The 144,179-nt window shown below is 39.8% G+C and overlaps 1 protein-coding gene and 2 long non-coding RNA genes across 4 annotated transcripts; 1 reads left to right on the forward strand and 2 right to left on the reverse strand.

Annotated features, from left to right (window-relative positions):
• Positions 1–2,596: 2,596 nt before the first annotated feature.
• On the forward strand, positions 2,597–77,614 carry LOC135301936 (uncharacterized). The gene is made up of 8 exons (XR_010363662.1): positions 2,597–3,537; positions 3,663–3,758; positions 6,425–6,822; positions 8,897–9,004; positions 21,721–21,844; positions 41,589–43,766; positions 47,224–47,346; positions 77,468–77,614. It is a non-coding gene; the product is annotated as an uncharacterized LOC135301936 (long non-coding RNA).
• Positions 77,615–83,499: 5,885 nt separating this feature from the next.
• SLC38A4 (solute carrier family 38 member 4) lies at positions 83,500–107,633 on the reverse strand. Its single transcript, XM_064422515.1, has 17 exons — positions 107,467–107,633; positions 104,693–104,755; positions 100,707–100,937; positions 99,818–99,908; positions 98,420–98,535; positions 95,413–95,486; positions 95,194–95,286; positions 93,544–93,625; positions 93,368–93,450; positions 93,200–93,258; positions 92,555–92,833; positions 92,357–92,436; positions 91,166–91,266; positions 90,065–90,189; positions 87,313–87,457; positions 86,234–86,331; positions 83,500–84,812 (listed from the first exon to the last, which is right to left on the reverse strand). Exons 3-17 carry the CDS (start codon positions 100,823–100,825, stop codon positions 84,711–84,713), a joined length of 1,647 nt encoding a protein of 548 aa, XP_064278585.1. The 5' UTR covers positions 100,826–100,937; positions 104,693–104,755; positions 107,467–107,633; the 3' UTR covers positions 83,500–84,710.
• Positions 107,634–129,427: 21,794 nt separating this feature from the next.
• On the reverse strand, positions 129,428–135,915 carry LOC135301305 (uncharacterized). Of its 2 annotated transcripts, none has more exons than XR_010363049.1 (3): positions 135,792–135,915; positions 134,534–134,594; positions 129,428–129,669 (listed from the first exon to the last, which is right to left on the reverse strand). It is a non-coding gene; the product is annotated as an uncharacterized LOC135301305 (long non-coding RNA). The 2 variants fall into 2 exon arrangements; XR_010363050.1 differs by having other exon boundaries at positions 134,534–134,597; positions 135,792–135,914.
• Positions 135,916–144,179: the final 8,264 nt, after the last annotated feature.

Here is a 144,179-nt window from a genome sequence, read left to right on the forward strand (position 1 = left end):
CACCAGCTATTCAAAGAAGCTGAGGAAAGTGTCATGATCATCTCTGTGCTTTTAAACGAGGAGAAATTCAAATGCTGCGAGAAGTTGAATTCCATGGCTTTCACTCAGGAAAGCTCTCAAGCACGTTCTTATTTTTAAACTCAAATATTCCAACGAAAATCACTGGTGGTGCCTCAGCAACTTGCAGTATCGAGTTGTTAAAATGTTTCGTGTTTTGGTTATTTTCATTATCTTGCATGTGTGTTGTAGGTTCCCCTACTGCAGAGCAGCAAGCAGCTACATGTCTCTTGTAACTGCGGGTACAGAGGAATTTACAATGTAAGCGTTTTGTTTCATATTTTGTGAACTATGTGCCTTCACCTCAAGTCTTTGCTGTAGATTCATTGTAGCACAGAAATACTGCAGAACTAACAGAAATTCAGTGGAGAGGATGGGGGATAATGATTCTTTATTGTCGAAAGACATTTATTTGTGGGAGACTTTATAGAGCAAGAGCAATTTATCACAAGTTTTATTGCTTTGCATGTGAGGTTGGGTAACGATTTAATGAAACTCTATTGTTTGCTAACTGGAGTCATGGCATTTTGTAAAGGAGAGGGACCTTTTATGTAGCAATACAGAAATAGTCTGGCTGTCATATTTGTAAAGGAAATAATCTACATTCATTTCTTAATAATAAGGGGGCTTGAAGTTATGCAAGTACACCAATGTAAGATGGTCTTTAGCTATTTAAGAGACAAACTATTGCATTATTTTTTCCCCTAGTTCTTCCTGTTTTGTTCATAGTAGTTTTAGCATTTATTTGCACTTACAGCCTCCTGCTTCTAGAGGAAAAGAAATTATTTTTGAGATGTAGACAGTTTACTGCCTGCAATATATAAAAGTGTGGTTTGCTTATATTTTACTGCAGCCTCTACCCATATTCTGTGTTCAGTTAGTACTTCATGAAGGAGAATAATATCCTCTTCTCCTTCATTGTTTCTTTGATTCTGTGTCTTGGGATTTTAACAGGAAGAGAGGCTCCAGTTTAAAGCCAGAGTTAGGAACTAAGGGTTTCAAAAATACAGGCTAAGCAATTACCACAGAAGTGGCCAGAGCAGCTAGTTTGACTGTGGGTAAAAGATTTTCCAAAATTTTCCTTTAAGCAGTGGTTCTGGTTACAGCTGACTGTAATAATCACAGTTAATAGTGATTTTCTTCATGGCATGCTGTTTGCAGCATCTGGACCGGCAGAATCCTGATTTCTGCCAAGGACTTCCAGGCAACCACAGTAACAGGCAAATGCTAACACTGCTGTCAGTAACAGAGAGATTATCACTACAATTTAAAAGACTGAAAGCTGAGAATAGGTTTACCTATACTGCTGGACTTTTCCTTAAAAATGCAACAGAAAGTAAATTCTGATCCAAAATCTACTTATATGGTTTCTGCATGTTGTTTTGATGCAACAAAAATGCTTCTAGATGTACACAAGACTAAAATAAAGTGTGCTAAAAATCAGTACAAACCTTACTAATTTTCATTTTTTTTCCTCTGAATGTTTAAACCAGTGCAGAGTGGCCAGCATTAACATGCTTCTGATCATCTGCTGGTCTGCATTGGGATGCTCTGCATTGGGGCACAGGAAAAGATTTTATTTTACAATCTAGAGGAGCAGTTGCAGTCTTTCAAAATATGGAAATTTTAATCACTGCAGCCTGTGAACTACTCTACATTTTGTGACACAAGAAAGAATGAATAAACTGCATCCTCTGTGCATACCAGGCTTGGGTGCACAGTGTTTGCTGATATGAGAATGCACCTTCTGTTTACTCTTTCTGTAAAAAGTGTCTTTGGTGATATTTATGCCTCCAATAGATCATTTACTATTCTTTGGAAGTTACCTTGCTCTATAAGTATTCAAGTTTTCTTTTCTTCAACTTGGAAGATGCTGATGGACTTTAAATTACTTGTCTCTAAGGAAGGAAGCCAGTTAAAAAATGGAGACTCTTGATCCATCTTTCACACAGACATTATGATGTTATTCCAATGTCCTGGAATGAAAAATATCAAATAAACATCTTAGATTTCGAGACGCTTTTGTATGAGGAGGGGTAAGATTTGAGGCATGTGCCATTACTGATGATGTGCCACATAACACAAGCTGGGTTTAAAGTTCCTCCTGCTGCTGGTGATTGGTGGCCCTGGAGGTTGGGCTGTTACTTCAGAGCAGCTGAATGAGCCAGTGTTTCAGCTGTGTTTCTGATTAGGAGAATGCTCACTATTTGTGCTGAATGTTTTACAATACGCACCTATGTTGATTTTTAATTTTTTTCTTAAAGAAATCCCCATAAACTGTTTACAGCTATCTCAAATTTCTAAGAAAATGTTCTGATATATAGGCTCTTCACAACTATTGAATTGCTTATGTATTTAGTTAAAATTAGCTTCTTAGCCTGATCACTTCTGTCATCATTGCACATATTTGTATATTAATGGTAAATGAATGCAAATGGGAGCATGATGACACTCAAACAAATTTAAATTTTAATTTGTGTGAATCCTGTTTGAAGGTTTGGCCTGGCATTATTCAAAATGCTGTGCTTCTGAATCAGAAGTCATAAACTTACGAGAGAGGGTGCTGGAAATAATCCATGGACATCTTGTTCTTATTAGACATGGGCTAAGTCATTCTGACAGATTTCAAACCTGCTGAAATATTGTTCATTAAAATCTTGATGTTGATTTCAGCATTATTGGGAGCACATTTTGCTTATATCTTTAAGCATGACTATCAAAAAGAGACAATACAAGTATATATGATGAAAAACAATGTGAGAAAAGAGTCAGAGAGCTGACAGTGAGAAAAAGAGACACACTGGGAAATCAGCAGAGAAAAAAAATCCCAAGTTTTGTAGTTATGTCTGTTTAGGACTGAGCCTGTGCCAAACCTTGGACTTGGAGGCTGTTCTGTCCTTAATACATTGCACATGATTGTCTGTAGCTAGAAAAACATTTTTCGTGGTTTAAAAAAAATTGAATTATCCTTAAATGAAATAACATAAACTATGAGTTTAAATGACAGAGTAAAAAGAAATTAAATTCATTTTGTAAGTGCTCAGGGAATTTAAAAATCCCTTAGGTTCACAAAACCTCAAAATCCATAAGGTTCATGTATTCCCAGAGTAGGACACCCAATGAAGTTAATGAAATTTAATTAAGTTTTCATGACTTTTTCTATTTAGCTAACAGATTCTCCTTTCAAGACATGTTTGTGTTAAGGACAAGATCAAAAATATCCATTGACAGTTCCTGTGCAATCTAGATAGATGTTAGCTAAGAAGAGAGGTTATAAAACCTGGGTAACTTTCAAAGGTACAAGATCATGTGCAGTTGAGTATTACTACGAATGTTTATTTCAGCAGCTATATTGTTCCATGCTCATTTGCTTTTAGGATCTGAATTTTTGTCCATTGGAAGGATTTATTGTGTCTAAGCTCCAGAGAGGGTGATCTTTATGGTATTCCTTGTAATAAAATTATCTCCTGCTGGCTGCCTGTAAGTAATAATCCCCTCTCAACAGAGCTTTTTAGCTTGCTCCTTAGCAATGCCAGTTTCCACCTGATGTCATGTCCAGACTCTCAGCTTAGTACCTGAACAGATGAACTGTGTCCATTTTTCAGACCTTGGACTGCTTCTGAGCACAGTGGAGCTGTCTCTAAGTGCTACCCTCAAAAGGCTGGTGGCACTCAAACCTGCAGCTGCCATGTGTCCTCTGGGTAAGTAATGCCTGACAAGTGGGTGCCAAAGCAGGGCGTGTGTGGAGTCAGACAGCGAAACAAGCTGATGTGAATAGTCAATGTCAGTAGACTCTGATAATCTACAGAGATACCATAGGGCTGGCTGGGTGAACACAAGAATGGCTGTGCTAGGTCAGAGCAAGGATTCACACAACCCGGTATGGTGTCTTGTGATACTTATCTGGCAGGGAGGTGTTCTGATCCTGAAGGTGGTTTTTGAGAGGGAGCCTTGTTACTAGCACTTCAAGTAGTCTGACACCTGCAACTTCCCCAGATCCAGGGAATTTGACTTTAAAATTTGTGATGTGGGAGATTGTTCTTTATCCTGAATTAAAAATATTTCTACCACCAAAGATTGTTTTTGTTCTTTATCCTGAATTAGATATTTCTACCTCCAAACTACCAGTAAACTCAAGTGAATGCCTTAATTTAGGAAAAATTTATGAAGAGGTGGTTTGGTTTCCACTTAAGTCCATATCAACTTTTAGCATCTTTGATTTCTTTTGCAAGGAATTCCACCCCCTTAATGAGAACTACACCTTTTAGTTCAGTTTGAATTCTTATTTGGACCTTCATTTGATAGTGCTCACTTTTGAATTGGTAGATGCAGTACAAATTTGCCAGACTACCCCCTCCATGACTCTTGTGATTTTGCACATTTCTGGCACATTCCTCAGTCATCTCTTTCTCTGACTAGAGTCCTGAGTCATTTGATAATTTCTTTATTTGGAGCCATTTCAGACTTCTGACCACCTGTCCTTGTTCTTTACCACTTTATTATTATTTTTTTGTTTCTTTTTTATTTTGTTTAAAGCCCCATTTCTTTATTCAGCTTTGGAGATATCTCTAGATTGTAGGTGCAGCCTTCCTCCAGGTAGAAGTCTTCCTTAGTGTTATTAGCCTGATTAGACAAAAATGATATGTAGTGTCTAATTTTTCTTAGGACATTTATGTACACGCATCAGTGTGAGTATGTGTGAGTATTTGAGATTTACTTTTCTACCTGAGTATGATGGATAACAAAAAAGTGTTTACACATTACTGCACTTGGAGCAGGTTTGGAAGCTCAGGTGTCCTGCTTTCCTGGCCAGTATATGACCCAGTATGTGACTGGAGACTCACACAGGCTCGCTCTCACACTCAAATTACAGGATCATCACTTCAGCCATATGCAGTGTAACTGCTTCAGGGGCACCCTTAGTGCAGCATGGCTTTGCCTCCTGCTTCAGGCCATCTCTGAGAGATAGCAGACGTGGGTTTGTGTTTGCTTGGGATCTGGGAGCAGGTTTTCCTTATCATCTGCAATTGCTAAACTATTGCGTAACAGGACTCCTCCTCCAAGTGAAACATCTGCTGCAGTACTTCCTCCATTACTTACTCCTGTAGTGGGGAGTGTGTGCATGTGGCACACAGCACTAGGAAGTGTGCCCAGTGGCACTGCAGGGATCAGAGGCCATGGGTCACAGAGCAGTTCATGGTGGCTTTGGATCACGTGCAGGCGATAGCGTACTGAAGAACTCTGCTGACAAAGGCTTAGGTGCATATAGAATTAGAGGGCAGGAAAGACAGAATCCTAGGATTTATCTGGGACTGAATAAGTGCACAAGGTTAACTTGATCTCCATAAGATGTTGATGATATTGCACAGAGAGTTGTTGAGCACAATTGCATTGTCATCATCATTATCAACATCCTGCAGCACTGGCAACCTGTGTAAGAGGTCAGCAATATCCTAGGTGCTTGATGTGGACTTACTAGGAAATAGCTGTTTCACTAAAAACTATCTCTTTGGGTTCACAGAGGTGCATTACTGTTATACCTGTGTAATTAACGGACTTGGGGAGCAGAGGGATTTACAATTGTCTAAGCCAAGATTACTCAGAAAGTCTCTGACAGAGCCCAGAAGTGACACCTGACACCTGCTGCCTGGAGTCCCAGTATCATAACTGGCCACCAAACTAACCTCCCTCTCTTCCTTTCTCCCTCTCCCTCTCTTATGCTTTCTACTGTTCTTCTGGGAAGAAAACTTGTAGGGAGCACAGAGGAACAAGTTGATGGTTCAGGGAGCTGCTTAGAATGTTTCTTTCAGTGATTTCATTTTCCCTCTAACCATGTCCAAATCCCGTTGCTTTCACAGAACAGTTTTACAAAATAATGGATCAGTCATATTATTTGTCTGTGAAGAGCAAGGGCTGTCTAGTTTTCATTTAAGAGGGAGTAAATGAACAGTCACAACCTTTCTTGGGGACAGCTGATTTAAAACCTAGGTGATTAAAACTGGAAATCAACTAGAATAGAGGTACTCAGTTTAGAAATATATTAATAGAACACTAAGGTTGGGATTTATACCCATAGCTAACACAAGTTTCATGTGTGTGTTGTGACATTCCTACTCACTGTTATCAAATGCAAGCAAGGTGACTTTCTGGTCAAGTATCTGTAACGTAACTATGAAGTAATTAGGGTAAAATAGTGATTTTAGTAGAGGGATATGTCAGATTTTCTTGGTTTGGGGGTTTGTTCACCTATTGTTTTAGGTAAAAGCAAGGCAGAGATGGAGAGAAGGAAATTCACCTTCATCTTTTCCAGAAGAGGAGAGGTAATGGTTTAATGTGATTAATGATTTAATGGTTTCATGTTCCACAGCTGTACTAGACAGAGCAAATCACTCTAACTGCACCTCAGGGATGCCATAGAAGCTGGAGCTGTGTGGGTGCTGGTCCCTGTGCCACTGACGTCCTGTGTGGTGCTTGTCAGAGGGAACTTTTCAGATGGAACTCGTCTTTAGATCTGTGTAATGAAGTGCATTAATGTAGCCTGGAAATGGAGCTCGTTTCTCCTGGGAGGCTCTGGTACATTTGGAAGGATACTGTGCTCCTTTACTGGTGTGTTGCTTCTCTGCCCAGCTGAGACCAGAGTGAGAGTGGCAATGATGATGGCAGGGAGACAATTTGAGGTGTATAACCTCACATTGGAGCTCCTCCTTCTGTGTGTGCAAAGGAACAGGGGCTAAAATTCATTTCTCATTGGAGTAAACTAAGAAGGTAAGGATGTGAGAGTTTGTATCTGAATTTGTTTATTTCAGTTTGCAAGTATAATGAGTTGTGAATAAGAGTGTTCAGATAAGGGTTTTTTTTTAATGAATGCACTATTACCTATACAACACCACCACCCTGTTTTGTACAGTTGTTTGAAATTAGTAGAACTGTTGTTGAATATGAAATAAAAACATCACTAAATTAGCTGCAGATCAATATTCCTTTCTGTGAGCAAAATAACAGGTGCTACTCTGGTTCATGGAAATCAGTTATCAGTGCCTACTAATGTATTCTAGTGCCAGGGAGACAGGTGAAAATTCACCAACGAAAGTTTTATTTTGTTTTGTTTTGTTTAAAATCTCATAGTGAAATTCCCAGTAGGGGAGCTTAAGGTAGAAATCCAGAGGTACCTAGAAGGAACTTTAAACAATGAGCAAAACATAATAATAATAAAAATTAAACTATTTGTGTTTCATGTATAGGAAAATCAATTTATCTGTTTGTTTTTTCCAAAATACATAATCTCCAGTAATATCCATTTCAGTAAGGTAATTTAACACTTTAGATGTGTGAAAGCACATGTTTATTATTGTCTATTGTGAGTCTTTCTTGACCATCCATACAGAATAAGGAATTTTGCTCTCAAAGCCTTACAAGGTCTGGTGCTATTGAATACATGAGAATAATGGTGCTAACAAAATTCTCATCCTTTCTTCAGCCATGGCCTCTTTATCCTTTTTTTGAGTGACTAGTGTTAACATCATTGTCCACATGTATTCATGCACAGGAGCTTTTAATCTCAGCTTTTGTGCACTGAGTCGCTGTGCATATGTGGACACACAATCATAGTCATGTTAAAAGATGACAAAATGACTTTTGCTCCAAGTATTCTCCTACCATTTACTCTTTTCTGCAGTGTATTCACATAAGTGGTCTTTCAAACTTCCTTTATTTGATAATGTGTAAGCATTTCCATCATGCTATTGAAATTATTTTTGGGCTTATATTGAAAGATTATGTATAATATGCATTATGCCTAGGTACTAGTTATTGTTTTTCAAACAAGTTGAAATGTTGAAATACATATATATTTCAAGTTACTTAGTTGTTAATGTCTGCCTTGAGTATTGTAATCTGCTAGTGTCGAAATAGAAAGCTGCATGTTTATTCTTGCAAAATAGTAATAAAGGAGTATAACTACAAAAATACACTGTAACATAGAGAAAGATGTAGAATCAAAACATATTCTCAGCTATGTTAAAAACATTAGTGGATTGAACTTACGGGTATGTTCATGTATGAAATGAGAGATACAGTAGTTCTGAAGAAATTTAGTAATTTATGTTTTATGAATAATTTTCAGAGCATAAATTTTTTGGTAATAAATAAATTGTATGGTTCAATGCTCAGATTGATTTCCTTGAATTATGATTAAAACTATCTTTTGGATGTTCGTGACTAAGAGTTTTCTCAAAATATTTTACATGTTTGTGTCTGCAAAATGAGAGTTGTTTTTAATTTATGCAAGATGCATAATCAAAATAATATATAATATACCTCTGAATGAGATAAGGATTTATTATTTTTGGAAGCAATTGTATATTTATTAAACAACAATAATTTCCTTATTTTTTGTCTAAACATTTATTATTTTCATCTCATTTTCCAGAGACACCTCATTATTATGCTGTTTGTTTTATTGCTACTGCAGTATTAAAAAAAATCTCCTGTTACTTATAAATAGAAACTTAATATGGGTTATAGTTCTGACCAAAACTGAACATAAACTCTAATTAGATTATGGTACCTCATATACAAAATTATTAAGGTCACTTATGATCTTATGAACGAATGACCTGTGCATCCAAGAGAAATGGGAAAGGGCAAAGGCAACACAGCTTGTTTTTCTACTGCACCCCATTTGTAGGCAACAGTACGCAGACGAATATACAGTAAAAAGAAACAAAGTCTGAAAGTTAATACCCCAGGCGCCAAACACATGTCTGTGAAAGAGGAATGCAAGCAGACATTTCTGTGTGCAGTACATTAATTCCTAATGGGCTCTCTCTCTTTTACAAAGGTCACATCATTGGATGGAACAGAATCCCATGTCAGCAATGTATTACCTGCCTTGGTGTGTGTGGAGTAAAGGCAATGGATTTCCTTGCTATGGGGTTAACACCCTACAGTAAGTGATTAATACTTCTCCTGGTAAGACATGGACAGCTCAACAGGTCAATCCTATTAGTGCTGGCTGTGTATAAATCAGGCTTTTTATGCTGCCAAAGTATTCTCAGCCTCAAAGTTCTGGGTGTCCCTGTAACACTAGAAGGATGAGATGCTGAGAAAGATGTCTGCACAGGATCATACCCCATCTGGAGCTTTGTTCATATGGCCCTAAATTTAATATCCATCTTTCCTTTTTAATGATGGTGATGTGATGGAAAACATAAGGTTGATAATTTTATCTCTGAAGCTAGGGTGTAATGCAGTCATGAAGTGTGAAATCAGTGCAAGCCTTGCCATAGCCTCCAGTGAAGTTTGCCATGGGAGAAATTGAGCCTGGGCAGAGCCAGTGAAGGGGACACTAACATGCACTCAGGAGAGAATGGAGTGACTTTGCAGATGGCGTCTCTGCTCCTGAACAAATGCACAAGTCACGGCCAGCTGCAGGAGTGTTTCCTGGCTGTAGCCATCTGTCCAGCAGAAATCATCAAACCCACACCTGCTTCAGCCACCAAACAACTGAGAAAATGTGTTGGCACTCACAGCTGAAATCATATAACAATCTGAAGGGTTGAAAATAATAAGCCAGTCCTTCAGCCTTTACCTCTTTTGGGAGACCTTTCTTTCTAAATCAAGGCTCCTAATTTAGATTTTGGACTATTTTGTACTTCTGGTTTGATATAGAAACAACCAACTATACTACATATGTGGTATGTAGTACTATATGTAGTATGTTTGTACTATACTACATATAACTGTAGGACTGCAGTTTGCAAATCGGATATGTCAGCATTCCTCTTGGTTTCAAAAGTATTTTTTTTCTCAACTAAGAACCACAAAATTTCATAAAGCAAGTTTATGCAGGATTTAAACTGTGATTAACAGGTAGTGTAACAGTATTAGGTTAACTTTTTTCAAGGGAAGCCAAGTGGAAGAAGAGTAATTGAGACTGGAATTTCTCACTGTCTTTGTTATCCAAATATTTGACAAAAATAAAGCCGATCTTTATATAAGTAAGTAATTTTTTCCAAGAAGGAGGTTGGTAGCATACACTGCTACTGAATTTGTGTTTCAATGACCCCTTATATCTAGATTTCTATACAAATATATAAACAGTTTATACAGCTTGTTAGCATGGTCTGAGTGTTATAGATATTGCATAGCCATGTTTATTCTTTATCTTCAATTTTTTCCTTTAACCTTTTGAAAACTAACTGAGAATCTTAAATGGTAAATGTAACATTTTTGTAGGTGATTCTTACTGAAATCTCACTCTTTTGTGCAGTGATAATAAGAAGTTATGAAGAGTGTAATAAATATACAAGCATCCTAGATATTTTGAGTCAGGCTGTGTCTTTTTGACTCTAGCTATAACATTGACTGTGAAAATTTTAAGGGAGGGTGAGAAAAGCAGATTCTGGAATTTAGGTCAGATATCTTTTTCTCACCCATCATCCCTTTGTGAAAGAGTGAAGTTTGTGCATTAGAAAGGTGCAGGATGTGAAACCTCCAGGTGCTCAGAAAAATGAATTTCAGTGTTACGGAATAAAATCCGATGGGTGGAAATGGCCTTCAAAGGCTCTTTCCTTCCCTTGAACAACAAATGCCGTTTTTGATTAGCTTGTGAATTATGATCCTGTCAAGATAATAGTACTCTGGTTACAAATGCACCTTCAAGTCTAGCAACAGTCATATAATCATGAGCAAAACTTCACACCTGCAGTGGTGTGGGATTATTCTCATGGTCAACAATGAATTGTTGGGTTGAGACTCGCTTGTGTAGGACATGCTTGAGTCTTCAGCATCCATGACATGGGCTGTAATTGTTGATGAGAGAAAACACAGCACCTCCTAGAATATACAGTTTGAAAAACTGTGGAGAAGTGAGAAAAGTGAAAATGTGAATGCTTAATCAGCAGAGAAAGAATTCTACTCTTTTTTTCTTGGCTACTTTATATACTCTATGTAGAGAAAGAGCAAAATATTTTGTGGAAGCAATTCAGCATGTTATAATGATGTTATTCTCGAGAAAAAAATTATGCTAGGATGTAAAAAAAGTGGAGAACAAACACAGCAACAATGGATTTGAAACAAATCAGGTCCCTAATTTCTACTTCCAGATAAGCCTACTGAGTACACAATTCTTTCTTTAGCATTCGATGTATTTTTAATTTAGTGGTACAATAAGTAGGATAGATTAAAATTCATACTTCCACTTTTCTTACTTCTTAGCATAGCAGTCTAAACAGTACAATTCATTGCTGCTCACATTTTTCAAATATTTTGTAAGTTACCTGTTTTCTATTCTTTTACCCTCAAGCTTTCTTCTTCCAACTTAAGTCAGACTCTGTATCTCTTTTATCTCCACTGTTGCACTTTGCTGAATTCCTTCCAATTTGTAGCTCTCATTCTGGTATTGAGGTATCTAGATCTCAGATACCTCCAGATATCTGAGAAATATCAGCATATCCTAGTTCTGTACCAACAGTGCAGAATTTTCAGGCTTATAAACATTCTGACATTCAGTGTCAACTCAGTCTTTTCCAGTAAGGCTGTTCTTTCTCAAAGGACGTAGTAGTTAGCACTAGTAGTTAGGACTTAGTAGTAGACTTAGTAACTGTTTTCCTATAGATCTTTTTTTCCAAAACTGTATCCCACTTGCTTGTTTTCCATCAGAATTTTTTATCTCATGATTTCATTTGTGAACACTAATCCAGTTTTGATGTTCATCTTGCATCTCACTCATCACTAGAAGAGCAAACCTTTGATGAATGTGATTACAAGGTCTAGATTTCCCACAATTTCCAGAAGAGAATCTTGTGCTACTTTCTACTTTTTTCCGTGATTTAACCTAGAAAACTAAATACAGATGAGCTTTCCACTGATTCATGTGACATTCACAAACCACCTCCAACTTTTTAGCACTTCCTAGTCTTTCAGGAGGCTTGTTGTCTACAGCCGAACCAAAGCAAGACCCATACACAAATTATAAAATAAAGAAAAGGATCAACTACTCTCAACTTTGCATGAATTCCTCTTCAAGGACTTGGAGGTGACAGATTCTGCTAGCAGTTAGAACCACCTGTTGAGGACTGACCCTGTTCTTCCAAGCCGATGGAAAATAACCCCAAAATCCTACCTGGATATCTTGTAGAAGATGTGGCAGCACTGCCTTTGATGAAATGCTCCTCCACTATCAGTCACCTTGCAATAATAAAGCTGTCAGCCAACATGGGGGTGCCACAAGCAAAGGGGCCAGGTGTAGCTGTATGGTGAAATGTGTTCCCAAAGATGTATGGATGGCCATGAACCTCCTTACTCTCAGGGCTAAATACAAAACTCTTTCCTTGTTTCCTTGATTTTGTACTTGCCTAAGACCCTCATATGCAACAAACAAATTGTTCTAGTAGCTGAAAGGAGGGAAAGAGGATTTGTGTTTAAGTATTTTGATTGTATTTTCTACAGTTATGTGGGTTTTGTACTTACCTAAACAACCAGAAACATTCAAAAATACCCTGGTTGACCGAATAATTTAGTTAAGCCTTCTAGGAAGGTTTAATACAACTCCTGCTTTTTGAGGAAACACCTTTTTCTACAAATTAAACAATACAGCTGAGGTCCTCAACTGATAGGAAAGAGTGCACAGGGCCTAAATCTCAGGACTACCTGAATCCATGTCATCCACAAAGCTGCATGGTGTGTAAGGCTGCTGGGATAATTATCCATCACCTCCCCGCCGTTAGTGCCCACTGGGCGCTTTGCCCTGGGCACAGGTTAGGGCACCAACCATAACCCCCCTACCCAGGGAACTGAGCATGGACGTCTCCAGCCTTATGTAGGGAGAGCAAGCCTTCAGTGCTCTTGGGAGAGCTCATGGATGTTAAGGGCTGTGCTGAGACTCTCACAGGTGAGGCTGTTTTCCATTGTGCTGATCTTGCCTTTGTTGTCAGGAGTAAGAATGATGCAACCGCTCAGAAATGTTGAAGCAAAAAACCCCTGTCTTTAAAAGTAATTGCTTCCTTGCTTTGTAAACTGCCTACTCTTTAAGCACTACGAATCACTGTAATTAATCCTTAATTCAAGCTGCTGTATCTACGTTACATTGTTGTGTTTACTTAGACGTAAAATGCATTATTCTTTACAAGATAATGGCATCAGTCCACACAGTGTCGGTGACAGGCACAGGCAGCTCTCAGCCGAAACATTAGGTGGAGGGTTATAAAGCTAGTTATGTGCCAATATGTTAATTAATTAATCACAGGCATGTTTTCAAAGCATTCTTCATACCTCAGGTGGGGCTGCTAGGCTATTATGAAATGCCAAACTTCCCTTGGGGCTTTGAGGATTGCACTTCTAAATTCCTCAGAAGTTCAGGGAAGTAAAAGGGTATGTTTTTGGTGTGAGTCACTGAAGTGGGGCTGGAGATAAAGATTTTTTTGTTTTGTTTTATAGTGGGGGAGGAGGGCAGTAACCAGCCAGCAAGCAAGCACTTCAGGAAGGAACTAGGTGGAGGGCAAAGCTGTATTTTTCTAACCCTATGAGCCTATTTTTTCTAAATACATCAAATTTTTAATTTAATTTTATTTTAATTTAATTTTCCTGGACTTTCTTCATTTTGAATTCAACTCTCCAGTATATATCAGCCTTCTCTCATCTTCTGGTTAGAGACCCAGCAGCTTGTGCAGTACAGGGCAAGTGAATATATGCCTCTTTCACAGTTCAGCATCAAGGACTTGAAAACAATGTATTTTATCCTGTGTTTTCACAAACAAAACATTTCTGTTTTCTTTCTGCTTGTCTGTGAATCTGTGAGGTACCTGCTGTATCTGTAAATTCCCCCCCCCCCACCGCCAAGCTTCTTTTTTTGTAGTGAAAGAGGAGATGCCTATCAAATAACTGCATTCCATTTCAGTGGAGGTCTAGGGTGGGCAGGAAATATGAGATATGGAAAAAAAAAGAAAAAGAGAAAGAAAAAAGAAAGTATACTTCATAGGGATTTGCTCATTTTTGAAGCCCCACAGCTCTAGATGTGTGTGTTAGAGCAGTGTAATCCAGCAAGGGAATCTCAACTCTGTACCTGTCTGGCCAGCCCTGTGCCATGAGAGCAAGGAACAAAGAGACACCTGAAGTGCATCCTCGGTGAGTCTCAGTGAGACTGGCATCTAAAAAGGACCATGCCAGCTAGAAACTGGAGTGTGTCAGAGACCTGAAAAGGGCTCTCAGCAGGACTGGGCTGAGCAAATGTGGCTGGTGATGTTTGCATGTGGGTAGTGATCCCCACTGTCTCATCCCATCCTCTCATTCCAGAGGAAAAAGCTTAGTGAGTTGTAGGCCACCTGCTCTGCCTAAAACTTTCACTTGAATTGGCAGGAAGAGTAAGTGTAATGGAATTTTTTAAAGGGTTGGGCAATTCTGTTTATATCTGACTCACATTGCATGTAGATTCATGAAATGTAAAGTGATTCCTGGATTAGATACAGAAGAGAGGTGCCTCACATGTCAGGACAAAACTAGTACTATGTGGCATGTTGGTGCTGAGGGAAGGTCACTCAGTTTCGAATTTTTTCTAATTACCATTCCCACTCGGTATCTCATGCTTTACCTGCGGCAAAGTTGTGTAACACCCTGGGAACGCATTTATGCTTTCCCAGCGAAGGTGCAGAGGAGAGACTGCGTTCAGAGAACTCCTCCTAAGTCCTGCACAGCTCAGCCTGGAATATGTTCAGGCAGGATTTTGGGAGTACATCCAGTGCTGCATAGATATCATTGATGGAGAGAAAAGATAGACAAATCATTGGTCTTTTTACTCTGATTCAAAGAATTCTCAGTCCACTGGAGAAATGAGAAAAGCAGAAAAAGTTTTTTCTCATTTGGAAACTTCACAGAAGCTCATTAGAACAAGGTCTTTGATATACAGTGTGCAGTTAAAGTGCTTTGTGAAAAGTGCCTTTTTTCTGAAGAAATAAAACATACAGCACAACTTCAAATATTTTGCTTGAATTCATCTAGGATTTCAGTTCCTGATTTAAAAACATATCTTCAGGAAAAGGAGAAAAATTCAGATGAATGCTGGTGTGAGAGAGGATCAACCTTTCACCTAGATTTGTTCTGCACTAATCATGGGAATATGGGCATAAGCTCAAACAAATATGGAAAGGGAGTGGCTTACTGAAAGCCTTATAAATAAAGTACAAAGGTATCGCAATGGAATCTTTAGAATTGGTAGAGCATTTTGTAACCAGGAAAGATTTGGCAAGGATCTCTTATTTACATTCTACTGGATTCAGCTGTTTTTAGCCGTTCATTTGTTGCTTTCAGCTGAAATGGCTAAATGCAGCCCCACAAGAAAACTCTTATTGATTTTAAAGGTAAGGGGTATTCCTCTTGAGTGTGGTAGTAGAGTATCCTGGATTATAATGTTAATAGCCTAATAAAGAAATCTACTTTTTTTTTTCTTCTTTCCCTGTTATGGTGTTTGCAAAGAAATGTACAACAAATACAAGTACATTAAAAAAATCAAGAGTTAAATAGTGTAGAAGGAAGGGATGAAAAAAAGCTGCTTTATGTATACAAAGTTTTGACTTTTAATACTGTATTTTGTTTAACACTTCTAGGACTCTGCTGCCAAGTGGCCCTTAATTTACAGAGCTGTCATGCACTTGAATTCAGTGGAACATCTTGTTTGGAAAAAACTACAGAACAAAGCTTGGTTTTATGTTACTGGAAAGATGTGTACTTTTTTTTGGTATCAGCAGGCAATCAGAGTTTCTATGGACCTGCTGCTAACAGAGTTATAGCAGCATGAAACCCAAATGATACGGTGATGAATGAGCCTGCAGGTTGGGGGAAACAGAATTATGTTTTGGAACAGGATGCTTGGGAACAGGATGGTGGTTGGTAGCCAAGGAGGATCCTGCCACTATATATGGTCAGTATTTTGTTCATGTCCTGAAATTCAGGAAGAGCCACACCTTAGGCATTTAATGGCTTGACACTGCAGGATGATAACTGACTGTCACTTTGCATGTGGGATAAGCACTCTGATATAATACCCTGGGCTGCACTTGCCTGTTTTTGCATGTTGCAGCTTGTGTTATGTTTCAAACTTGTGATTGCAAATAGGAACCATACTTCTGCATCTCTGCCCATTGGTATTGATGGAGTGGATTTTCTCAGAAACTCTCTCTGAATAATTCTGGATGGATTTGTATCTCCAGAGCAACAGCTTATTTGCATTAGTAAATAGTCTACCTTTATGACTAATTAGTATCTTCATCTGTTACTCAAGTATTTATGCTTTCTTTCCTTTGATAAAGACAGAGAGACCACAAGTTCTCTGAAAGCCAGTGGGAAATGCCCATTGATATAGTGGAGTCAAGGACTGACCTCCTTTGCTAAGCTCAGGCAGAAAAGCAGACAGAGAAATTAATTAAATGGGAAAGGGGAACAGAGGCTACATGTCTTGCAGGAAATGAATTATTATGTAGCAATTTACACTTAAAGCTTAATTATTTTAATTAGATATTACATAGATATCTACCTTGCTCTTTGAAAGTGGCCTGGAGGACTTAAGTTGTTGCCATTTTCATTTGAGCCTGGCAGACACGTAGGGTCCTGCATGCCCCAGCAGGCACTCTGGCTGCTCCTGAGCTGGGGCTTTACTCTTCCACAGGCCATGAGTGTGGCATTGATGATGGCCTGAAAGACAGCCTCTATTCACCGGTCATACTTCCCACATTAATCACAGCATGAATGCAGGAGGAAGCAGAAGCTTAATCTTCCATTTTACATCTCCCTCCTTACCATCTGATAGTCCCAGTTACACTTGGTCTTACAGGAATCTAGCAGTGGTGCCAGAGTCGCAATGGACTCTGGCTCCATCTCCTCAGCCTGTGTTGAATGCCCGCAGTAGAGTAAGCCTTGGAAATAGTAGGCTTCTGTCTCTGAGATCAGAGCTCAGAAAGTATGTTTGTAGAAAGATGGGTGAAACATTTCACCAAAATTTGATTTTACTGTGATGCCAGCCCTGCAGAGAGCAACATAAGAATATGGGACTACTCCTCTGGGAAATATCACAAGTGACTTTTTGCATTACCTTAAATGACAACAGAGAATCGGCTCAGTGATTTTATTCTAGGCTAAAAGGGTATTTCTGTATAAGAATATATGGAAATGCTGTCCATTGCTAAGACTCAATCCTAGAGGCTCATGTAGTTCCTGTGCTGAAGACATGTACATTTATTTGGGCTTTAAAGTTCCTTCACATCCAGAGAGTGTGGGGGTATAGGAATACTGAGAGCACAGGCTGCATACCTAATTGTGGGCCATGAGCTGATTTCATGGTCTGCATGAGTTCCTAATTTACACCCACATGGTGTTCAAAGACCTCTTCCCTGCTCAAAATTCTAGCAAAGCTCATTTTTTCTGGTCAGCCTGCCTTTGCAATGTCATGTTTCCCAGAACATGTGCAGCCAGCTTGGATCAGAAATGATTTTTGCAGAAAGCATTCCCATCATCACCAATAGTGGTCCTCCAACTGAGCTGCAAATCTTGAACTACACAGCTTGACTGAATTTCTTTCACATGAAGCTAATCCTGTCAATGTTCCTCTGGAGCACACCTAATGGTACACAGGGCCAGGATGGAGCTCTTCTGAAGGAAATCTTCAGTTGCACATGGTGTGCCTTGAGCCTTGAGCAGTGACTCTCTTGTGCTACAAATCTTCTCTTGGGATTCAGGGCTTGCAGACAGAAGTCTCTTTGCTATTATGTTTCTTTCCAGTTCCTATTACCTTCCAGTCAGTTCTGTTTTCTGCTTGCACTCTTCAAATCCTTCTTCAAAAATCTCACTTTACAGTTTTCTTCCACTATCACCTTCCAGTCATTGAGCAAGCTCTGAACCTAGGGGAAACATGAAGTAGAACACAGGTGGCCCAAAAGCCACAGCCCTGGTGTCTCAATTGTCTGGGAAGAATTACCAAGCAAGACAAAATGAAGACTGGACTCTTTAGAATTTTTCTCTCTAGATCCTGTTCCTGTTCCCCACCAGCTATGAGATCTCCTCTCTCAGCTGGATGAATGTTTTCATAATTTTTTCAAATATGTGTATTTTATTAAATTTAAAAGGAGCTAGTTATAAATAGGATACAGCACTCTGGGCTGAGAAGTCCTTTAGCCAATGCACACATACAAGGGTGTGTATGCAATTTTCACTGTCCTGCATGACCAAAGTGTACATAGTTTTGCTGATTGAAAAGCAGCTAATCCAGTGAGGTTGAAGGTTGCAACTCAATTTTTGCTCCTGAAAATGCTGGGGTGCATTTAATCTTGTGCATGTGAGAGGTATGGATATATGTGGCCTACTTCTACTCTCAGGGACTTTCAGGGGAACAAGGTGGTTAGCTACTTAAGAACAAGCATGTGCACACAGAGCAAGAATAATTAAATTTGGCTGTGCAAAGGCCTCCTCCCTTCCCTGCTCCATCTCCCCCCACGTCTTCTCTCCAAAAGTGCATTAAACCACTTCCAAACTGCTCATGCAGTTGGGGATTATCATGCTCTGGGGGTTGTAATTATTTGAGATCTGTATACTTCCCAAGTTCTAGAGGCAATTATCATTTGGCCTTATCCTTCAAAGAGTGCTTGCAGAATGTGGAGCTCTTACAACTGTGCCTCTGAGATATTCCTTACATAACTCCCAAGTTATGAAAATACAGTGTTTAATTTTTACAGGCAATGAGACTGCTTGGTCTATTGTTTCCTGTTAAATTCACCACACCAAATTCCATCCCATGAGAACTGAAGCCAGTCAGTAACTGAGATGAGGATTTAGTCCATTCTTTTCTGTCAAAATTGGGATATTTCAAATGTCTGATAGTGCGTCTGTTAAAGGAACAAATTCCTTACAGTGTGTTGGCCACGTCTGTATTAAAATCTTACCTTAGATGTATTCACATTCCCATTCAAACTTGTCAAGATATTTAACTTATTAAAAAAACCCAAACAAACAAACCCATGCTTTTTTCTGTACTGATTGATCTTGTCTTTTGATGCCATGCCCATTATGCTACAATGCATCCGGAAAATAGCCCATAATTTTTCTTAAGGCAGGAAAAAGTATTTATGGCTGTACAATAATATTTTACAGTATATATGATCAAAAGATTACAACTTCATTTTTAAATCAAGTCCAAACAATAACAGAAACTACCAAGGTACTGTGCTTTGTTTCCCATTTCTCAGAATATCCCTGGAATTCTGCCTTCATTGGGTATACTTCCCACACTGCATGGTTTGGGGTCTGAACAGATGTACTACAGCTTGAGAAAGCACAAAACAAAGTGCAAAATGAAACAAATACAGAAGTGAACTATATCTGTGGGGAATAGCTTTAATTAATGGAACTCTGCCTATATGTTGCCCTAAGAGGAGCATTATGTTGATCGAGGGTGAACGGAAATACTTGTAGTTCCTTTCACCATAAGTTATCATAAGTTACATGGGTTCCAGTAGCTGAGTTCAGGATGGTTATTCAAGCAGTAATTTTTTTTTTTCCTTATTAGAGAGTGCAGTTTTTTGCTATACTGCATTTTAGAAAATAGTGGAGAGCAAGATTCAGCAATTCATGTGAAATTTCAGGTAGGCAACTGACATGCATCAGTATATTGAGAGACAGTAGCAATGAGTGCAGACAAAACCTTGGGCTGTTAAGAAATCTATAGTTCTCCATACTTATGACAACCACTGGATAGTAGGACCCTTATATCACTGTTGTATATCTTTTTTTTCCCCGTGTAATATTTTTTGGTGGCAGTACTCGAGGTTAACAAACAAGTTGATGTAGAGATCTAGTTTTGTATTGACAATCTGGTGTTTAATTTTTCTTTCCCTTCTATCAATAAAAATGTGTCATTTTGATTTTACTGACAGGAGGGTTTTGTGCAGGCTTCACAAGAATTGCAATTTATTGGTAAGCTGAGGAAATTGAGGGAAGCCTTCTCTTCAGGGTACAGGAAAACCAGCATTAACTCTCATCTCAGACTTTCCTACTGACAGTAAAATTCTGTGACTAAATTGAATGCAATATGAGTTTGACATATAGTCAGCTTGTTCTAAAAGGAATTGGTATCTCTTATTTTCTGGATAATACAACATTTACAATCCTGGAGGAGTTTTAAAGTAAGAAATCGGTGCTATTTGATATCAATAGTTGACTGATGATGCCACAGTGAAGCTATTCCAGTTGTGGGAAGCCAAGGGATTGAAGTACCTGGGTTCCCTTCCTCCATGGTGTTGCAGTGATAAAACCACGCTCTGCAAATGCTGCAGGCTTCTCTTTTTCACTTGTAGCAGGAGGGAAATGAAGCAGTGCCCAGAAACCAGGAGCTTTGCTGTCCTTGGCTTCAACTGGCCAAAGCCACCCATCTTATGCTGTGACTGTCACACGGCATGTGCAGGCACAGGTAGGAGCTTCTCTCTGTGATGTAGTCCAGAATCCTCTTGGAAATGAGTGTACCATTGGGGAGGAAGCTGTCAAAAGTCTCCTAGAAGGTGATAACTGTAAAAGTCACATTTGCCTTAGAACAAATGTAAAAACCCTGAAAAGATAGAGGCTGATGGCCACAGCACATTCCATTCAAGGCCGTCTGGGAGGTAAGATGGATCACTGCAAGGGTTTCAGAAGAGGACAAAAGAAAGGAATGGGGTATGTCTGGGTGTGAGCTGGATAAATGGTGTGTAGGCTGTGTAGCTGGGATACCACAGAAGGAGGTAGGGACCATTGGAGAAAGCCAAGAATGGTCAAATGAGCTTCAGTAATGGGGCCCTAGAAGGGGAAAAAAAAACAAGGATAAAGGTCATGCTTTTTGGGTGAAGTGCTGGCTGGTGAATAAAAGGCTTGAAATAAAGAGCAAAGAAATTCCTTCTTGCTGTTTGATGATTAAGAGAAATACAATTTAATGCCCATTTTCAGTAAATAAACAGGGTTGTTACCTGTTTGTACACAATTCAATCTTCAGCTTCCTCAAGAAAAACAGTCTGAACACCAGCTAAGGATTATGGCCCAAAGGGGTAATAGTAGCCTCTAATGGGAATAAATAGAGGGTAGGCGGCACTCTTTCAACACACTCTTTGAAGAGCAAACTGAATACAGCCCTTAAAAAAGGTACAGGTACACAAATATTTACCCATTAGGTCTCTATTCACGATGGGCTCAACCCTATTGTACTCTGAAAGTTGTTGCTTTCAGCCCTCCATAAGTCTGTCCCCTGACGTGTGACCTGCACTTGCAAGCAGTAATTAGAGAACCAGGTGGCTCTGCTCCATCACAGGGTGTTTGGAATTGGGGGGTGAGAGCAAGTTGAGTTCTGCAAAGGCAAAGTTCTCTGTATGGTCTCCAGAACTTGGGGCAGCTCACAATTTGGAAGGATTAGGGCTTCATTATAGTATTTGATGGATAGAAATTGTCATCTTTTGGAAACACTTGTTGATAGATCTGCCTTTATAATTTACCTGCCCTGTAATCAGGATACTGGAAAAGGTCTTAATAACTGTCACTTTCATGTTGGGTCTGTCATGTAATTTGATCATGGTAAACCATTTTACAGGATTAATTCAATGTAATCTTGGATTTGCAGTTTTGCAAGATTAATGGAAATTAATTTTTTTTTTTTTTTTACAGAAGTGGGCAGATTAGGATTAAAGGATTCTCCTCCAGCCAGATCATACTGAGGAAATGAAATACATTGTTCTGGAGGAATATATTTGTCCTTGGAAATCCAGGTCTGCAGTAAAAGCAGTTGAAGGTATACTGGCTGTGTGCAGTTTGTTTCTCCTGTTTCTGAGGGCCCTGTGTGGAGCAGAAATACACACCAGTCCTGTCCAGTGTGTGACTGGAGCAGCCACACAGTGTATCACTGGTGGCTCTCAGAAGAGGGCCTGGGGAGGCAGGCACCAGGACTGCCAGCAAGAGGTGCTCCCAGGTGCCACCACTGACCCCCACGTGGCAGCCAACAAAAGCCCTATTGAGAAGGGACAGGGAGGCAGGGCTGTGGTCAGGGTGGAGGAACTTGATAGCAGCCTCTTGAGGCCAGGGAATCTGTAAAATAAACCACTGGGCAGCATGAACGTGGAGGTGAGGAATGTGAAACCAGAGTCGAGTTATTTGGGAGCGGTGCCAGTCCAATGCTGCGCAAGGCATTGCTGGCCAACGGAAGAGGCATAGCTGGTTATAAAATACAGCCGTGACAGGACAAACCCTTTGTTGGTATAAATAATTAAATTCTGATCAGATCAACTGCCCACTTGCACCAGGGAGCATGGACAGCACCTGTGGCTCACTGTTGTCTGGCCGCTTTCCCCACCCTGGGCTTGGCCAGCCTGATGGAGCCTGTCAGCTGCATGGTTTCTGTGACCTCTTTGTGGAGGCACAGGGCAAAATGACTTCTGCATCTCAGCCAAGCCTATACCCTTTCCTACTCGTGGTTACATCCAGACACATTCTTGGCCTATTTTACCCGAGGATGAGGTTTAAGGCTAAATCAAGGCTGTGTCTGCTGGGAGACATGGTCTCCTGTGTTCCCTCCTTGCACTATGTTTGGACCCTTGTTTTCAGCTTCTCTACACTGTTCATAGTTGTGTGTCTTGGGTTTTCCTCCTGTCAGGTCAGGTCTGGTTCACCACAAGTACTGGTCTTGGCATAAAGGGAGCTTACAGGCCCATGCAGGCAGGGGGTAGAGGGCCAGAAGGGCATTGTCCCTTTCTAGGGAAACATTTTACCAAACCTTCTCATGCTGCTCTGCAATCTGCTCTTTTGGGGTAGTGGTTTTCCAAGCCTCTCCAACCCACCTTGTGGCTATAGTTTCCAGATGTCTTCAAGAAAGAGAGGATACAAACAATTTGTGCAGAAAAAACTGCTGGTAGGAAAAAGGTCAAAATACAGAAATGGCTTTGCAAGCACTTTCTGTGGGGCAGGCAGCAGGTCCAGTCTCCTCATGCTCCTCAGTTCTGCTCTTTCTCTGTTAGATCAGCTGCTGACAGAACAGCCCAAAAAACCTAAAAATAGGGGCTGGGTCATTTTATCTGAGGATAATTAGAGAAATAAATGAAAATGAAACTTGGATTGGGCAGTCAGTCTTCCATCAATCCCTGTGTTGTGCTACTTCACTCCTACAAATCAAGCAGTGCTAAGTTTTAAGGAATTTTGCTGTTCAGATAAAGAAAAAAAAGTACCACAAAGAATCAATTCCTTTTGATGCAAACAAGCAAAGTATGTGGTAGGCAATGCACGTTACAATAACCAAGCCTTCCTATCTGACAAGTTTTGTATTACATCAACTTCATTTATAGTTCGTAACACTATTAAATTGAGTGCTCTGAACTGCAACTGGAGTGTTTACAATCATGGCAAAGGAGCACATGAACAGAAAACTGTTTTAAAAGAAGCCTGATTAAGACAACTGAGCTATTGTCTACACAGTGGTTTTAAACTTGATTTAGCTGGTAACAAATTGTAACAGTGCCTACCACAACATGTCTGATGTCTAATGCTTTCCTTTGGGGTGCAATGGAGGAATAATTCATTCTTCTAATTTGATTCAGATATAAACATAATGGTGTCTTTTACTATTTATGTTATTAATAAAAAAACATTTTTATGACAAATCACTGTCCTGTGCTGTATCTTTGAAGAACCTCTGCACTGCTGTGGAACATGACCAGAAGTTTGTTAAACTGGAGGGATGAAGAATATAGCCATAAAATCTGTTATGCATGACTTATGATTATGTCCTTAATCTAATGTGTCTTATTTATATGCATTTCATCAGCCTAAATTCTAATTAAAACTGAACAATAAACTCTAACTTTTCAGTCATAATGTTCCTGCACCCTGTCTTTAACAGCAATATTTTAAGGAACATATTTGTAACTTCTCCAAGTTCTGGATCTGTTCTCCTTGTTTAGGAATTGGAATGGAACTGACTAAATATTTGTAACTAATAAAGAGTATTTGGCTTATTTGTGGAGTAATTTTATTCATTCTTTGTATATACTGAGATGACTTAATTTATACTGAGGTTCTTGAACAGATGTTTTTACAGAACTTGCCTAAAGTTTTGGTTCAAATAATTATTCCTAAAAAGGAAACAATGGCTTGCTATTGGCTGATATTAACTCTTTGCTGTTCTTGTTGTTCCTAAGTTTGGTTCTGACTGGGCTTTACAACCATGCTGTGGAGCTTTGATTACCTGGATGATGTTATTTGGGAAAAGGCAAAATGAACACTTGAAATGTAGATTGTGTTCTTTACCTGATTTCTGACATTTAAAGACAATCTAGCAATGTAGAAATCTGAATGAATATTTAAAAAAATCTAAGCAGAAGAAAGGAAAAGCAGCTTACAATATAGAGTGTCTCTTTACAGTGCAGACTTCTCTCACTTTAAGAATTTGTGATTTTAGCTGTCATTGAGACCTGTTGGTTTTAGCAGTGTATTGCCATAACCTCATATGTGTGTGTCTGCTGTTTTGCTGTCAATGAAACATGAAAGTGTTCATCCACATTCCTGAAAGGGGCTCTCTTAAGAAGTACTTATTAATTCTGACTTGCTCAAGGAGTATCTGTCTTCCCCAGCATGTCATATCTTTTGTTCTTGGTTGTAGCTCTCTGGCCTAGCAATGAGAGTTGAAGCTGATTCTCACCTAAGTTATGCCTATTTGTGGTAAAGCGTACATTAAAGAGCAAAACTTTCCTTTCCTCCTTTAAATGTAAAGCAGTGCCATGATGTGTGATGACAGTCTTGATGAAGTGTCTGAAAGACTGGCTTGTAAAACAATATGTGCACATAAACAGAATAATTTCTGTCTTCCTTTCTAATATAGAAAACCTATTTATTACACAACTTTCAAATAATTTTTTAAAGATAGACTTGCTTGTAAAAAAATGCATGAAGCATTAGAAGCTGAAATTCCCACTAAAGTGCTGTGGTTGTTCCTGTGGTGTTTTGCCTGTCAGCTTCTGGTGAGGCCACTAGGGATGATGAAGTGATGGGACGTTTCTAGACTTTTCTCTGAGAGGCAGGAAGTTTTGTAGCTGTATGTATTTTCTCCTGCTTTGCCTGTAACACTTCTCTTCCTCAGCTCTCTTCTGTCCCAATTTGTTTGTCTGTACAGAAAATGCTGTATTGAGATCAGCTCATTTGTCTATCAGCAGATATCTGCTGCTAATGATTTCTTTCTGTTCTGTACTTGCTTTGACTGTACATGAAACAGCAAAGTGGAGATGAAATGACCCATATTATGTTTGTGATCTCCTCTGCCATATGATCTTCATTTAGGAATTTAGATTTAATTGTTCTTGTGTAGGCTGGTAGATATTAATCTCAGAGATGAATATATGTAGGATAGGCAGTGCTTAAAATTTTTTGGATCGTGCATTTCAATTTTTGCACTCGTGTGCCCAGAGCATAGGATGTACATTGAGCACCAGATCTAACTTCCACTGAAGTCAAAGCAGCAAGAGAAGAATTTGACTCTTATGTAAGAATGCATTAATCTAAAGAAACAATTTCTCACCCTTGTTCTGTTTTGCCAACTTTTAATATTATCACATTAAAAAAAACCCCAGGAAAAACAGTGACAGAAAAAGAAATGCCTCATATATAAGTGCTTGTATTGAATATGTACTACAAACTGAAATAAAGTGTTTTCCTTTGGAGTATCATTCTTGCTGTGCCTCTGTTCCCAAACATTTATGATTTCAACCAGAATATCAACACAATGTTTAACAATATGAACATTCTTTTGAAGTACAAGCTGAAGATAGGAGGGCAAAGGGAAAAATTGTATTTTTTTTAAAACAAAGTACTGTATTGTGAGAAAACTACTGTATTCACTCTCTTAGTTCAGTTGGAAAAAAATCACAAGTCTTTCATGTCAAAACTGAACGGGTTTTTCAACTCATCTATTATTCCTCAGAGTTGCTGCCCAGGAAACTGAATGGGAGATTAACAAAGTATCTGGCTAAAGCGATGTTATTTAAAAAAATGTTCCACTGTGTTTATAGTAGTGCAAGACCAGCCAATAGATAGCCTGAAAATGTGGAAATAGGAAAACTGTGCTCTCCAGTTATGGAAAATCCCATTGCTCAGAATTCAGATGTTTTGTAAAGCAGGGAATTCTCTTCTGAAGATTTGGCTGAATTTTTTACATTCTTGTATTATCTCGTTCTGCTCAAGGAATGTAAACAGTGCTCATCTGTCAGTATAGCTGTTGCAGCTGGATGGCCTTTAGGACTGGGATTTTTTAAAAAATGAAGTTTTATCCTGAATGTGATGCTTACAAACTGTCAGCTCTAAACAATAAAATTTCCACTATGATGGGTGAGGTATGACAGACAATCTGCTTTGTCTTGCCCCATTGCTCTGTCTATTGTGACTTGCTGAGGAATTCGTCCCAGGCTGGATATGTAATCAGATTTGATGCCTGACTTCCTGCTCTCCTAAAGTGACCAATTAAGATGCCATTAATTAGAAGTGAACAAGTATGAAAGCCAAAAATAAAATCCCCTTTTTGTCTTTTTCTAGTATTATATTTATTAGAAGATTGAAAAGTTTTGTTTGTAATGATTAGAAAACATTTGCTTTTCCTTTTCAGCATTATCTATAAAGCAGAAATATTGTAATCCTGCACTACTTTGCATGTCTAGGTACCTTGCAGGATACAATTTTCTCAGCAGCTGGGGGCTTTGGACTTGGAATTGTACAGATATTAGTCACCCTTCTGTTTCCTTACTTCTACTTCCCCGGAGCCACCCTTAGCCGTACATTCCTATTAATTAATTTTCTAAATGTTATGATTCTGACAAAAACAGAAGTCAGTGGAGACACCTGAATTCAACTTAAAAAAATCTGTTTCTGGAAAACAGTCCAGAACAGTGTATCTAACTGTTCAGCTCAGATGCAGCTTTTAAAATTTGTCCTTTATACTTCTTGTATTAACCAGAACAGGACACATAAACATGAACTCAGGACTCAGTACTGGACAGCTGTCCACTTATTTGGCTTTATACTTAACTCTGAATATTGTATTCTTCCTTTCTATGTACCAGCTCGGCTCCAAAGTAACAATTCACCTCTGCCTTTCTCTTTCTGGTAGTACAATTTTTAAGGCAGGAGGTGATAGGTGAGCAGGCTGTTTCTGTACTTAGCAAGAATGGGAAAAGTGGTTGAATTCTCCATTGTGTGTTCACAACTACAATGTTTTGGACTAAACTTAGCCCAGTTCACAGGCAGAGTTTGAAAGTGCTCAAAAAATGCATGAGAGCCTGAATCTCATTTTTCTGATGAGAACTTGGACACCCCACAGTTTAAGCAGCAGGGTGGAGATCTTATGGATCACTTGCTTGAACTTGCATACACAAATTTCTCCTAAATTGCTCTAAGTAACTATTTATTTATTCATTCAGATTAGGCTCTTCCTTTTGCTCTGCTTCTGTCTTCATGCAGAAAAGAATAATAACAGCAATTGCTGCCTCTCCAGGGTGCTGTGTAATGAGTATTCAAAAGCTTGGAAGACACCCACCTATGATGACAGCAGGGGTTAGTATGTAATGAGCACACCCAATTTACCTGGTCACTGCATGTTCTGGTCCAGTAGAAGTAAACTGAGGGAGTAGTTATTTTTGCCACCTTCTCCAGTTGCTTCTTTGTATTGATGAGAATTTAAATGGATGAATACTTTTTCTTCATGCCTCTCACTCCTTGACTTCTGTCTTGTATGCACATTCTCTGCAAACTTGCCCAGTCCTGATGTAGTGGACAAATCTATTTATTGAGACTTGCTGCCATTTCCAAATAAAGCAAGATTTTCACCTCCTCTAAACAGAGTCTTACATAAATGTAGAAGCACACTTATCTGTCAAAAACTAAAATGTGTGCGTACATGTACCCCAGTACAAAAAGTGAGGGTCATTGTTGTGGATGGATTTAACACCAATGTGTGAGATCATCTCAGTCATACACTTGTAAGTTACGAGTTCTGTGCATAAAGTGTTTTAAAAAAGCGTATTCCAATTGTATGTTTCATTAACAAAATGACTAATCTCAGTAAATGCTACAACAGTGCTGATGGAACCCGAGCTCTAAGCTATGAATACAGCATTATAATTTTACAAGAGTAGCTGTTCTTTATAAACATCAAAGTGCATGTAATTATGTGACTTTAGCCCTTTTTTTTCCCACGGTACTATGGTTAATTTTGACAACAGCTAGCATTAAGTGCAGTGATTTAATTCCCCTGATGATAAAGTTTAAAAATAGCTTTGGTTCAGCTTGTTCCTCTCTGCCATTATCCTCCATCACTTGGCTCAGGGGGGTGACCTTCATTCTCTTGTTTGGAGGCGGGCCTTGGACATGCTGGACACTGCCTTTCAGAGACTTTTTCCTGAGTTTTGGGAAATGGAGCTGGGACAGGGAACTGCATGAAACATCCCCTTGCACAAGAAGACCAACCAACTAAGACTGTGTTAGTATTTGGAGATTATATTTCTCTGAAGTTCATTGATCTCAAAAGCAAAGCAAAGCAAAACAAAACCAGAGCAATTGGAAGATTTTGGAGTAGAAAATGCCTTCCCAAAAAGGCAGATGTAGAGTAGTGGAGGTGCTCTGTTGTGACTGGAATTGGGTAATGTTTTGTCCTGCTGCTGGGAGGCTTGCAGCATGGCTATAGAGCCTGTAGTTGCAAGGTGCCCTGCAGCTGGGCTTCTGCAAGGGTGTTACTCTTTTGCCTAAATAGTCTTGATGGAGGTTTCAATAATAACTTAGGAGAGTGGGGAAAATTTAACTTAAATCTTCCATGATTGAAAAGTGCATATACAAGAGTCTACTTTTAGGGGATTTGAGGGACTGTTGTCTTCCAGGCAAAGGAAACAGAACAAAAGTTCCCTAAACAGGATTAGGACTCATTATTTGCCTCAGAAGATCTCAGCCATATTTTACCTCCTTCTTTGCACTAATGGTGTCATCTGCTAAGACCAAAACTGAAAGAATTCTTTGAGAAATTCCCTTAAAATACAGACTAGTACATTGCGTACAAAGATTTCATTCAGTTTGCTGACATTTGCAGTCTTTCCTTCTGTGCTTTTTTCACACTACCCTTGATTTCTCAAGCTGCTTTGAACAGGCCATTTTCTGATAAAACCTATACAGCATGAGTCCTTGTAACATTGTAAGAAAATACAGAGATGAATCATGAAACTAGTGAAAGTAATACTTATCGTACTCTATGGACAAATAGAAATACATTGGTAACAACAATATTGTTGTTGCATTTACTGAAATCTTTAGTTTATTTTCAGTCTTAATGGGCAGATGCATTTGCTCTTTTTGCAGACAAAAGAGTATTCAAAACCCCTAGCTAGAAACAAATGATCACACACTGTACCTGTATTTCTTGAACTAAGAACAGAACAAAATCAAATGTTTTTGTCGGGCATGCTTTATAATTGTGCATTCCTGCACATAGAGGCCCAAACAGGATCCTTCTCAAATGACACAGATGATTATTATTTTCTTCCCAAGGGAAAGTGGTATTACAGCATCAGTATTATCCACTGGTAATGAGGTGCTCACAGATGGAAAGAGGAGGGGTAAGACAGATATAACATGAGTGACTACCCTGTGGCAAATGTTGCTTTAAAAATGTTTTCATAACACTTCAAAGAGTCTCAGTGAAGGGATCATGTGGTAATACTGTCTAACTCTTGCTTTAAACAATAGGGACTTCCAACCCCAGTCCTGGATAACCCTGTTAATATTGCTGGTAGTTTCTTTTCTTGGTGCCAAGTACATGATTAAGACACTGATTCAACAAATCAGAGGTGATCACTTCACCAGAAAGCATCATATGATAATGAAAGGCTTCTGAGAGGGAGCTCTCCTCACTTCTGCAGATCTGCTTTCTGTTCCTTTCTTGCCACAGTCTCAACCACCATTGTTAATATCTGCAAAGAGCTCTAAAGAAGAACTCTGTGATGGTGGTTAAGCATTTTAACAGATGATTGTTAGATGAAAAAACGGGTGAATGCTGTCAGTGACATGTATTTGCTTTTTGTTCTTGGATGTTATGTGGTGACATTACCTTTTTGTTATGGCCAGGACAACAGGTGTAACAGAGTCCCAGACCTGTCTCTTTGAGAAATCCTCCTTGGAGTTTTTGCCTGCCTGAAGACTGAAAGTGTTTACTGATTTGCATAATTGTAGGAGCAGTTCTTCTGGTTTCACTAGAGATCTAATATGGAAAATATTTCTGAACTGTTCCCTTTGCTTGTAACAAAAGCAGAAATATAATTCAATTACTTGCAGAGAGAGGTAGTAAAGCACCATTAACTACTTTTTAAATGTGAAATCTTCAATGTGCATAAAAGAATTGTCTCTCTGCACCCAGGTGATACACTAAGTGCTGATATGCTGCTCCTTCACAATTATGGGGTAAGTTTCTCAATTAGACTTGTATATGAAAGGCCTTTTTTCCTTTCATCTTTTCTTCACTTTTAAATTTTTTTTTGTGTGTATGTGAATGGCCACAATTCCAATGACATGATTTCTTCTTATTCTGTGCATGCCGCTTAATGATAATTTTCCTTTTTAACTGGTCAGCCAAAATGAATGCAGAAAAGGTAGAACTGCATGGACAAAACCTAGAGAAGGAAATGTGTTTATAACCACACTAATTCCAGCTTGTGAAAATTTCCTGATCAAAGCCTAAAATCTGTCCCCTACACTGATAGCAAGTGAGGAGTAAGTGGTTTTGTGAATGAGCTACTGCACTAGTAAAGCTTTCAAATCTCTCTGCTACTGTTGTAGTGCAGTATGGCCACAACCATTAATCCCTTCTGGGAGCAGTGATCAGCAGCAGGGAAAAGTGGCATTTTCCAGGGGGAAGTCTCTCTTTTTGGGTGAATTAAAACTTAAGATGCCTAGTAAGAATCTGTGCCCAGCTGCTGGGGAAAAGCAGCATTGTGATGGGAGCTGGGCTGAGGAGGGTGTGCATCAGAGGTGTGATGATCCTTCCTTTGAACCCCCTTCTGGAGCAGTGAGCACATTGTTAAATACTTTAAGAAATGCAGAGATCAGATGGAGATCACAGTTTCCTCTGCCATGGAAATGGCTAAAGATGTACTTAAAATAGGACGAAGGACAGAGAAAGAAAAGCTGTTCACTTTTCTCTGAGGAGTGAAGGAAAATGTGGTTATAATCTTCAAAGAAGTGAAAAGTTACTGCAGAACAAAAGGCAACGTGGTATTGTTAGATATCCAATGTTGCTAGGACAAGAACTAATGGGGTTATATTAGAAAAAGATATTTAGGCAGGAAGGTTCAGTGGAAAAATGTATTAGGAAATTTATTCTCAGGAAAAGTTAGTGAAATATGGGAAGTGATTGCCTGAAGATGGTAAAGCTTTTAAAAGCAAGTCTGAGAAATATCTGTCATAAATGCTGTGCAGTCAGTCCTTATAGCATAAAGAGTTCCAAGGCCCCCTCTGAACCTTTTTTTTTTTTTAAATTTAAATGCTGGGTATTTTTTAGCCTTTTCTATAAAGGCTTTATCCATCATATTTATTTTTTATCTTCACCTATCTTTGTTTAAAAATCAGCTTTGTTCTTAGTATTAAGATTTTTTTTCTTGATGACATTTGATTTCTTTATAAAATGAAAAGCCATTTTCATAAGGTGCTCTATCAAACAAAATTGTCTCTGCTGTTTGAGGATATAAAATTATTTTTGTGAAGAAAATGCAGATGCTGTGCTGTCCATCCACCCATGTTAAAGAGTTACTTAAGCTACAGTAACCTGGCCAGAGACATTAAGATTACAAGTGGACACCTCCTGGATTTATTTGGGGTGCTTGTGGAGCAGACTGGGGCAGAGTGGACTGAAATGTACACCTGTACATTTCAGGGTGCAGGTATCTGGAGGGTGGCACTTGCTCAAAGTGAGTGGAAACTTTCTTTTACCAGCACTGACTACTTAAGAGACTGATGATGTTACAGGTGTGTATAAATGAAGTCAGCTTTGCAGTTTATTTGTGGGATGATAATGAATTATGATATCTATCATGTTATCCAGATGACTTAGCGTAATCATGTCTCACATCACGGTTTATTTCTCATTGTCTTTCAGTGTGCCAATGCTTGATCCATTTTGCATCGATGACGATTTTGTAGTTGGATAATCAAATCAGGCATTACACTCAGTTTTAGTGGAATGATTTTGTTGTTCATCTCTTCTTTTTCCTACTTCAGCAAATAGCCACCATCCTGAATATGTGTCCTTAGACATGACGAATGCCTGTCTTCTAAGCTTGTCTCTATCACAGATTTGACTTGCAGCTCTCAGCAAATTGTGTCTTCCTTCTGCTCAAACAGATGTTACTCACCTATATTTCAGCTTTTCAAGATAACATTTGCATGTTATATTTTGCATACAGCCTAGTACAGCAACTGTAATTAAAACCTGGCAGAGGTCAATGTAAAGGCTAAACGATCCAGGGTGCTGCTAATAGTAAAGCCAAAATAGACTTCTCAGAAAAGTAACTGGAGTCCTTCAGTGCACTCTAAAACCAGGGTGACCTCCTTTCTGCAAATCAGTTTTTACTTCTTCACATTTGTGGGGCATTTCATCACTTGCTTCAGAGTCATCAGTTGAAACAATATCCTCAGTACTCTTTTATCTCTGTCTTTCAATTTTCTTAGATATTCTTGTTCCATGTTTCTTTGTACTGTCTGCAACACAAAAATCCAGCACTGTTTGAGGACAGAGACAGTACTCTTGATTAAATAATGTTATAATGTTATTCATCAATGAAGAATTTTCAAGCATGTGAAAGGGGATTCCCTGGTAAAGTGATAAGTGCTTTAGTTATTATTTGCTCTATCAGACGAGTTTGCTCCATTTATTTATTCAGAAGATCCTCTTTGATCCAGTGTAAAGATTTCACACAATTCGATGGTACTTGAAGGGGGAAATGTATTTCTATATGTTTAATATTTCAGAGAGTTCAGGTTCTTTAAAAATGTCATAAAATGTCTCCACAGTGCATCAGAGTGTGTGCTTGAAGAAATCTCTCTTTTGTAATACTATCTGTGAGATTCTCAGAAATGGAGAATCCTGGCCAAAATGTTTCCAGAGGGACTGAGACAAGCCAAAACTAACATGGTTTAAAAAAATATCTCTGTAAGCTTGCATTAAACTTTTCTAGGAGGGATTTCTTCAGTGAGCATGTGGATAGAATTTTTAAAACTGAAATAAAATGAGCGTCAGTCCCTCAAGCATTTGCCCATGGCATTTGCCACAGTCTGAAGTATATGCCAAGAGAGAGTGGGATAGTAGTGTACAATACGATGAAGAGCAGCTGGATCTTCCTTCTCACGAGCAGCTTGTGCCAGATTGCTGCATTCTTGGTCTGCATGTTTGGGATACAGAGTGAGTTAGATTAGAAGAAATTGCATGGAAGCAGCCTGTATAGTTTTGAACATATCTTCAAATCTGAAAAAATATTCTTACATAACCTCTGGTCATTTGCTGTGATGAAATCTAACCTCTTGGTGACTCCCTGAGCAGATTTCCCAGGTGCCTGGCAGGCATTTTGGATCTTGGCAAGAAGTGCTCATCTTATGTTGCCTCAAGTGACTGCCCTCCCTGTTACATTTTATTTCTTTAGGAGGCTTTTGAGAAGCACAAGTAAACCCTTACAGATACCAAAACTTTGCATGGGTGGTTTTTATCCCACAGCTGGTTTGCTCGCAGTTTAAGAACAGGCCTTTCCAGGCAGACAGCAAAGCAGTCTTGCTAAAGCACCTCCTTTCTGAAGGTCAAAATGCCCTTGGGACTCCCTGAAATCTGTCTGAGCTGGATAAGCTATGCGTTTTTCTTCATTGAGACTCTGATATGGGAGGTATTGAAAATCTCTACAATAAAAAGGAGATGCTGCTCTTTTCATAATTTCTTTTTTCCTCTGTTATCTCCTTGGCTTAAACTTAAGATTTTTTTTTCTGTCAGTTCATGTTTAAATTTTTGTTACCAGCCTCCACATATGCCTTATCAAACATCACCAACACCATTGTTCTTAGAGTTTTTTTAACCAGCCAGAAAATAAAGAGGTGTTTTTTTTTTTCTTTTTTCTATCCTCTCAGTAGCTAAAAGCAAAACAAAACCGTGTAGCTGCTTTAAAGATCTTTATTCTATCACCCACAATATTTTTACTACTGTGTGAAAACACAAAAATTCCTGAACTGAGTTTTCTAGTAGACTTCCCAATGATTTTATGATGGTGTTGGGAGTTGGGACTAAGGTGCCACTGCTCTGCTGTGGGTAAGCCATCACCCACTGGCAAAGAGAAAAGGGGTCCAGAGCTCAATAGAGTCCCCAAGAAGATTTCTGTCTACATCTCAGCTAGCAGGTGAAAATACTGACCTGCAAATAACACCTAGTACTGTTATTGTGGGACAGACTAGGCTAACAATGGCTAAAAAAAGGAGCAGTCTTTCAAATTTGTAAACAATAAAATGCAGTTGTCTGTCCTAGGAAAGGAAAGGCAGAAGATCAGTACCCCACAGCATCTCCTAAGGGAGAACAGGGAGCGGGGAGCTGCTTGGCCCAAATACAGTCTGGTATATTTGAGCAAGAGAGACAGGGAAGAGAAAGGAGGAAGGAACTTTGATGCAATAGGAAACTTCTGAATTTATCAAGGCAGGTCCTCTGCACAGTCCTGGTGCTGAGGCCTCATATATAGCCTGTGCTATTCTTAGAGCATGCAGCAGAACAATGGTTCCATTCGCAGAAGCTCTTTTATAGCTTGCCAATATAAAGAAGGCTGTGCAAAATGATATGATCATGTAATTGAACACTGTAAATAGATACGCTGACCCAAACGATAGTTTGAAATTAGATCACTTTCCTGCCACATCTAAACTTTGTAGGCTTAACAGAATGAGAAAGACTTGATTATTTTTTCTGGATTTATAAATGTTCATGTTACTTATATGTGATTTGTGAAATCAAGTGATTTGATGGGACAATGATGGGAACCTTTTTTCTGTTCATTGAAGCAGAAGCTAGATTAATTTAATCCCTTTGCTGGATTGACTTTAATGTCTAGTTATAAATTTAAGATCTGTGTATCCTGCAAAATCCAAACCTCAAACGTTATGAATACCTTTCACTTTTTATAATGCTGCCACAGCTTCCCCTATTAATTAGGATTAATTGGATTATTAAAATTGATTCTGTGAAATTCAATAGAACTGGTGGTACAGGCTTGAGTCAGAGAGATACAGCTTGCAAATATATTTTGAATGGCCACTGACAAAACAGGAAGCTAATATGAGAAGCATGGCTGGCTGGCATGAGCCACGAAGTGTCGTGGCTTGCATAGGCTCATGATAGATGCTTGATTCCCTGTATGCTGTGGGAAATGAGCAGTATTGCCCTATGGAGGTGTTTTTTTATAGTTGCCTTCCTAAGAGAGCCAGATGTGGCCCAGTGCAACAGCTTCTTGAAGGTATTCTGAACTGCCTCAGGGTAATCCCATTCCAGCTGCTTTTCACTTTCATTCTGAGCAGTGAAACAGGGGCTGAATCTGCCCTGATCACACCCTGGTCAGTGGCTGTGTAGTCACAGCAAGGCACTTGGCATGGTGGGAAGGCTTTGCTCTCGCAATGGATGACATGGGGTGTGGCCCATGCACAGAGGATGCTGATGGAGACAGAGGTGGCAGGGCCAGAGGTGGTGCCTTGAGCAGCAGGTTCTGCTGTCAGGAGTATTGTGAAGCCTCCTGGTAGGCAAAAATTGGGACAAGACTGGTAGTCAAGACAGGGCAAACCTGGTATTTTGATCTGCAGCCTGACAGCAGATCAGGGAGTGGTTGAGTTGGGCAACATCCCAGAGTTTAGCTGTGTGCCCAGAAAGTAAGATCCCAAAAGGTAAAACAATGTCAGAGTATGCCAGAAGTAGCAAATGGTCTGCAAAGCACGCAGGCATTTTCTTTGATTAACTGATGCTGGATTACTGTGTGAGCAAGTAGGAGTGGAGCAGGGTGCCAGATTTTGGGCAAAAGGTAATCTTACACCTAGGAATCCCAGACATCAGGTTGCCCTTTGAGATATACAAAGTTTTGAGACATTCAGATGTCCAGCCTGACTTGTGGCACATAGTTAACCTACCAGCAAACCTCTCTGGAGTGGTTTTGATCCAGCCTCATGAACTCATGCCAGAAGAATGTGTTGTGTCATGGGACCATGATAGTTACAGCGTTTAGATATTACATGTCTCAAAAAGAAACCAAGAATGTTGAATTAATGAGCTTCTAAAACACTACCATACTGAATTTTAATTGCAAAGCACCTGGGAAACTAGCAGGTCTGAACTGTACCCATTTCATATGAGCTGCTTTTTTCATGTAGTTCTGCCATACCCTTCCTAATATCTGGATCTTCTGCTGAATTTAGTTTTGCTTCCATGCCGTAGCCCTAAGCTGTGGATCAAGTGGCATGTTGATATTAAACCAAGCTGCATTGTGAAGGTGTTGCATTGGAAGAGGGGAGCCCCTGTATTTGCTAAGGACCAATAAATAACTCCTTCCCAAGGTGATCACACTGGGAGGCTTTTGCAGGGAGAAAATTTTTCCTATGATCAGTTTTGCTGTTGTGTTGGAATTTGTGATAAATGTCATGGTGGTTTCTCTACTTTCACTAGTGATTTAAACCACACATTTTTAATATCACAGCTAGAAAGAGAAAATGTGAGTGTTGAGGGCTGAGCTGGGAATAGGACCCCGAAGATGGAGCTGCCTGACTTCAGTGTTTCTGGAGCCTCAGCTGCAAAAAGCTGCTTTGCATTTGTTTGATTTGCATTGATATATTGTTACATCATGTATGTGATACAATAGATTAAAAAAAAGCCATGTGGCTCTTGTCAAGAAAAAGGGAACTATGCACTTCTAGTAATTATTACCATATGATTCTTGCACTCTTCCTACATATGTGGCGAAGCCACTTATATCCTACTGAAATGCTATGTTAGTTTTTTTTTTATCAGAGAGAACAGTTGAAACAACATGTATATTGCCACAATAATTTCAGCTCTTTACATCTGTTACTTCGCCACATCCTGTGTGTGCAGAGGATCTTTAGTCAAGAAAGTGAGCTTCAGATGTGATTGCTTATAATAAGTTAAACAAATTCCCAAGCAAATAGGTTGAGCAAATAATTTTCCTTTTAAATTATTCAAAAACTGATGGTGACAATGCAAAGCAGAGACAGGAACAGTATTCCACGTGCAATAATTTGACATAGCAAGTTGACCTAGTTGTCTCTTCACACTCAGATCTTATTTACCAAATCTTTTCTGAGTGAATTCACGTAGTGCTTGAGTGTGAATCGTCATATTAAATCTTGTCAGGGACATTTTAAATGCTGTACAATTTGAACTAACCTGCTTTAATGCTCTGCTTCTTTAACTAGTCCTGTTATTGTCTGCTGCAGTTGTTGACTCAGTAGATTTTCTGATGTGGTCTGGGAATGAGTTCTTTTGGACTTTCACATTATCATATTACAATATACACCACAGATTATTTATACTGGGGGTTAATTGCATCATCTAAATGGAATTCATTTTCCATTGTATCTACAAGTTTGCATTTTAAAATAGTATTTTCTCTTATGGAAACTCGGAATAAAATTACATTGATTCTTGAGGAAATGAGCTCTAAATAATGATTCTATGATTCCATGTTTGGCTTTAAACAAACACATTGGATTGGAATAAATAACTGGGAAGTATTATTAGAGGATGAAATATATCACTTCTGTACTGTAATGGAATATGGAGTCTGTCCAGCTAAATGTAGCAGATAAATAAATAAATTAAAAAGTATTGAACCTTCTCAAAGGGACAGAATTGCTAAGTACAACTTATCCGTGCTTAGTATAATCTTAACTCTTCTTCCAAGCATTTCCATTTAATTTTAAAATAAAATCTTGAAAAAGTTCCCAGGACCAGTAACTAGAAATATGCAATCTCATTCATGAGAAAAACAAGTGGGAGACAGAACTTCATTGTGTGTATGATTATTTTTCTGATTGGCTGTCAACACATAAATGTGAAAATAAATTGGAGGCATTAACTCACAACCCCATTTTTTGTCATGGCTTATTGGTGAGTTTAAAACCTTGAAGTTCGTTTTGGGTCAAGCAAACATTTTGCTTTTCCCATCAAACAAAGCACCTCATTGACTTGCACAAGACACCACAGAAAGGAAGGGCTGACCCACAGATGGAGGAGGCAGGGCCTCCCCGGCCACCGCGGTGCCTTTGCCCAATGTCCCTCGGGTTACGATGGGATGTGGATGCCCTGCACCAGCTGCCACATTGTGCTGGACTTCTTGGCTGAGGGTGACCAGCTCTGGGAGAGGGCTGTGCCTGAAGCACAGCGCTTTGGGCACCCAGCCTCCACACTTCCTTTCCTCCCTTTGAAAGCAATGTGCAGTGAACACTCTTTAGCTACCAAAAATAAGAGAACTCTCTTCTTCCTCTTCATCCCAAATGACAAACAACGAGAGAGCTTTATTTTTTCCTCCTATCTCATAAATCAAACAATCCCTTCCCTCAGAAGGCGGCTCAGGGGGAGCCTCCGCAGCCCTGTCTGCTCTGCACAAAAGCCTCTGAAGCGATGCCAGGCCGGGATGCAGCAGGAAGAGCCGGGCCAGTGACCCCTACGATGGTGTGGCTGTGTGGCTGCCTCTTGGTCTCATATTGGCCACTTGGTGCTGCTTCTGTGACAAGAAAAGGGGTGGAAACTCTGATGGGTTGGGGACCGAGGCTGTCCTTGACAGAGACACCTTTCCAGAATGCAGCCAGGCTATGCACAGACGCCTCCAAATGCCCACATTTGAGGCACATTTTCGCTTGACAATAGTGGCCTAGAGGTCTTGCGGAAGAAAGATGTTGTTTTCCATGGCTGTTTTGTATTTCCTCATGAAGATCTGGACTGAACTGGAAATGAGTTAAGTAGATTTGTTTGCTAGGCCTTGGGAAGCTTTGCTGATTGGCCCCCCGTTGTGCTGTTGAAAACTGGGGTGAGCAAGAGGAAGGATTTGTCAAGATGAAAAAGTCTAAGTCCCCAGGGTCTTAAGTGCGTGTCTGCACACAGAACAAAAGGAAAGAGGGAATTACAAAGCTGCTAATTTGTTAATAATGAAAGGACACTTGCCAAGGTCCAGTCTGTATTCATGTGCCATGGTTAGCTGCAAAGCAGAAAGGACCAAAAGCAGGGGCTTGGTGAGTCCTTTCCACCTCTGTGTTCTCTGGAGGCACCAGGGCTTGGTAGTTCTACCCCCATAGGCGCCGTATATCAAGCTATCATTAAAGAAAAGAAAATCACCCCTAGTCTACTAGCATGTAAAAGTGGATTTAATATAGGTAACCAGAGGTATAATTGTGCAAGGTGCAGGCAGTGACTGAAAACCAAAGTGTGATATCAGAAAATTGATGAGTGAGAGGACTCTAATTTAATACAAAAATATTGCCTTCAGATCAATAAACAATGTATTTTTTCCTTGGAATGCAGCATTTTGGGGAACCCAGCATGCCTTTCTTTTTCTTATGCATGAGACTTTTTTGACTCCTGATGTACTGGAGTAGCAGAAAACACCCTCCTGCACTGGGGCTAATGGGGGCTAGGAAACTAAGTGCTCAACATATTCTACTGCAGCCAAAACTATCTTTTGGGTCTGTTTTTTATTTTCAGTCTGGGAATGAGGGGGAAGTTCTTGGAGAGCTACCAAACCATTACAGGTGGTTGAAAATATTTAACTCTTCTCTTTTAGTAATAGAAAAACATTTGCACTTTTAAAAAATTGGTTCCAAATCTAGCTGACTCCCTATAACCATTTAATGAGTTACTGACAAGAGCAGTATGGGATGTGGGATGTACTACATGAAAACAACTTTTTCCCTTCTTCCCAGGAAGAAATTCCCTGGAGGTACCTGTCACCACTGTGGCCCTGTGTGCCCCAATCAGGCAAGACTGAGGGGAAGCTCTCTAGCTACCTTGCCCCTAAGAAGTCTTTTCTCTGACAACATATGAGAACCTAAATCCTGCTTTACGTTAGAGAGGGAGACATGCCTCTGGGAGGGTGGCAGTGCTTTGGTGAGAGGTTTGTCTCCTGGTGCCATGCCTGTCCACCCTGTGTTTCACAGCAATCCATCTCCCAGCCATGAGTTAGCTCTGGGAGCCCATGTGGGTGTGCAGGGAATGCACATTTGTGGTTTAGTCAGTGCAATGCTGATGGTTAGTGAGGTAAACGTCCTCCAGAGTTGCTAATAAAGGATGTGCTCCCCCTCCCTCTCTTTGACTGGGCTGTCAAGACCTGTCTGGGCTATTCAACTGCTCATCTATTGGTGAGGTGCTCCAGCTTCTTGGTTCAGAGTCCTGTAAATTCTTCCGGCCCAAAACTTGGGCCTAATATGTTTTCCTGGACATAAATCAAAGCAGAGTTAAAAATAATAATAAAAAAAAGCATAAAAAGCTGTTTGTGTTTTAGAGATACCATATCGTTCAGACTTCAAAATACAAATTCTGTTTAAAGTCTTTTTCCCTCCCCTGTGGTTTTAGATTCATTAGTTGCTAGACTTCCTTAGTCTGAGCAACAGTTTTAGTATAGATTAAGAAGGAAAACAGGATCTTGGTTTGCATTATAAATAAGTCTAGATTGTGCATTGACTGCCAGTATATTTTTCTTATTCCATATCTATGTCAGCTTGGGATGAACACTTCATCATTGTCAAGCCACCTGTGCGACTGCAAAGTGCCAGCTGAATCTGTCAGTGTTGCAAAGAGGAAATGAAGAGACTTTGATCCTCTGAATAGAGTCCCTTATCACCTAAAGATGTTGATTCAGATTAAAATTTGCTATGACTTTCAATATGAAAAATTCGTTAGCTTTTTATCTGCTGCAGTATTGCTCTACCAAGGCTGTCATGAGATTGTGTGGACATGATCTGCAGTTATTTTACATTGCCCTTGTGTGCTGCAAGGGTTTGTGCTCCCCTGGCCCTACCTTGAATTCAGCAGCTTGAGTTCCAGCTCATCCTGTGCTTTCTTGCCTTGGTTCACCCCTGCCATTTCAGTGGCCACTGACACGTGAAGTGTTGCACTCTTGGCAGTACTGGCTGCCCTTGGGTTCCTAAGGGAAGTATTGTAGAGAATAGTTCCCCAGTGTAGGCAGCAGTAAACGTGGTTGGTTTTTTTTTTTTTTTTTTTTTTTTTTTTTTTTTTTTTGTTGTTTTCCTCCCCTTCTGGAGATGCCTGGATATCCTTATCTTCTGAGCTACTGACTGAGGCCACCTTAGGGATCTCTATATGTCTCATGGCCTGGTGTAGTGATATTTTCCCCCAAAGACTGTGGTTGTGTTCCCTAATCCCACCTGTAATTTTCTTGGTTGGCAGACGTTTGTGTGGCCAGCTGTATTTGTAACTCTTCTTTGTGCTGAATTAGGTAACCAAGAGAAAACTGATCATGAGACTGTACTGAGAGGATGGTCTTTCTCTTGGCTATATGCTCCCACTGGACATCTTCAAGGAATTGAATGCTCAGAAAACTATCAGAACCACAACAACAAAAGCTAAGTGATTTCAATTTTCTTGGGGTATAGCTTTCCCATATTTGCAATCTGCATGAATAATTGAGCCAGTATAAGAGGCAGGGCAGGGACTTGCTCTTTTGGCAGCTGCTCAACTCCACTTGGCTCAGCCCTGATGAGAAGCAGAAGTCACATTTGCTAGTAGGATCTGGCTGCCATTTAATATCTGTTGGTATGTTAGGGATCTGACTCGTGTTTTCTTGACAAGCAGCTAAAATGGGTTAAAGTATGTTACTCCCTCAGGCACACATCAGCTCTTTTGCAGCTGGGGTCAGGACGCCACGGTTTCGCTGGCATGCTGCAGGCACAGTATGCTCTGCTCCTGGACAACAACCTGTGGCAGTGGGGAGGAGTGAAGGCCTAGAGGGGAAACACCTCCAGGTGTCACAGACAGATTTGCAAAAGCTTATCTCCCAAAACCCTCTGTGGGGTCAGGGACTTGGCATGTCACCAAGCGGGGCAGTGATGTGGGGCAAGGGGCCCAGGCTTTAAGCACCAGGGTTGCTGTCAGCAGCTGCCTCATGGCAGCTCCAAGAGCACTGCAAGGACCCTGCCCTGGCTTTGCGGGCTGCTTAACTTCTGTATCTCATTTTGCCCAGCAGTGTAATGTGAATGGATAAGTGCACTGGGTCCCTTTCAGGCTCACAATTCAAGAGGAGTCTTTTTTCTTTGGCTATCACTTCTATCTTCCTATCTCCTCCCCAGCAGCCACTTCTCCAAGAAGTAATAACTCAGATCTTTTAGTTCCTTATCCTAGCCAAATGCTTTGATCAATTTAGTAACTCTCTAAACATTTTCAAACATGTTTCTAGTCTTTCCACCTTGAATGAGCCTCTCAGAAAAATGTAAACCATTTTTTGCTTTCAGCAGATTATTTCTTGCTCTTCAGCTCTTCTGTGGTTTTCTTTTCTTTCTTTACTTTTTTTTTTCTTTTAAAAATACTTACACAATTTTACATAAAAACTAGACTGACATTTTATTTCTGGCACAGGACCCAATCAAATCCCCACTACAGTTTCTGTTGGGTTTAGAGCAACAATCTCTGTTTGAAAACTTATAATGCTCCTTACTTAGGATAACTGCTGATACACTCTCCCTCAGTGCTTCTCTTGTCATTTGTAGATGGCCACAAGTGTGAGACTATTTTGCCTACCTGAGCTCCTAGAGCAGCACTATGAGTCTGGAAAGAAAATTGATGTTGTTGTGACTGCTGGTCAATATCTGCTACTGCTTGTGTCCACTTGCAGTTTGGACTCCAGCAGCCATCATACTGGTTGTTATTAATGCTCCAGTCTGTTCTCAGACCTGGTTCCGTTGCAAAACACATACAAGAAGAAATATGCAAGGAACATTTAGCTCTGTTAAAATAGACCTGCTGTTTTACTGCTACATTTCTTTTTCTTCTCTACTGGTTTCCCTCTCCTTCATCCTCTTAGTGTAGCATATTTGTGGGTGCACACAGTAGTTCATTGCAAAATATGCTGGATTTAAAGCAAAACAGAGAAAAGCTCCCTGAACCGAAATTGCTATTTTAAAGCTGCAGCATTAACTTTGGCCATGATCCACCCTGGAGACTTTCCCTGGCAGAGAGTGTGATGCACACATCTCAGTTTGGAATTGCTCTTTCGGACACAGATCCCCGCAAGAATAGCAGGAACATGATAGGCCAAGTCAGGCTAGGCAGCAAAGCCCACTGCAGTCCAGTGAAGACAATCTGTCCATTCACCTCTTATGGACTTTTCCGGGGCTGTCTGCATGTAAGGGGGCGGGGAAGAGAAGGGGACAAGAGGACAGAAATGTAGTTGGGGTTTTAAATTGTTCTGTTTCTGAAGGATTCAAGTCATGGATGTGAAACAGTTCAAGCTTCCATTGTGGACAATTATTATCTTTCACATGTTCTTTATGCTGTGCTTCACTAAAAACTTGTTTCATTGTTGGACTGTGTTGAACTTTACTGGAAAAATTCCTGCTCTTCATTTTCTGGCCTGATCCAGCTGACTTCTAAGCTAAAAGAAATTTGCTAGATTTAGAAGGTAAGTTGTGAAGTTAGAACAAGCAATGCAAAACCGAGTACATGTTCTGAGTGATGCTGAATGATAGGAAAGAGATCTGAAGGCTGAGATCCCTTGTTGGAGCAATGGTATAACTGAGCATGTAGATGTAGCCCATTCATTTCTAATTTGGACAACAAAGAGTCTACCCACTTCTTACTGTCTGGCTTGGAATGACAAACAGGTGAGCCTGCCCTGCTTCATTTTCCACCAGGACAATGCTGGTTTGCAGGGCCACCTGAAAACCAATGTGTATTTGAGTGGCTCCTCACAGCAAGTGCTATGTAAGGGCATATACGCTCTGCTGCTATTTAAAGCATCAGTACCAAGTTAGTGCCTGAAATACTACCTCTGACCTGGTTGGCAAAACTGATTCAGTTCACTATAGACAGATTAACATCTCCTTGCTCTGCATTGACTTAGTATTAAGGGGCAGGAGTTAGGTCAGGGCAAGGTTTTATCCAAAACATTTTGATCCTACTCAATTTAAATGAATTTGTCATTATGTTTTGCTATTGAAAATGAAGGGGAGTCAAGTGTTAGCATTATCTGTTTGATTTTTAAAATTATTCTTCTTTTTTCCCTCTTCTGCTGCGAGTGAAGTATTTATTTCTGTTGCTTAGAAAGCCCAGCCAAAGCTCATCCATATTTCTGATGCTGGATGCAGTCCATGAGCAAATCATGATTCAGTTCTGCATAACATAAAGGGTTTTTCTTTATTTAAAGAATATAGTTTATAGAGTTGCATATGCTAGTTCTTTAAAAGTCCTTCCACTGAGCTCTTTTCTTCATAGTACTCAAATGAGAACACAGTGTTTTCTGTATTGTTTGGAATAGCCTGGGAAACAATGCCTCCCAGTGTGAACAGATCTCCTTCAGTGCACTGGCAAACTCATCTCAGAGGAATGTGGTTATCGACTAACCCATGATTTCTGATAGCAATAGCTAAAAAGAGTGGAAAAGTACTCAGCTCCTTGCAGTCCAATAGCACAGCAGTTTACCGATGCGCATGAGAAAGTCGCTTCTATTTAAAAAGGTCATAAATCCTATTGGCTCAGAGACAGCATCCTGGCTGTTCAGGGGTGGGGAAACAGCTGTGGACCAAGGTCTCTGGTGGTGTGAGCTGGTGTGACTCTGCTGGTTCCAACAAAACGGTTTCATCTACACAAGTTAAATATTTCATCTTAGTATACATTGCAACACTACTACTTGCAAAAAGAATACTTTGAATTAATGCTTGTGCTTGTGGGAAAACATTCAGATGGAAAATATAATCATCCATTGTTAACATGAGTGTCTGGATTCAATGACTGAAAGTTGGCATTGATTTGTGAAATATAAAATAAGGAACACACAGAACAAATACACTTGCATAGACACTAATTTTTTTTCCCCTTGGGAGAGATTGGAAAGAGAACAGGTTTTGAGCAATTTCTCCAATGAGTGCAAGGGAGCTAAGGGACTTTAGTTCTTGGAATGCTGCAAAGGTCAGTGACATTTGTCTTTGCCTCAAATTGGATGCTGCCCAGATTTTGGGAGGGAGCTCTTCTGCTTTCAACCCACGTTTTGGCAAAAGGCGTGCCAGCAAACGTCTCACCATGGATGAGGCACGGGTGGGCAGAGGGAAGCTCACTCTTGTCTCTAGGCCCCTGCTTCATTGTGGTGGGCCAAGGCTTCCTGCCTCCATCTGCTGCTGTGGGCTGAGCTCCCCAGGGTTTGCCAGGCTTCAGGGACTAGGTGCAAGTGGGAGTGCAGCAGAAACTGCTGCTGTAGTGCTGGCAGAGCTGGTCCTACTGTATTTCAGAGTGATGCCTTGTAAGGAATACCTGAAGGAGAGCAAAATCTTGCAAAGCTGAAGGAAAGCATTTCCAGATGTGGCCTTTTCTAGAAAGGTTGGCCAGGCTAGGGCTGGCAGCTTGCTGCATTACACAGTTTGAGCTACAGAAATGAGGGTATAACAATCACCAAAAAGGAACAGTGACATGTCCCTAAATCCAAGGAGAAAAAAGGAGAGGATGTGTTTGTATTCTCTGCACCAGTGGATCCCTCTTCAATCATGTGCTGAAGAGATGAGTTACTCTTGCTGATGCTGATACTCCTCTCCAAGAGCAACCAGAATTCCCCAAGAACTTCAGACCTGTCCTGTGGAGCTGTGTGTCTGTACAGGAAGAGTCATCTGCAGCACTGCCTTGGTCATTTCACTTAGTGCTCTTATTTTTCATACAAATTATTTTCTTAAGAAATGTTCACCTAGGAGGAAAAACAATAAAATAAAACTCAGCATCAACACAACAGCTGTGTTGTTCATCAGTGAGATTTCCCAGATCCGGCACCTCCCTGTGCCCCCTCCTTTCTTCTGCCACTGCCCTCTCTGCTAGCTTTGGTGCTAACACTTCAACCTCATGCCGAGTAAGGGTAGGCAGGGTAAAATTGAACTCCCTTGTACCACCAGGAACATGAATTTCCCGGCTCCCAGGCTGCAGCCTGCATTTTGGAAGTTTTTGTTCTGAAACAAGAGGGTTTGAATTCCTTTTTCAGTGCAAGGTATATAGGAAATGTAGTTACTGCAAGCAGCCACACCATGGCACTAACAGTGTAGAGCGGTTCTCAGCCAAAACCTGGAGCTCAACTCAAAACTTGCCACACCAGCACTCTTTACTACAGCACAGGAATGTTAATGTGATACAATTAAATATTATGTTGCAAAGAAGCTACATGTCCCGAACCATTGCAGTGTGTACCTATGACACGGGGGAGATATTTGTCTTAGCAGTGTGTTGATAATTATACCAAACTCCCCTTTTGCCACTGTCCTGCAAAAATCATTCACTGTCCCAAGCAGTGCGTGGCCATGGCTGCCTCTGACATCCAGCGAGTGGTGCAAGGAGGAGCAGGGCCAGCTGACTCTGCAGATTCAGGGGAGTCAGACCCGGTCACCAGCAGCTTGCTCTGTAATGGGACACCCAAGAAAGTGCTTTGCAGAGGGTGTCTGTGAGAAATCAAGAGCTGTGCTGGCTCTTGCCACTCAGGTTGTGTTCCAACCTGGGGCAAGGGCTTTTGGAGGCTGGGGATCCTGCCATGATGGGGCCTTTGTGGAAGGATATTATGAAAAGGTGCAAATCCAGTGGGGAATTTGCTCTCCCTCTAGGTCTGACTGGTGCAATATATCCTGTTGTGACAGGTGACTGGTTTCAGTCCTTCAAAATCCTCCCTCTTCTCCAGCTTGCACAAGTCTGGGTGTCCCTGCTCTAAGTTCTCTTAAGAATTGATTCAAATCTTAGTGCCTTGCTCTTAGAGCAAAAGATAATTTGCTCAAGCTCCATTTGTTGAAACCAAATTAGATAATTCAACTGAGAAGTGGCCATGGAAAAAGACCCACTTCAGCAGAAAGGATTGATACCTGTTCTGCCCTTTGACCTTGTCCTTTTCTCTTCCTCAGTACTGCCAGTACTTGGTATTCTGCCAGCCACGTGCATTTTGAGGAATCCTTGGAGACGCCAGGTAATAACTAGTACAGGTGGAGTGGTCCCAGGGGCTTCCCAAAGAGGAGCTGCTGGCACAGGTATGCTCACACACAAGGATAAATGTAGAGGTACATGATTACAGTTTTCACATAGAATCAGTGTATCAGATATTATTTCAGTGACTGATTTGCGTTGAGTGAGGGGAAGTCATGTAATGTGTGTCATTGCAGTGTAATAGCAATATTTATTTAAAAGTCCTTTGCCCCAAAATCTGGAGAAAACCATCACATGGGTAAAAGACAGATTTGCAAGCCAAAGCCTTATACTAATCATGAGCTGTCTCATTTTGCTAACTCTGTGTTAGGGGGAAAAAAAAACTGTGACATAAAAATGCTTATGTTATAACATAAAAGTGTTATTTCACTCTGGAGTCAGATAAGCCTTAATTTTCTTCCTTTTTGGCAAGTCCCATTCCTCTGCTCTGAAAAACTTCTGTTTTCCTCTTATTCTGTAAGATCTGCCTGCATGAAGAATCTGCCCCTTTGCCAGAAAAAAGCACCTGTAACATCACTGCAGTGCAGGGAACAGGTCGGGAATTAATTCACCCAACATATAAGAATTAAGTCATGCTCTGTCTCCTGCGCTTAAAAGGAATCTTCCAAGGGCTTCTGGATGCCCTGGAGGAAGCTGGGAGACATCATGAAGACTGCCACCAAACCTGCCAGGGGAAGTGGCAAGAGCAGTCTTGGGGCTATGCTTCCTCCAAGGCTGCATAACTGGCTGTGACCCTGTCTCCTGAAAACCTGATTCAGTCACATCAGCCTCATGCAGGCAGTGTTGCAAACCTCAGGATGTGTTGTCACAGCCTGTGTGATTTTCACAAGCTGTTCAAATCATGGTGTCCATTGTCGGTGGGAGAGGTGATGTAAAAGAGGGGGAGGAAGGTTCTGTTAAAGAAAACTTGGAAATTTATGTCTTTTTTCTGTCAGCTAGAAAATTTCTTCTGTGGTCAAAACGATGGAATATTTTCTTATCTTTGAATTTTTGAAGGATAAGCTGTTGCTGAAGGAAAAAAAACCCCCAAAACAACCATGAAAGCTGTAAGAGCAGTATCCTGGTTTCTGTGAAAATGGAAATAAAACCCCATCATTCTGCCAAATCGATGTTTTCAAAAGCCATTACCAGACTAATACTTCAGTATGAAGCAGTATGAGCTCTCTGTATCCTCCCACTGCCACCCCAGGGAGAGAGCCCAGGGAAGTACAGGCTCAAGGACCTCTGGATCTTGCTCACAGCCCTCTAAGGCACCATTTCCTGCTGTCTCTTTTCCTGCAGACGTCTACCTGGCGAGCTCCTCAGACACTGCCTCTCTGTTTAGATAGAATTGAATCTTTCTTTTTTTGCCTTTTTTTTTTTTTAATGGGTTGATTTGAATCAGGTCCTCACTGTTAACAGTCAGTGCATTCAGGATTTTTTTTGGGTGACTCTTTGAACTTCAGCTGTGCTCTTCCAGGAAGGGCCTTCCATAGCTGTGTCTCTGTGCATGGCTGGGAATGACTGTGAAACCTTCCAGGGACCAGAGAACTGCGCTCCAGCCCAGTGAAATACTTTTATATATATTGTAAGCTGAGTGGATAGGAGAGCCAATGGTATGCTCCTTGGCTTTCCCCTAAAATAAACTGGGGAGGCATACACACCTCTACAGAAAATTGGGGATTAAATCTTACCTCACAGTTTGCTAAGGTATCAAGACTTCTGCTTTTCAAAGTCTGTTGTCTACTCCACAGAGTACAGATACACATTTCCTTCTCCACATTGAGCAATTCGTAGGTTCCACTGTAGGATTAGTGTAAATTATCCCTTCTGATGAGTTTTCTAGACAAAAAGATTGCCTATGAGCTAATACCATGAGGACAATTCCTCTGTCTGTATTCCTAGAAAACCACTTTAAATTCTAGGCAATGAGAGAGAGACTTTTTAAAGTTAAGTGGGAAAAAAGAACAGTTACTCAAGTTGCAGAGATGAGAAAGCAGTAGTGTTTGTACTACTGGTTCTTTACTGGCCCTTGCACCCAAGTCTGTTCTGGATGTACCCCATTTCTGACAATAAGCATAATTACATGTAGCTATCTCTTGGGCTATTTTTTTAATCTCTTAAGGACTCTTGACTAATATTTATATTAGTTAAAGTTTTAATCTAATCTCATCTTCTGCAAGTCCATGCACATTCTACTGGGTCAAGTTCTTTTCTGTAAACAAGGTCTGTTGGGTGACAGATGCTTGGAGAGCTGGTTATAACTCAGTATACCACAATATTCTGTGTACTGTCCCTAGTTGCAACATTTGGACATTGGCAACACCAATTAAAACCTGCTGTGATGAAGGACCACATTTTCATCCACGCTTTTGTCTTCTGTCCAGCTCCCAGCACCCAAAGCTCAAAGTGAAGGGTGGCGCAAAAGGCACTATTGCACACCTCTGCAGGCTGGTCACCTGCCTTATTGAGGAACAATGAATTTCCCCAGTTGGTCTGGAAAGGGATGTCCACTTGAGTGGCACTACTGACTAGGTGAAAAGTGAAAAAGGCAGTATTTGGTCCAGGCATCTCAGTTCTGCACAATTTCTCTGCCATCACAATAAGGAAAACTCACGAAGGCAGATGAACATCCACCCATTGAGGGCCATCTCCTCACTGCAGACACACCTGCACGACTCCTAGGGAATGTGAACCCTTATTAAACAAGAGGGGCTGGACAGTCTAATATAAGTCTAACCAGAAATTTTGCAAGTTGATTTTTGTACTTCAGGTAGATCAACAGCAACAGATATGAGTTCTTGTATATTATGTATCTTATTTCGGCCTCTGATTAGGTTATGTTGTGTGCACAATCCCTTTCTTGACACTTGACACAGCAGCTGCCAAAGTTGGTTTCTGGACAGGCCTGTCTTGGGAACAGTGTGTGCTGTGATTTGGATAAAGGGTTCTCAGCCTGGATGTGTGTCTCTGCTTGCCCCTTCCATTGCAACTTTGTTGTGGTAACTGTTATGAAAGCCAAGCCAGCTGCTTCCTAGTTTTACACAAAACACATTAATTGGGACCTCTAGCTTTGCTGTAACAACCAACTCCTGCTTGCAGGAATTGTATACTTATGATCCTCATTTGCACAAATTGCAGAAGTTGCATCGCCTCAAAGTTTGATACAGATATTATTACGTATTGATAAGTGAAATCATACAAAAACTTTGTGGTGAGTCCTTCGTGACCCCATGTCTACTAAAAATAACTGCTGACAGATCTGATTTCCACATGTCAGAGTGAAAGAGACTGCCAGGTAATTCACCTGTGCCTGTCACTGACTATATATTGTCTGGTTGCACATTTAGTCAGCTCTTTGCATGAATTCTCCCCAAAAAGTGCTTAGTGAAGCTGCCTTCCTGAATTAGTTTCTCTGCAAGGTTATTTGCTTTTAAAATCAAAAGAGTCCCAAACTTAGCAGCAGGAGGAGGAGTTAAAAATCTTTGCAGCCTCTTGATACATTTGACTCAATCGAATATATTTCTCTAATGTATTTAATGTATATGATTCTTAGTAATCTTTTAACAGGTACTAAAAAATCTGGAAATTCTGTATCTCTTTTAAGATACATTAACTTTTCAGAATGATTTAAGACAAGCTGGAGGAGGTCATCTATATCTCTTGTTGTGATGTTTTTTGTTTCAGAAGACCAGTCCCCACGGCTGACAAGCCACTGATTTACACAGTGGCCCTAGCCACGTGAGCACTATTGATTTTGTCATGAGGGTCACAGTCCAAACCCTCCCAACCTGTCCTTGGCCCAGCGCAACCTCCCAAGCCTCTGAAGTCAAGGGCAGAGCTTGTCTGACTGCGAAACAGGAATGAAGTCCTAATCCCTGTAAGCACCTTTTCTAGATAAGCCCTTGGTTCACAGAGGGGTTTGTTGCTCTGGCAGTGTCAGCATAATGAGAGCAGTGTAGCTGGTTGCTGCAGCAGCTGGTCTGGCTTGCTCATATCACTACAGCTCTGTTTACGATGGAGCATTTACACAGGCACATGTATCCTTTTTGTACAGAGCCACCTGGCAAAGCTTTGCTGCCTTCACCCTCGGCTCTACAGCCTGGGAGCACGTGTTGGCTGTTTGGGTCTATCAGCATCAGGGCAATGAGCGTGAGTGGTGCTGAGGGACTGAGGCTGAGGTGAGACCTGCATTTGAACTGGCAGTGGAGGGATGGAACTGCTGGGTGTGCCACTCAGCAAACATTCCTGGCTAAAGCAAAAAACCTTGGTGCTTACAGACCACAGGTACCTGGGGTGTATAATACAGCAGGCTCAAGTGCTGCTGCTGCCCAGTGGTTGGATCACACTGGTTTCAACACTTCAGCAGTTTTGTGGTTCAGAAGCATAATTTTGTTTCCTAGCATGACAACCCTCCTGCTCTTCTCCAGGAAGGTTGCTCTCTTGGCTTGTACCCTTGCAACAGCAGCCAGAGTAATACAGGCAGCCTCCTGCCTCAGTTAACACAGCTTTACATGGCATTAAAGAGTATGCCAAGCCAATGAAAATGGGAACATGACCAGAGGTAGGTGGTAGCCATTCATCTGATCCTTAAAGTTTTATCTCGTTTTCACTGCTGTAGATTCTTCTGTACTAGTCTGGTTGTCTCTGTCAATGGCAGAATAGACAGGGCCATGCTGACACAGTTACAGGAGAAAGAATGACCAATCACAGTGACAGTTTTGTGTTTGGAGCCTGTGCTGTCATGCAGTGAAATGGCCCATGCTTGGGCAGGGAAGGGAGGAGCTGCTGTGAGCTGGTGGCTGCTTGGAGTAGCTGGGGTTGCAGTGAGGCTCAGCCTCCCTAGATTAAAGCACTGTTTCACCTCATGTGTGCCCAGTCAGTGTTGTTCATGGCATAACATTTCACAAACACTGGACTTAGACACATCTTTGGGAATTATCTGAAATAAAGAGGAGAAAACATCAGTTACTGTGCCTGCCCATATGCTCTGGTCTGTTCCCCTTCCAGAATTGTATTTCTGTGGGGTGTGAACATTATTGGAGACTGGTAAAACTCTTGAGCATTGCATAGAGCTGCTGAGTGACAGGAGAGAATGTATTGGGTAGCTTCTGTGCCACCAGTGCAGGGGCAACCAGCCAGGGAGCTGAGACAGGTGCTGCTCCCAGGGCTGGCTGGCTGTGAGCCAGCTTCATGTTGGGGCTGCTTTAGGTGGTACCATGCTGGGGCAGGTGCATTCTATTGCATGGAAAAGCTCATAAGCCCACACAGAGCATCATGGTAATGCAGCTCTCTTTATGCTCTTAGAGTCTAGACAATGACAATAATCCTAGACAATGACTACTGCCACAAAAACAACTCAATCCTACCTGAAGGCACATTTAATTGAAAACTGCCACAATATCCATTGGCCTAGAGGTGCTTTAGTTTTTACTAGCAATTTCCTAGTGGTGCTCTCAGTTTGGTGGCAGCACAGCACACGCCATCAATGCCATGCTGGCTAAATTATAGGCTGCAAGGTGCTTCTCCCAGCCAAGACCTTGTTCACATGGCTCAGCATCAAATCTGGAGACTTAACTCCCCAGTTGTGGGGCCAATATGTTGGCTTGTCATCCTGGGCTAACTTCCTATTCCAGGAAGAGAATTGAGTGTTTGTGGAAAGAGGTTTGTCTTATAATAAAAAGGCTGATTGCCATCAGTATACAGTAGCTCCATGCCTAGACACCTTCTTGTGGAATATAAGGCAGGGATTTTGATCTCTTCTCTGTCTGAGAGGATTCTCAAGCCAACTCCTTTCTGCTGGTCCCAAATCACTGAGCTATAAACAATATTGTGAGGGCAGGTTTGAGGGGGAGAAACATCATCCTTCCCTGTGCCCAAAAGCCTTGGTGGATGAGAAGGCCACTGCCTTTATAAAACATGGGCAAAACTGAAGAGCAACAATGGGAGGAGTGGTGTGCTTCTCCTCTGCCAGTGCATGTCTCTCAAAAAAAAAAGCTTATAGCTGAAAGATGGGGCCGCAGGCAGAAGTTTCCCACCATTTGAGAAGAGCAGTGCGGTACTGGGCTATTTTGCTCTGTTCTGCACCTGTGTTTTAATTGAGAGACAAGTGCTTGAGTAGCTGAGTGAAACCCCTGCTCTGTGGTTCTTTCATGTGTCAGGAGAGGCACCTGGAAGAGAACATCTGTGGTGAGCACAGCATAGCACAGCTGAGCCTCTGAGAGCTGGGACAAGCAGGGATGAATATACAAAACTGAATTTTGGATGCAGACGCAGGAGTGGTTGGCACATCCCCTGGCCATCAAGGCAGTTTGACTGGCAGCTCATGATGGGCAGCTGAACATGTCCCCAGAAGCACTGGCAGCATCTGCAGGGCCTAAGGTCTTTTGGCACTGCAAGCTTGAAGCTTGGGGACTGCCACAGGGGCTGAAGCACTGCTCTGCCTTCACTGCAGCAGAAGTGATCTGCCCAGTACCAACTGAATATCTTAATCTGCCAAGGATTGATAGGCATGGGGGCCTGCTTAGCTCTCTTTTGAGGAAGAAAGTTTTGGCTGCAGGAGAGGTTTCACAACAATGTTGCCTTGCAATAGGCATAGGCTTTTTAAAAAGGCTTCAGGTTTAGACATATCCCCTAGGGCAGCCTTTGGGCTCTGTGCCTCCTGTACCCTGAATGCCTGTGCTGCATCCATGGGCCACCTCTCATGGGGCTGGGTACCCTGTTGTGTGGTGGAGCCCCCTGAGGCAGTACTCAGCCCCATGTGGGTTTTCCTATAGCTCTTGCCCAGAGCCACGTGCGGACTCCACCTTGCGAGTCACTTACCCTTACAAAAGATTATCCTGGCTGTAACTAGGACTGAAAAAGGGGTTGACAGTAGCTGGATCTCCCCCATTTCTCATTGTTATGTGAATTATCTGTGGCTGGTCACACCTAGCCATGCTGCTGATGGGGCTGTGCCGAGGTGGGGTATGGTGCCAGTGCAGTGCGTACCCGCTTGGCTCGGGGACCAGCCTTCCCAGGCCCAACAGAGGGCAATGTCAGAGTGGTAGCACGTGGTGCCATTTTACCAAGATAATATTCACCTTTCAGTATTCCTTATTATGCTTTTCCTTAGTAGGTTACAGAGCATAGTCTTTAGCTCAAATATGAGGCATAGTATGGTAAAGCCAGGGAGTGAACTCCCTGGATGGAGGTGGCTGCAGTCTACCTCCATCAGCCAGCAGTAGGGTTGGGCAAGTAGGAGCATTGTCACCAGAGAAGGAATTAGTTAATTTTTTTTCCGCCATAGATACTGCTTTTTCTTGGTGCTGCAGACCACTTTGCTGTGCAGATGGGAAAAAATTCTCTGCTTCCACCCACAGTGGAGTTGGCTGCTGCTTCATTACAGGAATTAAAAAGGGAGTTGGAAACATGATAAATGCATTCATTAGGTAAGTTTGCCCTTTACTTACTTGGACTTTTTCTGCAAACACAGTGCTGATATGAGAACTCAGGAAGGCCATGGGAACATGCATCCTGGTTCCTGCAGGATTCAGAAGGAGGGACTGGAGGTGTGGTAGTCCTTGCATGGGCTCACCAGCAACATCTCTGCTGTGCTGCAGTGAAGTTGGTCCCCTTGGAAGGCATGGGAACAGCTTGTCCCTGTGATGGCAAATAAAACTTCAGCCAGGGCTGGTTGCTTGTGACAAGTAGTGGCACTGTTTCAAGGTTTCATGAACCTAAAGAAAGAGGGTGATTGAAGGGAGAGAGATGTCCTTTATGTATCTGTTAAATCAAGTTTGAAGGAGATCTACTATTGTGTATGGAAGAAAAGCCGGTTGTTATGGAGCAAAGGAGCTGAAGTGTCTGCCAAAGTGTCTAATACCATTCAAAGCCTTTTGACTTTATATAAAGAAACTACACAGCTCAACTAAGTAGGCTGGTTAAAGCCAAGCAGTCTCTTACACTTTAAACAAAAACTGGATAAAAGCTTCTCTCGGCCACGTGGCTGGGGATAATGTGCTGCCTCTGGACTCCTTGAGCCTGACCTGGCAGGCACTAATTTATCTGCTATGACTGAGCAGCACTGAGGAGCCCTTCCTTACTTGAGGGAGGCTGTAAATATGCCCACAGTGACAAATGCAGCTCTTGATTACACTACAGTAGGAAAAAACAACTTGCATAAAGACTACCTGACTCTAAGATGGTAAGTTTTGGAGAGTATAGTGCCAATCAAATATTAAAAATCAGTAAATATGTGCCATGGAAAAAACCCCAAACTCCATTGTGTAAAGTGTCTTGGTTTTTTAAAGTGATGATTGTTATGGTGGTATAAGGCAGTATCTGTCCACTTCAGTGTATTTTAACAACAGAAGAAATATTTTCATGTCTGGAATTCAGACGCTGAAGTGAGTCTGTGTGGTCCAGGGCCTGACACCCTGGGAAGGGGGGCCAGCTGTAGGCATGGGAAGGCCCATCATATGGCTCTGTAGCAAATCTTATGATTGCTCTCTTCCATCAGAATACTAAAATTAAAAGCCCACTCTTTCTAAAATAAGCACTTTAATTAATACATGAGAAGTTGTGTGTAGAAAGAGCTGAGTACATAACTTTTTCCTATCAGTAGTGTGTCAGGTAATTCAGAGATGTTCAAATGTGCTCATGACAGACAGTGAGGCTTGACTGAAGCAGTGACTGGATAGAGGATGCTTCCTCCTGAAACAGCTACTGGCATTAAAGTTGCCCTTTGAATTTATGCCAGAAAATATGCTGAATAGAATTGTTAATGGGCTACGAAATATATGTGTTCTTCTTTAATAACTCAATTTCTATGTACATATGTTGCTTTTTTTTTCTGGTTGGTTGGATTTTTTTTTGTTTGCTTGCTTTCAGGATGTTTTTGAGAAAGTGCTCAGTTTTTCTGTTGGAGGGTGATACACCCACTATGTCACATTCATATTTTCTGAAGAATCCCTTCACCCAGGATTTTTCTCCTGGGAAGCTGAGAAGCCTCAGAGGAAAAGGAAAACAATATTATCTCATTTGCTTCTCCTGGGTTTTGCTCCTTTAGAATGTGTTTGTAGATTTTTTACCAACAGGTGCTTGTTTCATTGGTTTCTGCTGTGAATTATTTTGACTCATTGGGCAATCAGTGCCAAGCTGTGTTAGGACTCTGGAGAGAGTCAGAAGTTTTCGTTATTACCTTTTTAGCCTTCTGAAAGTATACTTTCTGTATTCTCTAGTATAGTTTAGTATAGTATTCTTTAATATAATATACTATAATGAAATAATAAATTAGCCTTCTGAGAACATGGAGTCAGATGCATCATTACTTCCAATGTCAAGGCACCCTGCAAACACAATACCACCAGGATTGGAAAACTCACTGGCCCTTGCCAAAAATTTCATTTTAAGCACTCATTTGTTTAATACAGAGACTGAGTTTTATTTCAAAACATGTCTGTTTTTGTTTAGGTAAGCATAGCAAACCTGGGTGTAGGGAAGTAATGCTTATTACTGCTATTATTATTGTTAGTTAGCCAAAACTTTTGAGGATGACTGGGTGAAAATAAGAAAAAGTCATATTCTAGCATGTCTTCATCACATGACAGAGATTTTTTTTTAAAGTCATGCTTGGAAATTTTGTGTTACCCTGTGTTGATGACACTGGTGTATTTAAAATGCTGGGGTTTTTACCTTCATGTCAGAAGTCAATTCCATGAGTGTGAGTAAAACGTGTGTGTGTAATCTAGATACAGCTTTTTGGGGTGAAGACACTTTTACTAGTGTCTGTCGACATTTCTCTATTTTTCCAACTGCCCAAATCTCTGCCTGAGAATAGAGGACCTGGTGTGGGAGGTGCAGAGGGGGAGCACCCTACAAACCTGTCTGCCAGTGTGGTGGGGCCCTGATCCTGCCTGCGTGAGGGGCATGGGTGCTGCAGGGAGCAGAACATGGGGCTGAGAGACCCCCTTACTCTGCTTGCCTTGTTCTCATGCAGGGTGCAGGAGAACATTCCATACCCATGGAATGCAGAGATGCAGACACATAAAGTAAGACAGAGGTTTCCCCACTCTACTGAGGAGAGAGGATGCCTGTGGGTTAGGATCAGCAGGGATTGTACAACTGTAATTTTGTTCTCTGTGGATTTATAAATTGAAGCATGTTTTTTGGAAGTTTTATGTGTTCTGAAGCCTTTGTCCAAAGCAATTATATGATTTATTAAAAATTTTTGATATGAAGGGAATCTCATATAGCAAGGATAAAACAGGAGAGGTTTGTTGTCAGAAGTCATTAATAAGCTCCAAGGGGAAGAGACTGTCAGGAAAAGGAAATTCTCTGGCACAGCAGAATGGCAGGTAATTAATAATTGCTGCATTATTATATATAAATACTACATAATAACTAGAGTACATTCTGACTGTTCATCATTGGCTTGCCAGGCTTCATTGCTCCCAGGTTCTTTCTGGTAAAAAACCCAAACCAACAAGCAAATCTCATCGTGTTTTGGTGTGACTTCAGCTCTTCATGAAATTTAGGTGATTGATATTGACTCAGAAATGGTCTGGATTTTAATTTAGGGAGAGAAGTCATTCTGAAGGCTTTGACACAGCTGGACAGGGCCGTCACCAGAACCTGACAAGACTTCTGATTTAAAAGAATTTCGGCAAAAGTATGTAGTGATTAAAAAATTAGAATTTTATGTTGTGTTAAATATGGGAGGCAGAAGAAGTTGTGAGCAAAAGTTATGCTACTTAGATGCTGATGTCTGATAGCCATTAAAACTGTGTGGACAATGACTTGTTTATTTTCATTCATGAAAAACAGACAAATGTCTTTTGGGTGCAGTGATCCAATGGTATGGGTGAGAGCTGGTCCATCAGCTGGCTTTTGCAGAGCCCAGTGAAAAAATGCCTGAAGACTTCCTACCTAGGATGGAAGATGTCTCAAAGAAATGACAGTGTTTCTTGACCAGGAAAGGTCAGCTGTATTATGGCAGCCTTAGTGACATGGACTTGGAATCTGCTCTTAGGAGAGTATATGCTTATAAGAGGACTGTGCAGCTCTAGCAGATTAAATGTTGTGGGATGTATACCTTAGAATAATTCATTTGACTGACTGAGAATATCCGCTGAGCCTTGAATTATGTGACTTTTATTCTGCTATGTATAACTACCAGAACATTGACAAAGAGGCCATTTTTGGTGACAGTCATGTTTGAGCCAAGGCTGTGCACGTGTGTGATGCTGTTCTGATGTGTGCTGTTTTCAGGTAACTGAGCCCTGGTGACACAAAGTAGAAATTCTTTCCTCGACTATTGTTTAATGGATTATTTTTGTAAAAAAACCTTAATGATAAAAGATGGTTAAAGAAATGTAGCATGTCTAGTGGACAATTTAGGGCTTAAAAAGCATTTTAGACTATGACACCAGCACAAAATTTTAGTTAATGGCACACAAAGCAATGATGCAATTATTGTACACTAACCGGTGTTGGAAAGGAAGAAGAGGATGTATAAATCATGGGTAAGGGGTGAACTTCAGAGGAGGATGCAAAGCCTTGGGCAGAACTTGTTGTCTTTCTCAGAATTGGCTTTGAAGGAAGGGAAAGCCAGTGGTACTCCAGGCTCTTATGTAGGAACTTCAAGAGCAATGCTGTTTTGTAAATGATTATAAAGCTGTTGATAAACCCAGAGCTTTTTTCTGTGAGGAGCTCCCTTGCCATGAGCTTGGCAAGGTGAAATGTGGTACAGGGCCATTGGAAAGCATCTGGTCATTGCGATTCCATAATTAGACCAATGTGGTATTATAAATAAAACAAAGCAGATGAAGACTCCAAGACTTTCACCAAAAAAGAGACTTAGTGAGGGTATCAAATACTCCCCCTGACTCTCCCACTGAGCAACTGAAGGCAGAGGAACTGAGTGTCTCCTCACTTCAAAACTGAATGTGCTTCTGGCTTCCTCAAATTCATCATGGTGCTTCTGGAAGTGCTATTAACTTGTGAACATGTGGAAGGGGAGAATTTTCTTCAGAGAACAAAGATTTCTGCCAACTCCTCTGTGCTTTAAGTGTTCAAAATCACAACCTCCCTGTTGGTGTAGCAACAAGAAGAGGTGTAATGATGGCACACAGAAATAATTGGTGCACAGAAAACTTCCTTATATTTTTTAAGAAGGCATGGAATTTGTGTGGCATTTGTCTCAGACAGCCAGACATGCTGCTTTCCTAAATTATCCATTTGACCCAAGCAAGTAGTACTAGGGTTTCAGTTGTGGTGGTTTGAAATGGGGAGATTAAACGTGGCATGTTCTTGGTTGTTTACCAAGAATGAAGGATGAGGCATCTGAGAACTTGTGTGGATGCTGAGCCTTTCCAGGATTGGAGAAACTAAACTGAACAGTGTAAGCTAGATGGTATGGGAATTGAGCAAAAAAAAAAAAAAAAAAGGAGGTATGCCTTTAAGATGATGAGAAACAAAGGTCATCTTTGGATGGTCTCCCAGATGCCTAGCTTGTGACAACATTAATAAGCAACACAGAAGATATTAAAACACCTGTTTCCTTCCCTCTATATGGTTTTGCAGCAGGTTGTGACAGCTTGTGAACTGTGAGGTGGCAACTTCCAACAAAGATCTGCAGAGGCAGACAGATGCAGAGGGCAATCCTGTCTTGCTGTTGTTTAGCAGAGACCCTGTGAAACAGGAGCTGAAAACTCAATTTCCATTTCTTTCAATTCTTAAAAGGAGCTTTAACAGTGCACTAGAAGTCTGTCATAATTGACATTAAGTGGGAGTTTTTATTCTTTTTCTGGTAAAAAGTCCACAGTAATTCCCTCCCCCATCACCTTTAGAGTTGCAGGCAGACCTGTGTTTTGATGATGGTTATATCCAGAAGGTTTATGCTGCTTTAATAAATGGTTTAAAATTCTGCTTAAAATACTTTCCTCTGCTTAATCTGTAATTTTCCAAAATAGTTTAAAAGGCCTTAGGGATTTCATTACCCATCTTGTCTTTTTAGGCGTAAGGCCCAGTTATTTTTGATAGATAGCCTGTCTCACTGCAGATGTACTTTGAAAGAGTTTTTTTTGGAGAGGTGCTGCATACCTATACCCTGTAATCTCCCAATGTGCATCTGCAGCTGGCTCTCCCTACTGCTTCTTATAAAACTTAGTTTTGCTGGTTTGGGGAAAATATAGACAGTCTGTAGTTGTAAAGGTTTTTCCTGCCCCTGAATTATTATTTCTGTTTGTTGCAGAGGCCTTAAGCCCTTTTAAGCCAATACCCTGTTGAGGCTACAATAAATCTTGAAGAGATTCTTCAGTGTAGTCATGTCTGGTAGCTGTGCTGTCATATGCCAATATGAGAATAGAGTGTGCTCACATCACAAAAACTGACATAAAGAACATTGTAATGGTAAAAACCAGCATTTAATAGAAGCTGAAGAATAGGAGATATCTGTAAGTAGAAAAGTTAGAATCCCTTAAAACTATACTTATTTAGCTTACCCTCTTAAACAGCCATACCACAAAAAGCAAAAAAAAAAGTAGCTGTTAAATGAGAAAATAAATGCATGGGTTTGAAAAACCTCCAACTGAAGTTTACGTTCAATGTGAAAAGACTTCAGAAAGAAGTGAGGCTAGTGAGGCACAGTGTTGGGCGTGGATGTACCTGGGATCATTTCCAAGCCAGACCCATCTACTTCTGGAAATTTTTTTCTGCAGAGACCTTTGGTTCAAACCATACACTGAGCAGTCCTAGCATGGGCTGCCTCTGTGCCCATTTGTTGTTAACTTGTTAGCTGATGAACCACTGTCCTCTCCTTCTCCAGCTCAGATCCTCGCTGCTGCTGCTCTCCTGCAGCCAGACCAGCTCTCTTTGGTCCAGGGTGTCCCTGGACAGCTGTGGTTGGTCTCACAACAGTGCTCACCTGGGGCTTGTCTCCTGCTGGAAGCTGTCTGGAGAAGATCAGCACCAGGAGGCCCTGCTTCCTACCTCCACACCTACTTTGCTAAAGGAAGAGGCTTGTGGCAGAGGCTGCAATGGTGGGATTTTGGATGTACACGGCCTGTACCATATTACATTGCATTTCGTTGCTTGGCACAAGGAAAGGAAGTGTGCAATCTGCTCAGATGTTTCTAGGTGTCAGATCAGGCATATTCTGCTCTTCCATCATAGGACTTGTGCCTTTTACTCTCAAAACCACCCCAAACTCAGTTGTAAATTAATATATATTTGTGGACCCCCTGAATAGGTATCACTAGTATTAAGCCTGACTCCAGATGAAAGCAGCTACCTTGGGCATCAGAAAAGCTGTATTTGAGCTATTGATCTGTTAAAAAAATTGCCAAGTAATTTGAAAAGGGTGAAAAAACCATGGCTAGCAGTTGAATTCATGGTACAACGGCACATAGCTTTACTTTCCATATGTGAGTTCCCTTAGCAGTAGTAGTAGTAGTAGTAATAATAATAATAATAAATGTTTATTTTGTAAACTTAAATGTTTGAGAAGGTATTAAACACCTAAACTGACTTCTTCCAACTTGCTCTCCAGTTCTTGGTTTTTGGAGGTATGACAAGCAACACCAGCAAGAGCCTGTTATGCTCCAGCCCAGTGGTGTTTCCAGATGGTGCAACCCAGGTAGAAAGGTAGTCCACTGCAAAGAGTTTGTATCTAATAGGTTGGATTACTTATTTGCAGCCAGCACCACAGTTGAAGTTTATTCTTCACAACATACTTCCACAGAAATTAATTTAAAAATTATTTGAGAATTTTGTACTATCTTTAACGTATAGCGTATGCTAATGTTCCTGTCTGAAAGCTTTATTATAAATCAGCTGGGACAGGGATTTTCACAGCTCTTTTCATTAACATGAATACTGGGACAAGCAGTGAATGAATAATACTCAAAATTTCAAGCTGATAGTTTTGATTACAAAAGCTCATCCCATAACTCTATGTTTCTGAATATCTCTCAAAATCTTCTGCTTGTTGCTTTTGAATATGCATGGAATGGAGATTGTAATTGTGCTGCAGCGTTGTAAAACTGTTCAATTTGTGAGTCTTTGGAATCTTGTGCATCTCTATCTTGTGCAACAATAAAGGAAATCAGAACATAAAATTAACTTTTTTTCCATCAAAATAGGCCATAACAGCTCTTTTAAACAAGAGATGGCAAATGATAGAGCTATCTGAAATTGCCTGTATTTGCTCTTCTATTATGTGCTTGTGGTAATTGAAATTAGGTAGAGGTTGAATACCAGCAGGTGTCTTAATTTCAATTCATTTTTAAAAAAATAAATCAGAAATGAATACTATAAAATATGTACACATATGCTGCTAAGAAGATATTTGACACACTTGATAAAACTATTACCTTTTAGAAGTTGTAAAACATTTTTGGCTGCTAATTATTCCCATTTCATGTATGTGAATAACAGCAGAGAATTAAAAAGTGAAAGTGTTTTGATACAACAAAATGTCCTTTATATGTTAATGTGAATTCCAGAAGGCTTTTGCAGCTTGAATGTAGTGCTTGCTGGGCAACTGCTGTTACTGAAATGAGCTGCAATAACAAGAGCTTAATAGTTAGCTTTGGTACAGGGAGACTTGCAGGAGCCAGGAACTTTCATAAACCACAAGACAAAGGGGCAACTTTTCAGATTCTGTCTTAAATATAGCTCTTTCTGGCAATCCCAGAAGTTAAACAAGCACTGGATGTTGTCATTAGCCTCTCTGGAGTGAGATTGGAGGTATGTGAGAGACTCCACCTTGAGCTCCCGTGGAGGTCAGGGCCAGAGAGCAGAGGTGACGGGTAGGTGAGGAGGGGGTTGCACCCACATAGAATTGAGTAATGCAGAGTTTGGATAACTCAGTGACAGTCTATCTTGATATAATCCTAAGGGATGGGGCCAGAGAGGTGAAAGAAAGTATGAGTTATGTCAATATGGGATTTATCTAGATTCCTTTCAGGCTCTTGATTTTGGCTGTGCACGACAAGGATGTGCAGCCCCTCCTGTCTCATGCTGTGATTTAGAGCTGTATTCTTGCCTCTGTGAGGATTTTGACATGGGCAAGTTTTCCAAATACTTAATTTTTAAATTTTCTTTGTCCCTGTTTGAAAAAAATAAATCTCTCTTGTCTTAAAACCCATTTGGATATTAAAACAGCCAGATTTTTATTTTCTCTCATCAAATAGTTTGCTCCAAATGCAACTTTAGCTTATCATGGGCTGCCTATGGATTGGGGATAAACTTGGCAACAGTATGAATTAAAAGAACAGAGAAGAATGTCTCATAATTTTATGAATGGTTTGCTTTGATGTTTCAAAAAGAAACCAGATTTGCTGCATAGAACAATTAAGAAAAGAAGCCAAAGGCTTAGGGGGTAACTGGTGAAGTCAACCTCTTCCTTCTCCCATCAAACATCCTCTGCTAGTCTGGGATTCTTCCTGAGATGGTGGCTTGCAGCCCTTCTCTGAATTGGACCTGTTTCCCCTCTGTGAGCTTGTTCTACCTGCTGGGAATAGGAAACGGGGTGGAATGTCTCCTGCAGCTTTGGGGTAATAGCATGTTGTCTAGTGGCATGAAAAATATAGTAACTCAATAAAGGTTAATATTTGTCATCAATTAAAAAAATTAACTTCTTCCATTCTTCTCATTGTACCTTACATCTCACCCATCATGAGAGACACTATGGGCAGGTTCTGTGAAGAACAGCCTGGGAAGCAGAGTACTGTTTGCATGCTCCTACAGCCCTTCCATTCCCTACTGCAGGATTTAGTAGCTGAAGATGTTTGCCAGTAGCAATATTTGGTGCAAAGACTGCTAACTGTGTTTAATGGTAATAAACAGGAATTGACTCTGCCCTAATGTATTTGTCCAAAGAAGAAAAATGAAGAGAAATGTCATAAGGGACCTTGTATTTCCAAAATCAGCTCTGAGACACTGTGTACCCACCAGGGTGCTATGAATACTCCTACAGACTTAGCATGGGTTTCCATGCTGGAATGTGACAGGTGCCAGTCCTCTCTCCTATTGCCAGCACCCTGGTGCAGTGCCTGTTCCTTCTTACACTCAAACATACTTGTCCCTTTCCACAGGGTCTGTGCCATGCTTTCCATGGAGAAATTATTTATTCTCTTTTCCCAGAGGTGGTGGTGTCTTGGTGTCATTTCCATGGTGATTTAATTTTTGTCATGGCTCCTCCTCAGGTGCCTTGCCAAGGCTTTCCTTGCAGCTGGCTTCAGGCTACCCTTGATGGAACCCATCTCTTGCAGAGTTAAGATGCCTGCATTGGGAAGGGAGAGCTATAGCAGGCTGGTGACTTCATGAGGGGGCCTTGGAAAGGCACAGATCCTCTTTGCATGGAGGAGTATTTCTCCTGTGAGAAGTACTGTGGGGGGAAGCAAGGATGTCTTTTGTGGCAGAATCCTGGTTCCTTGAGAGAGCTGTTAACTCACCTGCCTGACTTAACCTTCCCTGGGTGTCAGCAACTACACTGGCTATCCTGAGAGAGGCCAAGGACAAAGGGGACCTGGTCCATTCTGCTCTCCTCAAGAAGTCTGTTGCCTGTTGTGCCTATACCAGGAACCAGCCCTGTGTTGGATACACTGTTGGTGTGCTGGTGTTTGGTGCAAGGCCCCCTAAGAGTTTCCCTGGATCCTCTCATGCATGAAGAGTGATATCCATGACAGACCAGCAGCTGTGGCACAGTAGAAAGCCCCTCCTGGGAGAAAGCATGGACAGTTTTTTTCCTACCATTAAAGATTTTCCTCATAGTGAAGAATTACTTCTATAAGTGGATGAAACTTTGTTCTCTTGGAGGCCAAGTCAGAACATCTGTCAGCCTCAAGAGGCTAAAACAGCTTTTTCACCCCCCTCTCTCCTGCATCTTCTGCAGGCTTGATCTTTACCCTTTGATCTCCGGATCTACAGCCCTGGAAAAACAACAGTTTCATTGGGTTGGGGCAGAGCCCTCACATCTTCCAGGCTGTAAATCTGACTATTGTGTTTGAGCATTGCCTGTGATGCTTCTTATCGAGATTATTGTTCCACCCTTTCCTGTTTGGTTTCTTTCATAATTCCTTTTGAATGGGCTCCCTAGTAAAGAGCCCATCATAAACAAACACATAGAGCTTTGCACAATGCAAAATAACATTGATTTCCCAGTTTTCCTCCCCAGCGGTATAAAAAATGCGCCCCAAATATAAAATGAAAGGATCCCAAAGGGATGGAAATCATCCAAGAAAGTCATACCCTCCAGTGGCAAACCACCACTGGTGTAGCTGAGACCCACCCCCGTCCAGTTTCCAGCTTTCCCAGAGTTTTCATAAGTGGGAGAAGGCAGTGGTGTGCGCCCAGAGCCCCCCCATCCCATTCCTAGCAGCACCCCCCACTTCAGCCCTCAGCAAGGTCTCATGTTGATTCAGTGTCCTCTAGTGGCAAACCCGCGACACACACACGAGAGCAGAGGGACGTGGGGACCCTCTGCCTGGCTTCAGGAGAATCAGGAGGATGTGTCCTTGAAGGAGATATCTTCGGGAAAAGAGTGACTGCACACGTCATCCGAGCCACGCGTGCAATGTGTGGCAATGTGTCAGCCAAGTAAGTCACAGTGTTACTGCAATCTGCTCCAATCCTTGGAGTTACACATGCCAAAAAAGGCTTCTGGAGAGTGCTGTCAGTAAAATACTTCAATATATTGTTACAAGTGAACAAACTGTTGGAAAATTTTCAGGGTTCTTCATTACAAATGATTAAGATACTTTCTTAAGGTAGAGTTTACGGCTTCACTTAGGTGGAAGATACAGTGGCAAAGCTGTAATAGTGAGATGGAGCCCCCAGCTTCCCTGCATTGGCTGGGAGCCAGTTTTGTGGTGCAGAAGCAGCAACAGTGCTCAGGAGGCTATCAGAATGGCCCCAAAATATCTCGTCTATATCTCTGGGAATAGCACACTCATTCTTCATGTTTTTAACATGTTGGCATAAATTCTTATCACATTCATGAGCCTTTAATTACTTAAAGTATCATAACAAAATTGCATTTAAGATGTTTTCATTGATCCCCAAAATTTTACAGCAATTTCTAGCTTTTTGGTTTTCCCCAGCCTCTATTCCCATCCTACCAAATTCTTCTGCTCTCTACTGTTGGAAGCTATTTCCTGATCTATGATTTAGTGATTTCAAATCCCTCCAGACACTGGGTATGTTTTCTGTCTGGAGATGGACTCTGGCTAAGCTCATTTCTAGTGGTGACATGAAGGCATGACTTGTTATTTTGGCATGCAGCACAAGTCGATAGAGAAATCAGATCAAATGGATCTCTGCATTAGGCGAGCTTCCTGGAAAAGATGATGCACTTTTAGTTGTTATCACCACAAGCTCACAATTAAAAATATGTCATGACACTACCACTGAGGAATAATGAATCAGCTTCTCAGATAATGGAGTGTTTATCCACATCAGAACACAACATTTTTAGTGGCTGCAAAATGCCCCAGAATATCTTTCTGTGCTGTAAAACCACACATCAAACCTTTGGCCATAATCATCCCCCCTCAAATATGAAATTGAGCACTGTCTAGTATTTTCCTTAAACAGATGCAGAAAAGACTTTTTCTTCCCCTCCCCTCCCCTCCCTCCTCCTTCCCCCTCCTTTATTTTTTTCTGTGGCTGAAGGGCAAAGAAGACTCTATAAAATGTCTGAGGCTTTTCAGATGGCACTGGTTGGCTGGTTTTATTCACTGTATTGGGACAAATCAAGACTGTAAAATGACCTTATTTCTACTTTTGTTTGCACAATGTTTTGCATCAGAAAAACTGGTTTGAACATGTCCAACATACTTTTTCTTTCATAATCAGCATGGTTTGGATAAAATGCTGAGGCAGTTCTTGGAGGTTGTACAGGAACCCAAACCTTGTCCCAGGCTTACTAAGTGTTGAGAACCTCCTAAGGCCCCCGGGACATCCTCACTCTCTGGTCTCAGTGAAATTCCCTTGCAAGGCAGAACCACTTTGGAAAACAGGCTTAAGGACTTCAAAATTAAAGGCTGCTCTTGGGATCCATCTAGAAGGGAATCAGCAGCTGCTGTACACTGGGAGAAACCCAGAGCCTGGCTCTTTACCCTGGTGAGGCAGACAGAGGATCTGCTGAGAATGGCAGATGGTTTACCTGAGATGGTAAAACACCTCTGGTCTTACCACCAGCTTGGACCAAGCCACAGCTGTGTAAACACAGGTTTGCTGCCTTCTGCCACTTAGAGGTATGTTGTGACAGATTCTGAGTTCATGTCTAGCCATTGCCAGTGCAACAATCATCACCTCCCTGTCACAGTGGGCTGTAGAAGTGAACAGTCTGACCCTTCTACACCACATCATCCCTCTGTGTTTCTCCCTTGCAAGGAATATCCACTTCCAGTCCTTCAAATAGAGCATGGCAAACCGCAGCTTTGCCCATGCCACTAAAAGCCTGCTCCTTGTTCAGAGGGTGTTCATTGCATTACCTATGCTCCAAGAATGGATGGAAAAGGCAGGGCTCACACTAGGAGAAGGCAGTGAGACTGCTTTAGGGCTCCACTGGAGGTATTTTGACTCAGATGCTCCTATTTGCTGCTGTACGTGGAAGCCCAGGGGAACTGGGAGCATCTGCCTCTGTACTAACTGAACCAGGCTGCTCCTCTGTCTCTGCAGAAATAATATTCCTTGTAACTCTTATCAATCTTTGCCTTTCCCAGCATGTTCTTTAAACCCCTCTATAGCTTCCTGCTCTTTCACCTAAGTGCTGGCTAGGCAAGAAGTAAGACATTGTCTGTCTGTCTGGAGACATGGCCAAATAGCCAAATGGGCCAGAGGAAAAATGCTTGGTTTAGTGATTTTCCTCTGGTGAAGATATGAGTATCTTCTCTCTATAGATGCTGATTTTCATGCAAATCTTAAAAACATTGATTATTTGAAGACTGGGAGGTCATGTCAGATTGCATTGAAACAAGCCAAAAATTGGTCCAGAAAACTGCAGGAAGAGATGATGGAGAGAGAAAGAGAAATTACTTAATCTTCATTTCCATGGGAAACAGTATTTTTATCCTATCAGTCCAATCTGAGTAGTGAAAATATATGAAAAGTAATGCGATTTGTGAAACTTCAGGCTGTGGCTTTCAGCATGTCTTTATGCCCTCATGCATCTCCACCATCTACTCCTTGTTACCACTCAATCAGCAATGCTGGTCATGAATGTCAGCAAAGCTGTCCCCATGAACCTGCAAAGAACAGCAGAGTAGCAGTTCTCTGGCCAGCTCTCACTCCCACTCACTTTGTGCATAGCAGGGTATGTGAAAGCTCAGCGGGGATGTGAAGAAATGTGTTTTGTGACTGGAGAGTCTAGATCCCACTTTTATGTGTCCAAATTCTTTTGTTGTTGGACCAGAGTTCAAAAGCTGTCAAGGAATTTTCCAGTGGATCCATTGTGAGAGATTCTCAGTGAATTGAGGCACCTGCACATGAATAGCACTGATGGACCATGGTTTTAATTTGACATTTTGCTTCAGATTACCTAAAAAAATTGCATTTATGTTCTGGAGAGTTATTCTGTAAGGCAAATTAATGGTCCTGTATGTTTTTATCTTTCTAAGCACCTCTTTCCCCCCCACCCCCCCGCCCCTGACACCCCCCGCCCCGTATCCTAGAGGAGATGCACCATAATTTGATGCCTTGGAAGAAATGGGAAGTTTTCATGCTGCTGTACTAGTGTGGTGTCACCTTTCTTCTTGGAGAGACAAGGTGATATAGGAAAGTGCATATATTTTCTTTTGAATAGGGATTTGACAATTAGCTATAAAGTAAACAAGGGGATGAAGGTCAGGCCTGATCAAGTAACTGATTAAAAAACCAGAAGGATCTGATTTGATAACACATAGATCTTTAATAATAGTTTAAAACTATTTGTCTTCATAAGCTGGTGGAAGAGGGAGTGAAGAAAATCAGATAGTAATGTTGCACATAATGGTTTTTCTAGTTTAATAAAAATAGTGTGACTCACTAGTCAGATGGACTCAGCTACCCAACACAATGATACAATATCATATTAAATACTGCTTGTGCATGTGGAAAGAGTAATTTGGGCTGGAAAGGATTTTTAGTCACTAAGGAAATCAGAAGTCATTTTGGATAGCTCAGTGAAAACATCTGGTACAGAGGATCAAAGGCAAATGCTATTTTGGGTTGGAGTAGAGTGCTATTGAAAGTAATATGATAGCATAATGTTTCAATCAATAGTGTTTGGTAGGTTGTTCAGTTTCAAATGTAGAGATACAGCCAAAGAATCACATTGGAAAGAACTAGATTTCAGAGGTGGTGGTGCTGAAGAGACAGGTGGATGCTGGGCCAACAAGGTGGCTGGGCTCTCCTCCTGGTACTGTTATTGGATTGTGGGACACTTAAATCAAGACACCATTTACTTATTTGCCATGAGGCAGGCAGTTGGAACTGCTTAGTTATGGCAGTGGTAGAGACTCCAGCACCAGAAATCTTTACCCCAGGGCTTGATTTTTTTATTTCCACAAGAATTTAGGGAGACCTCTAGTCTTTGTTGACATGAGGAGAGGGTACATAGCAACCAGGATCAAATAAGAGAGGAAGGAGAACATAAGCAAAATGAGTGACCATTTAGAGATTACATAAAAATTCTAGAAACACATTTAAAGTAGAGGAAGAAGCATGCTGATTAACTTCTCACTGAGGAAGACTGAACGGGTGAACTGTAATAGACCCAGCAAAAAAGATGTGCTCCTAGTTCATCCACGTTTGTGTAGCCAGATTATCCAGGTTTAAAATCACCAGATATAAAATATTTTGTCTATGTCTGAAGACTTTTTGTTGTCCTAGAAAGAAATATGTCCCATGTGTCAAAACAGCACCTGTTTTCTTTCCTTTGTCCAGTCTACAAGAATAAGACAGTTCAGAAATAATCCACATTAGGTTTTTTTACTCCCAGATTTCTGGTTCCAGCATAATTTTACCCATGAGGGGCTTTGCACACGCACTAGAACAGTAAACATTTTGATAAATTAGTTGGTTTAGTAGGGACTGATGAATTTTATCATGAGCTAGTGGAGAAATGCAAGGTCCAAGTCTAAGATGGATGGGGTTTACTGAGGAGAGTAGGAGAATTCCAAATAAAATCTATTGGGGAAATGTCAGTATTAAGCTTCAGCTGACTGATTTACAGAATCATAGAATTGTTAAGGTTGTAAAAGGTCTCTAAGATCATCAGGTAAGAAATTCTGTGTCTAGTGAAGTGAAATCAGATACAGGATTACAAACAAGATGCAGGCATTTAAGCTGTAACAAAGCAAATCCATGGGGATCTGGAGTCTATAATGGAGTGCAAACCAAACAGCAGTCAGCCATATCCAGAGCAAGGGCAGGAAGAAAGAGTCACCAAAAACCCCAAATCATCACAAAATCATTAAGGTTGGAAAAGATCTCTTAGATCATTGAATCAAACATGTTGCAATGGTTGAATTTACAACTTTGTTACCCACAGTGAGCAAAGCCAGTGTGAGACCAGTGCTGCAAATGCAGTGGGCTATTATCAGACCTTTTAAAAGCAGTTGCTGTCTCATTTAGGTGTATCTCATAAACCTGGTTTAAATTCCCCCCCATTTTGCAAATGCCTGTTCATAATGAGGAATGATGGGCCTCTGTGTTCAGTAGAAAGGAATACAGGTCTGAAAAATCAGATGTGAAAGTCTGCAGAGGCTGGAACTTTCATTTTTTTTGCTCAAATTTGGTCACAATTTCAAAATGAAAAGTGTTTAGGCAGTAGAGACCACTCTACCTGCAAGGATAGCCCTCACCTGGGAACATTTCCTCTGCCAAAATTTTCTGGCTTAAAGGACAAGCAGGTCACCCTTCAGCTGTGTGAAGTATCATTGATCTTTGTCTTGGGGCTACAGGCTGAACTTCAGCCTCATGCTGCAGATAAAGCCATCAGCATGGTACTCAGCCTAGCAGAGCCCAAGCCAGCCGGGACCTTTTAGCACAGCAGCAGTACAAATGTTAATAATAAATCAGTGAATGGTTGAGAGATTTGCCCTAAAAGGAAATCTCCCAGCTCTATTCTTTCCAGCTATGTTGTTTCTGGGAGGTTGCTGTGCTGTTTTCCTACCAAATAAAAGGACCATTTTTTCCCCTCAATGTGAGATGCCAAGTCTTGAGGTCCCACTGCTCTGAATAATTAAGAACAGAAAGTCCTTTCCTACAATGTGACTTAGGCCTTGTGATCCGTTATGGTCTTCTGATTTCTGATTCTGCCTTAAAATGACCAGATCTTGAATTCAATATGAGGCTGAATAAGTAGTTACTCATACATGCAACCTGATTTCATCAAATGGAGCTAGCTGAGCATGACTGCTTAGCTGCTGGCGCACAGAGCTCATGACCTGCCTGCTGTGACGGCATGGTCATTTTTAGCAGCAGTACATTTTCCTTCCTTTTCAGATTTAGGGCAAGTATGTTCCTGGACACAGGAAAGAAACACAGCATCCGAGGTTCCATGTGAAAAAGAGGAACTGACTAACTGAACAAAAAGTGGGGCAAGAGTCCCCAGCTGAGCATGTCAAGCCCATGAATCAAGTTGTATTATTATCTTTTGGTGTTTTTTTTTAGCCAGCGTGCTAAACCTGTGATTCAAGTGGGTCTTAGGAAGCAGGAAAGGGCAGTCTGAGCTCTTGCAGCTCCTGAGGGATGCCACTGTGATTTTTCCAAAGCATCAGTTGTTTATTCCAGAGGACTGGCAAAATGCAAACTCTGGATTAGAGCTGCCATCCTTGAGCAACTACTACTGAATTGGTAAAAGCTTTGCTTCAGCTGAGCTGGCTGCAAATCAAAGATGGTCTCAGGGTCTGACCATGGAGGTCTTACCTATAATTCTTCCTGTTCTCAGTTGAAAAATTTGTTTTGTGGCTGTTTTCCTGCCTGTAGTTTTGCTGTTGTGTAGTTCTGTGTTTCAGCCCAGAAATGGTAACTTTTACTAGCAGCTGAAATACCTCATCTGTTACCTCATCAGTTAAAGAGGTGTTAGATAATGATACTTAGTCAGTTAAAGAGCAATCCAGGACACTTTGGATTTCATTTGAAGACAGATTTGTAGATTTTAAGGCTGTTGAGCAAACTTACATTCATGGCCTTAATTTAATTACAGTTATGAACAATCAGAAAGTATGGAAGGTAACATAAGCATTGTGCAGAACCCTGACAGAGGCTGGAAGGCAACCTGACAGAGAAAACTAGTAACAGAGGTATCTGGGAATTGCTTGGTATAAATCTCCCCTATTATCAAATTTCCCTGTGGCCTCCACAACCAGTAGAAATCTCTCTATCTATAGAAAAGCTTATGGACAGCTGCCAGTAGATGATGCCTGGAAATCAGGAATGAGACAGCTGGTGTTTGACCTTGCTTTACTTGATCCTGATTTATAAAAAAAGCTGGAAATCTCAGGGCTCCCATGACTCCAGTGGGAATCACCCTTTCCAGCCTTGTGGAACAGCCTTCTCAGAAAGATCTATAAACCACGAGTGAAATTTTCCATGTCCCCTAGAGACTTGCTGTTGAATCATACCCCCAAAGGGAGTTTCAAAGATGTTCATTGATGGTGATTGTTTTTTTTTTTCCAAAACTGACACTGGAGTCCTAGAATAGGCCATGAAATTGCAGCCTGAGAAAATCTTACAACTATGCAACAGATCCAGAAAATTGCACAGCAAGACTTAAAACCTCTTAGTATATTGCCTGAGTGGCACAGGATTTTCATAGGTGTGTTGATAATTAAAATAAACCTGGCATGTTGACTAAAACTTGCAGGAAAAGGAGTGAGTTATATAAGAACTCGCCAAAGCTTTAATCCAGAGATAAGAACAAAACAAAAAAAAAATTCTACCTCTTCTCTGTCTTTGCTTGTGGCCTGTCCCTCAACCCAGCAAAAATAGCTCAGAAAAATTTAACACTTCACACTAATTTCCAGAATTCCGGGGTCTCCCAGTAGAGGGAAGTATTGTTTCATTTCCTTTGACTTTGAAAGGCTTTGCCAGGGGAAATAAGGCAAAAGTACAGAGAGATCAATAACGTGCAAATAAGGAGATGGAAATGATCACTTAGACCTTAGTCTTGCAGGTACACACCTTCTTGCATAAGCAGGAACTCAAAATAAATGAATGCATAAAAGCTGCAGGATAAGGCCCTACATAATTTAATATTCATGTGAAATACACAGAAACTGTACCAAACAAAAGTCCTGCAATGGAAGCTAAAAGTGCAAATTAATTTTTTTCCTGCTATTATCTGTGCTTTCCTAGATGATAGTCTGTAACCAAAGCTTTTGCATATTTTCTTACTGCTGTTATGTCTGTCAGCTCTAACTATCCAGGGGAAAGTGGGGGTGAAATACCTGAGTCATACAGATACCATGGCTTCCCAAGGCAGCTCTGCAAAAAGCCAGCTTGAATTTCTGCATGATGCTGCCAGGTGAAATCGTTCAGGGAGGTCTTCCCCGTGTGTTGTCCTGTGGGTGCTGGAAACTAGCTGAGGTGGGGTCAGGGTCATAGCTCCTGAACTCCTGGAGCAGGAAGCAGGAGGGAGTCAGGCATGGAGACTGCTCAGTGTACCAGCTCCTGGTGCTGTGCTCTGAGGCTGTGGACATGGTGCTTCCAGCTGGCTCAGTGGGAACAGACCTGTGCCCAAAACAAATAAAACTGATTTGGGTGCCTCAACCATACTAAAAATATTAGGACTGGAGTATAAACTCTGACAGGCATCCTTAATTATTCATACACTCCTCAGCTGATTTTCCCTGTGCTAATTAACTCCTCTGCAGACCAAAGTAGGGACAATTCGGAGAGCATGGGCTGGAGGCAGAATGGACATAGTCATCTTAGTCTGAGCTAAAAGTAAATTTGCCCATATGGACATGATCTATGTGGTATTGCATAGAGCCACACTGCCTGAGTGGAGACAGCTTTGTTCTTTCTGTCCTGTGAGGTGTTATCTGCAGAGGGATTAAATTGCTGGCTGGTAAGGAGAGCAGATGGAGCAGATCATGTTGCAGAGCTTTTCTTCTCCTCAGCCTGACCGTACCTTACAGAGCTTTACTTTTTCAAGTGCTGGTATCAGTGTGAGCTCCAGCACCAGGAGCTGCAGCACTGGCCTGGTGCCCTGGGTAATCATCAAGGGTTGAACTGCTCAGGGATCCCTTCTTCTGCTGGCCCATCTGCATGTCTCTTAGAATCCCCTCCAAAGTAACCCTTGATGTACCTCATGGAAAGTCTCAGAGGTGACTGAGTGAATCCTCTTTCCTGTGGAACAAATGAGATGATCCTGCTAAGGTCTTGAATTATTTCTCCCAGCATTTTAGTTTCTGTGATGAATCTAGCCTTGACTCCTTAGCGGTTCAATGCTATTTGCAAAACTTCTTTTTCCGGCCAACACAGTGCTGCCATTTTCCCAGTAAAGGCAAAGACAGGATTTTTGTACGCTTGAATGTGATTACTTCATGCTCTGTTATCTTTTTTACTACTCATGGCAGCAGTAATTAAAATTTAATGACTGAAACTTTGTACTTATGGACCGTGCCAATTATGATTTTTTTTTTCCTACCTATAAATACCATCTAAAGTTGTTCTACCTTATTTACTTTTTCTTGAAATCAATGAGATAGAATCTGTCTTCCCTCTATGGAGTCAAGACAGATGCATCTTCTCTCTCCCAGTTCAAGAGCATATCAACCTAGGAACTTGCCTGGCATTTCCCCATCTAAAATATATTCTGGGAAATTTGTCATTTTAAAGTCAGGTTTATTCTGCATCCCCACCTCTGCTGACTGCCTAATACCTCAGGAATCATGTGAAATTATTCTGCATGCAACAGCTCGTGGTCGCTTCCTCAAAACATGAGTCAAAGATTTGGGCAGGCAGCACACCACTACTCTCTGCATGGTGGCATAGAGCAAATAGTGACTGTGTATGATCTGTCTCCATACTCAGCTCTTATTCAATCATTTTGAGAGTGATTTTTTAAAAGACAGGGGTGGGTACGGCAGAAAAGCTTCCTCAGCTAGTTAGTAGTAGTTGTGAGGATTAGTAGGTCATGCTTTGCAGGAACTCAAGAACCTGTTGTACTCTTTACACAAGTGTGAACAATAGGGAAACAGCAATGTAGAGATTATTCTAAAATACACATTTTTCTTATGCACATTGTGGGTTACTGAGTGCAGAGCTATTTAACATTGCCAGAAATGTCAGAGAAATTTTCTTTCCTCATACAGAAATTTTCTTTCCAGATAAAATGCAAGCAGAAGCAATTTTGTTGGTTGCAATAGACAGATTAACTCAGAGAACAGGTATCAATTGATTTGTTTTACTCATAACCTGGAAGTTAAAGGATACCAGACAGCTGCCTTCAGTGACCCTACATATGATGACAGATAAGCATGTCTTCACTGGAAAAGGACTTCAGCACTTTGAAATAACACTTGCCTTCTGCCATATTACTGCTCTTTGCTGGAGATGATGTCCCATGGCAGAGTCATTGGAAGGGAGGTGTGAGTGCTCATCCAAGGTTTCAGAGCACGATCTGCTTGCTGGATTCTTGCTCTGGCAAGCCCTGGAGAGGATGCCTGGGCACCCCTGCTGGGTGCAGGGCTAGGGAAGGTGATCCTGATGGCCAGCAAGCAGCTGTGTCTGCTGTCACTAGGTCCACTTCTCTTCCTTCTTCTGGAAAGATTTAGTGTCTGACTGTTAGCAGTTTATAAGATTTTGCTAATGCTGAAAACTCTTGTCAGAGATATGTGGCTGCATGCTTTCTCCAAGCAGAAGTGTCAGCAGAATTATCCACAGGCACCAGTCAGGGCAAGTGTCCGGCTGTTTCTGATTCCTTTGACTAAAGGCTGTTGCTGGCTCTAGCATGGAAGCATGCCAGTGAGCAGTGTCAGTTAGGAAAGGGCATTTAACACGAAAAAAGATCTAATCAGTGTCTGGTAAACAAAGACATCTTGCCTTGTGTCAACAATATGCTGGGCACACGGCTACAGCTTCCTCCAATTGTGTGTCCTCCAATACACAACTTTGTAGCTAGAATAGCTACCCACATAAACTAGTCTTAAAAATATCATTGTTTTAGGCTGAGGCTCATCAGTGTGATGACAGACACTGTAAAAGAAAAGGCAAAATACAATTCCTTATATTGCATAAAGCTAGGATTGGATTCTTGATTTTTTTTGCTATTGTGTTTCACCCCTGCCTTCCTTCTTTCTGCCTATCACATGTAAGACTGTAACTATGAACAGATATGATGGAGGGAAACTGCTAAATGTTTTCTTAAAGATGGGACAAAATTTAATCTACTACTACTACTACTACTACTACTACTACTACTACTACTACAACTTTACACATTTCATTTCTGACTGGGATTTATCTCATTTAGCTTAAAATCTATAAGAACTTTGGATGTAATTAAGCAGAATGCTTTCAAAGGACATGTCCATTTTATCAGTAGATCAATGGAAACTGAATCCAAATATATCATTTCACATTCAACTCAACTCAAGTATCTGTGTGCAGAGTAAATGTAAATATAAGGTGATTTTAACCCACATGTTAGAAATATTGGACATTTGGTTCAGTATGTCACATGCTTGGCATATCACATTTTGTGTTCATGGTTTCAATGAAAATCAGAAAACAGTGACACCCCAGAAGAAATCTCAGCAGTTTATCCTGTAATTGATATTTTATACAGAAGTGACAGACTCTATGAATAAACCACATGCTTAGTGTGTGCCTAATTGTTTTCCATTATAAGTTTATACGTGAGGATCCTCAAAACAGAAGAAGGGAAATTCTTCCAGGAATATGTAGAATATGTTCCTCACTGTTTTGGTTGCCACTTTTCTTTGGGTGCATGTGAATCTTTTGACTTGCTTTTAACGGAGCAGCGTCATGCCAGCCAATGATAGATGTATGTTGCATCAAGTCTGCATACCTTAGCAGAGATTATCTAACTCTTCAGGGCAAACAGTTAACTCCATGTTTCCTAACTGATGGGCCTTGTCATAGGAAGATGATGTATTTTTATGAGTACTTTTGTTTTCCTCAGTTCCGGAGGGTTTCAGTTGAATGTTAGATTTCTCACAAACTATTTCCCATCACTTGTTTCAGCCCCAAGTGACCAGTAATTCATACAATCCATGGTGTGTTGGCTGCCTCCATCTCATGGGATTGTGTCTGCTCTCTCACTGGCAAGCTGAAACTTTTCATGAAGACTTGAATGAGTCCCTTGGGGATTGGACCTTTCTGAAAATATATATTTGTCTAAATGTTGCTATAGCAATGTGTATTATCTGTTACAGCTTGCAAGTCTCCTCAAAACAGCAGCCATCATTTTGATGAATTCATTTGCACATCAGTGCTTTTCAGGTCATCTCTTTGCATGAGAATTGTCATGAACAAAGTATTTCTGTGTTCAGGAATGATAAAAGTGAAACACATGGGTGATATTTTAGCAGATGTTGTAGAAAAGTTAATATTTCCCTATTTCCTCGCCTTCTGCACTCCAACTGAAGGAGAACAGTTTTGTATCTGTTCTGAGGTGGGTTTTTTTTTGAGTCCAACAGGGCAAAAGAATTGCCTTTATTACTAACTGCTGATTAAAGAACAGAAAATGCTGTTCCAGGCTTCATGGTTCCAGAAAGCAATGCTCAGAAAGTCTTGCAGGGCCTCTGCTCCTGGGATTTATTGCTTATGCACATACACTGGCTTAGTTTATATTATTCAATGATGGTGAGGCATATGGTTAATAGAAAAACTAAACATGGAATTGAAAAAAAATCTTTATCAGGGAACTAGTCCAGTTTGACTGTAGGAGACTTTTCTTATTCTCATTCTAGTGATTTGCTTTGTGATGTTTGCAGCAATAACCAATCAAAATATTCTATCAGGCTGTTCTAAGTATTACAAAAAACCTTTTCACATGTGCACACCGCTATGAGGTCTTTCTCTGATCTGACATTGAATCTGAAAGTTGTTGACTGAGGACTGTGGGACTTAGTTGACTCCAGTGTTTTAGCAAATCTTCCCTCTGCTGCATAAATATCTTACTCCTGGTGGTGGTTATGCTTCAGAGTAACTGGAGTAAAGATTGAGGTGGTGCTAACTGTATGCTCCCAATTTCTGAAGTTAAGGGTTGATCCCATTGTTGCTGGTGGCACAGTGTCTATGGGAGGCAAACAGTTTCAGTCCCATCCAGAGGATAACTGTGATACCTTTTTTTTTTTCTTTAACTGAAACACTGAACTTGTTCTTCTCTTTCTTTTGTATCTGAAGCCAGGTAGAATATTCCCTTTTAACCAAATGGCTTTTGGCCATGTATATGGCTGCATGTATGAAAATGAGTCATGCCAGACTAGGTTGCCTGAGTCACCCCATCAGGAATGTGCTAGTCTGAATGCAATTCAATGTATTTCATGTAGTAGTATTATGAGGTCTTGGATATTGGAGACAATTTCAGGGAAAATTGTCTTCTGAGTAATCTTATCTTTGATTTCCCAATAGCTTCTAGAGCACAGCTGCTTTAATTGCCAGCTGTTTCAGCCACAAATTGTGTGAACATTTATGCAGCTTGATATAGGTGAGGTTAGTAGGAATATTCAGTGTCTTGCAGACTCCTAATGAGCAATACCAGGAACAACCACATTTCCTGTAACAGCTTGGGGTTTGGCATCTGATTTCCTGGAGAAAATAATGGGGAAATAATTTTCTGTTGAGCTTGCATCTGCCCAGTTACTCATAGGTGTAAAAGCAGGGATAATCCTTATGTTTGTTTTCTTTGAAGCTGGATTGTACAAAGGGCTATTTGCCATTTTGCAGAAGGTTTGTCAGAAGAAATTTAGAGTGCAAAATAATTATTAAGAGCAAAGGGGTAAATTAAGACAGCTCAGGCACCATCAGAAGATTTATATCTGTTCATTGCAAGTTCTAGATGTAAGTTATATAACTCTGTAACAGAAGGAGGGAAACAGGTGGCTCCTAACCCCTGAAATGGGGCTTTGAGAATGTAAGTAGGGCACCTATTTCTGCCCACTAGTGATACATTAGGCTGAAGTGCCTCTGAATGGTGAGGAGGTGTTACAAGCCAAGGGAATACCATCAAGTGACCCATAAGAAACAGTAAACAAGGTGAGGTATATGAAAAGGTGCCTGCCTCAGCAGCTGCTTCTTCCTGGGGAACTTCAGGAATGTTTTGTGCCAAGCCCTCCAAGTTTGCTTAGGACAGATCCGGTTAAAGGTGGGGATTCGAAGGAGAAGTGTCAATACTAATATGAGCACTAGCATTAACTCCTGGATGTGGAGGTTTTTGGGTTAGTCTGACTGTGGCAATCTGGAAACTAGCTCAATTGCTTGAGCTGCTAGTGAAAAAGCCAAGCTCAGCCGTCTTGGAAGGAAAGGGTGGCAAGATTGGGGCAGTCTGTGGTAGAAAAGACAGAAGTTCCACTTAGGTCAGAGAGTGAAAATGAGGATGATGATGATGGTACGCAGTCATCACTTCCTGCCATCTGCAAGCTCCCCCCTGAGAGGAGGTACAGATCCTCTTTTGGGAACAAACAGGTAATAAATTATGTGTATACAATCTGGAACTGAGTGCAGGATAACTTTCCCAAGCCTCAAAATAAATGAGCCAGAAGAGGTGCGTGCTACATGTAAAGCTGAATGAATGCTGCGGACACTTTCCATTCAAGTGTGTGGAGCTTTGAAACATCCACTTCAAAGTGTCCTGGAGAGCTGCAGCCAAGCAAGCATCCTTTTATGTTTAGTTTTGCTTCTGCTGGGAGATAAACACCTTCTGTTTCACTGTTAGTAACAGCATAAGGTCGCCTGCCCATTTTATGCAGCAAAATTAGGACATCTTGATTTCCAAAGTTATCATTATGGGATGCATTGGGTTTAGAACTTGGTTCACCTGGGGGGCAAGGGGATTAGGTTCCACAGGACATAACTCCTGTTAGTGCTAATGCTGTGCCAATGAAGGCAGCAGCTCTGCAGCACTGTGAATGCCCCCACCACCTCTTTGTCCAGGGGGTACTGAGATATACATGATGTGTCCTGCATAGCTGGAAGCAACATCTCTTACACTTTGTAATGGTTGTGAGCCAGTTGGCACATCTAATTTTTTTCTTTGACTTAATTAAATGTTGGAAATGAACAGCTGGAGCCAATGTTGTTGGCTTCAAACACTAACCTAACACCTTCTGATCCAGGTGTGGAATAGGAGGCTACCTGAGATCCCTTTCAGCTTCATATATCTCATACTCTTAAGAAAACAGATTTTATCACCCAGATTCAGCACAAGATTTTAAGTGTTTTCAGGAAGTGATGATTTAATTAACTAAAACCATGCTTTTTTTTTTTTTCCCAGGATGGTATTAGACAACATAATATGGCATGGAAGTATTGACAGTCTGGCTACTACAGCACCAAGGCTGACCTCCACAGAAGGAAACTCTGTGACCCTGAGCTCACCCTGGACCCTCAGCCAAAGCACTGTCCATGCTGGGTGTGAGTGGGCTGGCCCTTGCCCATTGCCAGGAGAGGGGGAGGCCAAGAACTGCAAGCCGCCCTGGAGCCCACAGCACTTTGCCAGGCAGGTTAATGGAAAACAGACAGGGCTCTGCCAGAATGTTGTTGCAATTGCACATTTTCAGTAAAACTTCCATTGAAATTTAAAGTCAAATGAATGGAAATATTCCATCTATAGCACCACCTAGACCTCTTAGTGAGTAACTGCTGACTAGCCTTATTTACTATTATGTCAGCCATTGAGGAGGTTTTAATGAAAATGCACACCAGATCCAGATACTCTGACTTACCTAGGCCTGCTGCCCTCATTTAAGATAGATGCTATTGAATAGAGCCTTTGATTATTTATGGACTAGAGATGATTTTGCCCTCTAATGAATTCCCCATTTTCTGCCCCTTACTACATCCAGAGCTGAAATATTCATCACTTCATTACTTCACTACTTATGTTTTTTTTCCATATCACTTCTGGCATTCTTGAAACATCCATTTAATGACATACCTCTATGGCCACTAAAATTTCTAACATTTTCATTGATTTTTTTTCCTCCTTGAAGACACACCTTTTACTTTTCTTTAACTCCCCTCATTCATTTCCTACAACCATAATAGTTTAATTAAAATAGCCTCCTGATACAAGGAAATTATACCTCAAGCATCATCGAGACAGAGCAGAGCTGATGCTGCAGGGAATGAGGGCTGCCTAACTAGAAGGAAAGGAGAGGTCAGGGTGGATGTTTGTGGAATAGGTGTTGAGCATGTGTCTGGGACTGCAGTGCCTCCCTCATTAGCAGGCAGGCTTGGAAACGCTGGCTGGCCATGGGCATGGTTCTCACATGAGCTCATTGGTGCTGGAGCTCTGTGTAGGCCAGTATATTTTGGGCTATGAGTATGCATCAGACAAGTATGTAACAGCGGGAAAACCTGCAGCTGCACTGATAGGAAGCATTTGTACATAGTGGTACTATGTGGTGTGGGCTCCTATACTATAGTTAGCAATATTCTATATATACTCCCATACTATATTTAGTTGCCATACCATGCATCCCAGCTAATCCAAAGAATGAGGCATTCAATACTCCCAGATAACCCCACTTTTAACACCAGCCACTCACCATACACAATGACATCAGTGCAGCTCCATGAATAGATAGAAAACAGGGAATGCCAAAGGGTTATTATATGAAGGGGCTGCCATCTTGCTCATCTGTGAATGCATGGATACACAAATTTCTCTCTTAAAAGGGAATGAAGTTTTAGCAATATCTGTGTTAAGGCTCCCACCTTGATTCTGCTTGGTTTTCAAGCAAAAATTATTCTTCTGCTAGACTAAAGCAGAGGAAGAATAATCTGTAGTCTTAAAAAATTAATTTATTATACATTCATGGATCGTCTAATAATAAAAATCCTCACCAAACCCTATTGTCAACATGGCAAAATGAATAAGAAACTCCAACAACCAGAATTCCCAACAGTGCTAATAGTTAGTGAGCAATACTACCTTTACTGCCAGAGTGTGCAGCAGCTGCATATCACTGTCACCACTGTATTTTAATTCAAAACCTCAATATTTTACAACCCCTCTACCCATGTCTTTTTTTTCCCATAAAAAGGCAATGAATTATGCCATAGTTCTGTTACTTTTCTTGAGGTCATCTGTATATTTTGGGTAGACTACGTGAATTCCTATGTCTCTACACTCAGCTGTAGTCACAATACATGTTTTAACTCTGAAGTAAAGATGAGTTATAATTTCATACATACAACTCTCAGTAGTAGTAAGAGGAAGAGAGGTATGGTGGTGTTTTACTATTCATTCTGGTCCATGTTAAAGGTCTCTTCAGTAATAAAGTAACATTATTTATATTAATCTGCTTAAACTACAAATATTATTGGCACTATTTTCTTTAAAAATATAAAGCCAGACTTAGCATTCATAAGGAAGTGTTTCCCAGTATATTAAGGATGCAGCACTCAAGTGAGCAGATAATACTGCTCAGAAAGGTAGCATTTGACATGAAATACATATATTCCTTTCCAGTCAGTCTGTAGGTATACACAATTTATACACACACAGACACACAAACAAACAGAATTTTGTGTGAAGGCAAGGTGGGAGTACAGACAACTTTTGAGTACTTCACAGCCTTCTGAATCTACATGTTTTTGAGTAAAATCTGTTTGCTCAACAGATTTCTGAGTCAGAAAATGAAAACTCATTTTACATGAGCTTGGGTTTGTTTAAGCGTGACAAACCCAACACTGGCACCTTCCCACTTGTTCCCTCTGCTAAGGAGCCAGCATGACCTCTCTGGCTGATTTCCCTTGGTGTGTGCAGGGAGCATATGTAGTGAGTACTCCACAACACAGCCCAACTCATGATTTGACTGTTAGTTAAACATGAATATAGCATGGAATGCAACCTTTTTTTCCTTGTCTTGCACAGCTGTATAGCACGATACACTGAGATTGTCAATAGTGCTGTCACCCTCCCATAACTTAACCATACAGGATGTTGTTGAATGCTGAGGTATGCATAGACAAGATGAGGTACAGCAATTGAGCAAATAATTCAAATTTGTGGTGTACAATGGTAACACAAAACTTCAAGGCGTGTATTAAGAATTCTCAAGAGGAAAACATCTTGAAATTTATTATAATGTAAGTAGTAAACATAGGAATGTGTTTTTACACAGGTGGCAGTTAGGGCTTGTTACAGGTATATTTCAACCACTGGTGAATAAAACCAGATCTTTTACAAACCCACCAATTCAATACGCTTCCTTCAAAATAGTATTAAGTGTGTGGCTATGAAAACAGAGTGACACATAAAAAAATTCAAAAATCATATACCACAGGATAATATTTTTACGACTAGAGGAAAACAAAAAATTATGTACATAAATACATATATTTTTTATATATAGCAAATTACAGTTTCCTGCACTGAACATTTATCAAATACACAAGTACTGAACAATACTGGATAGGGTGCTTTGTCACACCTTGTGGTCTTCTTAAATTCCTGTGAGAGTGGAAGACAAGTTTTTATGGAGGATACAACTTGTTCAGTGATGTAAGCTCACACAATAATTAAAAATTAAAGAACAAAAAAAACCCTACTGCAGAAATGACTGATATTTCCAGCACAGGCATGTTTAAAAATAAAATGAGAATACTCTACTGTTCTTCAAGCACTTGTCCCCAAAAAACAATCTGTGTCAGAGAGCTTTATTCTGTACAACAGCTGGACGATGAATCTGGGCAACAAATCTAACATTCAGCTTTGTCCACTGCATTGTCAAAGCCACTGTCTTTCTGATAGGCAGGTCAGTCTATCAGGCATGGAGGAATCACCTTCCAGATCCCCTCCAGAAACCGTACCCTTTCTCTTGGACCTTCAGTGGCTTGGCAGCCACTCCCATGACCTTCAGATGGAAAACGAGACACTGGCCGGTGTTCTGGCCATTACCTTTCCAGGGCTCCAGGAACTGTGGTTACTATCATCATGGGAGATTTTTGAAAGGGGTGACACCAAGCTATTTTTGAGAACTATGTACAAAGTTATTTTGGTTTTGAAAACAGAAAGCATTCACACCACACTTTTCATTTCACCTGGCCAGAAATGCTAAGCTCAGATTCCTAATGCATAAATAACAATCCTTGCTGACAAGGATGATGTAGACTCTGTTGGGTTCTTGTGACCTTACCAGAAACTGTCTTCAAAGTACTGCAGTTACTAGCTAGGAATAACAATCCCATTCAGATGTTCTTCAGAGCACAAATACAAATATTTGTGTTATAAAAAGCACTTGGTTGTCTTCACAGGTTAATGATGCCTTGAACTTGGGGGATTGTAAATCCAGTCCATTACAATAAGAGTCATACTCACAAGCATGAAGATTATGCCAACTATGAGGAAAATTAGAGCCTGCAATTGGAAAATGAAATTTAATTAATAAAGCAAGTGACTTAGCAGGCAGTAGCTCATAGATTGCCCCACTGGATCTGCAATTAGTGTAATACCCATGGCCTAAGTTTGGCTTATTCTATGAGACTAAAGCCCAAGTAATGTTGTACAGGGATACATGAATCAAAGTTAGTCCTGTGTGAATTTCAGTCCAAGACAGATGGACTTTACACAGCTAGATCTGAAGACAACCCACTTTGGTACTGTGAACAATAATAATAAAAAAAAATATAACAAAGAAACAACTTTGTTTTTTATCATTAAAAAATGACACATTTTCAGTCAGTGGTCGTAGTCTCTGGCATGAAGAACAACTTCAGATTTAACCTGCTTAATCCTTATTAGACAAACATGTGAGCCCATATCTCTTATCTGACAGTGTTTCTGTGTATATTCAAGGGATTCAGATGCTTGTAGTCACCATTTGCTTTAGTGGAGCTTTAGTTTACCATAATCTGTCCACACTTAACAATACTCTGTCCTTGTAAAACAAAGATGAATACTGTATGTGATCTCAGTGCAGGATGTGAAATTCTAGATGTGCCTAACACACAGCAACATGAAGAGTGAACAGAGACACATGAAAAAATATTCACAGTCTCTCTACAATAACAGCTTCAAAAAACATTGTAGAAATAACTTTGTCATAATAAATTTATTTTATACTAGAAGTATGTATCAGTTACATGACTTTTGTGAACATATATATATATATATGTATATAAGCCCATTTGTTTAAATTATGTGCCCACATATATATTTCATCAACAGGTTTTCTAATTACATTTTCAAAGAACATTTCCTCAGTGATAGTTAAATCTGCAGATAGTTATTGATGTTCAGGATGAAAGGTATTGCAGTGGCAGTCCACCACGATGTACAGACACATGCTGTGCATAAATGATAGACCTTCATATATGTATCTTATAGGTGTGTGGATCTATCTCAGAGGAGAGCTCACTATTACTTACTTATCTCTGCAGCACAACTTCCTTCTTAACCTTGACCTCAAATCTTCCTGTTAATCCAAAGCTGGTCATCTAGCATGAACCAACAAATTTTTATAGACTGTCTTGCTGCTATTTATGCAAATGTAGGTGTTAACTGGAGTTTAGATGGGATTAAAGTTAGTCCCTTTTCCTAGTGGTTTAAGACACACTTTATCCTAAATACTTAGGTGAGTGTTGGGAGCAGTAGGCCTCTAAAGGCTTTGTCTTGAGAAGCCTCAGGTGAATCCCACTGCCCAACCTGTATTTTCAGTGAGGCACTACTGTTCAGGAGCAAGTGCCAGAGGTTGCGAGTCAATGGTCTGAGTATTAATGAAGAGTGAACACCACACACCCTCCCACCCTTCCTTTTGCCATTGCCCCCAGTCCTCTTACCCCAATCTTCTGGGGAGACCTCAGAGGTTCCTTCTTAACAATTCTCAGGTAGAAGGCACCAGGGAGGATGAAAATCAACATTGTAGCTGAAGAGGCTCCTGGAAGAGAGAGCAGAGCTGAGTGCTGCCCCATTTGACAGAAGAGCAGAGTGGTGCACCTGCAAAAGAGAGCATGTGGGGAGGCAGCTGCTGTTCTGAGCCCAGCTGTACAAAGGGCTCTCTCTGTAGACAACATTCATGGAGACCTGTAGATGTCCGAACACTTATTTGGGTGCTTGGGGCCTGAAGAGACATTTGTTACTGGGAGGGTTTTTTCAAAGTGGTGTGGCTGTCTGTGGTGGGGATGTCTGCACGTCAGCTGAAGCCTGTCTGCTGTCAGGCGGTGCAAAGACAAACAGACATTCCCAGGGTGGGATGACCCTGGAAAGCAGGTACTGAAAAGAGAGTGGATGATCTGTGCCTAAGAAGTGCCGACTCCTCTCTGGTCAGCAGAGTCCAGCATGAACACCTGGGTATAAAAGGCAGGGAGGAGCAAACCAGCTGCAGAAACCCCATGGAGGTACCTTGCTCAAAGGCATCTGCATCCCTGAGACCTCACTCCAGAGAATGAAGGCTCTTTATGGACCTCTGTGGTCAGAGGCCAAAACTGACCCAAAGAAAGTTGTAGGGAGAGAACTGTTAATGTAAAAAAAAAAAAAAAAGCTGTCACTTTTCTTCTTTTTCGAGCACAAGAGTTTAGAAGTCAATACATTTTTTCATGCTATAAGTGCTTGAAAAACAAAGGTGATTTCTCTCTCCTCCACATATATTAAATTCCCTTTTGGTCAAAATGGGAATTTCTTACCAGTTTTTATATTGGGATTACTGGATTTCTTGTGCCTCATGCAAAGTAACAACAAAGTTGGGTAGCTTATAGCTTTGTCTGTCAGCTGTTTGGGAATTATTACATCCCCTTTGACTTCAATTTGTGTTTATAGTACTCTACTGTAAGACTCAAACAGAGATTGACTTTCAGTCCATTAATGTAAATATGTTGTAGAAAGGATAACAGAGTCAACAAAGAATATTTATGAAACCTACCGATAAATCCAAAAATGTCTTTAATAGTTGGGACAAAAATTACAAGCAGATTATTAAAAGCCAAAATTACTGCTGCAATCAGGAAATGTCTTATCCAGCTGAATGGCCTTTTGGGAAACAGCAATGCACTGATAGATGAACGGATCTGCAAGATGAAAGAAAACAGGGAAAGTAAGACAACAATTAATTAATGTTTGCTCTCAGTTAAAAAAAACCAAAACTATATTAGTTACATCTGCTATCAGAAATTCTGACTGAAAAAATGTGTTTTCAGTCTTTGATTCCCATAATATAATCTCACTCTGATGTAGGTTTTTGAGAACTGGGTTCACAGTTTTAATGCAGAAACTCAAATATTTGCTGTGTAGGAGAAAGTCAAATAAATAAGGTGTAGAATCAGGGACATGAAATCTGTTCAACTGAAAGATGCTAATATCAGCAAAAAAAATCCTCAAAGAACCCCCCCACTATAAGTACTAATCAGCAGGCAAAAAAAGGATCGTGTCTGAAATATGAATTGCTGTATTCCTGAACCTGATGAAAATCCCACATAAATTCTGTCATTTACTCTTCTGAGAGATAGAGGAAACTGTTGTACTTAATCATTAAATATATATATATATATATATATATATATATATATATATACATACATCTCTGAAAAGAAAAGTATATTTTTCAATGCCACTTGAAAATTATAATCCTAAAACCTATTGCAGAGGATCCTTTTTTGCTTCACTGACTTTCTCACACATGGATTTTTTTTGCTTTTACCACATAAAAGATGGTAAGTAGAAAAAAGGCCAAAAGCAAATCCATTTGGTAGTGGGGGATAATGTTATCCTCAAGTACCAAAATGAACTTGAAAGTTGATATTTAGAAATTGAACAAAAATAGTTTTCCACTCAAAAAAGTTCCAAGTGCACTTCTGTTTGGTTGTCTTAAAATAACATAACTACTTTTAGGTTAGTTTGGCAATTGAATAAATATATGGGGTTCTCTCAGTGTATCATTTCTTGAAAACACACTATGAGTTTTGTATTTTCTGTTCTTCAGGTTGATGTAAACCAATATTAGGAAGAGGGAGGCAAATTGAAAACATTTTGTCCAGTTTTTGAGTTGGTGTAAAATAGGTTTATTACAGAAAAAAGTTCTGCCTGCATTCTTGTGAGCTTACTGTCAGCATTTTGTGCATTATTCCTTTTGTGACACAGTCCTTAAAAAGAAGCTATCAAACTGAAGTTTTACAGTGACTAATGGTATATAGATGTATATTTAATTAATTTTTCTGACAAAGCAATAACTTTTTTTTTTTAAATAAAAGACTCTGACTACTTTAAGAAAATACAAATGGGATGATTAATTAAAAAAGTAGTTGATATACTTATACTGCTTATTTCAAGTAGTAAGATATGCTGAGATGGATGTCCTGATAGAATGTGTAAAGCTCTTTGATATTCTGGTTTACAAACAAAAGATATTTTCTCAGGAGTAATTTTAATGGAAAAATCAGTGTTATGGTTTGTAACTGCAAACTATTCAAATATAAAAATGATTATACAGAAATCTAAAAATACAAAATGCTACACCTGACAGACAGGCTTCTTCAATCCCCTTAGCTTGTTTTCCCATGAAGACTGATCAATTTGTTAAGACTAATTTAAATATTTAGCCACTGGTTTAAACGTGATGTTTAAGGCAGAGCACTGAACCTCTCCAAGCTAGAAGGACCGACTGCTCAGGGTGCTTTATACCTGATTTTTTTTTTTTTTAATTTAGTAGACAACATTGAACAGTGATCACTGCTCTTAGGCATTTGTCAGCAAGCCTGGAAACAGTACTTATGCAGAGAGTGTATTGCATCCAGGACAGCAGAGCAACAGGACCCCCGGGTTACTCAGATGGGAACACTGGCGTGATGCAGCTTGCTGGGAGCCCTCCCGCAGCATGGTGCTGGGCTTGTACATGCTGTACTAACGACACACCAGCCTCAAAACCAAATGATGAGGATTATCTGCTTTCTCCTCCGCTGCCTGGCAGCTCAAGGAAGACACGAGGCACAGTCTAATGCATGCAGGAGCCTGGAGTTCTGCCCACTGGGGGAGACCGATCCCTGAGGAGGGTCAGTCCCTCTGCAGAGCAATTTGTTTAGCTGTGTCTTTCTGTCCCTGCTGCTGTGCTTATTGTGTTTTTCCCAGTGAAGAGCACACGGGAAGAAGTTCCAAACTTTGCTCAGATAACTGACTATGCAGCTCTTTGATACCTCTTTTTTCTGGCATTTAGTTTCCTCACCTGTCCATAGACTCAAGCCTATAAGGTGAGCACAGGGCCCTCTGTTCCTGTACTTTACAGCCCGGTGTGGGAGTCCTGCACAATTCGTGCGTCCCACTTCATGTGTCTGTCCTAAGTTTGGATGCTATAGTAGGTGCCTGTGTCTGTATTAGGAAATCTCATAAGTGGTTTCAGTATATCTCCAAGGCTTTGGTACTTAACACTGCTCTGACAAATATAGTACAGAAAGAGCCAGGGAGACAGAGAAGTAATTCCTGATATATTTATAAAGACTGATTTATTTCAGTCTTTCAGATTTTGCAGCTCTAAATGCCTAACTAAGGTCCATGCTCTGGTCAAATGAGAAAACAGACCTCTCTAAATAAAAACTCGGGTTTACTTTTCTTCAGTGTTAAAATCTGTGCTGATGACATTCAGTCACTGTGTATGGGTTACCCCTGATTTCAGCTCTGTTACTTACAGGGAAAAGGACAAGGGGCACAGTCAGGGTTACAGCCACCAGCACTGCCAGGCGAACTGACAGCAAAAGGGTGTCGAATGTGTACACTTTAGTGTATGTATGAAGAAGCTCATCTTCAACTTCTCCTATGAAAAGGAAACAGAAAGGAGTTACGTCACTTAAGCAGTACCTTGAACATTTAAAAGGATCTTTATACTGCAGCCAGATAAGAGATAAGATTAACTTCAGCCCAGCTGCTGTCATTAGATACAAGTTATGGGCTAGACATGAAAATGGAATTTTCCCACTGTGACTGATACTAGTCCATCATTCAGAGATGATGAGGGTAATACAGCTCTGAGGTGATGCTTTGCACTCTAGTATCTTTGAGATGACTTTGAGAAAGTCATTAAGTGGATGTGGAACTTGAAGAAAAAATAAATTCTGTGATATGAAACAACTCACTGAACTGGTAACAGCTCCTTTTGACCTCCACCCAGATGTCTCAGCTCTCAAGCAGAGCCCTCTTGCCCCAGTGATAGGGAGCAGAGTGTGCTGTATCATTCACTTCTCTGCTGTGTGGAGGGACTAACAGGGTAAAAACGTGGCGTTTGCACAAAATGGTGTGCTAATAGAGGGACCACTCTATTTGCCTATCGGTTAGTTTAGCCCATCCAGATTTTTTTACACTAGAATGATTCACACCTGTTTTTCAGCATAGATGAAACTGAACTAGTGGCGTCAGAGACAGATTGGATAGCACTTAATAGTGTCATGTAAAACCGTTGAGCACTAGAGTATTTTTAGTACTCTTGGCCTTTGCCAAGAGTCAAGTTTACAACAGCTTCTTACACAGTCTGAGTTCACAAAGTCAAGGGAAACAAAACTGTAGTAGGTGCCTTGGAATTTCTCACAGGTGAGGAACTTGTGGCCTGACAGTTGGATAAGTCCCTCAGTTCACTCAGAAGGTTACACACCATGTATTATAATTGAATGTTGCTTAAACTTCAGGCCCCCATAAAATGCATTAATACTTGAGTCTTTGTGATAGAAAAAGATAATGCAGCCCGCCTGCATTAAAAAGTGAGGGAAAATTCTGCAGAGAACAGTGTTTTGACTTACCATAGAAGGTAAGATATCCAAAGAGGGCAGCCAGAAGATACATGATAAGCATGCCAGTGATGGAGATGTTTGAGACATTCTGCATCCGCTTTCGGGAGCGACTGAAGTGCAAAAGAAAGAGAATAACAGTCCTATAAAGTCTCTATTTGTACAAGAAGTGCTCTGAAGGGTCTTAGCTCTCTAACACACCCTCACCAGATAGGAAGTTCAGAAGTTCATAGCAACTGTATTGGTTACATAGAGCTCTTGATGCTTTACAACTCTGTGCAGTGCAGCACAGATTTATAAAATGTGTTGAAATTGCGTTTCTAGTGCTTTTTCTGAGCAACATAAAAACATGCCACATTATTTTGTATATCAATATTTATTAAATGTTAATCTCAAATGGTTTATTTTAGATTTAAATAAAAAGGAGGGACAAGAATTACAGGTCTGTTGACAATAATAGACGAGTTTCTAGCCATCTCCATATGAACAGATCCTTATATCTACATAGGGCTGTTCTGCAGGTTCAAGAACCCCTTACAGATCACATCCTTCCTTCATAAATCCTTTGGTTAAAGAAAATCTTCATCTTATAGGACCCGCAAGCATTTTCTCAAGTAATATTAATATTTTTATGGCTTTTGAGGTTAAACCTACTGAAATCAGAGGTAATGGTTCTTAACCTCCTTGAGTGTTGCAACACACCCTCCTGTAATGCTTTTTTTGCTGTTCAGCAAATGCCTTTTATTAGCCCTTCCCAGCTGTTAACTCTGTGCTGTTTTAAGCGAGTATATTTGATTTTTGATATTTGTTAAGCAAAACAGGCTGAGTGAAGAGCCTATCTAAGACACCCAAACCAATGTCATCCCAAGAAATTTTAAGAGCAAGCAGCAACTGACACAGACACAAAACACATTTAGGTAATATTAGAAACTAGAATTATCTGTTTCAACCAAGTTCCCCAGTTTATTTCAGATAATTTGAAGGACTTCCCAGAGTCCTCCTCTACTAAGTAATATAGATCAATGCAGTGGTTCTCTGTCACCAATATCTGACTATAAGACCAAAGCAAAGCCAAAATCTGCTTAATATGGAAAGCAATATTTCACTATCACGTGAGTGTTCACACACCAGCAATCAATGGACAGCATGTAGAAAATTATCTATGGTTAACTGGAAGTATTGGACAAAATTTAAGAACCTTACTCTTTGAGTTCACTGTATATTGGTAGCACCTCAGGGTGGCATACGAATGCAAATGCCAGGATGGGAATTGCATAGGCAGTCTGTAAAATAAAGCTCCCATTAGTAACAATGGTCACGGCTGTACCTCTGACTTTTGGCAGGCAGCAGTTTAGCTGTGGTACAAGTGGTGGAAGACAAGTTCTACAGAACCTCCCTTACCCGTGAGTTGAACACAAAGTATTTCGGCTGGCACTTGTCACCGTTGTCGCTGTGTGCTTCATATTCTACACTGCTTTTCGGGGAGATATCTTTTGGCTCCTCAAGGCTTGGGAAGTGCCCAGCTGTGTTGTCCATCATGAAATTCACACCAGAACCGAGTGACTCATTTGATAACATGACCAGGTGCATTGGCACTGTGCTATTGGTGGCTGTCCAGTTTTCAACCCCGTGGTTCATGACAGGAAGAGGACAGGGTATTTGGGATTTCTTGAAGATCACCTACAAAAGAGTAGACAATGTTATCAGAAGAGTGCCACTATAGGAGATTACACATCTGTGGTATTCCAACAGAAGTATAAACAGACACTGAGAAAGAGAAGAAGCAAGAAACCAAGAGCTACCAATTCTGCTTCTTCTGCAAATATTTGCTGCTACTCTGCTTCTGCTGTTTTCCTGCTTAATTTTTTATTCTCAAGTGTTTTTTTAACAGATTTTTTATTCTGACTTCATTCAGCAATACGTTGTTGATTTAATTCACTTGCAGGGGCTATTCTAACATAAAATAACCACAGTATGAAGTATAAAAGTGTTTAAGGTTTACAGAGTCTGTATTTGTCTGGAGACAATATCCAAACAGTCACCTACCACACTGACAAAGAAAACCATACAGGTCAGCGAAAACCCACTCGTATAACCAAGATAACCTGTGCAGCAAGAAAAACAAAACAAAACAGAACAAAATAGTTCAGTTACATAAAAATTCACAGTCCTAAAAGGACTAAGAAATGAACATAAGCAGGGCATTAAGCTTACCTAAGCTTTTTAGAAGGGAGAGGGGAAGAATAATCACAACTGTTACAAGTATGACGAGGTAGTTCCCATTAAGGTACCATTCTCTAAAGAGGAAGAATAAGAAAAAAAATCAAATCATCATTGACATCAAAGTAAAAATTTGTCATCTCAGATTCAGGCTGGGAAAAGGTACCTACCCAGAATTCTCCTCAAGTTTCATAAACGCTCTGATGACTTCAGGAAGTTCATATTTAATAATAAAGAGGTAGCTTGACATTGCTGGGAAAAAAAACCCAAACAAAAAAAACACCTTCAGAGAACTGAGTTTCCAAAACTGTAGTTCCAAAAGAAAAAAAGTTTTGCTAAAGTAAGAGAAGAGTTTTATTTGAATAACAGTGTGACTAAATAAAAAAATAAATAAATAAATCCTTTATATTGTTATGAACATGTTCTGAATAACATCTAGCATTCTGTATTAGAATAAAATACAGTTACTACTAAATTTATAGCATACTTAAATCACTATTAATTTTTCCTTTTGCTTTTTTGTTACATGTTTTTTTCTCCAATGGATGCTGTCCATCCCCATTCTGTTGTAACTTTTCATTTACTTCCTCTACATCTCTTCAGCTGTCTTAGCCTTCCTACTTTCAACTTCTTTCTTCCAGTGTCTTCTCTATATATAAAGAAATCAAGTAGTTGTCAAGATTCCTGATGTAAGAGTGGACTTCTATACATCTCATTTAAAATGTACTGCCAGAAGTAGTACTTTTTAAATTTGTGTTTTTCATTCGTTTTGCATTTGTCACAGAGAAGTCTCTAAAGACCTATGGATCAATCTAGACAAGAACTAGAGGAACAGCTCTTCCTCTTTAATAGGAAAGCATACTTAATTTCTGAATTCAACCAATTTGACATCCAGGCTTGAGGGAGGAAAGGAATACCATAGAATAACACCTTTCATGAACAAAATCAAGAAGTCTTTTGCAGCACAGAGATGTGAACTACCTCTCTGCAGCAAAGTTGCTGTAACAGTATTGATCTATTGATGGAGTTTTGCAAACATAGCAAGTTCCAATAGAGAAATCACCAAAAATCCTGCATAAATTTAATTGACTAATGGCATATTTAATTTAAGTTTCAATTACTTCTCCTTAAGGAATCTGTAAGAATTACAATCTCCCTTTTGTTTTCAGATCAGGTGTTCTTAAGCCTCCTAACAGGCTTCTTCCAGGATAGTAAAGGAAAAAAGCTTTGTTGAATGAATGTACACTCTATCACTACTGTTTATATTGGTAAGTCTCCTGTTCTGAGACGATGGAGGTTATTTGATAGATATTTCACAGGAAGTATCTTTGTGGGTGAGTACATTAAAAAATTACTTTAAACATGCATTTTATGAATAACACAACTCAATTTTTATTTGAAGGAATAATTCAAATATGTTCATTCAGCTGAAAAAGAACTACTGAAAAGCCTTTTATGCAGAAGTCAGAACACTGTGCTATTCCTTTTAGGTCAGACTAATATTTTCTAAGTTGAAGTAGATGCTTTAACTAGGTGCTAAGAACAGAGTGAGCCATACTCAATAAAGAGACTGTCCAGTTCCTTGAGGACAGTCAGTCAGGCTCTTCACTGGCCTGGAGAGATCCCAGGCAACTGTCTTTCACCATTCACTGAAGTGTCAGCTGAAAATGAGATGAATTCCTCATATCCTCCATTTTTACAATAGAATGTATGCTGTATCTGGTTCATCTCTGATTCCATTTAGCCAGACAGAGGAGAAAATGAAATCACTTGTGTTCTGTAGGAAGAGCATTGGAAGCTAGAAAACTTTTGTCTCTTACCTCCAATATTCTGCATTGTGACTGAAATGAAAACACCACACTTCCCAGGCCAGCCAAATGCCTTTGCTCCCAGTTTTTCATATATTAATGATCCTGAAAAGAAACCCAAACAAAACCAAAACAGAAATGTGGGCCACTACATTGGACATACTTAATAAATTGCATTCCAAGGTAAAATACATGCATGCAATACAGACTCTGTCAATCACAGCCTCCTACCTCCTTCTTTTGAAATCTTCAGTAAAAGGTGGACCGAGTAGAGTGACAATATTGCTACGCTGAGCAGCAAAACTCTGCAAGAAAAAGCAGAAATCAGGATCCTACACAGGCCATTAGAGACACTCAGTTGATTTGAATATACACTTGCTCATTCTCATGAAGTTCAATGTGTAATTTTCAGCAAGTTTGTTCTTTGGTCTCCCAGTGCTAAATGCAGAGCTAAGTGTCAACTGCAGCTTACTTGTGAGTACAGTTGCACCTTATGCACTCTAAGAGCCCCTGAAGGCTTGTTGAAGTCCACTAAGTGCTAGTTCTGTGCTAGTCCACAAGGACAAAATTTTATATCTTAACAAGATCCCACTGAAGTAAACAGATTTCTATGCAAGAATCTGGTCTTAGGATTTTCACCTGCCCACTGACCTCTCATCTTCAAATCTCTCCTTAGTCAGAGCTGTCAAAAAACCCCACAAAAATGAAACCCAAAATCAAATTGTGACTGGGACACCTTCAATGCTACCTCTTGGCTGGTCACTGCATTTGACTTCTGCCATATCACTGTGCAGTGGGGGTTAGTTGCCTGCTGTGTGAGTACATTAGAAATCTTGCATCATGTTAAAGCACGGCACAAACCTGGAAAACCTGCTCTTGGAGCACTGGTAGCTTAACTTGTAGTCTTAGTCTGCTTGAAGGTACCAGTACCTGATTTCAATAATTCTGATTACTGCCATGTTCCTTCTACACAACAGGTGCATTTTATGTTATTTCTTCAGCTATCTGCCTCTTGCAAACTGCTTGTGAAAATGTAGCTTTGTATGACATTTTTGGGGCACAGCACTGTGCAAGCATATCTTATTACCTTAACCATCTTTTCATCAGCCTGCCCAAGTGCTGGTGAGGAAGAGAATAACATGACAGAGATAGAAAATATGGATGAACTTTTCCTATGGCTGAACAGGAGGTTGTGCCCACAGCTTCCCCTCCACTGAACACGTGGCTTGTTATAGATATAGGAGACACTGACAGCCAGGTTCATAAATGAGTTACAGTCTAGAGCAGACTCGGGCCCTGGGGCAAGGTGATGACCACCAGAGCATCAGAATTTCCTCTGAAGTTTGCCTCTTCAAGAGAGACAGCACCTTGGTGTGGGCAGGATTGTCTCCTGCTGTGGGCTCATGCAGTATGGTAAAGGGTGTCTGAGGTGGCAGTGTGTCCTGAAGAGGTGGCATCCTCCTTGATCAGGGCACCCTTGCAGCTGCTGTTCAGAGACATGATCTCTGTGTCCTGACTCATGAGGTGGGGAAAACCAAAGTCCTCCTGGCTGCACATGCTAAATCATGCTGGGCAGCAGAAGTGCTGCTTTTGGAGTTTTGTGAGCCTTCTATTTTCCTTCACCCTGTAGAACACCTTCCAGCATGAAAGCACTTGGGCAACATGAGAAGAGTAATTACAAAAATTTAGACCATGCTCCCAGCATCATCTAAATTAGAATTCATGTCCAGTAGTTTCCATTTCATAGATGGGATTTTTCTGTCCCACTAGCACTAACATCATGTGTTGTGAAAACAGAGGAACTTCAAGCAAGCAGATAACTGCTGTGGGGGTAACAGTATCTACACACAACTTCATACTTTTAAATAAAATTCCTTCCTTTACCAAAAGGGAGAATGCTCTCATGCAGGAAATATGAAAATAACATAGTAAAGAAAGTGAACTGTGTGAGCGAGATACTTTTCTTTTTTTGCTTTAGCATTACTACCTACTTTAGCAATGCCAACAGAGCTAATACCATTAAGCTCATATCAGAATTTTTAGCCACCAGTCAGTATAAACAGAATTTCAAAATAAAGATATTATAAAGGTAATATTTTTTCTGTTAGTGAGGCTTAACATATCACAGTTTTCTTTCCAGTGATCATTTATGAACATACCAGTTAGTACAAGTGATCAGAGAAAACTGGAGGACAAAAAAAATTCTACATTTTTCTGATCCTGATAAAATGTGAGTTTTAGAACTGGCTTCTAATTTTTGCTCTGCAAACACTTTATCTAAACCAGCTGGGTGCAGGTGTTATGAAGTGCTTATACAGAACAGCATTTGAATCTACAATGAATTTTCAGTTAAAATTTTTATTGGCAAAACAGGAGATGTTTCTTAGCAACTGTAAGCTACATGTAACATTTTAGATGCTGTTGATGTCATAGTTCCACAGTCCCCACAAGCAAGAAGTTCTATGAAAACATGCTAGATTTCAGTAATGTCAAAAAATGGCTTATTGTCACACAGTAATATCATGGTTATTCCAGTCTCATGGGAAGTTAAATTAAGGCTTCAGGCTAAAATTAAAATCAGTTATTAAAAAAATCTCCAAAATTTATTTTTGATACAGTTTGTCACATTAAAAGGAGCCAGATATTAGCCATCAATTAAAAAATGATCCCTTGACTATGTGTTACTGTCTGTCAAAACCCATGTGTAGATGCTGTTTGTCAGCCACAGAGCAGTGCTGTCCTTTGTGCACATTGGGTACAGACAGACAGACAGACTTGAAGCAGCATCAGATCTGTGAATGCCTTTGCACTCAAAGCATGTTGCCATTTCAGATTATATCGAATGCTCTTCTTCCATTTCTACATAGTAATTAGATAATTGGGGTGATGCAAACATATTTGTGGGTGATTTAATTCCCTTGTTGGATTCCCATACTGAACTGGCAAGATTGGTCTTGTTATTTTAGGATCAGCATGCTGTTCTTTCCTTCTGATTTTTGACCGCACAGTATCAATTCACAGTCGTGTTTCTAAGACAAAGGAGGTCTAAATATTAAAAACATAAAAGGTTTTCCAGCAGTGAATGGTTCCTTGTGGTGAAGCTGAAATACTTTCATTACAGAGGCTCTTACAAGAATCTTCTGCTAACAAACCAAGATTAACATACCTCTCTAATCATCAAAACTCCACCTCCAGTCCCCTGCTTATATTCTATGTGCTTCTTTTTCTATGTACTTACATGAAAAGGATAATTCCTGTGTTGGCCATGGCATAGGAGAGCCCTAAGATGCCGCTGCCCATAATGGCATTGCTGAGGTTGAACGAGGACATTCCAAAGGAAGTTCTGCCCCTGTGCTGTTGGGTGCAAGAACAGAAAATGGCAATTCATTTGCATTTTACTGAGCATGACTGGGTAATTATCCTCATTGCTCGTGTTCCCTGTACTGCTCCCTTGATCCCTAGAGGTGGAGCTTTTTCAAGGCTCCCAAGCCCAGAGGGACTTGCTACCATAAGGCGCCTAATCCAAAAACAGCCATGCTGGTAGTGTTTGCCTCTTCCCACTCTTTCACTGTCTCAGTCAGGATGAGGCTTACATTCCTGACAGGTGACTTAGGTGACACAGTTACACTGGCTATGTTGGCCAGCCTCCATGGAAATACATGCTGTTATCAAACAGATTTCTCAATTACCGATTTTTAAATATTCAGATTAAAAAACATGTAAAACAGATTATTGAATTTGTCTCCAAGTAGAATGTGCTTTTTTTCTTTGGGGAACTAAAAAGGTGTCTGGGGAAAAGAAAAAAGGAGTGCTGCATGCTTAGGGCTGGAAGCAGAAAATGGTAGAGGACAAAACCTAGGAGAGAGGGGATGGTGTGTGAATGAGTTACAACTGACATCAAGTGGAAAAGAAAAAGGGAACATGGCTCTTAATTTTAGTTTACAAACACAAAAAATATTTTTGACTTTATGTGATCGTTCCTTAATAAAATTTGTAACACCACTGATAAAATAATGCCTTTCATTTCATCAAATTCACTAAAAATTGAGTAACAATAAATTGTGAGCAGGGAGGTACCCACATGCATGCCCCAGGAGCTGGTGTGCTTCCACTTGCATGGGGAGCTGTCTAGGGAACTGGATGTGAGCTGACTGTCCTCAGCATCATAAAGCCAAAACAATAAGGTTTTCTTTAAAGCAGTGCAGCTGAATGTAGATTCATTACACAGATGCTGGAAACTAGAAATACAAGGATGCATGCACTAAGGCACAGATCTACCTGGCTGTAGGAGCAGCAATGTCCTTCTGAGCCCAATGTCCTGTTAGAAAAATGCATGCAAACCCCCCATCTGCACATCTCAGCTGGGATTACATGGAGATGCTACTGAAGCTCAAGTGTGATCTAAAGAATTTTTCTGGTGGCTTGTGAAGGAAAGACTCAGTTTTACTTGTAAGACAACAGAAAGGGTTTGCTGCACTGTTAGAAAATGTGTTTACCCTTTGAAAGCCAAGACTATGCTTGGAGCTGGCCAGGCTCCAGGGTAATTTTGCTTACTGACACTTTAAGATAAAAAACAGGTCAATAAGATTGACTTTGTCATCATTCATTCATTCATTCAAAAAAGAATAAATCTTACATATTCTTCATTATATTCTTCCAATTTCTTTTTATCCAGATATCCATTTGTAAGGAACTTCTGACTTTCTGCATCATCACTAGCAAAGGGACTGAACACAAAGCAAAATAAGAAAACATTAGATAAAGGTTATGTCACACATTTTATTTGAGTAGTGCCTTTTGTCATCAGTGGAAACTGTCCTTTGACATTGCTATGAATATTTAAAAATCCATCAAATAAAAAGCTCTATTCTCCTGTAAAGTTCTCATGTCCAATGGCACGTTTAGTAGATCTTTGCTTTGATTTGGAATTTAGTTTTAGAGCCAGTAATCTTCAAATTACACCTGATTGCAGATGTTGGAAAGCAGATCCATACTGTCAGTAACATGCTGAAGATGAGCACGTGCTTCATGTCTGGGGAGCAAAGGGCCTTGCAACTGCTGTGTTGGAGATATGTGCTGGAGGGAGCAGCAAGCTGAGAGCAAGACTGATGGCTGGTTTTGAGATGTCTTTTTCCAGCCACACAGGTGCTAGTGTTGTGGTGGGTTCTGCTGGAATATCTAAGGGTGGGCTGTCCCTGCTGCCCTCCATACCTTGCCCTGGGGAACATTCCCCCTCAGTGTGCTCAAGCACTCTCTGCTCTGAAAGGGCATTAATTACACATGTACTATCTGACTGGAGTAGCTGGAAATTGCCAAGGGTTAGTCTGTGCTGGAAGCCTGAAGATATCAGTCCAGGTGGTGGCAGGCTGGGGGGGACCTGTGCTGCCTTGCTGCTCTGGGCACACTGTCCTCCAGAGCACAGAGCAGGGAGGGTCAGTGCTGTGGGGAAACTTCCCAGATGCCATTAATGAAGATTATTTATTGATTACTGCTTTCTAGCCTTAACAGAGCAGATAAATGCTTACCTGCTAATTGCAGCCTTTTCCGAATCGGCCGGCTCTCTGTAGTTGTCTTCGAGGCTTTCCCCGCTGTTGCTCTGATCATCAGGTTCGATGTTGACTTTTTGCAGCTCCATGCGATCCATTAGAGCGGTCAGCGCTTTCCAGCACACACACTCGCTTCTTCAGGGTAAACAGCACTGTGCCGTCTGCTTGCAGGTCCTCTCTGTCATGCAGGGACTGCCAGAACACTCTGTTCTGCAAACAAAACACAACAGAACTCATTAGAGTTTTATTCAAATTAGATAAACCAGTGTGAATTGTTTGGTTTGTGTTTGATCTTTGTAATAACATTAAGAGGCGAAACTGTTGCAGACTGGGAAAATTCTGGGCAAGCATAAAAGTCTCTTTATATGCCACCTCTTGGTTCTCCTATCTCCCTTCAAATGGTAAAGGGTGCAGAGGCCAACAGATGCACAGCAGATATCCAGTATCTGTAAAAAAATACGAAGGCAGCAGAAAATAATTTCCTGAACTGCTGCTTTGGAGTTCCTAGGGGAGGGTGATGCAGAAATAAATAAAAACAGGAGTATAGCAGTAAAAAGGCTTTCCCATTTGTTGGAAGATTCATGTTGTCACAGGTTTACATGTTTTATAGATTTGTTCCTTTCACTGGGATCTGATAGAGGTGACATCTTTGTATGATCATAGGAGGTGCAATTCTGATAGGCCAGTTTCTGTTTTTAAGGGAACTGGTGTTTAATTCTTACTTGACCCATCACTGGAAGGTCTGTCTCACACAGGATTATTACATGGATATTAGACTGATTATCTTTACCCCATGAGAAAAATTCTTGTCTTTTATAAATCATATGAATAAATGGTCAACTCTTTATTTCTTGTATGGGCCAAATGAAACCGTATGACCCAAATTTATAAAGAGAACTTCACCTCTGGGATTTCAGCAGCTGTGTGCTACAGACTCGTCTGTAGATATACATGTGAATTCATTTGTTTATGATCAGATTTAAGAGGAAAACGCTGCTCAAGAAATGCTGCAGTTCTGCAATGCTTCTCCCTTTCCAAAGATATTCCTTGATGCATTCTCTATTTCCATTCCACAGCTGAGGGGACACCAGTGAAGGGAGTGAGCAGAGATCAGAGAGAACACACCTGGGGCCACAGTTACAGTTTCCTGGACATTTACCTACTGCTTTGCAATCAGGCACGCTGGCCAGATTCATGACAATTTTCATAAACATGATATTTCAAATGCAGGTCAACATTCCATAATAACAATATCAGAAAACACTGCAACAAATAATTTCTAAGTCTGGCTCTTTGCAACACTAAATCTACAATTATTCAATAGCCTTTCTCCTGGCTTTGCATTTAGGGGTGTATATAGGTCCAGCTCAATGACCAGACCTTTGCTCTCCTCTGATACTGATCACATGCTGTTCTTAAGAACATCTACAAGCATATATGTGGTGACAAGATGTTGGAGTGCGTGTGTTTAAAATGCAAATATAAACTTTAAATACCAATCCTGGAGGTTAAACTGATTCCAGGCCAGAAATTAATGTCAAATTCCTTGCTTCTTACTAAAATCACCCAGAGCAGACAACTGAACAGGAGAAGTAATATCACAGTGCATTAGGAAATTTCCTACCAAAGGAAAATTCCTGGCTGGCTTTAATTCTTTCTGCTGCCTTACGGAGTGTTTGTATGTGTGAGGGGGTGAGTGACTCAGGCATCAGGACAGAGCTGCTGGCACTCACATTCCAGTGCCTGGGGGATTCTGCTTGCTTGGGGTATGAATAACTCCATGAGATAAAAAACCAGGGACAGCCTCCTCACCCCTCCACCCCCAACAGAGCCCTGACAACTGTGGTTTCATTCACAGAACTGTATTCAAACACAGACACTGCCTTGTCTGAGAAAGAGAGTTTTTCCAGTTCTAGATGCTTATTTTTAATCTGTGGCGTAGAAGTCAGGCAAACAAATCTAACTGTGCTTATCCTTGTTCTGGTAAAGGGTAAAACCTTCTATGTGTGCACTGCCCAATTGTTGTTGAAAAAATATCTTTTCCAGAAGTAGCAGTCCAAAAAATACAGATCTTCAAAGAGATGGGAAATGGAGGAAAAGTAAGCAAAAAAGTTGCCAGGAGTTAAGCTGCACAAAGATTAGGCTGAGGATGAAAGCTTGTGCAGCACTGCAAACAATATGGAAAAATTGACTGAAAATACATGTTACAGCATAAGAATCATCTGGACATTGCCCTGTCAAACATTTACACAAGTCATCTGATTTATGGGTGTCATCTCAAGAGACTGTGTAATCACTGCATAAAGAAATGATTTTCTATTTCATTTTATTGTTTCTAATCTTTGAATTCCTAAAAGTCTTCTGCTGAAAGTACAAAACTTCAGGTGGCAAAATTAAGTCTATTTAGAATCTGCTTTCTTGCAGTTGTAATTTATTAGGGAGAGGTTGGTAGAACTCCTGAGGTTTGCAAACCATGAGCAGAAAGCTGTTGGCATAAATGTGGGGAGAATCCTGCAAACAATAACTCTGATTATGCCCAATAGTGCCTTTGAACTTCAGTAGAAGTTGGCAGGGCTGGTCCTTAGTTGGTGGCAATCCACATCTTCAGGTTCCTAGCACTACAGGTACTGTGGGGTTTTGGGAGACGTACAGGCACTGGTAGCATGTTCTCCCCACAAGTAACAGAGAGGAGGCAGAGCTGTCACTTCATCTGAGGGGCACATGGGGTGATCCTGCACCTCTGGAGTTGTTACTCAGCCTCAAAAAGATATTTAGATAAATGGGATGCACTGACATTGGGCTCTCAGTTGCATCCCTTCAGGAGTTGTGCTGGCTGGATTGCTGCTCCTGGAGGGACAGCCAGGAACCAGGGCAGGGATGACGTGAAAGCACGGCCACCAAGGCCGGGCAAGCCTGGGCCCTGCCTGTAATATTGGACGAAAACCACCAAAGTTCATCTGCTTTAGCTTCCCTGGGATTTAATGCTTTCTGCTTCAGAGCTGTAATTTTGGTGCCTAAACATACAAGAGAGATCTCTTAGATTTCCAGTGTTCCTCAAACTTGCCTTCAATACAATGATGTTTTTGCTTCCTCTTGTAGCACCTGGCTGAACAGAAAAGATTTTTCCTAAAGTATGTTATTAAAATGGAAATACTCATTGCAAAACATATTCACCTATTATTAGAGGGCAGTTATTTATTCTTATAAAACTAATTTTCCTCTTCAAGTATAGGGTACTGTTTGGCATCATTTATTAGGTAATGGTTTTCAGCAATGATTTGGAAAACTATGAAATTTTTGGCATCTGATTTCACAAGGTTATTGATTTCTGTCCAGTCTGCAGTTAGAACTTTAGGCGAATGGACAACCACTGGGCAAATAATGCTGGGTCATAGATATGACTAACACTTTCATGGGTTTTGCAATATCAATATTTGTAATCTCTGCCAAGGTGTCCGATGTAGCCGATTTTGCCAGATTCTTTGTCTTCATGGCAGTGACTTTATAAGGATATTGTCTATGTGGTTATTTCAAAATGAAATAAGTGTTGCAGCTGTGAAATAAATAATCAAAATGTAAACTTCGCTTTCCCAAATTAATTTGCTCAAAGAAATATTAGCCAAGTAACTCGGGAGTCTGGAAAAAAATTCTCAGAAGGTAGCCAAGGGCTGCAAAGGAAAGCAATCATTCATTTCTTAATTGACTGGGAAATTTTGAATACTTTTGCTGTTCTGTGGTTGCTTAAGTTTTGATTTTCTGTACAAAAGAGAAGCCTAAATTTCATTCCTGAAGAAACACCAAAGATATTTGCCAGTACAAATTACCATATCAGTAAATCTTAAGGAGCCCATCCTTCATATTGCACTTATATTTACAGGTTAATTGAATTTATAATTTGCAGTTTCTGAAGATATGGCCAGCATCTAAAATACATTGATAAAATTTTATAAAGAAAAAAAGTTTACCTCTGAGTTAAGCAGGTTCCTTTCCTCACTTGCTGGACAGGTTATATATTTTAGGAATTGCACCTGTAAGAAAAAGTTTACTCATATGCAACCTAGAGCAGTTGAACAGTGATTTAAAGACAAATGGGAGTGTATGGGATAAACCAATCAACAGCTGCTACACCCAACAACTCCCTTTGACAAACTTGCGTCAGCTCTTAAAAAAACGGGGAAAAAAAAGAAGAAAGGTAAATCAGTTTATTGGAGCACACTGAGGGCAAACATCTCAGTTACCGGAGCTATTTGCTCTCTGAGCTGAGCGCTATTTCAAAATGCTTCTCCCCAGAACATGCCACCCAAGCTTGATCACACTTTCATTTGACAGTCTGGGTTTTTGAATAATGTGCCTGCATTAATCTTGCAGTAGCACAATAATAAAGAGCCTGAAAAATAAGTTCTGGAAGAAATACCTGTTTGATCCCACACTGTTCTTGTCTCTTTGACAACAGGGCTACATCTTGCACTGCCTGTCTGGACTTGGTCTGAAGTGTGTGCTTTCAAAGGGGCTGTTTGACCTGTGCCTTAGTTTCCCAGTTGAAATATTTAGTGTAATTTTAGCTGAGGAGATATATCTCCAGTGACAAATGTTATTCATTTAATGGCAATATAGGCCTGTGGAGAAGTATTTAATTATCTGTGATGTGCCTGTAATACTTCAGAATTTACTGCAGAATTGTATCCAATTACCTAATGACCATGATTAAAACCTACAACTAACCCTCCAGCCCTCCCACCCATGTAGGCTTTGTGATTAAAGCCCACAGACTGGCCTGACTGTGAAGGCAGGAGGGTAAGTGAGGGGATGTAATTTTTAATTCTTAGAGTTTCCTGTGGAGCACTCAGACTGCTTTAGCTCAGGCTGGGTGACAACCTGTGGGAACCCAACCCTGCTCCAGTGTGACCAGGCCTTCTGCTTGCTTGCTGCCAGCACCGGCTATGCTGTGCTGGTTTCAGAGTTCCTCCCCACAAAAAAAAAAAAAAAAAGAAATCTGAGTTCCAATATAGACTCAGACAAATGGTTTAACAAAAATAAGCTCTGTCTCCCTCAGTTCTGCATTCCCATGAAAAGACAACTGATTGTAAGGCCAGTCATGCATCCGATGCCAAAAGCAGTGCAATCCAAAGATTAGGAGGTGCAAGGTTTGGAGCCAGAGGTCCTATCTTGATTTAAACATAGCTGGAAAAATGAACAAATTTTTGGGCCTAGTTTGGTTGAATGGACTTTGAGTCTGAAAGCTCCCTATGTTTTTCATTTCATCTGTTGATCTAATGAGGGAAACAGGCTTTCCCTCTAAGGCATATGACCAAGAATAGGGGTCCTTAATGTATTAAGGCAGTTCTCAGCAGAAGTTTGGCACCAAGTTGTCCTATGCCATTGCTAGGGTAGGGGAGCAGAGCTGTCAGGGGAGCTGGGGCAGGCAGCTGTGCTCTGCTTGAGCCTGTTTGCTTTGCACACTTGACAGGGCTGTGGGTATGGACAGCCTCTTGTTGCTCTGTTGATCATGTGGCTTGTTTCACGTAACAATAGGGGAGAGAAAAACATTTCTTTAAACAAAGGAAAATAAGACTGCAAACCATAAAGAAAACAGCAGGGAGATTTGGGGATAGATGTACTAACAAATCAGCAGCAGCTGTGAAAATGACTGCTGATACATTTTTTTGAACCTGATTAAATATATAATAGTCAAGATTAGAAGTAATTTCCTTTTCAAATACTACAAATATCCACATCTATCTCTGATTCCCACTGAGTCAAGCAGTGTGGCACAATTCTCTCTGTAACCGCATCATGTTAGTTGGGTGGATCTTTCCTCAGCGTATGGGGGGATGGATTTGTCAGGGTTGATGGTGCTCAGCAGTGCCCCTGTCCCAGCACCAGATGCCTCAAAAATACCAGGCAAGGTGTGGAGGGAGCTGGAGCTGGCAGAAACCATTCACTTACCTGTAGGCAATTTTTTTTCTGCAGAGAAGAGCCAGCTAACACTAACACAGGTTTTTTTGACTCTGCCAGTTCTTTCTGCCTATCCCTAACTAGAAAAGCACTACTTAATTTTCATCAGAAAAGTCTTTCAGCAGAGCACAAATGTCAGTGTCCAATCTTCCCACTGAAGGGAGGCGCATGCTAACTCAAGACCCTTTCTGTTTTGTCTTCAGCTTGGCTGATTTCACTATTTGTAAAGAAAACTTTTTATTTGCTAGTATTGCTTGAGGTCATGCAAGAGTTCAAAGAAAAAGCCCAAATATTTTCTTTTTGGTTTCTGACAAAGAATGGGATTAAATTCTCTATTAGAATGCTGGAAACAGTGAACAAAAGAAAGCACAACATTGTGATGTCCACCCTTGCCTCTTGTAGATGGAACTAGCTTTGTCACATACTAAAATGTGTGACATGTCTCTGCCACAGAGTCATGCAGTCAGAGTAGCTCCACTTACATTCAAAAAAAGGCCAACTGTACTCTTGGTTACTTTTCCACCAAAAGCTACTAAGTAAAGCTCTTCTTTGTTAATTTGTGGGATCATACTACAAGCTCTGTTAGTCACCTCAGTGCCTATGGAGCACCCTGAAACTCACCAGGGAGTGTTTGCCCGACCCAGACCCCTGTTTAACCTTTCTCTGAGGAAGCCAGATTAACTGTAGTTAAAATTATCATATTGGGTAGATGTTATATTTTTCTCTCCTGGTGTCTTTTGGATACCTTATGTCTTATAGAGAAAACTGCTGCAGTAATACCTACCATTGTTGACAGGAGAAATGTCCAGGCACAGCAGATCTAGGGACTGAGGCCACATTTCCTGAAGAGAGGAAGCAGGAACAATCTTCTGTAGCTATAAGTGTGTATTTCCAGAGTCTTCAAGAACTAGAAGGGTGTTTCCAGAACAGAGGTTTTTGGCAGAACCTAGAGCTGGCGGTGGTGGCAGTGCCATTAAAAAAGGCTCAGTGATCCTTTTCTCCCCAGGCACAGCCTCCCACATTTGCCACACAACAGCTTCTATTTTCTGAAGACTATAATGCTCTTTAGGTCACAAAACCTTTCAGCCCATTGCTTAGAGCCCTTGTTTGAGCCAAAGAGTAAGCAGAGAGGGTCTGGCTGTATGAATTGGAGGTGCTGGCCCAGAGCTTGGTGCTTGGGATCCCCCAAACATGGGGAACACTGCTGGGGGAAGTCCAGCATATTCTGCTGCCTGCCTCTGCCCCAGATTTTGCCCCCCATGCAGCTGGTGGTCAGCCTCCAGGGTCAGGGCTTGGGCAACACAGGTCAGGGCTGTGGTGCTGCCCTTGTGGCTGGAGCCTAGGGTGACAAAAAGGCTTTACAGCATGAAATTAGATTCACTAAATACACTGGAGATATTTTTTACCAAAATAATAAACACTTTAACCCCCTGCATTTTGGCCTTGTTTTCATGGAGCTTGAGGTTGTGTTAAATGTTTTATTAACATTTTCCTGTTTTGTAGTAATTGCTGCTCTCTGACTCATGATACTTTCCTCTTGACACAAGAGCCTTTATCTGTCTGTGTTTGCTTCTTGCTCAAATACTATCTTCTGAAGTTGAAGGAGGTTTTGTTGTAGTTCTGTGTTTAGTTTTCACTCTGTATTCATTGTCATTGGCACTGAGACAGTGTGCAGGGCAAACGAAAGTGTATTTTGCAATTTTGTTGTGGCTGTCTGCTCTATGCTAATACACTACAAGTAAAAGTAATCCTGGTCATGATAAACCAGCTGTATTCAAAGAACCTGACCCTACGTACCCATGTATACAAAGGTCCAAACTCCTCCATAAAAGGGTTAGGAAGCTTTTTGCAGGGATCTTGTCAGTATTATTTGATTCTTGCTGTATTTTACCCTTAGAAGTACCCATTAAAGATTCGAGTTTTTTCTTAGTTTTTTTAAAGTGTAAGGCCAAGAAGGACAGTGATACCTCCTGCACCTCAAGAAACCTGAATTCTCATTCAGATCCTGAAAATTCAAGGTGCTTCATGATTTCAGCTGGACAGAAACATTTGCATTTTTCAAAATAGGAAAGATTTGGAGAGGGATGTTTGTTTAAGCTGGGGGAAGATAAAGGGCAAGCTACAGCTACTTTAAGGATAGTTACAACGATTATAGAGGCAGATTCTTCTCAGCTGGGCCAGGAAGCCCAGACATGGGGCAGAAGCCACCAGAGTGTGGGAGGTTCAGATTGGACATGAGAAGAATGTTAGTGCAAATTTGGGACAGGTTGGTGAGGGAGCAGAGGCTGCAGAGTCACTGTCCTTGAAGGTTTTGAGGATTTAAGAGACAAAGTCAAGTCTGAGATGATCTGGTGTTCGTGTCAGCTGCTCCTTGTGGAGGAGGCTGCAGCAGCTGCTCTCCACGAGTCTCTTACAATCAGTGTTTTGGTGAGTCTGTGAAACTGCTTAGTGCCAGAGGCACAGACACAAAGATATTAAAGATGCTCTCAAAAATACTGATGGCAGGAATGCATTTAGGTGAGGCATGGCCAGACATTAAGCAAACAACACTCCATGTGCCAGAAACAAGTTATAAAAAGGACTTACTGAGGAATTCAATAGTCCACTGACTTCTTGAAGAGGTTTGCTGAAGAAAGTGGGCAGGTTTTGGCTTAAGGGTTTTGTCTTCACACATACATATGTAAATATATAAATACCCACAAAAGAACCCAAAGTGCTCTTTTAAAATATTAATATTCACAAATTTTGCAAAACAAAACTGAGGATAGTTGGTAAATGTATTAAGCTATGTGTAGCAGAATAACTGGCATGTTCTGAAAAAGATTGCAACATCCTGTGTTTCCTTTCCAAAACCAGAATTTCTTCTTATCCCCAAGTTTATTTCAGTCTCTCTGGCAATAATGAGCTTCAAAGGGCAAGTATGAAAAGCTGCATTTGCAATTGGCTACAGTGAACTAAGAGGAAGAGCTAAAGAAAAGTATTAAATAACACTCATGTGATTAATTTTATGAAATAGGATTCCTAATAACAAACACAAGTTTCAGAGTCATGTCTATAATTTGCTATATATTAACTGCTTTTCTACTGTACTTTTTGACTTAGTGTGCTTATAATATTAAGTGTGACTGCAGACAACACAGGATTTTTCCTTTGTGACATTTCTACCTCTCCCTGTTGAAATGATTCCTGTCACTGCAGAATTATTTATTGCTACCCAATATTTTAAGTAAAAAGGAAAACTGAAGGTTCATAACACCTAACAAAAGGCAATTCACTGCAATGACTAAGAATGGAAGCAATTTACCTCAGTGTCTGTATAATCTCAATAGAGATAGAGGGAGAGAGGAATGTGTCTGAAAATGATTCAAACCTCCTAGAAGGGGCTTATGGTCACTAGCTAGCTTCTTTAATGCACTTCAGATTGCTGCTTAAAGGCTTGCAGTATGAATCTAGGCTCTGGGAAGGGTATAAAGTATTACTCATACTATTTCAAAGAAGAATTTGCCAAACAATTTTTTGTCTGCTTTCTATTTTAATGATGTCAGGAACAGAGGTAAAACATCCTCTAGATTTTTACCCCATGTCTTCTGTTCTACATCTTCACCTAAAAAAATTACTTCAGTGGCTTCCCCCCTTCATTACTTCCAGAATACATCTGGGAATATCTTGCACTATCAGGACAATTACTCCTGGCTTCAAGCATAGCCTGAGCAAAACAGGGGGTACATGAATATTTTCACCACCAGCCTGTGTCTACTGTTTTCTCAAAAAATGTCCCTGTGTACTAGAAAGAGCATATTGTCCATGCTGTACATGGAATGAAACTGAGCAAACAAAGCTGCATGGCAAAAGAATGATGAATTCACTAAAGTACTAAATTGGCACTGCAGCATATTATGGAGTATAAAACTATGATTTTATGATTTTAAAAATATAGTAGCTGAGTAATATTGAGCTATTATATCCCTTTCTGTACTGATTTATATGAGAAGTCTTATTGCAATTTATCCAGTCTCTTTTCACTCTGCCTTTTGCTAAGGGTAGAGAACTGCATTTTCAGCTGGCTACAGAGTGCCTGGGGTTTCTCATAGCTGCTGCCATGTTCTGCCCAAACATGAGCAAGTGATTTAGGCTCTCAAATGTACCACTGGTTTGCCACCTATGATTTGGGCATTGAGAGGTGCTGAGACTCAGGAGCTCTAGGAACATCATATTAGGCATGGCTTTGGAACCTCTGCTTCTTTTAAGATCTGGAGAACATGCAGGTCCAGAAAGAAAAGGAGTTAAACTTAGTTTAATATTTTGATCTCCATTCTTATTTTAGGACGTTAATTTTTGCAGCAGCTGCAAAAATGGCTTGCTAAATTCCAAACAATTCATCAGAACTGGCTCAGATCAGATCCAACCTGCCAGAACATTCCATCTGGGTGGTTTCTACCTCTGCTGCCACCTCTCACTGAGGCCCTTTAGCTGTAAGGAAAGGTTTCCAGCAGGATTACATGCTAGACCGGTGTGCTTATGGATCCTCCTTCACTGGGGCCCGGTGCCTGTCCCACTGCATGACCAGTCGTGTCCACTATAGCTTGTCTCTGCAGTTATCTACTGTGAGATAAGCACACTCCCAGTCACACAGGCTGGGAAGAGCTCACTGTTCATTATTCAACAGGGAACACATGGAACATATACATTATTTTTGTTCATGTTTAGTGAGCCAGAGGAGCCTATATTTGCTTAGTAGTGTACAGTTGTCAAATGTCTCTGTATGTGCAGGATGATGTGCTGGGGTGCAAGGCCTGGCCATCATGGCTCCTAAACCCATGGTCACAGAGTGAAGGCCTGAAGACTTCTCATGAAACCATCTGGATTGTATTAGCTGGAGCACAGCGACCAGGTCAAAGGTGTGAAAGAGATTATTCTCCTTCATCAAGCAATTTTGAATTTTGCTCTGCCAAGGAAGGAGTACAACAAGATGGTGGTGGAGTGCAAGGCATACAAGGTAAGGTTAAAGGAGTTATCTGCAGGAAAAAGGACAGGTAGGGATATTACTGCTGTCTACAGCAACCTAATGGGCATATGAGAAGAGAGAAACAAGTTCTCCTTGGAAGCAGAGAGGCACAAGTTTTATAAAACATAAAAAGAAAGATACTGAAAACTAAGTTTTACCAGTAATACTACAATTCTGATTATAAAAGTAAAAAGATGTTAATGTAAACAAGGTGCATTTAAAACCAAATTCCTCTTTCATTAGCAGACTTTGTGGGAGACCAGTATTACTCTTTGTGCTGTCTGAACAGTACATAATTCTTTGCACCACTTAACAACCTTTCTCAGACCCTGAAAACAAAGTCAGCCCCTTAGAAGCACTCACAATGAGATATGAGTCTTAAAAAAGTTTATCTTCACACAAGGGTAAAAGCACGCCTTTGGAGACATATGGGTGTTGTCACCTTACAACAATTTCCCATTTATTAAAATCAATCACAGAGAGGTGAAGCCCATACATTTCTGGCCCAGCAGAGTCTGAGCCCATTAAATTCTTCTGGCAGTGAGAGCAATATGCTGTACTCTCAGAGTTCTCCCCAGGGGTCCTGCAGTTCATCCAGGGGAAAAAAAAACACCTTAATTCTTGGTTCTGCTGCAGACTTTTCCTCCTTATTAAACACACCTCTAAGGCAACATTCATGGAGAGTTTAGGCACCAGAGTGGCAGTCAGTGCTTGCACTCTGGTGTGCTAGGCACTGACATTTTCCCCAGGGAGAGAGTGTCTCATCTGGCATGGCCACTACCTGGCAGGGCTATGCAGATCAGCACCTCAACAACTCAGGCTCTGTAAAGTCATAGTTTCTTCACTGTTCAATCTACCCAATCTGTTCAAAAGACACCAAGCACACACGTGCTGGTGTGGGATGTGACAGCCTCACAAAGTTTCAGTTCTCCTCTGTTGCACTAAGGGATCCATGGGCTGGACTGACTTTGAGTGCTGGTGCATGTCTGTCCAAAACATACCTTTCACATCAACTCACAACAGCTCAGGATCAGGTGTTGCAAAGTCCTTGCTGAATTTAATCCACTATGTACTCCACAGCCCTCAGACTGCAAAACTGGGAGTGTAGTACATCTCTGTTTCATTTGGATATCATAGGGATAAGTACATTCAAGGCTGAGCAGCAGAGGAGCATGCGAAGTCCTCAGGAAAACTGTCTGCCATTTATCAGCTATTTAATGATGTAAAAAAGCCACATGAAATAAAAGGCAATGCAGAAAAGATTAAAAACATACTCTATGTGACACATTCTTGTTCCTATAATTTTTTCTTTTGAAACTTCATAGCTAGAAAAACTTTGTCTCTATCAGTTCCACATATTTCTTTTGATAGTATACCACACCCCATGGTAGTGACTTTCTATAATGCTTTATGGTTTGTAAAAAAAAAATAAATCACCAGATGACTTATAACCGTGATTCATGTTATTGTTATTGCTCATTATTATCATTTGTCATATGAGACAATGCCTGGCTATGCACTTTTCCTCTTTTGTAAGAGAAATCTGGCGCAGCTCTGAAGGCTCCAAATTCTGTTTATTATACTAGCTGAAACATGTTTATTACACTGTCATGTTTTTATATCCCTCCTGCTACCTCATGCAAAACATACTTTTGCACTGACCAAATTGTGAAAATTCTGCAAGGCTTTGCTCTCTCTGATCAAGCCACTGATCCACCGAGTTTAGCAGCCTCGTGTGGTGGCAGCCTGCATCTGACCCAGCAGTGTCCTCTCACTCCAGTACCACACCTAATCCTGAGAGGACTTTCATGGGGACGTGCCTTCATGACCTCCAGTGTTAAGATTTCTTGAGTTTTAAGCGCTATTCATTCCTCAAAAAAAGTGAATTAGAAAAAGTACTACTTGCCTGTATGTTGTTATGGTGTAATAGTTTTCGATTGAGAGGTAAAGCCTCAGGAGACATATATGTAATAGCTAAAAATAACAGTGATAAAGTAACAGTAATGACAACCCTATTTTCATGTTGCAGCTGCAGTGAGTTTCTGCATAACTTCAACCAAGAGGCTTTTAAGACATTTTGGCCAAAGCCTTTTGAACCCTGAGCTACACTGACTGCACAACTTGAAGGCAGGAAGGCTGTCGAGTGACATTCTGAACACAAATAACAGTCAAAGAAAGTCATCTTCTGAGAACTCCATCACTGCTGCTCCCTCCTTGATTTTGTACCACTTCTGAAAGACCAACTAGCTCTACCTCTGGACATTTAGAACTGTGATTGTTTCCTCCTGATTTCTGCTATTGGATCTAATAAGTTACATTACCTCCCCCTCAAAAACTTACGTCATCAGGTTTGCTGTGACTCAATAACCAGAGGGATATTGCTAGGAACACGAGAAGGGTTCATGGCTGCAGGAAAACCTCCCTCCCTTTGCTTGGCTTTGCAATGATGTCAATATTTATTGTCACTGTCACAGACACAGAAAGATTACACAGACACAGCCAGGATATTGCACTTGCAGTTTGTATAGGGTTACATGCAGCACTTTCCATCTGGCTTTGAATTTAAGAGATTTTGCATCAGAACTGGTGTCAATAAGATGAATTTTTCATTCTGCCTGAACACTGTTGGGAGAGGAAGGGAACTAGTGGCTGACGTATCTGGGTTCCTGTTTCTTGCTCCACAGATCCCAGCTGGGTTTGAGACTCATAGGAGTAATGCTAATTCTGTAGTCCCACAACTCCCTTAAGTCAACAAAAGCAAATGCTGATGCTAAAAGAGGCAGTGCCAACTTCACACTGACCCAATCAGTGTTTTCACTCTCTTTGCTTCCCCAGTGATTGCAAATAGTCATATATACATATGGGAGGGGAAAAAAAAGAGTTTAGTTTTAACCCAGAGTGCTGTCCTTTTCCCGCTCACTGTGTGGCTGCATGAACATCTGGCAGATGGCAGAGAGAGATGCAAATGGCAATAAGCTGGCAGAGTACTGGAAGGTAAGCCAGGACTGCTTATTACAGTTTAAATGGATTTGCTAATTCTGGAACTTGCAAGAAAATTACAGCACTTGTACAATGTCCCCTCATGGCTAAGCAGGAGTGAAGGGAGGGTGTGCAAAACCACAAAGCAGACATCCCTGATCCATTATCTCTGGATTAGATGAAACAAATTTTCTGTCTCAGAAAAGGCCATCAGACCTGTTTAAACTATGCTAAACGTACCTAAAGAATGCCTTACTTACAAAGTGCTTCACACTATCTATGATGATGTCCAAAATCAAGTACTGGTAGTTTCTAATAAAACATAGTCTAGTCAAGATGCTCTTTTAAATCAAAACCATTGTCTCATCCTTTTTTTTTTAAATGAAAATAACTTGCCTCATAAAAAGTTTTTATGTTTCATAAAATTATATTGAGAATAATGTTTCTTAATAATGACTCTTATAATGGCATTACTTAAAACAATTAAATCAATTAGTTCAATAAAATTCTTCAACTGAACTGCAATATTTTGACATTGTGACTGATTGAGTTTACTGCCTTTGCAATTAATGAAAGATTGGTTCCTTTAGCAATTACACTCTGATTAGTCCACAGCAAGAACATTTCCCATTACTCATCCCCCACTGCTATCAAAGGGCCTTTACTTTGGGCTTTTAGTTCTGCCTTTAATCCTAAATGAACAGAATTTATCAAAGTCCTTGCTCACTAGAACTCTTGGAGAAAATTTGATTTTGTATTTTACCTGTGCTAAAACTTCATCAAAATAAGAAAATCCAAGAAGTAACTAGACACTAAGGCACAGGTACCTAATATTTTAGGTTTAATTAAAAATATAGTAGTTTTGGCTGTTCAATAACAAGTAAGAGTTAATGTTTAAAACCTGTGATAAAAAAATAACTCTTTATTACAAAACAGCATAAAGAATCTTTTCATAGCCCAAGTAATCAAGCTTCTGTCAAAGTGAGATAATTGTCAATCACACTTTCAATTCAAACACAGCTGCTAAAAATCAGAGAAGAGAAGCCAGACACTTCACTCCACTTTGAGCACTAACTCAGAAGTGAGAACAGAGGCTTGGCAGCAGCTGAGACCTTGCAAATCTGCACAGTTCTAGAAGCACTCACAAAACAAATCTCTAAATTGGGGAGTTTTGTCTTTCTGAAGTTGAAAACAAATGTATTTACCATGCTGGTTAAAATGGTACTTAATGAGAAAAATCTGTTAGTATATTAGCTTTTTTTTTTTTAAATCCCCAAAGTACTAAAGGTGGCTCTTGACTTCCAGTACACAATTAATATTTCTTTTAGTCCAATCCTATCAGTAAAGCATTTTCCTGGCTCAACAGATTGAATGAACATGGCAGGGAAGATGATGAGCCCAGCACAATGAGCAGACACCATTCCTGCAAAGCCTCTTCATTCTTTACTCTGTTGTTGCCTGTTGAAAATAATCAGAACTTAAAAATACAGGCATTGCTAAAATAGAGCTGTATTATATATTGATTTTGTCACCATTGGTTTCCATTTATTTTTTTCCCTCAAATGTTAAAACTTGTTTAACATGGTAGAAGTTTTGTTGCTTACTCTGCTTGACTCTCTTTAGCAGAGTTTGAAGTAAAAGCTGGAAAACAACAATTCTCACAGGAAATTAATGTTCTGCTTATATGTGCTGCATATTCATACACCACTATTGTGCATTATACTATTTTGCAAGTGTGCACAAATATCAACTAGTAATTTCATAAATCTGAAAACCACAATTCCCCGATGATGACCATGACCCTAGAAAAAGCCTAGAGAAAACAACCTCTTTACGAGACATACCTTGCAATAGATGTTTGTTTAACTGGAAATCCACAAGAGCAGCTGCCCAGAGCAATGGTACATATTTGCTTCTGAATCCTTTCTCAAAGACACTATTTAAACATGCTGATGAACTGAGCTGGATTTTTCCCCACCTCCATTCCAGCAAAATAAGGAGACTCAGAAGATAAAATTTGTTTTGTTATTGTAAGTAGTGCTATGTGGTAAGTGAGAAATTTACTTTCTATAGTCCTATGTAATTATGAAGGTGGTAAATGTCCATTTCCTGTACAGATGCAATGTCTGTGTGTACTGCTCAATGATTTTTCTATTTGAAAATGAATATACTTCTATTTCTAGAAGTGTTTGTGTATAGAGCTCCTTCTTGTCCATATTTGGCTTGATGTTAAAGATCTGCTGCTCTAGCTTCACCATATTGGTAAGAGGAAGCAAGTATTTCTTGTATTGATACTGTAACTCCAAGCTATAGAATGTGTTTCAGTATGGTTCTGATTTATGTTAAGCTCTAAACAACTGAGATTTTTTTAACATAGGTTTTATGATGTGTGCAGCTGGACTAGCTATCACCAAGTTTCATGCAGCATCCTGAATAGGAACAGTGATAACAGAGATTCTTTCAAATGTCCCAGTTCTGTGCTAAGTTTGATGCTTTCACTTAGAGGGGAAAATTTGTGCCTCTTAAGACAGTCACACATTACACTTTCTTGGACCCTGTTTTAGCCTTTTCTCTGCCATTTTCTGGATAAGAATCCCTTCACCTAATGAACAATTTTAATTGGCAGAAGAAATTTCTAAAGTGCTCCTTCTCTCCTAGAACTGTTTCTGCAACCATTCTATCTCCAAAACCAAAGGAATTGGGAATGACCATAGCTGAGGTGGTGTCACTCATCTTCTCCTCCAACACTGGCCAGTGGTGTGAATTGTCAGAAAGGACTTGACTCAATGTTCCTCCTACTCCTGTGGGCAGTATTTTTGCATGTGACAAACTTCACTCTTGAATGGAGAAAGATCTTACCTGAGGGTACACTGAGTGACACAAAAAAAAAACTTTCTCAGAGTAGGAATGATATTTTCCATAGTAAAATAGAAACAATAAGGTATGAGTCATGCTTTTAAGGTGTGTGAAGTCCTGTGACATCTGATTCAAACAAAACTAAAAATGTCCATCAGCCATTTAGTCTTCTACTTGCTCTGTGTTTTCACTTGCTTTGGAGTTTGTAGGCAATAAATCATAAAGTCGAAACATGGGCTGAATCTCGAGATATTTATTCAGACTAAAGTCTTATGACTGGCAAAGGTCTGCCTGAGTAGCCTTGTCACCCCTAATTTTTTACTGTAAAAAGGAATATACTAAAAAATCATATTCCTGCAGCATCCAGCAATTTTGCTTCTCTCAGTTTCAATAAGCAAAACATTACCCACTAATCTGCTTTAAAAGAGGAAGGGTAAAACCATGCTTTCTAACAAGACTTGTGGTGAGCTTGAGGAACACAGGTTTATTCCTTAGATATCAACCTGGTTTCATAGTGGAATTTTCAGGTTCTGGCTAACTTATCCCATCTTTTCTCATCTCCTGCAATGACTTTAACAATAGTTTCTGAAAAAATTACTTTTAAATTTTCAGATGCAATTTCTCAATAAATTAAAGAAAAAAAAAACACATAAAACCCCCTGTATTTGGAATCACAGGTACTTTGTAAATGAAGATAAGTTTTAGATTTCTAGGACAACAAGATGTTATACCTTTTTTTGCAATGTTTTGAAATTTTTTATTTACTTTGAAGAAAACTTTGCCTTTAAGCAAAATGATGGTTTAATTGTGAATAGAGAAACTGTCCATGGTGGCTATGAAATTCAAACTCAATCAAGACCAGATGACAATCTTGACTATTATTACTATTATTTTCAGGATCCATCAGAGGTAGTAATGAGAGAGATGTTTTAAGACCTAATTTTCAGTTTGGATGACAAGGAAATTGTGACAATAACTTTCTATACATTTCACAATGATTTTATGAAAATCGGTTAGTATTTGTAGAATTTTTTGATTGGATAAAATGCTTAATGAACATTCATTTTTTAATTGGATAGCTGAACTTAATGCAATATTCTTAAACATTCTTTATATGTTACTTAATTACATAACTTATATTTTTTATTTCTTCCTTCAAACTCTGAACTTTTTAGCAAGATGTAATATAGCATCTGCTATTTTACACAAGGTTGTGATTTCCTTGATAGAAAAGTGAAATTAAAAATATTGACAGGATGATGAATTTTTCCCTTCTCTATACTTTACACATGAGGATAATGATAAAAATCATCATACTGTGGTTTTTTTGTTTTCTGGTTCTAATAGTTCACAGTAGCAGATGAATATCATGTCAAATTATGCACCAAGGGTGCCTGTTCCACAGTGTCCAAGGCCTGGAATCTGTGTTTCTAACTTTACCTGAAATTTTCTGTCATAAGAATAAAGAAGGTAACATCAAATAATTTTAGCCACCAATGACTGTCACTAAGAAGTTCTGGACTACTAAGGAAAAGCAATGAATATGTATTGATAACCTTAAAACAATTTATTGTGACTCAGAAAAGTGATACATACAACAAATGCTATCGTGCTGGTACAAATTTTTAACCACGGACCAAGATTTTTAAAAATCTCTTCCATGTATTCTATTCTGTACTTTTATCATCTCAAGGCTGTACTTTCAATGTACTCTAAAGGTAATGGCCATAAGGGAGCCAGAGGTGTCAGCTGTTCCAACATGTACACACTGACCACCTAAGGGATGGTAGGAGGTGGCTCTAGCACATTGCTCTGGTGAACCATGCTGTTTGCCCTTGGTTTCCTGCAGAGAGCTGAGATGCTGTTTTCTAGAACTGTTTATTTGAAAAACTCATTTGTGTCCTATCATGAGATGGACAGAGGTACCAGGCTTTACCCTGCTGATGTTACATGAGTATTCACCTCTGGGGTGTGAACATTTTCCAATAAAGAATCTTAAATGTAGAACTTATTTCATTCATTCAAATCCTGCTTTGCTTCAGTTCTTTTATGCACAAGAGAAGGAAAGGGAAAGAAACAATATGTTGACTTATTGTCTTAGAAGGATTTCTTTGTACATTAAATACAACTGAAGATAATTGGTATGGAAAATATGAATACGGCATCCCAATAAAGGAAAAAAATATTACTAGTCTTAGTGATAATTCTTTTGAAATATGGGTAGGCTGGTACCTTACTCCTGTTCTACTCATAGGCACATACCACAAGAAAAGTAAAATTCACTATGTTCTGCTACTCGTTTGTTTATGTTATTGAACAGTATTTTCTAAAATTTTTAGTGTTGCTGCTTTTGACCCTAATACTGCAATGTCGGATATTGCCTTTGGAATGAAGGCCTTACAGCACAAGATTGAAAGGACATTTCTCATCTTCTAGTGCTGTAGTATTTAGTTTTGTAGAGCTTGAGGTCCATCCTATGCAGGAAATGAGCAACAAGTTGTGCAGTAACATCCAAATACCATAGCATGTAAAACTTGGAGCCACTCCCCAAAACACCATCAACATTACTTCAACGATATCTATGACTCCATTTAATATGAAGGGCTCTAATTTAAGCTGTCAAAAGACCAAGCTTCTATGGTTTATGCCAGGGCAACATCTAAAACCTATCACACCTCTTTCTGATTATTGGAGTGAATTCTCTAAAAATAACCTTCCCTTCTGGTTACCAGCTAACGATGTACATTTATGATCTGAGTTTCTCTATCCAATCATGTTTTTCCTGACTTTTGAGGAAGATGTGTTTGTTCAGCCACACTGTTTATCCACTCACAAATGATCATCCACTCTTCTGGCTGAAATGAAGCACACAAGAAAGCGTTTCACCTAAAAGTACAGCTTTTACAAGGCCAACATGAAAGCATACATGCACATCCCAGGATAATAATCAGACCTTATGGACAAGTTGGATAAACTTATTTGGTTCTTTTATGGTAAATTTTGACTTTTCCACCCCGGTCCTTAAAACCTACAGTTTGAGTAAACATTGAAATCTAGTTAAATATGTATTTAGAAACATTTTTGTGGCAGTTTTGCTTAAAAAATATTATCTGTTTTAAGAGATTTTGTCAAATTTAAACATTTCCCACAAAAGTTTGTTAAAAATGCCAATGAAAGGAAAGCACTTAATCAGGGAAACCTAAACGTGTATACAAGAATTGTCCTAATATACACAGGGCAGCTCATGGAGAAAAATATTCTCAGAAACTTGCTCAGTGTTTTTCAAAGCAAATGATTAGGACAGTAAATAGGTGCCAAGAAGATAAAAGTATTCAATTACTTCCAACTAAGCACTCATTTCATAAATGTTAGGCTGGAAAGTCACTCAAATAATTGCTCAAAAAGAATGCACTGGAGTCTTCATGTTATACTTCTGATGCCATTTAGTTAAATTGAATCATTAAGAATTAAGGGCCTGGTTCTCCTTTATACAGAAGTGTTTTTATGTGACTCTGGCAGTACAGATGGGCTGTAAAACAAGTGCAGTAATTAATGCCCGACTGAATGACTACCTGTACCGACTGGAACAGTGAAATGAAAACTAACCCCCAAATTTTCCTAAATATTTTTCTAAATGAGAAATACCAGAATAACTGTAATCAAAATACTAACCACTAAAAAGTAGAAGCAAATGCATTGATTTTTTAATTTGATTTTTGTGACTGAAGACATCAGAAAGGTATTGATGCTGTGCTAAAAATACACTGGAAGAGTAAAAAGGACTTCTGTGGATTTGGTTTAGGAATAACTTTCTTTCTTTTTTTTTGGCCAAGTCATAACAGGAAAACAAGTGTTTTTCATAGAAATGCTGACATAACTTTACTAATAGGACCTTTAACAGAGGTTGTTACAATGTGTATTTACTCAGGTACAGGATTAAATAAGAGATGTGAACTCACCATAGCAACCCCTGCATCATATTGTAGATATGCTGCTTCTAAGATACGGCAAATGTTTCTGAAGAAATACACAGAATATGAGGTAAACATCTATCAATTCCAAATTGTGTTTCAAAAACACTTTACCATACAGCATAACAAAAATGCAGCATAAATTGATGCTCTGTAAATTAATGCATTACTGGATTATATTATATTATATTATATTATATTATATTATATTATATTATATTAATCATATCGTATCATATTATATTATATTAATTATTATTGTTGTTTATTTATTATAAAATACTTGATAGTATTTTCATTGTCTTATGAATTTTGGCTCAAAATATAAATTTAGATAATTCCCCAATTCACTATAGCAAAAATAGTGACAAACACACTATTGAGGTCCTCGCAAATACTGCTGTGAATCCTTTCATTCAATAGGAATCCAGGAAACTTCCCTGTCTGTTTTGAACCACCTCCTGCTGATGTTCTGAGATCTTGCAGTAATACTAATGGTCACCATAAGATATTCAGCAGAATTATGTGAAAACAGTTAAAGTTGGAAGTAAGTCCTTTTAAACACTTTACTGTTTCTGCTTTTGTATCCCTCTGCATCTTAAATTCTTTCAGCTAATGCATATCCCTTCAATTTATCTTTATTCAGGTTGGCTTTCTTGTTTTGCTTAAAAAACCTGTCGTTGTATATACAAATTTACTGCTTCTTCTTTTTTTTTTTTTTTTTTTTTCATTTTTTTTTTCTTAATGTTTTCACTTTCACGTTCAAACCACTTAGGGAGTACCTGAGGTGAGATCCTGACAATAGCCAGTGGGGTTGCTATACCTCTGGAAATTAAATACAGCTTTTGCTGCTGTATCTTTTTTATACTTTACCCAACAATTAACTGCAGAATTGACTCCTGCAAGCAGAACTAAGTGATAATATTGCTTTGGGATTTTTCTTGATATTAAGCAACCCTATTGTTTCTCCTCAGATTTCAGTTGTAGAGGGGTGGCACCGATTTTCTCACATTGCCTGAGATGACTGATAAAGAAGACAAGTATTCTGGACTGCCACAAAAAGTCGACTCCATTCATTCTTCCATCACTGTTCAAGGTTTTGTCTCTGTGGTACAGAAATGCAGAAACCCTAAATAAATTTTGAATATTTTTGGTAGCAGAAGCAGAAGTTTAATTTAAACCTCAAAGCATTTTATTAATTCTGAAAACCTCATTGTTAATCTGCATACCTACATTTTATCAGAAGGAAATGTTTTTTTATTCTTACAAATGAACAAGTTTGTTCATTGAGGATGTTAAAAAATCTGTTTAAAAATCTACTGATAAAATGCATCTCCCCATATGCAACTTTATATTTATTTCAACACCATTTCCCCTTTGGTTTCCCATGTTTTTTCACAGAGGGCTATTTATACTTGGGGTAAGGGATGATGTACAGTGCCTGAATGGTTTGTCCCTGGTGTTTCTGTGCACTGAGGACAGGTAACCCTGGTTATGGTGGGGTTGAAGGGCTCACCTTACCCATGAGCTGGGGTCCAAGTGCTGCTTGGTGGTGCTCCTGCCCTGGCTCTGTGTTCCCTGGGATGGTGCCTTGATCCTGGTGGGAGCTGAGGCTGAGTGCCCCAGGGTCTGGGAGAGATATTTGACTGGTAGTCCCACCAGAACTCCTCGCAGACAAGCTATGCAAGGAGTTATATTTCATCTCTGGTTTTTATTCCCTTGTCATGGCTACCCATTGGTGCAAAACATGCAGCTGCTCAGGTGAGAAGGAGGGTTCAGTCAGCATCAAAATGTCTGCCTGAGAAGTTGTGTGACAATTTCCACCTTTGCTATCATTCAAAACTTCCTTTAAGCAGTTCACTCTGCTCAGTTTTGACTGTGCCTTTGCTCAGCTTAGGGATAATGTTAATTGTGACTATGTGCTGGCAGAGGTTGTCAAAGGGTATTTGAGCTCTTCCTTGGCTTCCTTATATCTCCCGTAGTCCTCCTAGGTTTTCTTTGGCTTTTTTGTAGTTGTATTTTTGTTTGGTTTTTTGCCTGGATGATTGATTCAAGATACACCCACCCCAAGTTTATGAGCTCCTGAAACAAGGAGTTGCTGGCTGTGGTCCTCAGATAACTGAAATGATAATAATAATATGTCCAAAATATGTTTCTTATAAAATAATAACATTCTATATTACTTCTCATGTCCCAGGTTTACACACTGCAGTTTAACTGATGGATATAGCCTAGTCACCATGGCATTGAGTTTCTTACATTAGCTTGAGACCTTTGTGATTAACTATCACAGGGATATAACCACACTTGCACTTGCTGTTGTAACTCCAGATCACTAAACCCTTCACAAACTGTATCAAAATGAGTCAAATGTCTGCCTACATGGCTCTCCAAATAACCATGATCAGTGGGTACCATTTTCTGAAAGTAGTGACAGTCATGGGTGTGATGTGGCCAGTATCATGTTCAGCTGCCTTTGAGACCCTGCATTCAACAGAGTTTCTATTTATAACTATTTCTATTTATTGAGAATGCCTGTTGGCACCAGGACAGGCCAGAGCTTGCTCTTTGGTCTCTGGATCCACTAGGGAGAGCACTGTCTCCCACACCCTGCCTTTTCCCCGTCCAAAACAACAGCCATGTGCTGTGGAAATAGTTCATGACTTCCTGCTATACATGTTGTACACATTGGGTGAACCCAATTCATTAAAAAAAAAAAAAAACCAAACAAAAACCAAAACAAACAAACAAACAAAACCCCCCCCAAAAACTCATCCCCTCCCCTCATTATCCTTTCCTCCCAATAATGTATTTCATCTTGACTTTTCCCCCACCTGCCTTACTCCTGATCAAAGCAATCCATTCCACATATTGCAACCTGGTGTTAAAATTATTGTTTCATAGTGCTTAATATTTTATTTTTCTTAAAACTGAACTTCTTAATTTTTTTAATAGGAAAAAAAATCATCAGCCTTGTAAAAATGAAATGTCAGCATTATATGGCTCAGAGAAGTACTGTGAATCTTTTGCTATTGCCATCTCAGATTTTTGGGCTTACTACTTGCTGTATCTGTGTTTTTGCATAGTGTTTTCAATTGAAATATTTCAAAAAGAAAGTTTATTTCTCTTTTGCAGCGAACATTTCTGTTTGACATCATGTAATTCCTCATCATCGGTGCTGGAAATAAGCAAGCATTAAGGACTGATATAATATTATGTGGCTCACTGCTGCTCCTCCCACCCCCCAAGGGAATGGGACACCTCGAGAGCTGAACAGACTTAGAAAATGATTGAAAATGACTAAACCTCTCTCCCAGATTTGTTGAAATGGTCCCTTTTAACACTGAACTCCATAACCAAATCTGCCAATTCACATTTCTTCCCTTATTTATTTTTCATTAAAATTTGTTTGGCTTTTTTTTTTGTGGTTTTCTCATTTTTTCAGGTTTGGGTTTCCTTTTTTTTGGCACAGGGTTGGTTTGCTTGTTTGTTTGTTTGCAGCTATTTGATTTAAGGGAACAAAGAGATCAAATAATCCTCAGGTATTTTTCTTACTAGAAGAAGTGTATGAAAGTGCTTTTATTATCCTTTTCCTTGCCACTGCAAGAAAATTTCCATAGATTATCATTACAGATATATTTTACAATGAAGAAATGAGTAACACAAGACAAACACATCCATTCTCTTAATTGAATGAGCTACAGCTTTTTGGCTGGAAAAAACAATAATATTATTTATAACTCAAATTACATTCCACAAACTATGCTCTCATCTATAAAGAGACTATAAATGGCATGGTAGGGTTTCATATTGGTTTTCTATTATTTTTTTCTCCAGTGACTTTGCTGTTGACCCCTCTTTTAATTTATAAATAAAACCTTGACTTTCTTGACTGCCAGCACTGAAAATCCACGCTGGGATCTGAGATCAAGCTGTGTCCTTTCTGCTTTATGCCAAAATAGACTCTGGTTCACCTCCTCAGTGCTGAGGTGGCTCTGCAGGGCTGGCAAGAATGTAAAGAAACAACAGTAGTTTTGCCAGTAAAAAGATAAAGTGAACGAATTCTCTCAGAAGTAGGAAGATACCAATTTTCAAGTCAGCTTTATAGAAAACAGCTGTTCTTTGAAACAAATGTTCATAGGAGGATTGGGGTGGGATATCTCATTGCTCGCTGTTCCTGCACAACCTTTTCCCCTTTGGTCTTCCCAGTTCAGCCTGTAGATCAATCCAGCGGAGAGGTTTGTGGCTGTGGCTGCAAAGACTTTTTCCCTGTCAGCACTGCTGGACTGAGGTGTTTCTGCACTCTTCAAGCCATTTGTGCCTTTATGCTTGTGTTGATGCTGAGAATGCTGTGTGCTTTGAGTGGAGGGGTGTCCTCTGGAGGTCCCAAGCTCGTCTCTTTCAAGCTGGGTCCCAATACAACTCTGCAAACTGTTGGGCTGTCTTGGATATTCAGCTTCTGTATTTGTGGGGTATCAGATGAAACCTAGGAAGTCAGTTTCCTAATTATTTTTTGAATTCTGGTCAAGGGTGAACACAGCCAGTTTTTTGAAGTTAGTTATAAAACTTTCCAAAATTCTTTTGAAAGTCAATCTTCCATATCATGGTTGGTAAATACATGTTCTCAGTGGGAAGAAGCCTGATGGATATAAAATCCCTTGGACAGAGCGCAAAAGCTTTGAGATGTTCAGCTTCCATTGGGAAGTGAGTGTCTCTGCAGAGGTCAGGAACCCACTTCACTCAGACACGGGGATCTAGCCCTCTGCTGCTATCATGGGAGAATGGCTCACTCCTTGCAAGGACAGGAATTTACACAGGGCAGAGAAATGTGGGCAAAGTAGAGAGGGTGCAAGTCCTGACAGCAGTCAAAAAAGGTGCCAACAAGAACTGCTCCAATGTTTTTTCAGAAGCTGCAATTATTCCTTCTGTCAGCCAGGAGTACTGAGGCACATGATAGGTGACAAACACAGGAAAATGGTAACAGGTGAGGTCAGGCAAAGACAGAATTGCATCCAAAGGCACACATGAAGCCCACTTCCCTGTCTGCAGAGAGCCTTAGCTCCATTGGCAGAACACAGGTTCAGCTGCTCAATCCTATAATTCACTGTGTTTTATTTATCATTTATTGAAGAATAGAGAGAAGGTAATGATGCATAACAGACAGCTGCCCCTGGAGCTCTTTCAGGATATGGACCACAAAATCCCAGTTTCCAACTCTGAGAAATAATCAGCTACAGTACTGCTGGTTCTTAGGGACAAGTGAAGTTCATGAGGACCTGATGATATCTGGACTGTCAGCTGCCCAGTGCTGTCTGCCTTTTCCACCGGCTGTCCCCTGCCATGCCATGCCACCAGCTATGCTGAGAGCACTGGGCTCATCATGCAATGCTGCCACAACCCTTCTGGAGAGCCTGACAAGCATTGAGAAGCAAAACTGAAAAATTATTTTTATAACAGGACGGAGTTAACAGGAGAAGAAACACTGAGCCATGGGGAATGTGCATTGGCATTTACAGTTCCTTCGCAGATACATCCTGGGTGAAATGTGAATCTCTCCACTGCCTCCTTGAGTTTAATGAAAGAGATATTTAGTGGAAATTTTTTTAAATCTTAAATGTAATTTGGCTCTCTGGATATACACTGACATGTAGACTAAGAAAAAAGGAAGATAATTACAAAAGCTAATTAAAACAGCTTCCACATAAACCAGAGATTTACACAGAATTTCTTCCAGAAGAAATTGCTTTGTGCTTGGTTTGGCTAAATAAAACTTATGTTTTATTTTTGATGTACTTTTTTAGGCTACATCTGCAAATATGTATTTGAGTTCTAATTTTAATAATGACAGTAATTTGAACATTCACTTTTTTCTGCCTAAGGGGTAAAAATCTAAATGTGGCAGAAAATACATCTTTTAACACTGAGCCTCTGTAAATGTTTCCTACCAGCCACCACTGAAAAGGTGATTCTTTTTTAGGAATAAACCCAAATTCATGAAACCAAAGACACTCACAGTTAAGACATTGACTCTTTTCTCTTAGCTGAATACTATTTGTTTATGTATTACAGCATCTGCTGAACATTATGTAAGACCTGTTGCAAGAACTTGTGATATCTGATGAATAAAGGACAAAGTCTCAGTTTAGTTTTGAATTTTCAGGGTTGTGTGGATCCTTCTGTAACCCTGTCCCAGGTCTTACTGCTCCAGATGGTTCAACTGCAAATCATGTCTGTCTCTGATTAATGGAGAAGCTCATGTCACTGCATGCCTTGAGCTTGCAACCCTCTATGCATAAAGGAAATCAAAGGACACTTCTTGGGAAAAAGTGATAAAATTCACATATTAACTGATAAATCTCTTTTTGAATTAGATGAACAGCTAGATTGCATTATGAGAAACAACCTTTGCATTTTATGAGTTATCAGTCACTTAAATTAGAAGAATGATCCTCTGAATCAAAATTCTATACTTAGCTCAATTTTTAATATTCTTCCTACATGGACATCCATTTTGATATCACACAAACTAGTTAGTAATCAGAAAGCTTAATCTTGTACATTTCATTCAGATGAATTTTGTTGCTGGGGTTAATGAAGTCCTCATAAGAATAATATGAACATAGTTACTTAATTCTTGCCTAGATAATGTAAAATCATTTGATTAAATCCCTTTTTGCCCCTCAAGACTACTGACAAGAAAAATTAACCAAGACTCACAAATATCCAGCTATGATCCAGTACAAACCACATACATTCCCAAGGAGAAAAATAAAAGGAAGTTTCTTTAAGCAGAAGTATGTTTTTAATATGAGAGTGAAGACAGAGTAATATTGTTGGATTACCATAATTAACTAGGCCAACTTTCAAAAACCCCAAACCCAAATATGCAGACAAATTGCCTTCAGAAATTAATTGGATTCTGCATAAAAATGTGTTGCATTTTACTTGCAAATATACACTTTTCCTGAGGACAAATGCGTTTGCTCATTTAATTAAATAATCCATATGACATACCAGAAAATATGCACAACAGTGGATTCAAGGGCACATGGACACCTGGATCATGGCACTTCTTGTCTTCTTAGCTCTAGAACTGGCCATTGAAACACTATGTCCATCACATGGGTGAAATGCACTTTGGGAATACAGGCAAGATGCACTCAATTACTGCTCTTTATTTAATGGATATAAAATTGAGAGGAGATAAATGCTTTTAATCAGTAGGAATACATGTTGCATAAAGAAAATTGCATCAAGCAAATGTTGATGTCTCCACACTGTAGAGCAATTTTAGCAAGGATTGTACCTGTGAGCATGAATGTTTGACAATCCCCACAAACAATCCCTCAGTGATGATTAATAGTTAACAATGAGCAGGTAAAGTCCTGTAGTATACAATCAGCTCTAAAATTTAGAAGTATCAAAATCCATAAAATCCTGTATAATGTTGCCTCAGTAGGAGACTGGCATGTGAGGACACAAAATGTTAATCTGTCCCATGGACAAAGCTGGGCTATTCCTGCAGGCAGTGCAATGGGAGGGGAAGAGCTGTTCCATGTGGCTTCTGCTTGAGCTGTGCAGGCAGCTCAGTAAACGTGGTGTAGGGACAGCATTATTTATTTTCACCAAATCACCCATAGTCATGCCCAGAAAAATTAATTAAGGTTTTGGAACTTTTGGTATTTTCTACCTCTTGATTTCTTAATTGATAAATAGCTGCTACACTTTGCTCATTTGATTAAATAGTATTTACGATTTTACTTTTGTGGTTATTCATCTCTTTTGAAATTAAAAAAAAACAACAAAAACATAGAAAAATAAGTCAATAAGAAGAGTTTAAACCTTTTGGCAATTTAAAATTAGTTTATTTTTGGAAAAGCATGGCTTCATTAATATGAGTCTACATAAAAACTTTCAACTTTTTTAGCTCAAACCTTCAGGGCCATTTCACCCTCAGAGCCCAAATGGAGATGTTTTGAAAGAGGAAAAACTTATGAGGCTGCTGATATGTGGTAATACAACAAAAAATAGATAACAAACTGTCACAGTGTTCTAAGCCAGTGTGTTCCAGCAGCTGCATCATCATCCCTTCACTTGGCAAATCAGCATACTTTTTTTTCCAGGAGTCTCTTCTTTCCTTTCTCAGTCCTTCCTTTCTTCCCTCTTGTGTTTTACCCTGTAAAAATATATGTTAGCCACAGGACAAGAGAGAGGATAGCATGACTTGGCAGGAGAAGTAAGAGAGATGGATATCTAGAACAAAAAAAAGTACAATAATAAAATGGTGGAGCAGACTGTGGAAGACAGGCAGGCTCTTGTAAGTACAGGCAGATACTGGGATGAGACTAAAACAGAATATTTAATATATGCCCATAGTAATTATCAATATTAATATCACTACATAATGGCTGTTAAAAGCATAAAACTAAGAAAACAAAAATTGATAGAATTCATAGAAACCATTATGGTAATTTAAATCCTTATTATCAGTGTTTACTTATGTCTTAGGGTAGAATAATGAACCTTTAATTGCAGGCAAGCAATTTTATGTAGGGATAAATCAGAACTTGGGCACAGTGATAGCACTTATCCAACAATGCCCTTGATTTTGGCACTCATTCAGCATTCTCTATATTAAGTTTTAATGCAAAACATCTGAAGCACACAGTTAATAAAACTGTTAGGTACAACTCATATAGAATGAAATGTTTCCCATTCTCTCCCCTCTTTTTTTTCCTTTCAACTCACACAGGTCTTATTTTTACAGAATGGCTTCAATTTTTTGATCTCCACACTAAGGGAAAAATGGAGCCAAACAAAATAAAACACACATGCAGCAAGCACAGTTGATTTCTGACGCTGGAAGGGTGAAATGCAGAATGACTTCTTGTTCCAGGAATGTTTTGTTAAGCATGGAGAAATATTGTTTTCTAAAGGAACTACACATATTAAATGTCCTTAAACAGTGTCATATCCAAAGACTGATGACTGTATTTTAAGAGCAGGAGATCTTAATATTAGTCTAGAATAGAGTAAGAAGTATCTGAGTTAATTTATTCTAGTTTCAGTGCATATTAAACAACACGTGACCTGTCCTGAACTTGCGATTCCTTGAGAAGTAATATAAAATGTTACTAAATGTGCTAATGGGGTAGAAAAATACCCCTACCCTTGCGTCAACACTCAGACTCCTGATCGCCTGAGGCAGCCCTAGCCTGAGGTCCATGGCCAGCAAACTCCCCTTCACACGCTATCACAGGCCTGGCTCAAGCAGCCAGTGTGGTCTGGGCTGCAGCCTGAGGTATTTTCTTTCCAATTAAAGGCAGATTTTTGGTGCTTGCAATGTCCCAGTGCATTCATGGAAGGTGTGCTAGCCGGTGAGCAAGGTGCTCACTGCTGGGCAGAGCCAGATGTAGGGAGCAAGGTTTACTGCAGCTAAGTTAAAACCCCTGCCACAGTTACTAATGTTTGCCTGATTTAGAAGATGGAAAACCATAAGGTAAATAACAAGGTTATTGGTGTTACCAAGTCAAGGGAAGAGAATTATAGTGACATTCCAAAAAGTACCAATCTGAAGAGAATGAAGAAGTTCTTACTTTCTGTATGAGCATGGAAAATAAGAAGAAAATTAGGCAATCTTATCTAAAATAATTTATGATAGCTAATATTTTAAAATGTCTGGAACCCCACACTCAGCTATCAAGCAATCATCACAACATCCAAAAATCTATGCAGACTTTGCAAGTAAATTGCAAAGGCTCTGGCAAAAATTTAGTACCAAAGACAGGGACAAGTTCTGTCTACTTTTCTCATCTGCCTTGGCTACTTACCTAGCTATCAACAGTGCTTTATTATGTATATATATATAAATATTTAAATACACACAAATGTTATATTAAACAATAAAATGTCAACACTAGTATCATCATAGTTTATATTTTAGATTTTATTTTAAAAATTATTAATTTTAAAGCTCAGATTTAAACAGATTATTGCAAAATCTCAGTAAGAACTAGATTTGAATTTGGATATATTTAGGAATAATGCAGTTCTAAATATTTCAAGTTGGAATAATTAATTTGTAAAGAAAAACAGAATCTACTCAGGATTTCATGGTTAGAAGTGAAATTATTTGTCTGGCTTTGCATTTGATTGGACTAATTGGTGGCTGGACTCAGCATAATTGTTCGGTTTCCTAGGAAAGGACACAGTGTACTATATTTTACATTAATGATATCATCTGATATATGTTTTATACTAAATTATGAGGAAAAATTTTCAAGATGAAGAGAGAATCTTATTTTACACAACCCGTTTCACAAACCTCTCTGAAACTAAGGTTTTTAAATGACCAGAATAATCTTGCTTGTTTTGCTGATATAAATTTTATACAATCCTTTTATGACTGATATTTCTTGAGTTTATGTAGCTTTATATTCCAGATCTCTCTTTAAAGATTACTTTATAACTAAAACTGAAATACACACATCCACATACACACAAAATTTCTCTTAACAGAATTATAAGGTGGTGAGTTCTGGCATGCAAAGGATTTAGAAATACAAGAACCAAGAATGCCAGTGAATTCTTAGGCCATGTCCCTTTTATAAATATTCATAATATTTAATGATGTTCCTCTATTCGCTGTTGCTGCTCCCACTAAGAATTTTTCCACAAGTTTTTGTTTGGCTGCCTATGGATGGTAGCTCCTCCAGGCCAACAAGCCCACTGATAAAGGTCTAGATTTTATTTCAAAATTTGAAGAAATTTATCAGGTTGTATTTTTTTTCTTAATATTGATCATTCATTAGCAGTTGAAGCATGGAAGTTATGTATAGGCACATAAATTGTCCATCTTAGCTTGTTATCTGCCATGAAAAAAATCCAGCCCAAATAAAATTGGAGAACATTTATAAGGAACTTAAATTACAGGTTGGTAGTGGAGAGTATTGGGCAGTCTAATATTAGGGTGGACTGGGACTGATGAGTTCTGCCTGAGCTACAATCCATAATGAAAGTAAGAATATGAAGAACTTAAATTCATTATTGGTTTGGTAGGCTTTTTTTTTGTTTTGTTTTTATACCACCATTTTCAGTAGCCTGGAAGGTCCATATTCTTTCTTGTCAGACAGCTCTAGAAATCTGAGACAAAGGATAAAGGACTGGAGAAGAAAAGATTGGATATAGACACCTGAGTGGCATTTTAGTTTTCACTTCTCTGAAGTAGCCTATTGCTCTTAATGAGGGTATAACCCTTTCTGAGCCCACAGACAAAACAATTTCAATCCAACATGGTTAGAATACGCTGTATGAGATGGGCTGAAGCTAATAATGGGTTGAGGTTCAGTGTGAACTTAGAAGTACTGTGAAAATTACAATATTTATTCAGAAAAATTCAAAAGAAAAATAATATAACTTTTTATTTTCAGCAACTACATGGTTTCAAAATTTCCCACAATGTTACAGCAATGTCAAGGAAGAGTTAAATAATCTCAGAATGAAATGATAGAACAAAAGTCAAACATCCTGTCTGGCTAAATTGCCACAGACTGCACCATGTGATTGTGCAGAAAGCACTAAAATGCTGGAGTCTCCACCTACAACATGGGGGAAAAAGAGATTTAGCTAGCGCTAAGTTAAAACAGTTCCTAGTTACGATTTCTCTGAGTTGAGACTGGTACAGTACTTCATTGCAATCAATCTGCCTTGGCTTGCTAGAGAACAAAATGCAACCAGATTCAGAAGAAAAGGAGATGACCTCATGAACTTGAATACATGCCCTGCCTTGTGGCTGTCATTAATTCATAGTTGTTTACCAAAGGATCATAAAACTTTTGTTGCAATTAATGACTGATAGTGAATTTTAAAATCCAGAGACTGTCTGTTAAATTAATCAGCAAATGTTACCTTGCCCATGTTTATTCAGGTTTTATTTATTGTGAAATATGAGATGACATATTTTACTAATCACTGTGGAAATATTTATATGCTGAGTGAGAAGTAAATGATATACCTAAAACATAGTTAAATCATAATTATTACTAATTATTGAATGAATTAAACTTTTTTGATTTTGAAGCTGAAGAAGATGTTTGAGACACTGAGTTTGAAAAGGAAAATTAAACGTTCAATTTATATGTACAGTTCAGATTCTAGTTTGCAGTTCAAAAATATCTTAGATCGTGGGCATGGGAGAGTACAAATAATATCAACTTGGAACATATAGTAAAGTACATTAAGTATGTACACTAAAAGTAAAGGAAATTACAAGATGATATCAAAGGGGCTAAGGATACTTCAAGGAAGCTGCAATTTCCAGTATGGCAAAGCATTACATTATAAGTTGCATAAGAAAAGGAAATTAATTAAATTCTGAGTCTTCATATCCAAAATTTTTCCCAATGTATATTGATTTTTGTCACCATTAATTTCTGATTTTATCAGTGATCTCTTGAAAAATTGCATTTTGATAGCATTTAAAATTACAGAAAACTAGATCAATTGAAATAACTTCAAAGAGATTTCAACTATGTATAAGCAGATTTCTAATGTTGATTAAAGCATTGAAACTTATAAAGTGTTTTCAGATAAAATAATTTTTAAAAAATTAAAAATAAAATTATTTTTTATTCTTTAACATAAAAGGTGTCCAAAAATTTATGCATATAGCAGTTGCTTTGAATTAATAATGGAATCATAGAATTGCAGAATGATGAAATCAGAAAGTGGTTTGGGTTGTAAGGGACGTTTAAAGGACCTTAAATTTTATCCGCATGGTCTTGTTGCAGAAGGAGAAAAAACTGGATAGGAAGATACAAGCTATCAATTTCACAGTAAATAAGGTAGCATAGACAGCATATTTTTAAGTGTCAGAAAAATACAAGAAATATGAAGACTTCATGAAAATCAAGATGGAGAGCTGGTAACCCCATTCCTCAGGGAATGAATAACTGTGACTTAACTGCTGCAAATTTTTAGTGCATGTTATAAACTTATTTATTTCAAAATTATATAAAAGAGAAATTTACATATTTTGGTACCTGAATAATTGATGAATACTTGCAGGTTTCAAAGTGCCAGGTTTGAGGGTTTGAAACCTTTCTGCTGAGAAAATGTAAAGCGTGTGGTTATTTTAAAATTTCCCCATATGTTCATCAGCATATACATGGACAAGCATTAGTTTTCTTTTCTTTCATCCCTTAGACTACTCTGCCTTAATGTGAGGTATGCAGGTATCAGGATGACTACATGAAGAGGAAGAAGGAGGTTTAACAGATGGAGACACATATTGAGGGTTATGCATTTTCTTGCATTTAAATACTTGAAGTCATTTAACATCTCAATCCTGCTTTGTAATCAGTTAGTGTTTAAAAGACAAATATTATTTTAGTCATCTCTTAAATGTCATAATTCATCCTTAATTTCTATTCAATTCAAGGTTAATCTAAGTTCCTTGATGTGTCAAGGAACAAAACAGGGATGACTTGTTTCTTAGAAGAATTGATGACCTTAGAAAACAAAAAAGCAAAACAAATGCTGAGAAATTCTTTCATACAAATTCCACTGCCATGAATCATCTCTCTCTCTTGCTCTGCAAGTATGTGTGATATGTGTGTCAGAGGAGAGAGCAAGTGAAAATGCCCATTATTACTTTGACTGCCATCTACTTGTGCAATTTGGCAGCACCTCGAAATAATGAAGTGGAAAGTATAGAACACATTTCTGAAGATTCAGGTCCCATCTGCTTTTAACTTATAACAGCTATTTCAAATGTTCTATTTGTATGAGTTGAGCAGGAGCTATGTGGCACAAGCTAATAGACTGTCAAGCTTGACCATGAATTGCACCCACACATCTTTCATTTTGTTCAAAACATATGAAGAGCAAGCTGAGGCCTGCCTCCAGAAGACCTTGGAAATATAGCCAAGCATATTATCTTGAGTCTACCTGTGTGCTGAGTAACTAATGGAACAAATAGTACGTATTGTGTTGCCACTTACAGACAGTTTTGATATACTGTAGTCTCTCCACATAGATGTTGAAGGGGAAGGAGTTAGTCTTAGATTACCCTGAAAGATATCTGCTTTTGCCTTGTAGTCTACTTAAAAATGTCTAAACTTAATGACCATTTTTGGAAAACCTCAGCTATCCAGAAGTTTGCAGAAAAAATCAAGCGTGGAGGATCTCTGTGTCATCATATTCAGCTTTTAGATACCATGGACTGAACATTAGAGCTTTTCCTTTTCCTGGCCTCTCACTTATCTTCTTGAGTGGAGCTATATTGCTGGTTAGACTCACAGGCTTCCCAGAAAGCTGAGTGGAGAGCAAGGATGCACAGGAGAACTTTGCTGCCTTGGTGGACAGAGAACCTTCCTTGACTCAAGCTTCCCTTCCCATGACTTGTTTTTTACTTTAACTGATGATGCAGAGTGCAGAAATGGTGCTGGAATTTAGAACAGGAATTCAAAGTCTGCTCCTGTCATAATCAGCAGCTAAACTACATAATCATGTGTCCTTTTGGTCCCTTGTTTGCTATGGTAAATCACAGGTTTTGAGATAGGCATCAGCTCCTCACATGTCTCTAATGCTTAGCTAAATATCACCTTGCCCCTACGTCATGCAGTCCTGTATCACCCAGATACTGAAACATGCATCTATCTTATGCACACATTTAAGAGAACAAGTTAACATAATTTTGCAAACAAACACTAGACCAAGAAAAGCTCTTTAATCTTGGGAGGTCAGGTGCCTGGTTTGTTCCACAATGGCTTGTTTCGTTGATCTAGGAAGACACTGAACATGGACTTTTGTGCCTTCTCATATGCAGTCTCATCCAGCTTGCTTACACATGAACACTTATACTTCCAGAGATGCAAAATAGACATGTAGTGAAATCAGTTTGTTTAATGGAAGCCTTGCTGGGTAATCCATGCTAAAAATGCAGTGAGTTTGGTGAGTTTGGTGAGTTAACCTGGACGTCCAGTGTTCTTACAACGTTTTTATACTAAAACCATTCCAACCTCTCCTAATTTAAACTATCAGATAACATTCAGCATGTGGTATTTTTCCTCCAAAATGTTATACTACTCCAATGGTGGGGCAAAAGGTGTTAGTTTAAAAAGCTCAAGGGCAGAAAGAGGGCAGGTTCATATTCAGGACCAGCTACCACCGTGGGGAGACAGCTCCTTGCTGTGGATGGCAGCTCCGTGTCCATGTTGCCCAGTGCAGCTCTGGGTTCTTCTCTCTGGCAGGGCATGTCTTGGCTCTCTGTAGGTTTCCATCACTGCAGTTGGTGATCCTACTCCTGCTTGTAATTCCTGCAAGATGCATCTTTTAATGACCAAGGTGTTTTGAAACACTTCTGTAACACTGGTGACATTATCAAAGATTCCCTTTTCTTTTTAAAAATACTGAAAACATTAGTTTGCTAAGGCCAAATTAAGCTGTTTTTAGAAATTAGAAAATAAGCTTTTTTTTTTTTTTAGGTAAAGGAAATATCATGTGCAGCCAGTAGGGCAGATGGCAGGAAACTTGGACCCTGATGTAAATTTAAAAGTTCAAAACCAGAGTTTCTAGTTGAAGTTTCAGTTTCTCCCTTTTAGGGTTCAGAAGGATATAGAAGGATAAGATTTTACAAAACACAAAGATCTCATCTTTGTTAAGATGGCCCCTAAGGTGGGGTAAGTCGTGGAAACTCCTAAGTGAAATAAAAGCTTTAGTAAAGAGTGGGCAGGTGCTACTGGTGAACAAAATGAAGATGGAGGATGATAGTCAGAAATGTTGCAAAACAATGGAAGAGGAGTCAGGAGTTTCACATTAGAAATAGTGTTCATCTAGCACAAAGACAGCTTTGCATCTGACCAAAACACACTCTGCATATTTGATGTAGAAATAGACATGTTTACATTGCTTAATTGAAAAAAGGTTTTGGCATGTTTGTCATGCAAACTGCAGGTCTTGAAAATCTTTGGAATTTGGTGCAACTCTAACAAATATTTCCATACATTTAAGCAGTCTGCTTTAAAGGCAAAACCAATCCTGGTATTCCTTTGCCACTGGCTTTAATACATGGCTGTGTTGGAGAAGCTATGCACATGCAATGTAGAGGAACTGCTGGTGCCTGGCAAAAGCAGATTGGCACAGAGAAGTGTGATCTGGCAAAGAGCTGATCCTTTGCTAATGAATCAGCACAAGCAGTTCGGCTTGGACAGAAACAAACTATAAAATGCCAGCTCAGCAGGAACTCTTCCTCGAATACATCAAAGCTGTTCCTTTCTACATGGCACAGCTGCCTTCTTTCCAAGAATTTCTAGGCCAGTATTCTTGTTTTCAAATTGTTTTTAAAAGCATACAACCCCCACCCTGCCCTGAATGTCCACAGATGAATAAAAAGGATGTAAAAATTAGAAGCATCAAAATGTTATAAACGTCAACCAAGCATCAAAATATTAAAATCATCAATCATGAAAAGCATGAGCATAACTGGCTACAGTGCCCCCTTGCTTATATGATGATTATATTAAAAAAAAATAAATGTTGCTTTTTTAATGAAGAAGTAGATATGTTGGACATTCTTTTTTTCTTTATCTGGGTATTTAATGACTTTTTGCCTAATGTTTGATTTTCTCTATAATTAAGCACTAAAGTACTAATGTTATATGCATGAACTAGATTTCAGTTGCATCAGTAACTATGGGATAGTTTTGCCTATTTCAGCAGATTGTGATAGATCAATCAGAAGTAATATCAGAAGTAACACAATAGCTGAGTTATCTTACAGCATTTCTGAGGCTATGGATCCTGTAAAAGAAGAAGAAAACAGCAGATCAATGTGTTAGCAATTATAATACTGTGGTTGTGGTGTTGTGGCTGTCCCAAGGCAGGGAAGCTGCAGTAAGTGGAAACCTCTGAGTTCATCTGCACCTTTGTGAGGGGCAGAGACATGGGGCACTAAGCACGTGCATCAGCCCTACAGCCTCATCTGGCTGCTGGGCAGGAATGGGGGTGCTCCCAGACACAGCATCTGGGACAGTAGGTACCAGAGATCTGGAGGTAACACTGCTCCCATAGCTCATCCCAGTTTGTTTCACAAGGTAAGACAAAGGACTCTGGCCACCTGATGTAAAAAAGGCAGGAATGTTGTGTTGTGATGCAAATATCAGGCTTATGGGAAGGGCTCACAGGCTGCTTGTGTTGGTGCAGAAGGAGGAGATGGCAGATCTGAGCAGTGTTTCTGGCCAAGCCAGGCTGGGTTTCTTTCTAATTTCTCAGCAGTTTTGGTCCTATGTCTTAACTTCAGCAGAATTTTGGTGTACTTGATTAGATTTGGGCATTGTACGGGTTAGTGATCTTCTGCAAGATATTATTTTTAAAATAATAACTAGAAGTATGTATTGGTAAGAAGTTGGATGGGAAACTTGGACATGTCAGCAACTGGGGTGAGGTAGATACACCTGATAAGGTAAGACGTGTACAATGATTTTCTGGTTTCACTCTTGATGTGCAACAGTACAAGTACACCAGAGACAGGGGAGGGGGATGGCATACTCATGGCCCCTGCTGAGAGCTCATTGAAAAGGGAGAAGTTCTTTGGCATGTTTCATGAATGTTCAAGCATCCAAGGCTGCTGCTTTTGCTGTAGACTGCTTCTCAGATCTGCTGCATTCTAAGATCAGAGCACCACCTGTGGCTTTGGATCAAATATTACAGAAGACATATTCACTTCTGCGTGGAAGAGGAATCTTCTCTTGGGAACAAACTGACTCTTGCTATTTCTGGGTAAGCAAAGCAAGCTGTTTGTGAGATGAGAAGGACTTGTCCTGACATCACAACTGGATCTGCTGAGACCATCTCATGTTGGTCAAGAACCAAAATATGTCCTAGAATGCATACAAAGATATGGAACCAAACAGAGTGGAAGGTGGGACAGAGTTCTGTGGGGTACTAAGAAGAGGACACAGAAAGAGAGAAATATTTTTAAAGGTATACCACAAAATATGCAGCAGTTAGGCAGAGGTGCATCTTCAGAGGAAGGTTGAATTAGAGGCATTAAAAACTACAGAATTCAGCATGAAATGAAGTAAATAATAAACACATAAAAATACACAAGGTAGAAAGTACATTGAAAATACTCCCTTCCTGGGTATGCCCATGATTTTCTATCTGACTAATTCATCACCTACACCTTTTTTTTGACAGCATTTAGGGTCCAAAAATGAAGAGACCCTCCATGAAGTCACTTGAACTTATCTTACTTCCTTCAGATTCAACTAAGTCTAAGTATTGGTGGAGATGGTGGTTGTTTTTTGCTATAATAGCTTTATAAGAAGTGAGAAGTTCATGTTCAGATCCCTACTTAGCCGGTTCTCCATTAAACTTTGATCAGTTCAGATCTCAATCCCCTGCTGCCCAAAAGCTCTTCTGAAGCTGGATTTAAATCACAGCAAAAGGAGTGGAAGGCAGGGAAGATATTGAAGAAAAGGATGCTTTTTCATGAGTCCAGGAGGAGAGGAATAAGAGGGTCACAAGGGACCTGGAGGCTATATCTGAAGTGTTTATTGAAATTATTGCAAAATCACTGTTCAGAGCTGCAGCTATAACATTCACACCCTCCTTCTCTTAAAATAGGTATTTAGAATAAATCTGATTTCAGTCCTTCAATGCATTAATTCTCCAAATACAAAGGTGGGGACAGCAATAGCTGCATTCTCATGGGCAGTATGTGCAGCAAAATTCTTGAATGCGTGTGGGGTGCTCAGATACGATTATGAATTTTTGCCTACGAAGAGTTGGGAGGAAAAGAATCAATCTCTCTTTAAATAAGGCTTTGAATCAGTGGGCAGCTAGTAAGGAAAAAGCAAAATATTTAAGAACTGCTCATGGTTTTGCAGCAATCTATTATTAAAACAAAGTATAAATGATAATACTGTGACAAAGAGTGTGAAATTATAAGTCTTTACTAGATAGAACACACAATTCTTTTTAGCACTTTATCTCTCTGAATGGATGAATGAGCTAAATTCTGCTTTTCTGAGAGGGTTGCTTAAAGAATCCCCTGTTAGAATATGTTCCAATGTTGATAATTAAAACCTGTCAAATGTCCTGAAAATCAAAACAATGTCTGTCTGTTCTTATCTGAAAAAGATGGTTAGCACAATCCTGTCAATGTGCTTTTCTGAAAAAACTCTTTTGGGCACTGGAATCATCTGCCCAGGGAGGTGGTGGAGTCACTGTCCCTGGAGGTGTTTAAAAAAAGCCTGGATGTGGCACTCAGTGCCATGGTTTAGTTGATAAGGTGGTGTTAGGTTATAGGTTAGATTTGATGATCTCAAAGGTCTTTTCCAACATAGTTAACTCCATGATTCTGTGATGTAAAGTGATAAATAAGAAACTGTGGTATCCCTGTAGGCAGATAGAGGTTGCATCTTTTTCTCTCCAAAGTCATGCCTTTGTGGAACTACACAAGCCTGCATTCTCCTATTCACTCACTCTGCCCACTGGCATATAGTTATGCGCTACATAAATATTTAACCTCCTTTGTACTGTCCTTTGTACTGGAGTGGTCACATAAGAGGTAATATTTAAGGACATCGAAGGTCTTGTGACAGATGGGATCACAGATAAGGAATAAAGGCACACAAAGGAGCTACTGGTCAGAATGGTCAGAAGCTCTTTAAAGAAAATGTAAGATGGCATTCCTGAGAGAACCACCTACTTCCTATTCACTCAGCATTTCATGAATGGCCTTGTTTATAGAAGTGCTTGAAAAAATTTGACCTGTCTCACTTGTTTGCACACAAATTACAGCTCTACCTTCATAAAACCTCTGCATTTTGAAAGCTCCCTTTAGCACCCACTACACTTCTGTATATAAATTACTTTTAAGTAGCCCAGAACAGTTTCAGGAAGCAAGCAGTGAACTGAAAATGTCTGCATTCATTACATTAGGTGATTCTCTTGCTCCATTCCACCAGGATGACGTTTTTGTCATATTTATATTAATTTATATTCATTCACTGGAAACTGTCAGCAACATCTGATAGACTCTGGGGTCTCTTCATCTGAATGTCCCTGTGGGCACCAGAAACATCTGTCCTCTCCTCCCTGGGGGGATTTAAAGGAAGGGACAAGAGGAAGTGCTCTGCAGGGTCTAGCTTCTGGCAGCTGCTTGCTCTCATGTGAAACAACTGGAGGGACCAAAATTATATGGGACATAAAGCCAACACTAATTAAATAAAAAACAACATTGCCCCCATTTAAATGTCCCTCTCAAATAATAGATAATGCATTTTATTTGTTCCCTCAGTGCATGAATGAGGTACATTTCTGGTGAGAAAGATCTGGCTGAAGCCTTGTCCATATGGGATAGAAAAGATAATGATGAATGGGGAGAATAAATTACTTTGGATATGAAGATAAGGAGCAAGATGGAACCTTCTACATTCTATACCTTTGTATTGTTGTCCTCAAGGTCTCCCAGATTCCTAGACATTCTTCAGGGGCTAAAAATCCTCTTTTCACTTACCTGTTAGTATTTACAAAAGTTTCTTACATAAAGCTCACCTTTGTGTATGTGTGGTCAGGCTGTTGTGTTGTATTGGGTTTGGAGCTAATCTTGCCTGCCAGTGAGGTAAGTGAAAGGTCATCCATCAGCTGTTCAGTGCTCCTTCTGGCTGGCAGGGAATTCAAGGAGTAGAGAATTTTAACCACTTTCTGAGCTAACAAAACTTAATCCAGTACTTATTCTGTCATTGCTGGAGAGGTAATACAAAACATCTGAAGTTTTTGTTAATATTTTTAATATCAGAAGTCTACAAGTGGGACATTTATGGTAGACAGAGTGTGTGATTTAACTTTACTTTTGGAGATGCCGAAATTTCTTCATCTTCACAGTGTAACAGAGCTCATACTATTCCTTGGGGTAATGCATAAGAGCATCTGTTGTGCATAAAGAAAGTGCTGAAAATAGTAGAAAATTCAGTCTTCTGTGCTTTGGTTTGGAAAAGAGCCAGTCATCATTTAAGATGAGAGAAGACACCTTGGGGAGAGCATGTCACAGGTGAAGGCAGGAGAGGACTTTAATCCTCCACTGGAGTATCCTGCAAAGAAAAGAGTATGCAACTTATTTCAAAGAAGAATTTTTTTGGTATTATAGAAATGGAGATAAAAGCATTGTTAATTCACAGGAGAATCAATTTAATTTACTGGTTTTTTTATTCTGAATTTATTAAAAGCCTGCAGGCCTTCTCAGGTATCACAGTTTCTCTGATTTTGTGTGAAAAATGAAGCTTCTAGCCTAACAGAGCATCAACTGGTGGCATCATAACAGCTCAGCAGCAGTCCTTTTCTTTTCTCCTCTTCTGAGAACTGTCTTTTATTTTGTTTGTCTTGTTTTTTCCACTTTCTCCCTCAACAATTTTCGTACCACTTAATTCTGATTTGACATATCTGTGCTGACAGAGAAATTAAGATTGATGACCTCTTCTGTTCTTCTGGTCAGAGAAGATGAATCAAACTAAATTGTTTTACAAGTTAATAAAAACGGCCTATTCTTTTTTATTTTTTTATTTTTTTATTTTTTTAATAACAGAGCAAAGAAGTTCAGGGAGCACAGAATGACAGGGAAGGCAGATGGATGTAATGTGATGGAGGTTGCTGAAAAATAAAGGTAGCTATGGGCAATGTGCCAGTTTGTTCAGACTGAGACTTCACTCTTGGCTCAGGAGGAACTATCTGAGTTTTTTAAGTTCATAACATAAACACCTATCAATTTGCTTTTGTAATGAGAACTAATATGATTTTAAATAGCCAAGCTATTTTTACTTTTATAATTGATCCTGGGTATATTTCTGGTCCTCTTCCATTCAATGTCAGTTGAGGAACATGCAATCCTTGGAGACAAAGCTATAGTTGTAGATAATAAATCCATTAAGTCTGTCACATTTTGATTTTGATGGAGCATGCTTCAGAAGGTTAGGAAAAAACCCACGACAGAATAAACCCACATATTTCTAAGCACTGATATAAAAATTGCTACTATTTTTGACTAGTATTTTTTCCTACTTTTGAAAGATTCCTGTTAGAAGCAGCCTTATCAGGGATGATCTGCTGCAGACATCAGATTGCTGCAAGATTTGAGGGATCCCACCACAGATATCAGAAAGAGCAATCCTGGGTTCTATCATAGGTATTGCATAGGCTCTTCTATCTCTAGTGGCAATGGTCAAAACCCTGAAGAATTCACTGCGCTTCATGCTAGCAGGAACACCTGTGCAATCTCTAACACATTTTAAATGTTTCTTTTTCTTCTTTCTCAAGAGGTTAAAGAGTCTCCAGGGACTGGGAGGCAATGTGTTAATGTATGCTGCATGTCCCCCAGAAGGAATCCATCATGCACTGACCTCAAAGTGCTGGTGGCTAGGCAAGGAGGATTCTGTTCTCCTATTCCCACCTCTTCATGTAGTTCAGCAAGTAGGTGCACATGGTTTGTGTGTACTTGCACAGCTAAATTATGCTTCATTTCCAGGAAAATTACCACTAGTTTGTTTCACAGATAGGGAGTCTTCTTCAAGTGGCCACAGAAGCTGTGTTCTTACACCCATTTCACTCACTTGTCCCATTCTGTTCTACCCCAAATCAAGGCTAAACTGCAGCCTCCACCTGCCAAGTGTACCAAGAGGCTTCTGG

This window comes from Passer domesticus, chromosome 5, assembly GCF_036417665.1.
Source record: "Passer domesticus isolate bPasDom1 chromosome 5, bPasDom1.hap1, whole genome shotgun sequence".
Lineage (NCBI taxonomy): Eukaryota > Metazoa > Chordata > Aves > Passeriformes > Passeridae > Passer > Passer domesticus.

Bases quoted from the DNA above. Each gene is read 5' to 3' on its own strand.
- SLC38A4 (XM_064422515.1), bottom strand. From the start codon at position 100,825: ATGGATCGCATGGAGCTGCAAAAAGTCAACATCGAACCTGATGATCAG. The intron at 93,626-95,193 runs GTAAGAGACAAA...TTTTTTTCCCAG, and splicing joins CACAATGCAGAATATTGGAG to CAATGTCAAGCTACCTCTTT. The intron at 91,267-92,356 runs GTAAGGTTCTTA...TTTGCACTTCAG, and splicing joins ATATACAGTGAACTCAAAGA to TCGCTCCCGAAAGCGGATGC.